Source organism: Ambystoma mexicanum, chromosome 2p (assembly GCF_040938575.1).
Source record: "Ambystoma mexicanum isolate Mex_15411 chromosome 2p, UKY_AmexF1_1, whole genome shotgun sequence".
Classification (NCBI taxonomy): Eukaryota; Metazoa; Chordata; class Amphibia; order Caudata; family Ambystomatidae; genus Ambystoma; species Ambystoma mexicanum.
Window position 1 is genome coordinate 877142767 of NC_090923.1, and position 144179 is coordinate 877286945.

General features: G+C 44.5%; 1 protein-coding gene across 1 annotated transcript; it reads right to left on the reverse strand.

Moving 5' to 3' along the window:
* Window positions 1-41089: 41089 nt before the first annotated feature.
* TMEM160 (transmembrane protein 160) lies at window positions 41090-102944 on the reverse strand. The gene is made up of 4 exons (XM_069644569.1): window positions 102681-102944; window positions 80791-80883; window positions 56423-56515; window positions 41090-41597 (listed from the first exon to the last, which is right to left on the reverse strand). Exons 1-4 carry the CDS (start codon window positions 102862-102864, stop codon window positions 41344-41346), a joined length of 624 nt encoding a protein of 207 aa, XP_069500670.1. The 5' UTR covers window positions 102865-102944; the 3' UTR covers window positions 41090-41343.
* Between the last annotated feature and the right edge of the window lie 41235 nt (window positions 102945-144179).

Sequence of the window (144179 nt, forward strand, 5' to 3'; positions counted from 1 at the left end):
TTAGTATATGGTTATTGTGCCTTTATTCCATATATGGACCAATTAGAATCCTCAGAGATTGGCAAAGGGACGACCGAGGCAAACTGTGGCGGCAAATGAATTGGGCGGTGGTAGCAGGGCATTTAGGGGAACGCTATAGAAACCGAGGGCAGACAGAACTCCCCAAACGTATAGCAGCAAAATCACCTCGACCATAGGTGGGGCATGGGACACCGTAGTTAAAAGGGCACATCATTACCTTACTCTCCCCCTCCCCCTTCCCCCTCCCTATTTGAAAACCCAAAATTCACCCCAGGCTGTAAAACCTCGAGCTTCAATGTCGGATGGTACAAGACATGTATGGGGACGGCAAGGTTAAAGAATTTGAGCAGTGAAACTCGGAATTTGGGCTTGGTGAAAGACACAGGTATGGATATATACAGCAGAGGCATTGTCTATCCCATCTGGAGATTAAGAAGGCTGGCTCCCGAGCCCTAACCCCATTCAAAAAAATACCTAGACACTCATGCGGGGGACAGGGGTTTGATGGCCTCAATATATAAACACATTAAGGAGGGGGGGAGGGGGAAAGCCTCTGAACAGAACCTACATGAGGAAGTGGGAAGCAGACAGGGGTACCGAAATAGGAGACCGACAGTGGCAATACCTGTGGGCGCAGATTCCCCAAGTGACCAGATCCCTCCAGATTCGAGAGATATGGCTAAAGTTTATGTTTCAGTGGCATTTAACCCTGGTCAGAATAAATAAGATGTTTCCACAATCCACACAACTCTGCTGGAGGGACTGGCACATGGGCCCACATATGGTGTGAATGCACGAAATTAGACACATACTGGGGGGAAATACAGCAGGCCATTGCTCAGGTCATGGGGATTGTGGGGGAAAAGAACAGGGGGCTAGATAGGATACGCCTGAATGATGCTCTAGTAGACATCCCCACGAAACCACGCCGTAAGGTATATGTCATCATGATGTCGGCAGCAATTGTTCTGGCGCGCAAGTGGAAGTCGATAGACCCTCCCCAGGAACCCGAGTGGGTAGCCAAAATTTGGTCAATGGTTGCCATGGAATGGCTCACGTATTCAATACAAGGAGACCACATGAAGTTCGCAACCGACTGGGCTGCCCTTCTAACATACCTAAAGGAGGGATCGTGTAGAGCATGGTGCCCCAAGTCTATGACTCTGCTTGAAATTATAGACCCTCAAGAGGACTCTGACCCATGAAGGTGGGAAAAGCAGGGGAACCTTACGTCGAGCCCAGGCAAGGGAAAAGGATATAAAAAAAAAAGAATCCACTGAGGGGGGGCGCGGGGGGACTCGTGTGTTAACTCCTGGACTGAGGGGTGCGGGGTGGGAACGGGAAGGAGGAAGAGAGGGGTTCCAATTGTTGATTGTTGTATCAAAAATGCTAATAAGAACACGTTGAAATAAAATAATAATGCAAGTTGAATGAGAGACAGATTTAGCAAATTAACTTGTTCTCACTGCCACCTTCTAGTGCGGTTGAAGGCCTGGATTTCACAGCCTCCCCATACCTGCAAAAAGAGGTTTATAAACCGCTTTAGTGTCCGATGCAACAAATCACTCTGTCAATGACAGGCTTGTTCAGGGGTGTGGTTCAACACCATTTCTTAACTCCATATTGGAGGCCACCTCCTGCTACAATGCCTTCGTTATTGGGAGGGGATATGACCTTGCAGCTCATTCCAGCATGGGTGGCATGTAATGTGCCATGTAGCATATTAGGCAGGCCACCTCCACCGCGATTAATTTTCCGCTCCTACCAAGGGCCATTTGCTTAACCACAAACACCCAGTGGCAGTCACCAAGAGAAAGCAGCAGCCGGGCTGATCCCAAAGTCGGGTGCATACATTGTCTTTCACTTCTTACCACATCATGCATACTATGAGTGAAGAAACTTCTGCTAGTGGTGCAACACACCTTTCTGCTAAACTTACCTTAAACAATTAAAGGTTTGAAAATGCGGGTATGAGGCATGTGGTGATTCAGTCACATTAAAGACATTTGAAAGGGAAAAAAATAGATGAAGTCCTGATGAACCTACCACACGCCAACTTTTAACAGCTTTTCCCTTTTGGCCAAAACACAGTAGTGTCGACAACCCTCTGTTCTGTACCAGTGTCCATCACCAACATTGATATCTGTGAATTTGTGTTGTGCTCACATGTTATCTGTAAATTGAATTCCATAGATGTTAGAAAGGAAGAAACATGCCTAATGTTCATCCATTCCAGTCAATTTGACTGTACCTATTTGTATTTCATACAAAGCTGTACAGGTTAAAAGTGTCCTTGTTTTTTGGACAAACAAATGTGCATTAAAAGCATGGGGACAAAACTTTTCTGACCCTCATAGAATTTGAAAATGTGTTTTCTGTACATAGGAATATAACCATGAATGTGTGTAGTCTCGTTACTGATTGTGTTACTATATAATTGTGTACCCACCTGGGTAAATCGAGGCCTAGCCAAGTGCCCTCATTTTGAACTTTTTCACTGGTGGTTCAATAAGCTGCGATGCATCTGCCGATGTCGGCCTATGCAAAGCATTTGATTTTAAGGAGATCCACAAGCCTCAAATATATACACGCACACACATCTTCAATCAATACTGAAATGGCGGAACTTCCCCCCACCCCCAACGATTACCCCACTCAAACCTGCAGCTTCCTTCCCCACCTTATATCTGACTCCCCCAGCACCTGCCCATCCTTAGCCCCTCAGCCACCCAATCGCCCATCAACCCTACCTTCCCCCATCCACGCTCATCCCTACAATCACTATGTTCACTTACACAGGCCCTACAAGTGCAGTGATCGGTTGCAAGTTTCCAACATGTCTACACATAACAGTAGCGGTAAGCATAGTAAAAGACAATTGTACACCGCAGTGAACTTTACATTAGTGAGAAGGTGATAAAATAACGTGTGTGTCTGTAAAAACACTGCAGACATGTTTGGAATTACTGGGTATGTATGGCCCAAGCATTTATTATAATGTGGTCCAATCATGAGTTACATTACAGGTTGCACAAAGCATTTGTTGCATTCTTGACTAAAAGTTCAAATGCAATAAAACACCACTTTGCCAATGCGTGTTTAAAAAAATAAAATAAAATATATATATATATATATATATATATATATATATACATACACACACACACACACTTTTTTTTAAAATCTCTACAGATTTTCTAACAAAGAAAAGACGAATTGCAGTGAGTAGACAGAAAAACTAAAAGAAAACTGTTTTAAAAGAAGTAGTTAAGTCTCTGGTGTGGTTGCAACCATAGTATTTAAATTCTGGGCAGGGAGCATCACTTTAAGAAGGTGTTGCATGATGTTCACTGTAGCTAACAACCATTTCCGTTCATCACCTGCAATAAATTTGTTCCAACAGTTTTCCTCGTCTTGGAGGGTGAAGTTAGATATAGTGTCTTTCAAGTATATTGAGCAAATATCTTGCGGCGTCGGACAGTTCAGAAGGAGATGGCGAATAGTTTCATTTTTTGTGGTGGATTTGCAAATATGACAACAGTTGGTTGGAGATAAGTGTCTGATAGCCAAAACCTCATTTCTTTCCAGTAGATTCAGGTGGGTTTTCAGAAAGTAGTTCCACGCCATTCTACTTGGGAAGAGGTTCAGGTATGTTTGTAGAATATCCAATTTCTTAAAGAACGGAGGAAGATGGCTGGCAAGTTTGTATTTGTTCGCTGTTTCGATGGTCTTTATCCAGTCAAGCTCTCTGATCTTCAGCTTGTCCTTGTTGCTTTCTGCAGAATGAAGAAGGTTCATGTTTTTAGTTTCCCATCTCAGCAACATTTTTGCACGATCCCAGCTGTATTTTTTCATTTATCAGGCGATAGGCGTATGGCAAGTCTTTTTGGATACATTTCCTGTATATTAAAACGCTGTTACAATCAACTGTTGTTTCCAAAGATGAAAGACTGAGTTTGTGTCTAATCAATGCAATAGGAGTTGATTTTGGAAGACCGAAAATTGTTCTCCAGAAGATCGCTTCTAGTTCAGGCCATAGGTCTGCTGGAAGGTTCGGCATGGCGTCGGCGCCATAAGCCAAGGATGGTATGACCACCTTTTTATAGAAATCTCTGACTGGGATCATTGAGTATTGTCCAAATTTGATGTCGATGGCTTTCCCTTGGGTTGATAGTTTTTTTGTTTTTTCTTAAAGTACCTCTTGCATCGCTATGTCTTTTGATGAGCTGTCTAGAGTAACACCAAGGTACTTGAAGTTGGTGACTCTTTCAATTGAGGTCAGGCCCAAGCGAAGTGATGTCTTTTCCTTCGTTTTAGCTGCTTTATCAATGATCATCATTTTTGTTTTTGCTTCGTTAATTTCAAAATTGTTTTCCGCAATGTATTGCTGTAAGTTGTTAAGCTGGCGTTGCAGGTCTATAGGAGTATGATCTAAAAGGATCAATTCGTCCGCGCAAAGCAGGCGACTGATCTGATCACCTCCGAGTTTCGGTGGAAATGCTCAGACTGATTTTTCGGATTCCTGGAAGTCTCCTAGGTACGTCCAAAACAGGGCTGGAGCCAAGGGGCTGCCCTGTTTAACTCCTCTAGCCGTATTTATCTCCCCAGAAAGAGTCCCTTGTTGATTCAGATGGACTTGCATGGACGTGTTTGAGTATAGGGCTTTAATTGGACCGAGCAGTTCATGTGGACATTTCCACAGGGTAAGTTTCTGCCATAGTCTCGAACGGTCAACTTTTTCGAACGCCAGAGTAAGGTCGACAAAAGTCATGAATAGACGAGGTCAGCCTTCCAAGATTTTGCTTTTGAGAGAGCTCAGGATTAGTATGTTGGCCTCCGTGCCCAGATTTTTTTTAAAAACCTGTTTGTAGGTTGTCCTGGCAGGGGGCTTTGTTGGCCCATGAGGTAAAATGTTGTAAGAGGAGGGACCCAAAAAGTTTGCCTATAGGGTCTAGAAGTGCGATAGGGCAGTAGTTGGCTGGGTCTGCCCTGTTCCCTTTCTTATAAATGGGCACTATGTTCGCGCATGTCCATGATGGTAGGATGGATTTGGTGGCAGTGCAGCGATTAAATATTAAGCTCAAAAGTGATGTCAAAGCTGCTGGGTGCTTTTTCAAATCAAAGTTGGTGATTCCGTCTGGGCCTGGGGCACGGGACGGTTTTAATTTTGTTATCAGATCTTGTATATCCTCAAAGTTGTCCAGTCAGATCCAAGGGGCATTGCAGTTTTCCATGGTCACCTGAGCGGTTTTGGGTCTTTGAAAGAGAGTTTCGAAGTAGGCCTCCCAAGCTGATTGTCCAATTCCGTTACGTTGGCACGGTCGAGTACCAGATGCTGTTGAATGGAGAAGAGACCAAAAGTCTCTGGCGTGGTTGCCATTTATGGCCTCAAGTATATTTTCAGCGTCTTGTTGGTATAGTTTGTGTCGATGGCCTCTCAGCCATAGTTTGTAGCTTTTTAAGGCTGCACTAATGATGTTTGATGACTGTTGATGATCTAATGTCCGTGCCAGCCTTTGTACTCTTCTTAGGTCTCTCTTTTTTTCAGCAATCAATTTGTCGTAGTTATGCTTTTGTTGGGTCTTTGGTGGCTTTTTGTTCCCCCTGTGGGACTAGTCAACAGTGTGGTGTAGTCTACCTCCATCAGGTGTTCTCGGTTGCTTAGATCTCTATAGGTCGATGATAGAGAATTAATTGCCCTCTCTGTCATTCTAAGTCTTGTGCCTTGAGGTGTTACATCTATGTTTGATGTCATTGATTGGTTGTTTGGTGGGGAAGAAGACCAAGTGGTTTCTAGGAGGTTGTGATCACTTTTAGGCATTCTTAATACTTTAAATGTAGTCGTTAAAGGTAAAAGAGGTCATGAAACGAATATGTGGTCGATCGTGGATTTGGAATTTGCTTTTTCCCAAGTTGGGAGTCTGTTGGGGTCCAAAAAAACTTGATCAAGGTTGGAGAATGATCTAGATTTCATCAGATTCAGCCATTTGCGTGACTTCTGGTCTGTTGACGATCTTTTTGATTTGCTCGTGGTAACGTTGGTGGAGGTTTGACAATTGATGTTAAGGTCCCCACATAAAACTATATGGTCCGCTTTGTGATTTGCTTGGATCCAGTCAATTTCCAGTTCAATCATGCTAATACATTTTGAACAGTCTATGGTAGCAGGGTTCCAATAAATGGGGATGACGATCAGCCTCTTTGACCTGGTTAAGTTTGTTTTCACGCCGGTTGTTCGCCAGTTTAACTTCACCATCAGCATATAGTGGTTCTCTTTCAGTTTTTGAATTTCTGTTAAGCCACGTCCGCTTCGGATTGCAATTAGTAGGCCCACTGTTGGGCGTCCTGTGGAGCCTTTTTTTGCCAACTCTGCATTTGTTTCGTAGCGGTCCAGAATAGGAGGTTGGAGTAACCACGTCTCTTGGAGACATATGATGTCGTAATCACTCAAGTTTATGGAACCAGGGGTTGTTAGATGGGAGAAACCTTGTGTGTTCTAGGAGCACATCTTTATTTGATCATTGTCGTTTGTTGTCCCATAGTCGATGGTGTTGCTGTCGATCTTGTTCTTGAGTGGCTATTTTTGGTGATGAATCGTCAAGGCTTTTGGGAGCCATGACCACATAGACTGTAGTGTGGAATTTGGGAGTGTTTTTGTCTCATTAGTGCACATCTCGTTTTGGACTTTCCTTTGGATTTTCTCAGGTGCTTTTTGTTGTTGGTTCCTCAGGTGCAAATCTGAGGCTTCTGAAGGGTCCTGGTGGCTTAGGTTTTGGTGGACCAAATTTTGAGGTTGGTCTGATCGTTTTGAGGACATTGTTGTTAGCTTTTTTCGGTGGTCCTTGTTAGGGCTTTCCCCTGCCCTTCGATTAACTCTAGTTCTCTTTGGGGAACTGCAATGTTTTCGGTGTGGTGATTTAGATCTGACAACAATTTTTTTTGTATATTCAGGGGTCTCTTTAAATTTTAAATTACTGCAGGTTTTTATTTTCCTCGTGGATTCGGTTAGGTCGTAGCCCATAATTAGCAGTTCTTCCACTGCTGTTCTTAGAAGGTTGTTTGTGGTCAGTGATGCTAAGTACAGGTGTGAAATTGCCTTAGAGCGGTTATGGCTTTGATCTACTATCTGGAGGTCTGCAGATTTCACAGAACATAGTTTCGGGATATGGCTGAAAAGGTCAATAACTGTTCTTCTGTTTAATGTGACTTCATTGTAATTCCCCAGGATCTGCTCCAGTTTTAGTATCCATCGGATTTGAGGTTTCGTTTGATACTCGTCTGTTCTGAATTTGTAGACTATCTTTGGAGTTGGCTTTGTGTGCACTCTAGTTGGAGTTTTCTCTGGCTGGTCGTTTGGTCAGTACGCTCGTGATCTTCTACGTAAGTTAATTTCATGGCGGTCCTCGACCAGTGTGTATGATTATTTCGCTTGCTTTCCTCGTGTCTTCGAAGGTTTGGTCTGGGCCGGGAGACAGGAATAGGCTGAGGAGGTGTGAATTTTTGAGAATCTTTATAGTTCCTGATCGCTCGCCTGTCTTCTATTTTCAAGAGTGAGAAATGAAGTTTCAGGGTTCTCGGTTTCTTTGTTGGGGTTTAGTTGTGGTTGAAGATGCATTTTAACAGATTTGGGTTTGTCTCGAGTCTCTGAATGTGGGCTTGTTGTTTGATCCGTTAGGTGTTGAGAAATGTTCATCAAGTCCTCACTGTTTCAAAAATCTTAAAACCCTCTTGGAGATTGGTTAGTTGTCTCAATTTCTTCGTTATGGGGCGGTAATGCTTCTTTTACTGTGGACTTCAGTTTTGAATGGTCCGCTGGATATTTTAAAGATGGAGTCACTTTACTTTTTACTAGCGCTTGTTGTTGGAAGATTGGTTCCAATAGCAAGTTTCCTCTGTGTTTGAGGTTAACTTCTGTGATTTCTTTTGAGGACTTGGACTTTACAGTCGGAGAGGACGTTGGTACTGTTAAGTTGATAAAGGGTGAAGTTTGTGTACCTTCCGATTTCGAGGATGGCCTTATTTGGTCCGTTGGTCTCGTGTTCGATGGCGTTTCTTGAACCAGGAGAGAACGAGATAGGTCTTGGATCGGTGTGGTGTCGATGGGATTTTTCTTTGCTTCGAGAGCAGTGATGTACCCTTCGTGGTAAGTCAGTTTGGTTAGAATTGAGGCTTGGATTGAAGTATGGTCTTTCAAAGTATATCCAATAGTTTCATATAGTTTGGTGAATGGAGTAAGAGTCATCGTTAAAGCTGACATCAGGGTACACAAATCAGGTTTTTTTGATGGCAGTTCTTTTGTTGTAGTAGAACTTTGAGAAGATGGTCTACTCCTAATTGGAGATAGTGGATGCGTTGTTGGTGTGCTTACAGAGGATGGCATTCTGATTGGTTGGTCCAGGGAATATCTTCTTTGATTGTTATAGTTGTCTAGATTTGAATAGAAAGAGTCTAGCGTTTTCTCAAATTGAAGTCTATTTTTGGGATTCGGTGGATATTTGTGTTCATGCGCAATTTCCGGGGTTTGTATACTGTGACTGTGAGTCTCTTTTAAGGCCAAGGGTGGAGGGGTTATCACCTGGTCTTTGTTGTTTTCACATACCCCTGAGCAGTGCTTTGGGTCACGGTTTAGTGTCGGGTCTAGTTGCAGAGGCTGGTTTGGCCTAGTTATGGGAGTACCCCAAGAAGCGGTGGATTCAGACTTTTTGTTGGAGTTAAGGTCCTCACCACAGAATTTCCCTCTTGGGATAGATTCCGAGTTTGCTGGTCTGGTTCAGGACCATTGTTGCTGGGAGTTTGTGCTTCTTCTTGGGCAGACTCAGGGACTTTAGTCCTGTCAGTTAATGCGTTTGAGAGTGGCAGTATTGGGGAGGATGTTGAGGGGGAGTTTAGGTCTAGGTCATGCTCGATGGACGGTAGAGCTACTTTTGCTGGTGTTCTTGCGAGTGGAGGATTTTCAGTAAATTGCCAATTGGCCCCGTTTATTTTTTGAGCAAGGTAGACGTCACCTTTCAGGGAGGGAAGAGAAGATTTTCGTTGGGCTACTACCAGCCTACGCTGCTTGCAGGGTGGTGTAGTTTCATCAGCCGCCTCAAGTATTTCAGCGTCTGTTAGTTCTTTGCATTTGTCTTGGATGGCTTTAGAATGTCTGCAAAAGAAATCCGATAGCAATTTTAGAGGGCTTTGAGGTTTCTTTATACCCTTTTTTACACCTTTGAGGACGGCCCAGCCTGTTTTATTTGACTTGCCCTGTTTTTCAGTGGCCTTTTGCTTCGCTAAGGGTTTGGTTTGGCTTTGTCGAGGTTTTCTTCAATGAAGTCTCCCGTTGTCCGTGTTCTTTTTTTCTGGTTTTCTAGTATCTTTTTTTTTTTATTCAATTTTTATTGATTTTTAGAAAACAACAGCATAGGTACACAAGTCACAAGATTTGGGCAATCGCCCTCAACAAATCAAACTATAGGCCATTATTCCCTGCGTTTATTCCCCCCTCCCAACTACCCCATACAGTATCTCAAGTGATGCAGTCTGCTTATAGAACTGATGTGGCATAGGGCAGCGTCGATCCGGTCTTTTCTCCGCCAGTGGTCAACCGGCTTTCCAAGTTCTAGGGCCATTCGTTCCATGTCAGGGCTTGTTTTTGGGCTAGGCCAAGGATGCTTTGGGGTCTCAGGACGTGGCCTCTGTATTGCCAAACACCTCTTGAAATTGCAGCCAGTCTGTCTCTATTTGGGTGCTTGAACCATGTAAGGCCGCTGTAAGTCTTTCCATAAAGAATATGTCTTTGGCTATCATCACCCATTCTTTCTTCGTGGGGAGGGCGGGCCTCTTCCATGTTCTAGCGTGAGCCGCTCTTGCTGCCAACAGTAGGGAGTGTGAGAGGTCCGGTAATTTTTCCCAGTGGTCATCCCTATGCTGCAAGCCAAACAGTATCAACATCGGGTCCAGTGGGAGCACACCTTCTCCCGCCTCTTTCAGCCAGCTGAGGACTTCGGCCCAATAGGTTTGGACCTTCCCGCATGTCCACCACGTGCCAATAGTTTGCCCTTTCCCCACACCCGTGCCAGCAAAGGGGGATTAGATCTGGGAACATCCTAGAAAGAGTGATCGGGTCATACTGCCATCTGTGCAAGAGTTTAACAGCATGGGTTTTGTATTGGCGGGAAATCGAGGTCTTAAATGATCTACTACAGAATCGCCCCCAGAGACCATCTCCGATCCTACAACCCAAGTCTCTTTCCCATTTCCCTCTGAGGCTTTTAGTGGTTCCCTCCCGGGGGGGTTAAAAGGGCAGAGTAAAGGAGTGAGACGAGGCCTTTCATTACTACATGGGTGTCTAAGATTTTCTCAACTGGGGTGAGTGTTCTTTGTAATTTGGGCTTTAGTTTTGGTTTCATTAGGATTCCCTTAAGTCTCAGGTAGAGGAGTGGGGAGAGCCTGCCTATTCCTAAGGATTCTTCAAGCTCCAGGATACTTATAAAGGACTCCTCCCTGACCAACTCTGCATAGGCCCGCGTCAAACCAGGGCTGATAGTGTTCGTGGCCTGGGATTTCCTCTAGAACTGGTGTGGACCAGAAGTGACTCATGGGGAAGGGCCAAGTGGTCACCTTCTCACTGTGTCCCTTACCCTCCAGCGCCTTCCACATTGTTACTAATATTGGGTGTTCCCTAATTCTCCTTGGGAGCTTTTTCCATCGGGACCCATAACCACTCACCCACTGTGACAGGGCTCAGGAGGGAGTTTTCAAGAAAGACCCATTGTTTGTTGGGGTCCTCTCTGAGGTGGGGGGGCCGGGGTTCTGAGCTGGGCTGCTCTGTGGTAAGTTCATAAATCTGTGTGGCCGACCCCCCCCTCTATCCTTGGGGAGGGTGAGTGTTTCATAACCTATTCTGGGTTTCTGGCCTTGCCATACGAATTTCGTTATGCGTTTTTGGCTTCATTTAAGGAGTGCTTCTGGGGCTTCTAAAGAGAGCATCTGGAAAACATACAGGACCCTGGGGAGGAGGTTCATCTTTACAGCCTTTATCCTTCCCATCCACGAGATTTGCCCCCTACCCCATGTCTCCATATCTTTGAATAAGTTGTCAAACAGCGGGGGGGGGGGGTAATTTGCCTGGCTTAGATCTTCATGGGGCCGGACAATGTCGATCCCCAGGTATTTCATCCCTTCGGTACATATTTGAAAACCCAGGGGGGGGGGGGGGGGCACAATTCCATCAGGTCCCTGTCGGCATCTGGGGCAAAGGGGGAGATCATAGACTTCCCTATGTTCATCCTGAAGCCTGAGAATTGGCCAAACTGTTCAATAACCCGGACGGCAGCCGGGACAGAACTAGTAGGTTCCCTCAGGTGGAGCAGTATGTCATCTGCATAGAGGCCGAGCTTGAAGGTCCGACATCCAACGTCAATACCACGGACCATCGGGGCACATCTGATGTACTCCGCAAATATTTCCATGGTCATGGCGAACAGGATTGGGGAGAGGGGGCAGCCCTGCCTCATCCCCCTTTGAAGGCTGAATGTTCGTGACAGGCGACCATTTACCATGACTCTAGCAGAGGGGTCTGTGTATAGGGCCTTAATAGCTCGTCTGATTCCCTCGCCGAAGCCAGTTTGACAAGGACTCTGTGTAGAAACTCCCAATCCACCCTGTAGAACACCTTTTCGGCATCGATGGCCACCAGGTTAGGGGTGTCTCCCTTCGGGGCCGCTTCCCTCATGAGGTGCAGGGTTTTTCGGCGGGTGTCCACCCCCTGTCTCCCCTGTATGAAGCCCACCTGGTCGGAATGGATGAGTACCGGCATATGGCTGTCTAGTCTTGTGGCTATGATCCTGGTGAACAGTTTAGCGTCCACATTCAGGAGGGAAATTGGTCTATGTGACCGGCAGTCTGCTGGATCTTTGCCCTCCTTCGGGATCACCGTTATCAGTGCTTTGCCAAAAGACGGGGGTGCACTGCCGGTCCTCATGATATTTGTGAATAGGCCCGCCAAGAACCCCGCTAGTAGGCCTCCAAAGGCCTTATAGAAGCCTGCGGTGAATCCGTCCTCCCCGGGGGCCCTGCCCAGCTTAAGACCCGATATTGCCTTGAGTACCTCCTCGCTCGTTATTGGGGCGTCTAAAGCTAATGCCTCTGGGGGGTCCATCACAGGTATTGTTACTCCTCCGAGGTATGCTCCCAGTGCCTCCGCCTCCACTTCTCCTTCCCTCCCGTAGAGAGTCTCATAAAACCCCGCAAATTCCTCCACTATTCCCTCGGGATCCGTTTTTGCCCCCTCATCCCTGCTTGAGATCCTTGACACCCATCTATCCCTCCATTGGCCCCGGAGTTTGGCCGCCAGCATGGCATCGGCCTGATCTCCTTTTTCATAATACCTTTGACGCAGGTGTTGGAGGCCCGCTACAATTTTCCCCATCTCCAATGCTCTCAGCTCTTGCCTTTTCTCTCTTGCCTCCCCCAAGTCCCTGGCCCTCTCCTCGTTACTCTTCTCTTCAGATCCCTCCAATGCTATTATCTCCGCCCGTAGCCTAAGAGCCAGGAGGGTCCTGGTCCTTTTTTTGGAAGCCCCCTCTCTAATCAGAACACCCCTCCAGGTCGCCTTTGCTGCCTCCCAAACTGTCTCTATGTTGACTTTGCCCGTGTTGTTCAGTTCGAAATATTCATGGATCGCCTTCTCCATCTCCTCCTTAAAAACCACATCCCTTAGTAGGAGGTCATTGCATTTCCACAGGGATTCTTTGGGATTCAGACCCGATACACTAATATCTGCCCAGACCATATTGTGGTCCGACCAGCTAACCAGGCGGATGATGCATGACTCCACTCGGCTCATGTTCTGGTGCCCCATGAAAAGGTAATCTATTCTCGTTCTGGTGCCATGGACCGCTGAGTAAAAGGTGTATCCCTTTCCCTCCGGATGCAATTCCCTCCATGTGTCCACGAGCCCATAGCCCCACATCAGCTCCCGGAATTTCCCCTGGGGTCTACCCCCTCTGCTGCCTAGCGGGATGGCCCCTCCACTATGATCTAATTCCCGATTTGCCCACATGTTAAAGTCTCCACCCAGTATAAGGAGCCCCTCTGCCCTGGCCATTATCTCTTTGAGAAATTCAACCTGGCCCACATTAGGACAATAGATAGCTGTTAGGGAGACCCTGGAGTTGTGCAAGTCACCCGATATAATCATGACTCCATCGTCCTCCCTCCCCCACCTGGTTACCTCTGTGAGTCTCTGGTTTCTCTGCAGGATGATCCCGACTCCACTCCGTTTCGTGGGAGCGGATGCCCAGAAGGTCTGACTCACGTGTGCTCCCGGGATGGCCCTCTCCTCTCCCGTGACCGTTCTAGTTTCCTGGACGAATAGGACATCTATTTTAGCATTCTTATTTCCCTCCCCAAGAGGGAGCACTTTGCTGGGGAAGTTCAGACCCTTTACATTGAGTGAACCAATTCTCAGTGACTCAGCCCGGCCCCTGTTCTCATTGTCTGCCATTGGGTCCTTGTCTTGTGTGTATCGTCTTCCCGGATCTGTGCTTGCTGCCGCCTTCCAATGTGGTTTTGAGACTGTGTGGGTCCCCCAAATACCCAACCCCATCCCTTCCCTCCCTCCCTACTCCCGCCTCCCCCTCTTTATCACGACACCTGCCAACGGGCAAGCCACCAGGGTGAATGCAAGTCCATTCACCGCAGTCCCCTTGTTAAGCTCAGCGTCCCCGGCCAGGGCTGTTTGATTCAATCTCCGGCCAGGGCTGTTTGATTCAATCTCTCGGTTTCTCTAATAGCGAGCCTCTGACCAATTAATCCCCTTCGGTTTCTGTTGTGGGGGTGTTTAGTTTCTTGAATTTCCTTTGGCCCTTTATCATCTTCTTTGCGGACCAGGGGCCCTCTGGCTCCCTCCTGGCACTCCGAGGCTCCTGCACCTCTATCTCGTTTCCTTCCTCTGGGGTATCCCCTTTGAGTACCTGCAGCACTTGGGATGCCTCCTTGCCGCTGGTCACTCTATAGTCCACTCCTGAGCGCTCGAAAGACAAGGCGAATGGGAAGGACCACCTGTATCTTATGACCTGACTGGTGAGCCACTGGGTGAGTGGCTGGCACTCTCTTCTGCGGGTAAGAGTGAAAGCCGAGAGGTCCTGGAAAATCCTCACTGTGTCTCCTTCGAACAAGAAACTCTCCAGCCTTCTTGAGGACCTCCATTTTTTCTCTGTAGCGGAGGAAACACACAACTATGGACCTTGGGCCACCCCTCGCTCCACCTCCTCCTCGTTGGGCTCTTTCCAGCTGGACTTCCTTGCCCCCCTCGAGTGTGAAGAATTGGTTGATGAGGCCCTGAACCTTTCTCTCCACGTCTGCGGCAGTCTCACCTCTCTGTTGAGTCACACCCATAATGCGTAGGTTGTTTCGGCGTTCTCTGTTCTCTAGGTCGTCCATTTTCAGGGCTATGTCCTCCTCTCTGATTTGTAGGTCCGTTAGCCTCGCTTCGTATTTCATGTCTAGCAGGTCCATTTGGAGGTGGTCGTTTTCCATTCCCTCCATTTCTTCCTCGAGCGTCTCCACTCTCCCCCTGAGATCAACTATAGAGGCTTGTATGTCCGTTCGAATCGCTTTTATCTCCTGGAGGATGTCCTTGAGGTCGTCCTTCGTTAGCACTGCGGGGGTGGGGGAGGTCAGCACTCGAAGGCATAGTGACTCTGTGGGGTTCGCCGAGAGGGGCGTTGGGCCGGCAGAAGCGTTGGCGGGAGCGGATTGCGCTCGTGGGCTGGGTCGGATCCAGGGCTCTGGTCGCACTTTGGAGTATGGGTGAGGGCGGGGGCGCCTCTCACCCTGCCTTAATGCTTTGAAGTTTCCTCTGGTCGTCTTGGGCCCTCCCCACTTCCGCAGTGGCAAGCTCGCATGTGGGGGGCGGGGGAACCCCGGCGATTGCTCAGGTCCTCACAAGGGTGGTTGAAATTGTAATTGGGGCCTGTTTCCCCAGATCCATCACAGCTGAAATGTTCCAGGGGGACCCCTGTACTCCGGGGGGTGAGGGGGGGGGGGGGGGGAAGGCCGTGCCAGCTTTTACAGGGTGTGTTGCGCTGGTCCATGCCCAGAGGGCGCCAGAGGGGGGGCCAAACAGTCCGCCGAGTCTCAGGTATCAGTTCTCCCCCCCTGCGCTCCTCACCTTCTTCGGGCCGTCGGGGGCCGCCACACATCCATTGTGGGCTCAGACCCCTTCACTGGAGGCCCCTTTTCGAGTAGGCCTCTGTGCGCGGGGGATGGGTCAGGAAGCTCCCGGAGTCCCAATTTGCTGCTGGTAGTGATTTCCCAGGGAGGCCCCGCACAGGAGCGGTTCTTGGTGGTGGGGGCTCCCACCAGGACACTCCACTCGCCTGCGGCCCCGCGCAATGTCCACACACCACCGGGGCAGAGCTCCAGGGCCCGCTCGGCATCTGCGCACAGTGGGGGGTGTGCTCCGGCGTCCTCCTCTCGATGTTATGGGCACGGGCCACGGCGGCAATGACCGGCAGCTCCGGCCGAGGCCACCGCGAGATGTGACACCACTAGTGGATCCACTGCACGGCGTCCGAAAAGGTGTCCTCTCTGTTGCTCAGCGAGCGGGTCCTCAAATCGGGGCCAGGCTGTGTCCACTTTCAGAAGAGCGCTTGATTCGTTGGGCTGCTGCCGCGGGGGCGCACATTCCCTTCGGGGTTACTCCAAACTCCCGGCCGGGGATTGGCTCAGAGTGCTAGGCCCTGCGGTGGTGGAGGAGCGCTGGTCTCACACGTCCAGCATGCTCCACGCCCCCTGGTGGTCCCCCCTTTTTGTGAGGCGTTGTTTGTGGTATGGAGTCAACATTAATATCATCTGGTCCCTGCGCATCTAGAGATGGCATTACGGTTTGTTTTGTATGGATCTGTGCTTTTACCGTTAATACGGTAATAGGTGGAGCTATGTCCGTGTTGGTTTCACTTTCCCCATTGGGAGCCGGACACGTGGTTCCTGGCGTCTGTGGATGCAGGAGAGCCGCCCCAGCTGGCAGACTCTCTTCGGCCCCGTCAAGCCCTCGGTCGACACCTTTCCTCGCAGGGGCTTCGGGGGAAATCGCTCCCTCGAGGGGCGGCCGAAGCGGACTGAATGGAATCAGTCTTTCCTCCTCTTGGCGACGCATCGTCCCGCCTTGTCTCTCGCATATCCGGAGGACTCAATGCGGCCCTCCCTCCGGGGGACTGCAGAGCTCCAGGCAAGGCCGAGACTGCCACCGTCCATCCCAACAACGCATCAGCCGGCAGAGCCGAGGAGCTCGACGTGGCCCCCCTTCCGAGCGACTGCGGAGCTCCGGCGAAAGCCGAGCCAGCGCATGGAGGGATGGAGGTCACGGGGAAGAGCCGAGCCATGCCACCGGCATCATTTAAGGTAAGGTTTGTTTTGTGGAGAAAAACAGCTGCTTACTTTTGAGATAGGGAGCCGCAAATTGTAAAAGAACTGAGGTTGCCACTACAAGTTTTTGATGGTGTGTACACAGGGCCTTCATTAGCTGGTTTGACTTGCTCACAGCAGTTAGGGTAGAGGAAGATTTTTATGATCTTGTAGAATGTTAGTGGTTTTGTTTGGTGACATTTTGCGAGAACTCCTTAGGCAGCGCCCTGTGTCATCCTCTAAGTCAATGGGAGGGGTCCAGGGGGGGGGGGCAGTCTTTGCTGCTTTTGCTGTCCTGCCTGCAGGACTGCCACTCACCGTCCGCTCCGCGGAGCAAATGATGTTTTGTAGAGTTGGAGGAAACTGGAAGCACGCCTCCAAACATGCCTCCAAGGTTGCAGTAGACAAGGAAAAGGTACTGGAATGGGGGTAGCCGACTGCAGGACTGCCATTCACCGTCCACTCCGCATCCGCTCCGCGGAGCAAATGAGGTTTTGTAGAGTTGGAGGAAACTGGAAACACGCCTCCAAAATATATAAATATATATTCCATCACCATAGGCCTCAGCAAATGAGATGCATTTTCTATTATTTGTACAACCCACTTATGGGAATAGCCCCAGCAGCAGAAACACACGTCCAGCAATTGATGCTTTAATTCCGTTATTTGAGATGCTCCATAAACTGAACGAAGACCTAAAGCACGCAGAACAAGCTAGGAAAGACGTTTTCTCTCTTCGCTTGCACGCGAGACCTTTGATGACACACAGCCTCGAAAGCATCCGTTCTAATGAATACCTAGCGCCAAGCGCAATGCCGTTCTAACAGCTTTCCACCATATATACGGTGGAGGAGCAACTCTACCATAATCACTGGTGCAACACGGAGCATCGCAGAGTGACTCAGTGTTCTTTGTGCTCGTTGGAGGCGTTACCTGATTCTGCCCTGAGTCGACCATAACATGGAGACAGGAGTACCGAAACCAAGCGTGCAAACCCCACTTCTCCCTTTGACTAGAGCACGCTTGCAGCGATTCCTTTCTGAGCCGGAATGTATGAGTCTACAGGCCGAGATCTGGGAATGTCTGGAAAGAGGTGAAGGATCGACCTCTAACTCCAAAAACTACTGGTGCAAGAGTGAGTATGAACACAGCTGAAGCGAGTGCTCTTTATAACTTGAAAGATGCAGGTCCCCATACATTCTCACATTTGTATCTGCCGTGGCCAACACAGAAGTAAACCGTACAGAGGGTGTATTACTGAATCATGTCTTTAACATACCCAACTCCTTGGATGATCAGAGCAAGAGACGGGAGGTTGGGGGCGGCTTTGAGCCCTTGGGTGCTGCAATAGTGGGAGGCGGGGTGTTTCTGGTTCTTGAGAGGCAGACGTCTGGTGATGGCATGAGGGATGCAGCAAGAGGACTGGATTGTGTTGTCTCACGGCCGCCCTCACAAAAGGACTTAATTGAGCAGCGACTCGAGCAAGGGTGTGTTGCTACAACCCAATACAATGCAATACGTTCCATGGATACCGTGCTCGAACGAGATCCAAACAAAAGCACTACACGCTTCCTATCCGTGTCTGGTTGTTCTTTAATCAATCCACAAGCTAGTGATTATGTGCCCCCTGCCTCCACATCGATTTGCTTGCCTAATTCATTATGTCGCTGTGAGTATTGGAATTTCGGGTGATTGATCGGTCTAATAGCCTCCACAATTCACCCGAAATTACCTCCCTTAATAATGTGAGAGACTGCCAAATTTAAGGAAGCTACGAACGTGGAACCTGAACTCTCAATTATCGATGTGGAAGAGGAGATATTCAACAATGCCCCCCCATGGGCTAACATTTGACGAATGCAAAAATATAATGCCGGAAAAAAAGACAAATGAAAGACGAAATTCCTGGTCAGTAGATGAACTAATCCACGACTTAAAAAACATCAACGCATCTCCAAGTGCACACACTATGTCCGAAAATAGAAACTACAGTAGTAATAGTCACAAAACACTTGATTCAACAACAGAACTATTGCCTCCTTCTAAAGTAAGAGCCACAGTTGAAACTGACTATCACAAGTTGGAACAGTCAAATCGCCCCAACAAGAGATGGGAGGACTTTAGCCTGAGCCCAAATATGGGAATAGCAGCCTCCCAAAATAAAAAAGCACAACTCACCTCCCAGATAAACAATCAAAATCAAAGAGAAACTAATAATGACAAGCCACGAGGGGGCTCCAGCAAAAACAGAGCAAGCAATTCTTGGGATGAACGGAACGAATCCTCCACTGAACCCCGACTCAGATTCTGACTCCCCAATTAGAGAATTTCCGAAAGTCAGAAGACAAATGCCTTCTGGAAACAAAAGAAAGCTTGTATCGGAAAAATATGAATGTATGCACAGAGATGGTGGAGCAGGTGATAAAATAATTACGCCCAATCATAATATCTGCTTTGACGATCACTGTTGCTCCCCTGATGAAACTATGCAAACCTGAGTGAAAGTGTGAGAGACCAAAATACATTAATGGCTCTGGTGAACTCAAAAATAATAAACGTGGAGAACACACTACAGGTCTCAGAAACGCTGATTTATCAGGTGATATCCAGAAAGAACAGCTAAAAATAATGTGGAAGACAAACGACTGCTCGCCAAGGTAGCAAGGGAAGCCATTCTAATACTAAAAAGACAAATAATAGTCCAAGAAGGCTCAATCTCGGCTAATGTCGACCAGTACCAGTTCGATAAGCTTGCTCCAGAAGAGCCCAGAAAAAAGGAAGCTATTAGACCTGAGGATTCATCTCGAAACCAAACACAAAGAACTATTGATTTGGATCCTAGCCATTTGCAGTACGCTAGACAGAACAATCTACCTCAGCAAGAACATGACCAGTGCCAGGTACACTGCAGATAGAAACTGGATACGGAAGAGGAGAGGAATGCCGTGGAAAAGATGAACTCTCCTCTCCCGTCAACCACGGCAAATGCAGAGGGGCCGTCGTCCAACCCAGAAATGATTGGCACAGAGAGGATACTAACAGAATCTAAACAAAGAAACTTACTCAATCTTTTCAAAAGCCAAAGCTGAGATAATGAAAGAAGACACTAAAAAGATCCCTGGTAAAAGGTTAATGAAAACAAAAAATATGCCAAATAGGAAAAACATCCATGCCAAGAATTACTGCAAATTTTAGTGGAATATAAAATCCTTAAATGTTACAATGCAACCAAATGAGATCATAGACCAGATACAAATGAACCCCTATCAACAGCTGAAAGTTCAAGAAATTAAAATCAAATGCCACTTCAGAGAAGAACTTAACAGATCCATACATGGATAAAGAAAAAGGAAAAAAGAAAATTACTCGGTATGCTTAGTAGAAGATCTAATGAACCTATCAACATATGATACAGAGTCTGAAGAGGTTGAGGATTACCCACGCGAGCCTTGTGCCAAAAGCCAAACTCTGAATGAACATCAACTACCTGATGAATCCTTAAAAATAAATGTGGGGGCTGCTCATTCAAGAAAATGTACGATTTGAATAACCCCCAAAGAAATTGTAGTCGTAGAAAACACAAAAGAACCAATGTTGACGAAATTTTGCACGCTTGCCCAACGTAGGGAACAAGCTGTAGCAAAAATTAACAGCACAGCTAGTCACACACAGGAGATCCCACAAGTTTGCTCAAATGATGAGACGAAAGAAAACCAATCGGCGCCAAGAAAAGATGACAAACGGGAAGGAAGAAAAAACTGTAGCCAGGCAACTGTGGTGAATCCTGGAAGAAAGGTTCCATGTGATAATTTCACCGCATAAATATCGCGATACAAAAATATCGCCATATTTTTGCGGTGAAATTCACAATCGACCCAGCGGGGGACACCCCCGCATCATTTTATAATGTGCGGGGGACACCCCCCGCAACCCCTGCTCCCACATAATATCCCCAATAAAAATGTCGCCTATGGCGAACGAAACGGCCATATTTACGGCGATATTTTTGTTGGGGATATTAATACCCGATACCGGAAGAAAGACACAAGAGCTCAAAGCAAAAACAACCAGGCATAATGAGGACTAAGTCCAAAGTGAACTATTTCCTCTTATTGGAAAGCCTCTTCCATGTAGAAGAAGCTTTAATACTAAATCGACAAAGTGTGCTACAATTATTCAATCTCATACCGCAATTAAGATCTGTACAAACAAATGACAATAAAACCGTGGAATTTGTGGTTGAGAAAACCACCGACGGAGTGATTCTACATATTTGCTCAAAAGTGATCAAGGACATTATTGTTGTGAATGCAAGCACACTAAATGCCAGAAGCTTTGATCTAAAGGAAGTTATGATTGTAGAACGCGAGTCTAAGTTTCAACAAATTAAAAAGATGGACTGCTCCAAAATGAGAATTGAGGACCATGATACAAGACTGAACATCAATTCCAAACCTCCTGTGATGAACTTGGAGGATAGCTATATCAAAAGCCAGAACATGAGGGAAGAGCAGATAGAAGTGAAAAAAAACAATTAAAATAACATTTTCATGTCAAGAAGGAAATACGGCAACATCAAATGGAGAAGATGTTGAAGATGAGGAGTTAACTCCCGTGAAAATTGGATATGGCTGGCAAGAAGCCTAAATAAAAACAAACAATAGATAATGCCAGGAAAACAAGGACATAATATCATTGCAGATGGGCTCGTGAAACACAAGAGGCTTCTCCCACCTCTTTAAAACAACCCAAAGATCTTGAAAGACCTAGCCATTATTTGCTTACAGGAAACTTGGCTAGTTGACTGCCCAACTGCGGACGGATTTGAAATTGTCCCCAATCCCGAGATGAAAAAATTCAAAAGGACGGCCGAACGCCAGTTTGCTGACTATGATGAAATTAGAATATGGTTTAAGGAGCCTAAAGACTGCCAACCATTCTCCGTATATACAGCAAGTAAATATCGGAAGATATATAGTGCCTATATTTAAAAAAGGTGTGCGTACAGACCCGTCAAATTATAGGCCCATAGCCTTATTAGATGTGGTGGGGAAAATCTTTGCGACACAACTTCTCAAAAGGCTGACAAATTAGATAAAACAAAATAACATAATGGATATATGCCAAACAGGCTTTGTAAAAGGTGTTGGCTGTAGTCTAAACATCTTTCTGATCAATTTGCTTAAAATGGAGGCAATATACAAGAGATCTAAAATATACCTACCATTTGTTGACTTGGCACAAGCCTTCGATAGTGTTGATCGGGAGCTCCTTTGGGCCAAGATGAAATTGCTAAAATGCCCGCCAAGCTTGTTGTCTACGATCAAAGAACTATACTCAAAGACTGAAATTCTAGTGAGATTGGACCACAAGGGAACAATGATAACGTCAAGGGGCATCAAGCAAGGAAGCCCCCTTGGAGCAATCTTATTTAATCTGTTTATTGCTGAAGTGTGGATTCCGCTAAATGAAGTCAGAACTTTCACACCAAAGATCAACGGGAACATAGTAAATCATCTGATTTACGCAGACAACATTGTGTTGATAGACAGGACTCCAATTGGGCTCCAAAGAAAACTCCAAGCCCTAAAAGATTATACAGATAAAATGGTCTGAAAATGAATCCTGCAAAAACTGAGATCCTACTCTTACAAAACTTGCTAGGTACAAAACAGACAAGAAAACGATTCAACTGGTTTAAAGCACAAGCACCCAATCGAGAAGACTTCAGATGTCCAATACTTGGGTGTACTAATAAACTCACATCTAAATGATAACCCAATGATAGCAAAAATCAAAAGAAAATGTAAATTCTTGGCTGGACAAGGAGCAGCAATAAATAGAAAATATGGGAAATTCACCATAAAGCCAGCATTGGGGTTTTACAAAACAAAGGTGATACCGTCACTGGCATTCGGAGAGGCTATGCTGGGCTGCCCCTATACGGTATGGTCCTAGTGCGAAAATACATACTGACTTACATTTTGCAAATTCCAAGAAGTACTCCAACTGCTTGCATCAGATTTGAACTTGGACTAACGTCCATAGACACCAAAGTCACTTGCCAGATGCCATCCCTATACAGGAAAGCGAGTGGAGCTGAAAATATACCTCACTTTGAAATTCTGTCAACCCATACTTTGAACATACCAACAAATCGAGACAGAAATGTGAAACAACCCTCACTCAATTACAAGTCGACAAAGAGCTCCTGACCCAAAACCCAACTGCAGTTAAAAAAAAAAAAAACTATGGATACAAGATTGGTGTGAAAATTCAGAACAGAGAGCACAAAATAGATACATGGTTGAAGCAGCGGCGGAATCAAGAGCAGTAAACAACTTGCTAGAATATCTTCCAATGTTCCCTGCGCAAAAAAAAAAGGAAGCTATACATGAAATTCCGATTTTATTCCAAACTAAAGCGATAATGAATTTAAGATAAAAAAAACGGAATGATGGACTAACTGTAGATACTGTGAAATAGAGCTGGAATCCTTGAAACATCTTATCCTATACTGCACCAAGCTGCAAAATATAAGAACGTATACCTGGGTAAGATAATTGCAAAGAAAACAACCTTAAATGGAGAGGACTGGTGGAGACAGAGGACTTGGGATCAGATAAAGACTTGATCTTCGCCTTGACATTTTTTTTGGAACAATTGGAGATTATGATTTCGGTGAAGTAGCTTCTACTTTGAACTTTTCTAACCATAATGAAAGACTCACATCACAGCTGTGAATGACCATTCCAAAGTGACAAGGGGTATGATAAGGAAACTGTCTAAGAGAAGAATTAAAACAGAGCCCACGAGAGGAGCTTGATGCATGTGTGCTCTCCCTTCTATCGTTTTACTATCTATGGACTGGTGATAGAAACTTCGTGCTTGATTTCCCGTTCCTTTCAACCTCCTGGTTCGTTTCATAATGTGATAGACTTGATACATAAAATGGTGTTTGTTTAACTCATATTTTAAAAGTTTAATGAATTATAAAATATGAAAAATAAAATGAGCTGCATTGCCACTGAGATGCAGATAAATATACACATTTATTTATTTGTATTTTTAAAGCGCACAAAAGCCTAAAGGCATCGTGGCGCTGGTACATATAAAACATTTCTGCTTACAGAGGAAAGTCTTAGAGGTTACATTGATATTTGCATTTTACAGTTCATTTTGTAGTTACACAGCATAGAAGAAAGTAGTATATATTGCTTTTTTTTTGGCAGAGGCAGATGACATACACACACACATCGGAGCAGCTATACAGAGACAATCTGGATATTTTAACAGAGTTCAGTGGCACATATGAATAGTGAAGTAATAACATGGAGATCGCAGCACTATAAAGCACCAAGTAACAAGGCACGCAGTAGCAATAATTACAGTGAATTATCCATCGAGGAGCCGGCATCGAGTCCATTCAGGTAACTATTAAAAGGCAGTCCAAATGTTTTTAGGCCGGGACCGTGCCGGGAGGGTGCTAATGTATTCCTCCTCGCAGTTCCGAGACCAGGTCAACAGGTTCAGCCATTTCCGGAAGGTAGGAGGGGCAGAGCGCTTCCAGTCCTGTAAGATACATTTTTTCGCAATTACAGCCCACATTTAAGAATTTAGCAGCCCCTCTGGCTCCCTCCTCCCCCCAAGCCCCAAACAGTACACCCAGCGGGTCAGGCTCGATGACAGTATCACAGATTTCAGACAAAGTTTTCAGGATTTCCTCCCAGAATGGGGTTAGCCGTGGGCAGTCCCAGAACATGTGTAAGTGGCCTGCACAGCGAGGACTTAACCGTGGGTCGGAGCGGGCGAACTTGGAGAGCCTGCGCGGGGTGTAGTAGAGCCTGTTCAACAGTTTATACTGTATGGTGCGGTATCGGAAATTCAGGGAGACCTACTAGTGTGAGAGCACATTTTCCCGCACAGCTGGTCCGCGAGTTCTACCTCCAGTTCGGAGGCCCAGTCATGCCGCACCCTAGAGAGTTGCGGTTTAGCAGTTGTGAGAAGGAGTTTGTATAGTGATGATACCACCCCGCGGGCCCCACCCGAGTTGGCGATGTACAAAATCCCAGGGGAGTCAGGGGGCTCGTGGGGAAACTCAGGCCACGTGTCGCGGAATGCAGCGCAGAGTCTAATATTGCAGCAGTTCCATTGGTGATCCCGAGTGACCCGGTTTCCAGGTCTGTGGTGTAATGAATAGCCCATCCGGGTAAGTCGGTTAGGGCCAGGTACCCCAGGGACCGCCAATGTCGTGCCAAGGCCATGCCGTTTGTAGGTTCTAATCCGGGGAACTGCCAGGCAGGGAGCCACTTTTAGTATGGGCGTTCCTCCACATCCGCAGCAAATATCCACCTCCAAGCCGATATGGTGGTTTGGACTGGGTCTATGGGCGAGTCTGGTTCATATTGTTGATGTAGGATCAAGGTCATTATATTGGTGCCAGAAGCTGCAAGGGACTCTAGCTTGACATGCGGGCGAGGGGGAGGCCAGGGTACCAGTAGGTGGCAAAGTGCGCCTGCGCGGCAATCCAGTACCACATCAGGTCAGGAGCAGTAAACCCGCCCTTCTTGTAGGGAAGAGTCATGGCAGCCCATTTTTTCCCCACCACACCAGAATGCCACAGGAACTGAGCGCACAGCTTGTGTAGATCAGCAAAGTACTTCTTGCCGGGCCATACGGTGACATTCGTGTATGTGTACAGCAGTTTGGGGAGTAAAATCATTTTAACCAGTGATAATCTACCCGCCAATGACAACGGGAGAGAGCGCCAGCGCACTATCTTGGACTCCGCCAGTTCTGCCGCAGCCAGGTAGTTAGTTAAGAGAGCTTCTTTGGTCGAGGACACCTGGACTCCCAGATATTTAATCCCGACGGGAGACCAACGTAGCGGGTACTCCGTGGCAGGTTGAATCGTGGAGCCCGTGAGGGGGAAGAGTTCGGATTTGGCATAATTGATGGTGAATCCAGAGTATGGACCGATACGAGTGATGTCGCGCAGAATAGGGTCGAGGTGGAGGTCTGGGTTTCTGACGAACAGTGGTATGTCGTCTGCATAAAGTGAAATAATTTCGGCGGTACCCTGTAGCCGTATTCCTTTGCGTGAGTGGCGCTCCCTGACAGAGTGCCATAGGCTCAATGGCCAGTGCGAACAGGATCAGGGAGAACAGGCATCCCTGGCGGGTGCCTCTGAAGAGAGGGAACAAGGCGGACGTTTGAGAGTTGACATGGACCGTGGCAACCGGAGAGGTATACAGCAGTTTGATATATGCAATCATCCTAGGCCCAATGCCCATGGTCTCCAGGACCAGCCGCATGTACCTCCAAGACACCATATCAAAGGCCTTCAGGGCATCCAGGGTGACCGCAACTGCACTCACGTCCTGATTGATTCGTGCCAGGATGTTAAGGAGCCTCCTGTATTATGTGATGTGGATCTCCCGGGCACAAAACCTGACTGGTCGTCGTGCACCATATATGGCATAACAGGTAGGAAGCGATTGGCGATCACCTTGGCAAAGATTTTTGTATCCAGGTTCATAAGTGAAAGGGGCCGATATGATCCACACTCATCGCCAGGTTTGCCAGGCTTGAGCAGAACCGTAATAACGGCCTCGCGTAATGTCAGGGGAAGGGATCCCAGCCGGAGAGACTCGTTCCACACCCCGAGCAATTCGGGGGCTAGTATAGCCACATGTTCCTGATAGAACTCCGCCGTCAGCCCATCAGGGCCTGGCGCCTTTCCTTTTGGGAGACTAGAGACAGCCTCCACCATCTCATCCAGTGTAACGGGGGAGTCTAGCTGGTCTCTTGTAGCGGGGGAAACGATGGTGGTGGGAATCTGTTCCAGGAGCTCCCGCATCTGGGAGTCACCATGTTCGGGGGCTGAGAGTATAAATCAGAGTAGAAGCCTGTGAAGACCTCCAGGATATGCTAATCAGACCACTCTATCTCCCCCTGACTGTCCTTAACACAAGTAATTTGGGATTGACCCCACTCCCCCCCCCCCCTTCGCCAGAGCGGCCAGTGTTTTGCCTGGTCCGTCACCCTCACCGTATTTCCGTGCCGCCTGTGGGCGGCTGAAGTACTGGACTTCCCTATTGGCCTGCTCGTTGAAGATCTTGAGCTCCTCGCTGATCTGGGAGAGGACTCCCGGATCAATGGAGGCCGGGGGGCTCGCTCCAGGTCCCTTAATTTAGTTTCAGTGCGGGGAAGGGTAGCTCTTATGGTTTTAAGGACTCCTGATTCCCTAGAAATGGACGCCCCCCTGATGAAGGCCTTGAAGGCGTCCCAGCAGACCCCCAGGGTGGTGGACTGTGGCAGATTGTGCTCAAAGTACGACTGAATGTCAGCAAGGATGTCCGCCCTAAATACAATGTCTTGCAGAGCGGCCGATTTGAAGCGCCATGTATTGATGGTGGGAGCCGGAATTCCTAGTTCTAGGGATAACGTAATCGGCGAGTGGTCAGACAGTGTGCGTGCAAGTAGGCATGTTTCCGCCACCCTGCCCAGCAAAGGGTCGGACAGTAGGAACAGATCGATCCTGGAAGAACTGTTGTGTACTGATGAGTACCAGGTTTACTCCCGCGCTTGCGGATGTAATGCCCTCCATACATCATGAATGTCGACTGTCGCGCAATGAGTTAGGAGTTTACGCGCTGCGCCTGGCAGGGGCCTGGGTTAGTCCTGTCCATCATGGTATCAAGGATGAAGTTCATATCCCCACCCCAGATGATCTTTACCCCCACGTACTCTAGTAATATGGATACCACCTGATCAACAAACTCGGGAGAATCAACATTGGGGCCATAATATTCACCAACAAATAATCACGGTTGGCAATGGCGCAGTACAACACTATGCATCTCCCCTCCAGGTCTACGTAGCTCTTGTGGAGAACAAACTTGAGTGACTTATGGATCAATGTCACCACTCCTCTGGCATGAGTGGAGAATGAAATAAAATATCTGTGAGGCCCCCAGGTTGGCGCAATGCTCCTAGCCAGTGGGCCCGTGGAGTGTGTCTCCTGTAGGAGCAGAATTTTGCATCCGTGCCTGCTGGCATATGCCATAATCTTGCGACCCTTGGTACAGGACATAGTTACAGGCCTTCTAATGATCTAAATAAGATACACTTAACTGGAGAGCCCATAGGGTGGGTTTCTTGCACAGGTAGCATTTGCGCCCATGCCTATCTATGTGTGCCACAACCTCCGGAACCCCCAACAAGGTTGCCCAGTCCCTGCGGGTCGCTAGACATCGCAGTTATAGGCAGCACAGAAGTCTAACGTACATCCCACCACTGTTGTCGTAAACCAGATGCGAGACAAAGTCCCCTCCGATGCGGATGCCCCAATGCAATGCGGTCTGCAAATCCGCCTCCACCTTTTACCTTAACACTTTTCCATTCCCCAACAAATCCCCCCCCCCCACCCTCACTGCCCACCCCCAACTTGCAGTGCAGTCCCCCCTCCCCCCAAAGCTGGTAAAACAGAATATGATGAGGGACAACATCCAACGGGGATGTTCCCCCACCATGGCCCAACTGGGGCCAGCCATCGAAAACACCCAATCAAACATTGCCATTGCAGTGGGGTGTGCTGTTGCCGTGCGGGCGGCCGCTTACGCATCATGTAGGACAGCAACAGCGGTCTGGTGTAAGTTCTGCGGTAAGCGGATCTTGTGTCAGGTCCTAGGGTCAGCTGGCCATTGAACATAGTATGGGAACCGAGGAGTACTAAGTAGTCATGTTCAGTTCCAAGCACTGAAGGCGCACATAGATCAGTGTCCAAAGTACCATCGGTGAGCCTGGGGCCAGAGGGCCAAGCGTGGCGAGCTTGCGGTACATTATTGCTAGTTACACATGTACACTGACGAGGAAAAGGGGGTTTTGCTAGATAGGTTAATTAGGTCCCATTAGGATGCGGCGCGTTGGGTCAGTCTCCTTCGGCATGTCCACCATCTGGATCATGGAGAGGGATGTGTGCTTCAATAAATTTCACCGCCTCGTCAGGCACAGTGAAGAAATATAATTTGCCACTGTATGAAGACGAGCGGGGAACAAAATGGCGTATGGGACATTGCGCTCCCTGAGCAACTTCTTGACCCCGAGGAATTGGCGACTCTCCTGCTGTACAGCTATTGAAAAGTCAGGGAAAATCCTAATGGTATTGGCCTCAAAGCGTAGCTCGCCCTTCTCACGTGCCAGGTGCAGGATAAGGTCTCTATCGCAGTAGTTCAAAATTCTGGCGATGATGGGCCTTGGAATGTCCCCTGGTTTGGGGTGCGGTGAGAGGGCCCGATTGGCGCGCTCCACCGTAAAGTAGGGCGAGAGGGCCGGATTGCCGAGGAGATTGTTGATCTTTGAGCAATGTTTCAATGGCGTCTTCCATGCGCCCTTTCAGGGAGTTTTCGGGAATACTGATGATTTGCAGGTTGTTTCTGTGAGAGAGCGATTCCAAGCCATCGCACTTAGCCTTCACACTTTTCATGTCACGGGATAGGGAGGTGACCGTGTTCTGCAAGGCCAAGATGTCATCTTCGTTTGTCGAAATTCTGCTCTCCGCGTCAGAGATTCTGGTGACCGCTTGGTCCACGCATGTCTTCAGGGAGGTCACATTGGCGTTAATGTCATCCAGTTTCTCGTGGAACGAGGCAAAGTTTTAAGCCATGGTTTCCATGAGTGTAGTTATATCGGGGGCAGTTGCAAGGGGATGAGGGACCGCATCCGATTCCTCCTGTAAGGAGGATGTATGGGCGGATTCCGACCTCGGGACGGATTTGTCCATGGCTCCCCCTTTCGAATTCCCTCTGGATTTGTTGGGCATAGCCGGTAGAATTTCCAATGAGGCAAGCGCCTGTGGCAGCGGAATGGTAATGGAGGCCAAACACTCAGCTGGTCAAAGGGGGAAACCCAGGTACGGTCAGGAGCTCCAAGCAAGGAGGCGCCGGCGTGTCCAGCAGCCAGGGTCTACAGAGGCCCCCTCCGGCATGGGTGATCCGGGCGCGGCGCCCCTTTCCAGAGTATAGGCCTGGGCCTCAGGCCCCCCATGGTGATCGCTGGTGCGGTGGTGTGCCCCAGGGAGGGGCGGCCGGAGCCGATGACAGAGTCCCCCTCACAGGGGGTGCGCAAGGCGGGCGCCGCGGAGCTGGTGTGTCGATGAAGAGGGGGGACGCGCTCCAGCGCAGGCCCCTGCAGCGGCCGCCCGCGTTACAGTGTACTCAAGGAGGGAGGCCGCAGGCGATGTCAGATTCACTCCATAGGGGGGGACTGGTGTAGGCTGCGAGCCGGAGGGCCCCGGGCAGTGATCAGGGGCTGCAGGTCCCGCACCCAGCATTCACCGCCGCGAGATCCGGCAGGGAGGAGGCGGCGGGAGCCGGGCGTGTGCGGAGGCCCAGTCAGGAGGCCACCAGCCGGCAGAGACACCCGATTCGTCTGGTTCCCGGGACCGTTTCAGACCGGGATTGCTGTGGCACATGCAGAAAGGTCTCCCAAGTGGATCCAAGAAGTAATGGGTTGTGAGGATATTTAATACCGCAGTTGATGGCGGATTTCGGCCAGAGCCCCACAGAGCTCAAAGACTAGGCAGCCATCTTGGGCTGCTCAACAGCACCCCCCCCCCCCCCGTGTATAATGCAAGGTTAATTTTAAGGTGGCAAACTACACATAAATAGCAAATATGGTGCGGCTAGCGGGGATACTTAGTGTGTGGCTAGTGCATTACAGTGTCGTGATGGTTATATTAATAGTGTAGTTTTGAGGGATTTGTGAAAGGCAAGTAAAGAGGGCTCAGCTCCAAGTGTGTTGTGGAGGGCATTCCAGAGCTTAGGTGCTATGTGGGGAAACCAATGTTGCCGGCATTGGCTCTTTTTATGGATGGTATGCAGAGCTGGTTTGCATGGTGGCTTCTTGTGGGGCGTGTAGAGCTGTTTTTGGATAATGTTTGAGAGGTACGAAGGGGCAGAGAGAGTGATACATTTGTGCGCATGGGTGAGAATTTTGAAGTTGATCCTTTCCTTGACGGGAGCCAGTGGGCTTCACATCTGGCCTTGGATATGTGGTCACTTTTGGGGATGTGTAGGGCTGCACGGAGTGCATTATTTTGTGTTATTTGGAGCCTGTTGATGTTTTTTGTAGAGGTGCCTGCAAGAAGGGCATTGCAGTAGTCTAGTCTGGCTCCTATTGTGGCTCTGGCTATGGAAAGGCAGTTTCGAGTGGTCAGGAAGGGTTTAATTGCAGTTATAAGTTTTGTGGTGTGGGCAGAAGAGATGGCGCTGACCTGTCTTGTCATCGAGAGTATAGAGTCTAGGTAGACTCCGAGGATCTTTACAGATGTAGAGACTGATATTTGTGTGGTTGATGGTGAAGTAGGTGTATTTGGTGCTTAGCTTGGAGAGAATTTCCTTGGGGCCCAGAATAAGGATATCCGTTTTGTCACCGTTTAGGGAGAGGCCATTGAATGCCATCCAGGTTTGGATGGTGGTATATATCTGGAGTAGAGCTTTTACATCGTGCTTTTGCATCGTTATCATATTCTCCAGTCAAGGGGAGGAGCACTCGAGTGTCGTCGGCATAGTTTGTATAGGCTATGCCAAATGCATCCAGCAGGTTAAACGGGGGTTTGGTGAACAGATTATAGAGAGTAGGTGCAGTACATGATTCTTGGGGGACTCCACAATTGATGGTGGTGGGGTATGCGTTGGCTTGGTCAGAATAGACCTTTATGGCCCTTCCTTCTAGGAATGAGGTTATCCACAAAGTGGCTTTGTCAGAGAAGTGGGCAGCTTTGGAGAGGTGTGAGGTGAGGATGTCACGGTCAACAAGATCAAATGCGGCACAGAGATCAAGGAGGAGCAGGAGTGCAAGTTTGCCTGTATCCATTATTTTGGTTATTTGGTTCTTAAGATCTAGGAGGGCGGTTTCTGTTCCATGGCCTTTGTTGAAGCCCGATTGTCTTCTACCTAGGATGGCACTGGCTTCCAGGTATTGTTGGATTTGGATGTGGGCGGCTTTATCCAGGATTTCTAGGAGGAAGGGAACGGTGGTGATGGGGAGTAGTTGTTGGGGCAGGTGTGGTCAAGGGAGTTTTTATTTTTTTTTATTAAATCAGTGGGCGAACCGAAGCTTCTTTGTGGTACGATTCCGGAGGAGAAGGAATCATGCTGTGATGATGGGGGTGAGTCTACACATTCTTTGATGATGATGATGATGATGATGATGGGGGGTTGGGGCAGCTGTCCCCTTTGCAAGTGGAGGGTTTGATATTTTTGAGAAGATTAGTAACTTCTGTTTCGGTGACGACCCTGAAGACGAAGAGGGGTGTTTGGGACAGGGGGAAGAAGTGGGTTATCCTGATTGGGAAGGGCTTTGCGTTGTGTAGATATTTTCTCTTGGAGCATTTTAACTTTATTGATGAGGGCATCCTGAATGCTAGAGCACCAGGCTTTGTCTTTGATGATTTAATCCGGGGTGGTAGCAGGGGAGGGGAGGTCTTTGAAAATCGTGAACATTTCTCTGGATTTTGAGTTTGCAATGGAGATTCTTCGATTGAAGGATTCCGATTTAGCTAGGAAAATGGCTTTTTTGTATGTGGATGGCTTGGTTGGGTGAAGATTGCCAGTTAGCTAGAGCTCGATGCATCTTGGTGTGTAAAGTGGCTAGTTCTTCTGTAAACCAGGAATTAGAGTGCATTGATTTTTTCGCGTTTTTGTCTTGTAGGGGAGCTATGGATTCAATAGCATGGTTGAGCACTATAGCATACATGTTGGCCAGAGAGATGGGGTCGTTGTTAAATGGAGGTTTAAGTTCAGGGATATTGAGGAGGGGTGCAAGGTTGATTTTGGTTAGTTTTTTAGTGCTTCTCACTTTGGCAGATGGGGCGTATGAAGGTAACTTGTGATTAGGAGTGGTAGGAATGGTAAATTGGATGAGGCGGTGGTCTGTCCATGGGAGGGGTGAGATTTTGGTGATGGACGACGCGCAGTTGTGGTCTGCCATCCAGTCTATGGTTCGTCCTTTGCAATGAGTAGGTGTAGTGATTTTATGTACGAACTCCATGTGGGCGAGTTCTTTGGCTAGGGAGGCAATAGCTTTATCCAGCCTAGGTTGAGGTTGCAGAGTATGATAGTTTTTGTAGAGCTTTTTAGATTTCCTAAGATTTGGAGGAAGCGCTTTTGGTAGTCTGGGGTGAGCCAGGTGGCCTAGATCTGATAAGGATATTTATGGTGCAGTAAGGGGAAAGGGAGAGTGGCAATGAGGAGGTTAGCATTGCTTTCCCATTGTTGGCTGCAGAGTCTAATGGAGAGAGTATCTGAAGATGAGGGCTACACCACAACCTTTGGATGTTTTGCGATCCCGCCTCAGAATAGTGTAACCAAGAGGGAGGGCAAGGGAGAGGGGTGGGCCTGATGCTTCATGTAGCCAGGTTTCAGAGATTGCTAGTAAGTCAAGTTTGAGTGCTGTGATGAGGTCGTTGATCTCCAGTGCATGTGCTGGGAGGGACCAAACGTTGATAAGCGCGCAATTCAGTTCTGTGTAGGGTGGTGCGAGAGGTCGTTGGGCATGAGTAATGGGGTTGGTGCTGAAAGGGGAGGTTGGTGATAGGTTGCGAGGATGTGCGAGGGAGGGGCTGGGCGTGTAGCATTGTGTGAGGGGATGGGTGTCGAGTAGCTTGTGGCGTGGTGGATTGGGTGAGTGGTTGATATGCGAGAGCTAAGTCTAATGTTTCTAAGGTCGATGGTGGGTAGGGAACAGCAGTGAGGGACGTGTAATTTAGTGCAAGCTCAGAGTCTGTAGAGCCTAGCGTTGATGATGGTGTGGTCACCGAGCTTGGTGGTGTGCGGGATGTGCTGAGTGTTCTGTAGAGGGCACTGAGAGGTAAAGTGATGGTTTAGTGGAGGTGTGGGGTCTGTGTGTGTGTGTGACATGCTGAAGATGGACCAGATGGCGAATGTGATGAGGCTAAGTGGGTGAGGTGACGTGTGTTTTGGTGGTGGTACTGTTAGGCAGGACATGAGAGGATGCATTAGAGCAGTGCAGTGACATGGTAGATCCTACTGCTGCTAGAACTTAGGCTAAGAGGATTCAGTAATTGTGGTACAAAATGGAGTTCACAACATTTGAGTGTGATAGAGGAAGAAACAACTCAGGTAGGCTAGTTCCGCAGTGGTAGGGATCAGGAATACAGTTTAGCATATTCCAAATTGCTTATCTGATCAGGCTAGTCTAGCATAGGTGCAATTCACAGTACATAAATCAGGTACTCTAATCCAAAGGCAAATAATGAGAGGGCATGAAACGATAACAGTGGTGCAGAGAATCAATTGCATTATATCATGAGTGGCGGACAGAATATCGGCGTACCGGATAGTTGCCTGCAAGTGTTCCAGGTGCATTGTAGTAGTGAGTGATGAATTCGCAGTAGCTCAGCTCAGTGCAGGAGAGAGTTCAGCACCAGGGAGAGTGGGAGGAAGGATCGTATGGAAGGGTCCTGGCGCACACCAGTGCGCTAACAGGGCCTTGTCCAGAGGGCCTTTGCCGGAAGGGACAGATCCAGCTTCCGCCTGCCAGTGAGCGGGTGCTATGCAAATACAAATGCGTTGCTATGGCAACATTTACAAGGCAGCCATGTTTGTCAGAGCAGCCATTTTAGGAACAGGCGGCTACGAGGATCAGGAATGCGGCATATGTGAGTGCGGATCAAATAAAAGGCACTTGCATACATAGGTGCAATAAACACGATAGGTGCTTAATCACCATGATCTCACCTAATTCAGGGCCTTCGTGAGATGCGGCGCAGAATGGGCGAGGTTCCGACGGATTAGCTGAAGATCAGCTGGAGCTGCCTCATGGGTGCATCCCCGGATTTGTGGAGTTGAAAGGGGCTTCTGCCAGCTCTGTTCTGGAGGCTTGAAGGTTTTTGCACTGCTCCTGCAGTGTGGGTGCAGCGGTGGTGTGTTGGGGTGAGTGAGGCTCCTGCCCTTTTTTCAAATTTCCGGCACACAGCAATTATTGCTGCTCCTGCAGCGTCTGACCAGCGTAGCGTTGTGTATGCTGGAGGAGAGTAGGGCTCCTGCCCTCTCCGATCCATTCTTTAGACAACCGAGATTACAGCAGTGGATTCGGTAGGGGTTTGTTACATCGTCATCTAAAGGGTTCATCCAAAAGGCAATCACTTTACATTACTCAAATGCAGGAGGATTTACACCTAAGGCAAAGTGATCATTTCTCCCAGCTGACAGATCACTTCATAGAGAAAGCACGGAATTTGCAGATCGGGAGAGGCGACGCACCTCAACACAGGATTCCTCCAGAGACACAAAAGGGGGCCAGAGCATGGCATAAGTTGTTACCTGGATCCAAGGGCTGAGAAGGGGAGTCAGACCAGGTATCTAGTGATTTGCAACTCCATTGCGAACAGAGGCAGAAAGCAGCAGCCAGCATTAGACAGAAAGGAAGTAAACCAATGCTCCTTTCAAATGTTTAATGTTAAAATACCAGAAACTGCTTGGAGCAGGCATTTGCCTAGGCAGCTAAAATTAATTCTGTGTTGCATCTTTCGACGCGGCGGACTCTTGGAATCTGTGGCCTCTGTATGAAATGTTACAGGTTTGTCAAAGGAATGAATAGACTATGCCCTATAACAGCTTAAATCAAATTAGGTCCTGAATGTGTGAACATTTTCTGGGTGGTGGGGAGTAGAGACAGGGGGAATACTTTATAGAAAAAAGAATAACTGGACTAGTGTTTTAAATCCATTTCCCATCTCAATTGCCTTTGCCACTAAACCAAAATGTAAGAAAGTTAGGGTAGCCCCTGCAGCCATTTCAATTATGTTCCTACTGGAAAGCATGTAGCAGTGCAGAGGAAAGGACAATTGCTCTCCAGCTGCATGGACGGCATGCTGTACAATTCCAATTTCAAGTGGTGGAGGTGGGTTCCTAAGGCAGCACATCCAAATCTAGCATGTTTAAGGCTCCAAAACACATGCTGGCTATAACCGACACCCCAAGTGTAGTCTGGCACTACAAGTGTATTGAAGGAACCAACATTTAACTTGGCTGCCATTTGGCTGGGAAATCCGAGCTAAGTTGGTGAAGCCGGATCACCACATCCAACTTATTTTTAATTGGAAAAAACAAGTACAGCCACTTGCCTTTATTGCCCGGCAGTTCAAATGTATTTGAGGGGCTCACAGCTTAATATATATAGCACTGCTGGCAAACATTATCGCTTGATACACTATTGACACAGAGCCCTAAAAGAAAGTAGTATTCCTACTGTGAAACTGTCAGGAATCTGGGGTGGTGGAGGAGAAAAAGGTGTCTAAATCTAAACAGAGAGTAGGAAAAACTACATTTCCCAGCAGCCCCTTTGGTGTTTTGTAGTCCTTGCCGTACACGCGTATGGCCAGCTGTTCTTAATTAGTAACAGCTTATCAAGGGCCAACGGCGCACGGCAGGTGTGGCTTATTGTTTTCATGAGGCGAAGCCATGCCGGAGGTTCGTGCGGTCTCGCGCACACTCTAATCAGGATTCAGGGTATGTGGCGGCAGCAGCAGCAGCACACGGAGAACGAAGCGGAACGAGCGGCGGAGCCCAGGAAGTGTAAGGAGGACGCGCGCTGCCTCGTTTCAGCTCCGCTCTCATCCCGGTGCTGACACTGTGAAAGGGGGCTGCCGCCTCGTTCTAGCTCTGCTCCCTTCCGGCGCTGACACTGAACGGGGCTTCATCTCAAGGCATCATTCTTCGTCTGGGACGGCTTGCGAGTCTCCCAGGCACACAGATAAGTGCTTTATGAGTTTGTTTGCTCTTGTGAGTTAACGTGGGGCTATGTTTGCATTATTATCTTTTTGAGAGACTTCAAGAGCATGTCTTTTGGGCATAACATTAGGATTAATCCATTTCTAAGGAGGCACCAAGGGGGCATGCAGTGCAACCTAAAGCTTAGTATTACAGTGTATGTTTGTTGGAATCCATTCTCTGTGGAGTCGAATTCACACCTTTGATCCTACATGTTCTATGAGTGTTTTATGTTGCTTACGCTTGCCCAAAGGGCCATGTGTCATGTTCTTCATATTGGGAATCATATCCCATGAGTTTGTTTCATTGGTGCTTGCATACATGTCTTCTATTGTCCTGGTAATCATTGCATGTGCCAGTATCAAGGTGCTATTGGAGAGCACAACTACACTATCTAGGTACTAGTTTGGCCTGTATTAAGGGGGTCATATGTTGAGATCTATGTGTGTGTTAGTTTCATGGTACATCTACGCATTAGACAGTGTAGGGTTTTTCCTGTTCTTTCCCCTATCCTATCCATTTTAGGTGTTTCCTAACCCTCTATCCGGTTTCCCTAAATTTCCCCTCCCAGTCCACAACCTCTCCGTAACCCCCCCCCCCCATTGGCTGCCAAGTGGTATCCTGTGTTTTGAATATCAGGTATCTGTGCCAACCACGGGTGGAGGGTCGACTTCATTCAGCTTCTGTGGTTCGGGGGAGAGTGTCGACACTTTCGCCCCTAGGGTGTTGACAGAAACAAAGTTACGCGAGTTGCTATTAGTATGCAGTGTATTTCTCCAGATAGTAAGGCATTTTCCTGGCTTAAATGTAAATTAACAAACTGGGCAGTAGGAAACTGTATAATGGATATATACACGTTTTAGTAAATTTAAGCCAGTAGTGAGTTACAGGGATCGGTTTGCACGCTAAGCTACAAGTAGTCCCCATGCAGTAGAACAACATGCTACTCTACTCATGCTAGTCTCAAAAGGTTCTCTCAGGGGCAATGCGCTCCGCGGAGCAAAACAGATTCGATCCCCGGGTCCACGCTTAGAAACCTTTGGGCATTAAGCATGTTCTAAATAAACTACAATTACTATGACTTGCCTCGATCACAAAGTGGTACCTCAAGCATACGTTGCAAAACGTGTGGTGTGGTATTACATGCTTCCCACGTTCAGTGCCAGTGTTTAAAAAATAAATAAATAAAATCAGCATAGTACATGTTGCAATATTTACATTAGCAAAATATCAATCACTAGCATGTCTGCAGAAGGTACATAGGTTTGAAGGACTTTGCAGTTATGTTAAGTTGATTTATACTGTGCACCATTACCAATTGCATGGTCTCCAGGCACTCACGTGGCTCTGAAAGAAAGAGAGTTGGTAGGTTAGTGAGGGAAGAGGAATACGACAGGGGTTGTGCTCTTCCGTTGGTGCTTGCAGAACCAGGAGAAACTTGCGTCTGTGTCTGCTTTCCAAGTGTGTTTGGATTGTGCACACTGGGGTTGTTGTGTCCAGGGCCGCAACATCCAGTGTCTTGGTTGTTTGAGGCACTTTGTTCTTATGACGGATGTATTTTGTCTGAGATAGGTCTTGCCTGTTACTTTGTGTGAGTGATATACTGGAGAAAACAGTGTGGGCATCCGTTTTAGCATCTGTACATTTATATGCATCCGAGTTGCAATGCAACTTTGAATTACATTTCTAGAACTACAAATGTAGGTGGCACATTGTCAGGCAGCTCAGTTACAATCACTGTGCATAAGCATGCAGCTCAATTTCATTAACTGGTTGACATACCCAATTAGCCTTTGTTTCAGGCACCTTTCGGCATTCACTTTCAGTTCTGTTGCATTTATTCGTTGATACATAGGCGTTTGTGCTCACATTTGAGGCCCACTGTAGGGCACATCAGCACATAGTATTCTGCAACACAACTGCCCATTTTCGCGTGGTGCCACGCACGGTTTATGATTCTGCCTGCTAGCCAGCCCTACTCTGCTACCTTGAGAGGAATAGTACTCCTAATTTGCTAGAGCAATAGTCGTCTCAATAGGCATCCCAGTGGTTTCATTTGTGAAGTAGTTAAAGTGGGATGCATGAAAAATGCTCGATGTGGACAGTGCCACACTGCAGGTGCATAGGAGACCAAGTTAGAAGTGTAGGACTGCTTTGCCTGAAAAGTACAGAGTAAAGTGCAGGCTAGAATGCATGGAGCATTCGCATGTTTGATGGAAAAGTGTGCTAATTTAGAAGCTTGTCAGATGAAGGGAAGTTGTGTGCAGTCCTACATGTACTTTCTAGAGAGGATTACGAGCTTGCAATTGGGTGTCCTTGTATGTGGCAGGGCATAGTGGCACCTTTGAACCTCCTTTTCAATGATGGATGGTCTTGCCTGGTGCGATTTATTATTGTAGGGTAGGGTAGGGTTTTTGGTTGCGAAGTCCGTAAAGAGGTTTTGCGTCCTACATGAAGCAATGATGGATATTTCGGCATAGGATGTGCTGTTGAATTGGAGTGAACCGGAGTAGTGTTCGATGCATGTCGGTCGTTGCCTGCAATAAAGGTGGTGGATGGACTATTGGGTATTCCCTAGCTCATCTTGTTCTATGTGACCTGCAACTTAAAGAAGACCCACCAACTAATCTTTGAACACAGCTTCTCGCTGTGCTTCTTACACTGTTACTATAGAAAGTACACACATTAAATATCTTTTAGAACTAAATCAGGCACCAGTGGTGTACTTCCTACAAGTCACAAAAAAATACATCTTCCAGCGACACAGGTACTAGTAATATTTCATTGAGAAGAGCGTTAATTCTTAGATCTTGCAGATAGGATTCGGGCGTCTGCAACACAGTGGTTACCCCCCACCACAGATAGTTTATGCCATCACAAACGATAATGAAAACCAGTATACAGACTGCAAAAAACAGGAGGTAAAAATGATCAACCTATCAGTCAAAATACTGCAATCTAGCTAACCTCTGGTTTGGGGGGAGCGTCAGAAAATATGGATAAAAATAAGCAGAATAAAAATAAGTGAGGATATAAGCAATATGGTGGATACAAATAAAAACAGCAACATCAACAGTGCACGCAGTATATGTGCTGACCATATAACAGGATAATGACGAATAAGGAAAGGGCAAAACGAAAAACTAATTAGGAAGTCTGGAGCAAGGAAAGAAAACAGGAGTGCACAAAATGATAATACATCAAAGGAGAAAACAGTGCAACAAAAAATTAGGAAAACAAATGTTTCAACAACAAACACTTTGAATAACAGGTGTGTTTTTAATTGATAAAACCTCTGTTGCGAACGAAAACCATACGTTTAACTCTGTATACAAACGTAATCTTTAAACAGCTTAGGATATGCACGGAATTTGAGGGTTTAAAAACACGCTCCCTGCATGAAAAATACATTGTTTAGTATAGCATGCTTACCGGTAGTTAAACAGTCTGCCTTCTCGATGCAATGGACATGTTTCAGCCCAAAGAAGTCGGTCCAGCAGACGATGGATTTTGGCAGAGCACCATTTACATGGCCAAACGGTTTTCTAGTGCAAAGATGCAAACAAATTACAATTTTAAAACACACCAGTTTCAGAAAGTTCCATAGTGAGAATGGGTCTACGAAGAAAGGCATGGAATGGGACTGTTACTCAGTTAAAAAGTGTATCCAGGTTGAGAGGGGGGGAAAAAAAATTATTCTGTGGCATGATGCAGTTCTGCAGATGGAGGAGAGTATTCTTCTGTGCATTATACGGGAAAAAAAAAAAAGATTCAGCGAAATGGGTTTGGAAAAACAATACTGCAGTTTATCCACACTGCAGAAGTAGTCTGCACCCAAGACAAAAATAACCCGACTCACTCTTGTCTGGGCTTCTCGATGCGACTTTAAAAACATTAAAAAAAGTGTCAACGAAACAAACATAATTATGAAAGCTTTGACAGTACGACTTGCTAGAAAATAATGTTCAGTGTGGTCGAACAGTCTCAAAGCACTAAAAGCATAGAACAAGGGTCACTCAATAATTGAGACCAAACGGGAAAAGGACAATGAACAATGTGGACTAATACAGGATTAGATTTTCCCACAGGAGGTCCAAAAATCCAATTTAAGTAAATGTATGTTATCACTATTAGCCACTCTGAACTGACATTGTTCATTGATTGCATAGTGGAAGATTGAAGTAATATGCCTCAGAACGCACTAGTCAATCACTCCCTTGTCTAAGAAAGAAGTAGGGCAGGGTGTCTAACGTTTGGCTCAAGAGGTTTGGGACTACAACTCCCAAAAGGGGAGATGCAGCCTAAAGCGCCCCCCCCCACCCCTTGAGTAGGGGAAGCAAATTCATTCAGCAAAATATACTTTTGCCGCAGCAGATTTCTTTCACCAGTCGGTGTCTCACTGTACAAGCATAGAATATACAGAAGATAATATGACATGCAACTGAAGGGAACCACCACTTAGTGACTGTAGGCAGCTCATTCTGATATGATAATTTTGGAAAAGCGAGAAATCCTCTCATCCATGTTAATATAGAATACCACATCCCATATACTTCAGCTCTCACTCTGAGAAACGGGATTCCCCAGGACACCGCTTCACTGTGCCACTCAGTCATTACTTTGTAATTGAAACTACGTTCTAGATCACAAATCAGTAGAGGTTGCACAGATGCAGTACATTGCGAGGACACCAAGGCTGATGACAAAGAATTCAGTGCTGCACTATCTGAAACGTCAGATCTACTATATTGTATGGCGATAAACTCGCATCACAAATATCGGTTCCATTTTTCGTTTGCCATTTTGGACGACCAATCTGCATAGGCTTTCTTCTGCTCTTCTCCATCGTTGATCTAAGAGACTAGAGATCATGCAGAATGTTTTAAGACAAAGATGCAAGTTTTATTTAAACATGATTTAATCATTCAAACTGCTGTTTGGTTGAACATCATAAATAAAAAAGCAACATTCAAAATGCATGTCGGGTATTTACAAACCAGCAACCATCCCGGTGAAGAAAAAGTCCAAAGCATAAATAGGTTCCTGTAAAAAAAAAAAAAAAAAGAAAATATATATCCTATATCCTAAGACGAGTGTAATGGAGAAACTGTTCCATGTGCTACACAAGCCTCCATTATTTTTCAGATTTGCCATCGTCTTTCTGGTCTCTGCATTTCTCACAGGTGTCATCTCGGACAATCTCCACTTCCAAGCGTCCGATGTACAAGGAGACTGCACAGACCCAAAAGAGTCCAAGAGACAGCACAGCAGCTCCACTCAACATTGCTGCTGAGAAGGACAGCATCATAGTGCGACGAAGGAGGACAAGGTTGGCAAGGTAGGAAGCACTTCCATAGGACATACAAACTCCACCCAGAATGAAGAATCCTAAAGTAAATAAGAAAATCATGAGAAAAGAATCAAAATGAAACCACATCCTAGAATTGATTTACAGCATGAAATACAAGGACACCTATTCACTGTGTGGTGTCAGGCAGTCTACAGCAGCAAGAGAGCCTACGATAACTACACTCCAAGAAACCTTAGGAGAAATCTACAAAAAGTGAACAGCGGAGCAAATAACTCTTATATTGTCTTTTGCCAGTAGCATGCAAAGCTTTATTACACATCTTGCCAATCACTTATTGCTTCACTCATCCTTAATTCCCCCCCCTTTGGAGTGTAGCCGCCGCCCATGTCTTGGGAGGATACCTCAGGGGCAACTTGCTCGCCTTGAAAGCAAAGCGACATGGAGCAACACAGGTACGATCCCCGGGTCCGCGCTTAGAAACCTCTGGGTATTAAGCACGTGGTATTAAGCACGTTTTTAATAACCTATCAAATATATCATTTCAGCACCTCTACTACCATTGCCCCTACCTGTGACCAGGGGGTCAAAATTAAGATTCGATAAGTAGGAGCTAAAAGCAGCTCCTGGGTATCCAGCATTAACCAGTGTCCAGGAGCTACTACATAGCGTTCCACAAATCTAACTTCCACATAAGATGGAAACAAACTTTTGTCCATTATTTAAGACCACTTATGCTTTACATTGTGTATAGATGTGTCCAAATGTTCATGTATAGATTGTCCCAAATGCACAGAGTTAAATTCACACAGGTGTATTCATTTGGCACCAGTTGACCTGGGGAACCAAAAGTAGCTTTTGGTGTTAAGTTTACCAGGCCTCCGAGGCTATAAGCAGAAGTTAAATAGCTCCCAACTCCCTTCAATTTCAAATCCTGTGTGACTTACTGTGCATATCCCCCCAACCCCCCTGTACCACCCCGGCACCTGACCCCCCCCCCCCCCCCCCACCCCTGTGGGAGTAGAGTTCATCCGAGCCAATCAAGGAGCTCGGGATGCAGGCTTTACCTCATGATAAATCCTGCATTCTGAACACCTGAGCAGGTGATGCAGTTTACCCTGCCGGGCACCAGGTAAGTGAGCCTGTGCACCCTCTTCCTCACCATCAAATGCCATCTCTCCTGCCCACTCCCTCTCAAATATCCCCACCCAACCCTAGCATTGCGTGCCTTACCCGAGCTCTTAATTACAGGATTGTTGAAAAGGTTCTACATCTCCCAGAAGCCGGCACCTTTGAAATTGTAACGCCAGGCGCTTCAGCGCCGGTGCTTCAAGCGTCAAGCCGGTCTTGCGCCGGTCCTCGGCCAGAAACTCTGCTCCCCTCTGCACTTTAGCAATGGTGCGCTCAATCAAGGTAAAGATGGGCATTGAAAAAATGAACGCCCTTCTGTACAACTTATACAAACTTCAGTTGACAGAAGCAATAAACGCAAAGGCGCAGAGTCCATTGTGACACGGCATGCTCGGCAGCTCAAATAGATGCCACACAAGAGCTGCCACGTGCGTCGGTAGCAGTACACGAGGTGCAACCCCAATCATAAGATTACCAACCGCATGCCCAATACTAAGCCGAACAATGAATTTCCTACTACTTCTACTACCAAAGAATTAAAAATATGCTTACTGAATACACGCTCTTTCAACCAGCATGCCTCATGTATACATGACTTGATATTGACTCAGAAGATAGTTATGTGCATCACGGAGACGTGGCTACAAGACCCTATAGGACCAACGTGCTCCCTTGCAGTGCCATTGGGCTTCACCATCCACTATAATGATATGATAGTTTATTTATATAGTGCCTATAAACAACGTGTTTCAAAGCGCTTCAAGGCAAGGGAGGGAACAAGGGAAAATACCATGACATTCTTACAGGACAGTAAGGATGTGAAATTAACTATCTTACTCAGCACGACGGCATTTCAGATAGTGCAAGAGCTAAAACATAGATAAGGAAGGGAGGGGGAGAGTGGGAAGGAAATAGAAACAGACAGGCGACTACCGTACTAGGCCCGACGACATTTCAGATAGTGCTGGGGTGTGGGAAAAGTCAGAGGAGGGGCAAGGAGACAGACAAGGTTGCTATCATACTAGGTTCAGGGACAATTCTGATAGAGTAAGTGCATAGAAGAAAGTAAGAGGAGAGAACAAAGATTTAGTGGGAAGGGCGGGGGGGGGGGGGGGTAACCATAATTACTCGGGATTCAATACATGTATTCCCTTCCATTTCATGTTCAGGCTGTGAGATATTACACCTAAAATACTGTCCCACAAATAACAATTGCATTCACCTAATACTATTATACAGACCTCCCCCTCCATAGTCTCAAGATCAATGACGAACTTGTACAGCTCACCAACTCTGATGGGACAAAATAAATCCACAATCATTCTTGGAGATTAGAATCGATGGCGTGGTGACTCATAAGATTAAGAAGCTATCACTATGGATTTTTTTTTTGCATAAAATACAGTTTGATGTAATGAATTCCTACCCTCACCATGTCAAATGGTCACCAACTGGACAGGGTTATAACCAACAACATAGAAACTAATAATTATGTGACCACCCCTTGCATATGGTCAGACCACCTTAAAGTGAGTAAAGAAATGCATGAATGAAGCAAAGAAAGTCGTATGCTGGAACTTTAAGAACATCGGAAAATCTGACTTAGAACTCTGCATAAATGGCATCTTAGCTAACATCAGGGAAAACGACTCATGTGATACTATCATAGATAATTACGACCAGCAGATGCTCACTCTAATAAATCAGAAAGCCCCCCCTCCTGACAAAATAGTCAGGCCCAATTCTAATCACCAAAAATGGTTCACCACTGAACTACCAACTCTAAAGAAGGAGAATACGTGTAGCGAAATACGTTGAATAAAGAATCCAACTGACTGCAATAAGACTAGAATCTTATTAGAATATCAATGAGGCAAAGAAGAACTACTTCAATAGCCAAATTGAAGCCTCCGCTAACTCAGCAGGTAAACTCTTTGAAATCTTTAAATCAATAGACAAGCCTCAGGCATTAGTACCTGCATTTTCACCATCCCAAATTGAATGTGAGAACACTCAGGCAGCCTTAAGTAATAAAATCACGAAAGCTAGAGAATAGCACTTGCTCAAGCTAATAAATCTGAATCCAACACACAAGGAACAGCAACGACTTCCAAATGCAAGGAGAAATTCCACTTCCAGCAAATATCCACAGAAGACATGCTGAAAACTTTGGCCTCTATGAAACCGTCCTCCTGTGCTGAAAACAATCTCTGCCTCCCTCTCCCAACCCCCCTCCCCCAAGATTATTCTTGAGAACCCCAACATCTTTGCTCCTTTACTTACAAAAATAGTAAACACCTCCTTTTGCGATCAAATAGTACCCAAAAATATAAAAAAGGTTACCGTTACACCTTTGGCAAAAAAGCCCAACTTAGACCAACGCGACCCAAACAACTTGAGACCTATTACAAACTGTAATTTTACCCTCAAAGTTATGGATAAGATCCCAACTGCACAGCTCCAGGCATATGTTGAAAGTAAAGAAATCCTACATCCACAGCAATCAGGTTTTTGACCTATCCGCAGCACTGAGACAGCAATGCTTGACTTACAGACCAAAATGCTGGGGATTATGGATAAGGGAAAAGTCGGTTTACTGATTCTGTTAGACCTTAGTGCAGCGTTCGATCTGGTGGATCACCAGTTACTCCAACAAGCACTAGAAAATGTTGCTAACTGTTCTAAGGAAGCTGTTGGATGGTTATCCAACATTGATAACCGAATCTCTCAAGTACACCAGGGAGACCAATTCTCTGCAGAATCCAACATTTTCTGCGGTGTACCGCAGGGTGCCCGCCTCTCACCACCGTTATTAAACCTGTACTTACGACTCCTGTGTGAACTGCTGGACCATACTCTGTTTTTCACCAACTATGCTGATGACACATCTTATTATAGAACTGAGTGGGGACCACGCTAAGGATAGTACATCTCTTAATGACCTCTATAACATCACAGAAGACTGGATGGACAATTGCTAGATGTGCTTGAATAGTAATAAGACCGAGCTCATGGTCTTTGGGTCCACACATGCATGAGCCAAACTCTCCCCAGACTGCCAATCTTTTAAAATCAAAGAATCCCGCATTGAGGTTTTGGGCAAAGTTAAAACCTTAGGCATGACCCTAGAAGCCTCCCTGAATGCAGAAGCCCAAGCAATGTATGCAAGCAAAAACGTTGCCTACTACATTAGACTGCTTAAGGCAATTAGACCACTGCTTAGGGAGAAAGCCTGCACTACTATAGCTGGAGCTGCTATTCCATCTCGCCTAGACCATGGAAATGCACTCCTAGCAGGAGCCAGCAAACGAAGTATGCACAAATTCCAACTGATTCAAAACACGATTGCTCTAATCAAACAAAAAGCCAGAACTGAACATATTAGTGAAGCCAGACGTGACATGCATTAGTTGAAAATAGAAGACTGCATACAATTTAAATCTCTGACCCTGACACAAGTGCCTGTACGGCATAGTACATGCATACTAAATCGCTTATAACCCCATCCGGGCCTTTGATCAGAAGCCCTTGGGTTAGTCATAGGACTGACGCACAAAAAAAAAAAAAATAAAAAAAAAAAATAAAATTATATATATATATATATATATATATATATATATCGGTATGGGAAGAGCCTTTCCCAACTGCGCAGCAGCAAGCTGGAACAAACTTCCACTCAGCCCTCAGGCTGGAGACCAACCATCTCGCCTTTTGAAAGAAGCTAAAAACCCTCCTTTTTAAAGAACACCGCCATGATGTAATTCCCGTTAACCCTTAATCTGCTACTATTCAACTGGTATACGTAAATGTCCTGTAATCACCGTTTGTTTTCCATATCTTGTCTTCTTTGTCTTATCGTATGCACCCTGATGCCTGCGGGCCGTCGGAGCTATTCAAATAAATAAACCCCACTTAACTGAAACAATGGTCCTGCACTTACCCTGCCACCGCAATGGCCACCATGGGAAGGGAGTTCTTTTGTCTCTTTGCCATGGCAACCATCTTAGTTTGTACTTTTTAAGTTGAGAAATGGCAACTATGCGGTTTCTCAACATACCAAAAAAAAACCGAAAAACCCCCCCCCCTAAATTTCTTTTAAAATTAAAAATAAAAATAGTAAAATGTAGCACCTCAGTAACCATGCCACGCTGCCAATAGCAATAAACCCCTTTGGGCGGGGGCCTTACCTGGTCTGGTAATACACTGGGGCTGATGTTAAAGCTCTTGATGTTCTTGGGCTTTTAACTGCCCGTGGCATTCCAGACACAGTAATACCCCCACCCATTAGGGTGTATTGCTTAAGCACATGAGAAGGGCATTAGCACCAGTGTCTTCCAACCGGGTGAAAATGACCATAACCATATGCTGGTGGGACTACCCTGCTGGGAACCATGCCACTGCCATTTAAAGCCCACTAACTTTGCTTGGCCCTTAACAGCCCCTACCAGGAAGGCCTGCCAGCAACATGTCACTCAAATTTTTCTTAGGTGGTTTATGTAAGGTCCTGTCATAAAAGACATAATCCATGAAGACTCGGGCACAGGTTCTAGGTACATTGATGAGTTGATGACAGTGATAGGGCTACACTTGCAGAGAAGCGCCGAGATAACCGTGGAAGCACATCAGGGAGATGGTAAGGAATCATTCACCAGAATATCAATTTCTCAGCAGCACTAAGGAGGACTAACAGTCTGATCCCTTCAATGCTTTGTGGGACCTGGGTGAATGCTCTGGAGACATTGATGCCTCAGCATCACATAACCATTGTCACATACAACTTTTAAGGGAGAACGGGACACAGCTCCCTCCATTATACCCTGGCAATATACCAGGCAGACAAGAAGCCAGCACTACTGCGACTGAGGTAGACACAAAATGGCAGGCCATCCACACAAAACATTTGCCGAGGAATTGTTCAGCAGGAGCAAATGTTCTGCAGTTTTTAGAATTCCCCAGTTTGGAGTAGTGCGGTCTCAATACAGATGTATTTTGTCCTTGATTGCAGGCTGGCTTTTATAGGTGCTACAGGGTTTAGAGATGCACATGTTTGCCACATCAGTGTGTTCAGGGCATGCTCATTTCCGGGAGATGGGCACTGAAAACATATTTCTGAAGGGAAGAAAAAGGTCTTGTCATGTCACATCATGATCAGAGGTACAGCCACAAGAAGTTGCTGGAGAGCACATCTTCAGCAAGTAGCTGGCCCATGGTTACTCAGCTTTCTTTGCAGTGGTAGTTTTTCTAGAGCAGCAAGGTGTCTTTTTGGTTGCAGTCCCTCTTGGGGTCTTCATGTACCTTGTTGCCAGGGTGAAAATGGAAGACCAACATCCAAGAAGGACACAGGTTTCTAGGTAGAATTAGGACCCCGAGTAAGATGACATTTTTTGGGAGTTCTGCAGTTACTTTTTAGGGACCCTTAAACATTTTACTTTTTCCTTTTATTTCTTTTGTTTAGGAGCAATTGTTTTCTGGCGAAATGGCCTTCAAAATAAATCACCCTGCTACTGCAACCCTTTTTGACCTAGTACATGGATCCATGGAGGCCTATAAGGCTCAAATGGAATGCGGGGGGTTGGAAGAGCACCTCAATGTGGCCCTAGGGTGATTGTATCACCCTATACTGGTTTTAGAGACTAGTGTGGTGATAGCTGAAAATTAGTTTTTGCTTCACCATGAGAGAAAAGCAGATCACATTAGTAGGCCAATGTACCTTATTTGTAGCTTTGCGGGTACCAATATTTGAAGTCCTGATCTCTTTTGAGTCTTTCCTTGTTCATGGAACCCACAAGGCAGGACAAAAATGGATGTTGCACACACACTGGCTTTTTGTGAGCCCAGCCATGCACTCGATAGCGGTTTGACCCGGTCTCGACCAGTTCCTCGGAAGGCCATTTCAAATCCTGCAGGGAGGAGTCTAAGGCAAGTGGTGGGTTAGGGCCAATGAGATAGCCTGCTACCAACCGCTATCCAGACATTTTGCACTATTTATTTTATTTATATACAGGGAGGTACAATGCCCTTTTGAATACAAAAGAACATACAATAAGTTAAGAAATCTGATGTTAAGAGAAGCAGTGAGCTTATTACACGGGAGGGGGTAAGGGAGGAAGGAGTCGTCAGCGACATTCTGACCAGGTTGCGGAGCGGAGTAAATGGAACAATCATCTGGGACAATACATGGGTAGACATGCATGGATTAAGGACACCCAACATTAGACATGCAGGTAGGAGGTACAGCCAGCTGTTGGGATGTGACCATGAGGGATGAAGTGCTATAGTGAAGGCAGAGAAAGTGAGGGACAGAGGTAGGTTAGAGGCAAGGGACACATGTTAGCTAGAAGGCAGGAGAGGTTGGTGAAGAGGGTAACAGAGCCAAGGAGGTAGGTTTTTAGTCTGCTTTTGAACAAATCAGTGTGGACCGTTTCTCGGATGTCAGAGGGACGAGAATTCCATCAAGTGGAGCAAGAAGAGAGCAGTAGTGGGTGAGGTGGCACAAGAGTAATCGGGGAGGCAGAACAGAGATTACGAGAAGGCTTGTAGAGTTGAATAGATACGGGGGTGGCTTACTGTGTATAGATTTCTGAACCGTGAGAAGAAATAGAAGTCTGGGTCAGTTTTGCATAGTCAGCCATCCAACCTGGTGATGGTATGAGGAAGTAAGCATGAAGTGAGGAAGTTCAATGAGAGCCCTGGTAGCTAAGTTATTGATCTTGCCGAGAGAACAGAAAGCATAGTTGAGGAGACCAAAGAAGATGATGCTGGCACAGTAGTCCAGTTTCAAGATAACTCATCTGCACTGCAACTTCCACCAGCCCTAGCCAACAGTCAATAATAGGGATTATGGGGGGCTCAAACACTTTGAAAGCCAAAAGTTGCAGTTCCCCGCCTTTCCGGTATTGGTGGGCTGGTTTACACCAGCCACTAGGAGTGGGATATCATTTAGGGGAGACCCTGATCCTCCATTAAATTCTAACTTGACTTTCTTGCAAAGCAGGTAGCTTACTTACCCTGCTGGAGGATTCCTGCAGTTTTTTAGCCATGCTGCATTTCTAAGTCAAGATTTGGTTATAATGGCTAGACCATGTATCCTGACATCTTTCCTGGGCCTCTCCTCATAGTGCTGCTGGACCCTACATTGAATGGGCCAGGCCTTCCTTGCTTGCTTGCTTGAGCCATCTCCAGGTACCAGCACTTTCCAGTTGTGGTCATACCACCTTGGTATTGCAAGCCAATGTGAGTTAAAAGGGTATTGAGGAACCACTCCCTCCATTCCCCTCCAATATCTTGCCTCATGCGCTCTTCTGGCCAGTCCTTGATTGCCCCCACTGTGGTCTCTGTTGTAGGAACGTTTCTTGCTGGGTGACTGCTCTGAATTGCCCTTAAGTGCCCTTAAGTGCCAAAATGCTGCTATGCCAGGTTCTCCTCGTTATTGCTACCATTTCTTGTTTAGGGTCCCACTCCTAAGAAGGAAGATTGCCGTTCTTTTTTCCCCCCACTGTCTAGGTTGTTGTTGGTCCAGGGTAAAGTCCTTGGCTGTTTGGATGCTGTACTACACCAGAAAAAAAGGTTCCAGAGTTACATTGTACCTGAGAGGTCTAGGGTTCAAGTAATGTTTTGGCATCTGGGCTACTATAAGGATTATTCATACTAAATGTCTTAATGTATGAAACCCTAAGAGTCCCTCCTACGACCTTGTCTATTATAATGTGTCCATTTCCAGATAGTGGATCTACATTATAGTAAACGAGTGGGAAGGGCATACGCTAGGTTTTTTTATTGGATGTGGTCAACTTAAGTTACTAATACAGATCTATACAAGTGTAACTTTTAAGTTCAGTATACCAGCGTGGTGTGTTCTTTTTGGACCACAGGGTGAGCCAACTACCTCTGCGCCAGCCTACTTCTCCTCACCCCCTAAAGTTAAGCCTGACTGCTCTGCCACAGAACCAACCGTAAGAGGTTCGGTGCACTGCCCCCACCTTAAGGTTAGTTGTTCTACAGCGCTCAGAGTTTAAGTCAAGGCCTGGATAATTCTTTAAAATCCCACTAGACCTGCAGGGCGAGTTCCTTTGTTTACATACTCTACCTAAGAGAAATTCGCCCTCCCACCCCCCCCTCATTATAAGTGGTGAAAAAAAAATGTACTGGTGCATTTCACTAAAACACCTTGATATTCGCAATGCTACCACCAAAAGGCAAGCCATGCACAGTGAAACTGATTTGCCATTGACTGCAAAAAAATGTTGCTTGCAGTAAATGTCAAATAAGTCAAACATTCCCATAACCGCAATCGAGGTAGAATACCTTGCAAATGCTACTCGTCCATCGTAAAATCTCACCTAAGTGAGTGGGCTGGTATTTTTTGTGAGCCCTGCGCTCTTCTGCTATTTTGGCAATGTCTTGGAAAAAGGATTTTGAAAAAAAAAAGGGCATTGGCAATGTTGACATGGGGTAGAGGCAGATGCTAAACTGGAGGCATTGATGGCTGCAGGCAGTAGATAGTGTGGTCACAGACAAAGGTCAGTAGGTTGTAGTTAGGGGATCGTGAGGAGGTTAAGGATGTGCAGAGTAGTCCGTTTTAGAATGTATAGGCTTGATGGAGCCGTGTGGCTTACAATGATACAGTTATTAGTCATCAAGTGCTCAAATCCATTCTAAATAGTCTGGTGGTTTTGTGAACATCGATTTTCTGATCGCGGGGGGGGGGGGGGGGGGTCGGGGGTTTAAGTGCTTTGAAAGGTGTGCATGGGATGCATTACTTTCTGGGCAGTGGAAGGCACAGTGGCCAATACAAAGGGAGTTGTATTGGTTTCTACGTTTTCACAGGAAGCCAGAATTAGCAGAGCCACAGTGATTTGTTCCCCTTTTCCCAGCACAAGTAGGCCTTTTGAGGGTAGGGAGTTGAGCAAATATTCTACGAGGTCATGAGGAGGTTACTGGAGAATTTTCGAATTTGTATTAATCAAAAAAGTCATAATGTAAGAGGAAAGCCAGAGCTGGAGACCAAGTACAGAGTATGTTGTTGCAGCAGGCAGAATAATTAGCAGCTTCAGATATATTGTCCAAGTGAAGTCATTTATTAACATGTCAATATAGCGATAAATAACACTTTCAGGGATGGGTAAGGCCCCAAGGAGGAGCTGTAAATAGACTATGTTCAGCAAATAGGCAAATATTCGGATCTGTGGTTTACGTAATGATGACATCAAGGTCTGCGTTATGGACTGGATCGTCATCTAAAGAAAAACGGTTGATTGGAGTATGAAGAGGTTTTGACGCAACAGTTTTTGAAGGGAAGCAAGCTTTACCGATGGATGGCAAAATTAGTATCTGGGTGACTGACACAGGCGGTAGAGGAGTAGAACATGGTAACTAATTAGTGCAGGTGTACGAGGAGAATGGGTGGGAAACGTTAGAAGAATGGGCAATTAGAACATATGATCCAAAGAAAAGTTGTACTTGTGAAGTACAATATATGCGATTTACAAGGGATGGGGTGACAAGACCCTCAGAATGGAGAGCACTTAAGTACCAGAGGGAGAGAACCAGAGGGGAGGAGGCATCTTTGTCAGAAGAATTGGGAGGTGGCAATGGAGAGATTGAGAACGCAGGTTGTCCGTTGAAATCAAGTGTTTTGATCCATTAGAACTGGCAAAGATAAGGGAGCAGGCAAAAAAGATCAAGGCAGTGCCAGTAAGACCACAAGGTCAAGAGACAACCGCAGAAGGTAGGAGACCTCATTACAGGAAGGCTACCTTGGGCTACCAGCACAATTGGGTGGGGTTGGGGGCGGGGGGCAACGCAACAGGTTAGGGACAAGACTGTGGAAGGGGGGATCCGAAAAACATTGATGCTACAAGGAAAACCAGGGCAGAGCGACGGTACAGTGTACTTTATTTTGCCAATAAGCTGCCATGGTAGTCGACAGAGAAGGGAATTGTTGACAGTAGTCCAGATGTGTTTAGCCATAGGATTGTCAAGGAGGGCAGAGTTAATGATTACCACAGACTTGGTTGCATGGCAGGAGAGCGCCCCCCCGCCCACATGATTTGGGAGTAAAGTGAATTCGATTTTTGGCATAGAGACTATTCTGTAAAAGTGTACATCAGAAATCCAAAATCTGGGAAGCCATATAGTGTGCCTAAGAAGAGTCACGCCATTCTTGAAATGAATATGGAATTGTTAAAGGATGTCATTTTTTAAAGCAGAATAGTCACATCTATAGGCTTACATAGGAAGAGTGTATATTGGCTATATATTATTGCAAGCAAATAACGTTTTGACCTACAACACAATCAATTGCCTCAGTGACAAATGCTAGCACAGGTGATGCACAACCTATGTAAAAAGGTTTTGGGGCCCTCTCGGTCGCACGCACGCAAATGTTTACAATGTTTAATTTTATCCAGAAATGATCAGCCACATACTTATTTAAGGAAAGTGTTAAAAGAGCAAGGGAGCTTGAAGTTAAACATGGAGGACATTTTTTCGTGTTAATGAATTCAATGGAAAAATGATGTAGGAAAGTATTGGTCATGCATATATTAACAAAGGGGTATAAAGACTATTTAGTAATTCCAAAGATTCACAAATCACTGTAGCTCATGTTGAGTATTTTAGGATTTTCCGTTTGTAGACGTGTGAAGCCCTTGTGCAATTAAGGCAATAGGAACCTCAATGTGGAGGAGAATTCACAAGCACTGAAAAGTTGAAGCAATCCTTGTATACTAAACCAAACATTGTGACAAATTCCCTTGTTATGGCCTCTTACTGACAGTCCTGGTTAATTAGAGAAAACCATGGCAGCATTGTTCACATACAGCATATAACGTCCAGATGTTGGAAAAGAGTTGATACACCACTTGTGAAAGGACAATTTGGTAAATTGATTGGGCGCTAGGAATAATTACAGATCTGTTTAGATCTTTATGCATATGTACCTACTGCATTTGCATTGGTTGTGCCAAGGCTCAAAAACATGCCATTGGCTAGTGATCGACTCTTGGCGAGTAAAACATGGTGTACTTTGTGTAGGAGCAAGTAACGATGGCTGGGTAGTAGCCTGCAACTAGATATGTACACTCCTCGGTTATGCTCATTTTTCAAGGAAGCAAAAGCTTAAAATTTTTTTAAAAAAAAGGTAGGCGGAAGAGAGGCTTGCCATATTTTTAAAGAAGCAACTCAAGTTGTAAATGCAAAAGATGTTATGAAATGTAACCAAAAAAACGGAGCATTTGATCAGAGTAAGAAAGTGATGCATGTAGGGATGAGTTTACTACGAGAATGGGGAAATGGCCAGCAACTAATTATTGGGCTTGGAGGTGCAGGACCTCATACACACACACAAGGAGCAATTATGGGAGTGGAAGTGACAGAAAAACCACATGAATATCACATTGTTTTACAATCTAATATGAGCAAGTACAGTAAAATAAATTGGTAGACAGTAAAATGTAGCAAGTATATATTAAAACAACGAAAACAAAGTGAAAAAGCAAAGTTTACAGCTTAACAGAAACAAGAACATGAATAAGAACAAGGATTAGAATTCACGTTGTGAAAATCGAAGCATATTCCAACTCTAAAAACTTGTGTAAAAATGTCTCATAATTGATACTTGCATATTGTCAAATTAATACTAGAAACGGAGAAGTGTTCTGCAAAAGAAAAGGTTTGCTTAAATGCTTTCAACATGTACAATTACCAGGTCATAATCTGTAGACTGATTTTCACAACCTTGATCCATCTATGGCATGCAATTCCATAAGAACATTGGGGTTGTAACCTAGGGGTGCCAGGAGCAAACACTCAGTTGTAGCAGTGTCTTAGGGGTGAGCCTCTAGTCATTTAGCATACATAGCAACTGGACCATGTCACCAATAACATGTTTAAGAAGAAAATACCTGAAAGCAGATATCGAAAAGCTACAGCCCTGACCCATATGATCTCCAGGTGCATCAGAGAAGTCTCTGGCTAGAATTTACATGGCATCCTGATGCTAGAAGCCCTGAGCACGGATAACATCTCATGGTTAAAGATAGTAGAAGGCAGGTTCTGGCGAAGAATTCTAGAACGAGGCCCAAGTATACCTATTGAGACATAAGGTTGGAGCTTGGCAGTAGCTCATTGGTTGCTGTGGCCTCGAAAAGGAGATGCCATTTTATTTAAAATCAAATCTATCTCGGCCTTGCTCTTTATTACAATTATTGGGAACGGAAATTTGCGCCAATGCTAAAAGTAAATTTAGCATTATGGTGAATTAGATCTTCAAGGCAATAGAATGGGAACACAATTGGGAAGAAGAATAGCACATACAAAGTTTGTTAATAAGCTAGATAGATGGGACTGGATCGACAACTACAATCACTTGGCGAGTTTGAAAAGTTAATGCTTAGTTGTGAAGAACCTAAATCAACAATATAGAAAACGGAGGCATCTCAGAATATGTCATCTCTTGCGTTACACAGATTTATCCTGTTACGTTTGAACAAACTAACAGTGTTTGCATCTACTGGCTCAGAATTCACCATTAGCCTGGAGGACAAGCTATGCCGTTTGTGTGGCATAGAAGGAAAGATGGAACCCGTTTGCCACCTCATGGAATTCGCAACACAGGGCCCCCTTTACATGAGACTGCTGGGGCCTTTTGTCACGTATTTAGACAATATTAAAAAGGGATTCATTCTGTTGCTATTGCCTAAATACAGAATTCATTGCATATAGCGCTATATCATGTGTGGAGTGGGATAATGGCCATGGGAAAATTGAATTGGAATTAGTGGAAGTAGACTTTTACATTGGAACGGTAAATATGTAGGGAAATCTTTCTTGATAAGTTATTTTATGTATGAATTGTATGTTCTGATTATATACATATGTAAAAGTTGCTATTAACTATAAACATTAAATGGAAAAAAATAAAAAATTATATCAGGAGCAACCCCCATCTCCGACAGAAAATATAGTAAAAAAGCTGTCGCAAAACACTTCAAATTCAGTTTCCTCTTTCCCAAAACAAATTCCAAAGAATTAGTCGCCATGCAAATGGGTTTTTGATTTGAATAGCTAGGCATTTTCCTAATTGTTCTTACTGCCCATAACATTGCAACAGCTGGCAAATGATGTTAGTACATGGAATGCCAATGCAATGTCTAACAAATACCCTTAATATGCCAAAACGTTTGTGCTTGCCAGTGCTCGTTTTTCAAAGGAATTTAGTGTGAGGGCATACATTGCCTAGGAGTCAAGTGGTTGAAGGAACACTAGGTTAAGACGTTTTTATTACACCAGAAAACTAGTTTACAGCTGCAATAAAGCCATTACACATCAGAATAGTGCTTAGAAATAATGAGATCCACTTAAAAGCACAGAGCATGCAAAGACATCTCAGGTGGTGGTTTTAGGCAGCTAGTCATGGGTAATGTCCATAAAGACTAGTATAGCTTGGGTGATCAATCAATGAATAAAAGGCCAACACTTGCGCAGGTTGTGTACAAACTCGCATTCCTGCTCTCTTCAATCATCACTTCCAGGGCCAATAGTTATGGCTTACAGACAGCGCTGGTAGCTCCCCGCAAAAATAGAAATGAACTAATTGGAATGTAAAACCAGTCTGTTACAGCCCCTGAAAACAACTTACAGTAACCAAAGATTTGCACAGAATTCAAGGTTTCTACTTATCTTATGTCACTCTTATTTCTATTATCAAATGGTATTAGTTTTCTGCCTTACAGTTCTGAAAAGCATTTGAAAGATAATCCAGATGAATACTTGCCATAAGCTGCCTCTTGACCCATGTCACTCTGGACGTAAGAAATCACTCCAATTCCTGTGGCCAGCAGTCCATTACGAAACCACGAAAGGAAGCCTTTGAAAGAAAAGTAGAAAACGTATCTCACATTTAAACGTGAACAAGAGTGCTTTCCAATTCGTGTAAACCAGTCAAAATAACCAAATTCAAATGGGCAAATTTGACTTGGAACACTTTTTTCCCTGTTCTTCAAATAAATACAAAGGAGTAGATGGCGTAGCAGTTCGAGAACTGGACAAATTCGGTGAAAATGGTAGTGCAGGCACCTTACATTCAGTGTAGCTAGTTTGAAGTGACCGATGAGATCGAATGTCAAGGATTTTGGGATCGGCTCCGGCTCATAGAACCGTCTTTCATTCCAATGTTCCCTCCCTGTTGCGCTGTGGCAGCTTTGAAAGAATTTTCTGGCTGTATAAGCGTCTTACAAATGCAGGTGACAGAAGTGTTTTCCAACAAGAGCATTTTTTCGCTGTGTGATAACATACATTTTTAAAAGTCAATCTACCTTCCTATGGAAGATCTTAAAATGAACATTTCTTAAAAACATGTAGGCCATGCAGTGTTTTATTGCATAAATATTGTAAAATCGGGTTAACAATGCATAGGTTTAGGAATGACATTGAAGGAGTTTAACGCATTGGTCCATTCAAAACCGACTATAGTTAGCTTAATAAAAGTACCACCCAATTACTGCTGGCTTGCAATTATTTAAAAAAGCAGCAACGTTTTCTGGCTAACACTGGCACAACACAGGTAATTGGCACATGGAGGCGATAAGTGTTGCTGCTCTCTCCATTAACCTTTATAAACTAGCTGTGAACAAAAAGGTGGGGAGAGCCCTAGGGGCAAGAGAAAAATGTAGGGTGTTCTACGTTTTCTTGGAACAGGGGAGTTTAAAAATCACCATCTGTGCTACACAAGTGTCTAATTAGCAAACCTACAGAGTTACACTGCACATTGCGATGCAATACTGCTTTTCGGATGCTTTGTGTCAGGAAAGATTCTCTTTACTGCACCTTTCCTTCCCTCTTTATGGAACCCCCAAACTTTTTGCTTTCATTTTTTAATCCGACCTGTACTTTTTGCAGTACAGTGAAGCCTTAAGCTTCACTGTACTGGCCTTTGCTCACATGTTATGGGGAAACTGATATGTCCTTAAGGCTATCAGTACTGGGGAACAGTGTTTCCCTTAGTCTTGTGACTATGTTGCTATTTGTGGCTAATTTTGTATCACATGTGGTAACTTTTTATCATTGCACACAGCAGCTTACACTGCAGTGCAATGGGGTTCATTTTTGTTTTGCCCTACACTAACACTCAAGGAGTTTTTGGTTATTCTGAGGTGCTAAAAGATGGGCTGGTGGCAGTAGTGACTTTTCCCCACTTTTTGGGGAATTTCGTTTTAGCTTAACCACGTTTGGCTACTTACTGTGGCTACTAGTCAAACATGGCTGCACCACAAGGTTTTTCACCCATTGTTTTTGCATCTTGTTTGGCCTCAGAGGCCAGAATGAAGAATGATCCTTATAAGGACTTCCAGTGCCCAGGAAAGCAGGAGCTTTTGCCATGCTACTGGAGGGCTTTGTGTGTTTGCAGGCAGGATGTGGGCTGGGTCAGTCTGACCCTAATACACATCCTGGTTTCTGTGTGTCCGAGTGGTAGGCATGAGTGTTCCCGCCAGTGGTCCTCATTGGACCACTGTGGGGTGTGTGTGTGGGCTACTTCTGCCATTGGCTAGTGTGAGTTTCGACTCCTACCTGGCTTTTAGGATAAGAAGAAGGCCCCTGCATGCAATTCTCAGAGATCCTGGAAGAACCTGAAGGAGCCAAGGATCCGTCCAGCCGAGAAGACCCGCAAAGAAACCTGTAACCTGTCTGAAGGAGGCCTGGCAACCAACTTCTGCTGCAGTCCTGGTGGAGCCCTGTCTGTCTCTTGATCTCCAGTAGGCCTGCGAAGGTGCTACAACCCCAGGAGTGGAGGGACCATCCATTCCCGAAGCCTACTCGGTGCCCACCGCAAGAACCACCTTCGAAGTGCCCGCGAATCCTCCTGTGGCTGACCAGCTTAGCTATTGGGCTACCGGGTTATCTTTGTTGCCGTTCCGAGTTTCCGTCTGAAACTTGGCACACCCTCAGCTGCCACTGCAACGACACCCTCTGCTAAATTTCAGCGTCCTAGCACCAAGGGGACCTGAGAAAGACCGGAAAGTCCGACCGCGGCTACCAAGTCCTGCTGAATCGCTGTGCGTGGCGTGCACGGTCCGAAACCTGCTTTTCTGACCCGCTTCCACTCGAACCTGCAACCCGTGAAAATAGAGGACCGCGGAATTTGGCGGCAAAAGCAAGCCAGGACACCCTTCCTTTGTTCTGGAAAGTCTTGGGAAGATTCTGAGTGAGGGGGGGGGGTGTGGTAAGATACTGAGCATTTCACATACCCCTACACTCCCATTGTAAGTCAATGGACTTATAATATTCCATATCTAAAACTTGCCTTGGCAAGACTTCGAACTGTTGGGGGGGAATTTTGGACACGGTCTCTCTTGAACCCTGGCTCTAAGAATCCATCACTGGAACCCAGAGACCCTACCTACATTTTCTCCTGCCTCCTGAGTGCTGCATCTTTGTATCCTGAAAAGTAGGGCACAATGCCCCAGGCAACTTAGGGTTGGACAATATTAGTTGGGGGTAAACTCTCTGTGGACCTTTTTGTGTGCAATACTCACCTGTTCATTCCCTTGCAGGAGTATCTCGAGTTGTATTATGCACTTGAACCTGTGATTGTATATATGTATTTTAGTTTCATGGTATTGGTTGATAAGTCTACTTGCTTGTGTTCATTTTTCTTATAGTGTATTTGGCCATAATTAAATAACTATTTTTATACATTCTGTCTAAGGGTAATTTGTAACTCCCATTGTGTGACCTCATTATGGACCCTTTACCTCTCACCCCTCTGAAGATCTTAGCCTAGACCGCCTGTCACTGCTACCTTAAACTGGTTTGGCTACAGCTTCCCAGAGTTGTACCTGTCACAATATAGGTTGGCCTTCTATACATCTGTCCGCCAGAGTATAGGAAATCAGTCTTAACACTTTGCATTAGAGACCTGTCTTTAGAGTAAGATGGGAAGGGCAAAATGCGAGGAGGCCGCATGGAAGGTAAATCAGCGGTTACACTACAACTGGATCCCAAGATAGAGCATGATTTTTAAAGATCAGATGTATCCTGGGATGATGGGCTTGGGACCCTTCCAACAGTCCTGCCAAGATATATATTTCTAGACCCAACAGGTCTGTCACAAACGGATTATGAGCATTCAAAGGATACGCTGGTGCTAGGGCACAGCAGGTGCTCTGCCCGCAGGTGATCTGCCCACAGAATAAAAATTGCGCAACTGTCACATAACAGCATACGAGTATGCTGCTCAATATAGATTACAGGTTAAGCAAATTGGCTGTGTAAGGGGCACAAGCATCAGGTCAGGGACTGCAGATGGAGATCCTTTTGGTCAAAGGAATGCAACATTTCTGAGAACTTTAATACTGATGTGGAGGAAGTGAAGTCCTCAAGAGTATGCTCTCGAAGTTTCTCAGCAAGGTTGGTAGAGGACCATTGTACAGAGGTTTCTTTAAAAAAAATAAAAATTATCTTGAATTTGACCTTGCACAAAAATACTCAATTCATGCACAATTACAACACTTTAATCTTAAAAAGTAATATGCTAAGATACATGCCATACCCACTATCTGAGTAAGCGTAACTCATCTAGAATGTGCACAATTGCATACGTTATAAATAATTCAGATCCTGCAAACATGCAGTTCCACAAATCAAAATTTTACAAAATTCTTTTGGCCCAGATATTTTGTTCTGATGGTGCTAGGGTTGAACATTCCACCAATATATTCTGAAGTGTTTCTTGTTTTCTTACAGAATAACAGTGGGCAAATGTTATAGCCCTCGTCCTTTTGTTCTCTATGAGCATATGATACTTAGCCAGTCAGTAAAAGGTTCAGTCGAAATCTTAAAACTGGATTCTTGCGACAGGGCACGGATATTGATAAGAGATAATTTGGTAAATGTCCAAGGTTTATCGAAAAGGTTGAATGCAGTTTATATCCTCTTGTACGAGTGGTGGTGACAATCCAGTCATTCTCCTTCAGAACCTTTACATTCATTGGGTTGCCCACAAAATCAGAGCGATATTTATCTGCATCATCCAAGTCTATCAGCCAAAGATAACATCTTATTCAGAAACGGTGATGCATTTTCCTTCATAGATTCACGCTTAAGAAATTTTGCGTAGGCAACAAAGTTTTATTAACCAAAGACAGTATCCGCCAATTAAATACTGTAACGATAACAATCCCAATCAAAATGTAAAGGGGTCATGGGAAGAGAGAATGGCAGTCCCAAGGCCCTCTTCCATAATCTGCAATCAAATCTCTCCCACAGAATGTTATATGCAGCACAATCTCCATACCATACATTATCTTTGGTATGAGAGGTTTGATTCAGAATTTACAGTTTCCTTTGTAAACGCCTCATCTGAAAGGCCAGTTGGTAAATGTTAATGCAGAGTAATTAATTTGAGAACTTGTATAGATTGAAGCCCAAATATGTTACTCTCCTTGTTTCATTAATGGACCAAGTGAGCCTTCTTGATGTTGCCAAACATAATGTTACTTTTTCTGGTTCATAGTCAAGTAAATAGCCTTTGCATATTCTTAAGGCTCCTAACAACCTCTGTAGCCCCTATGGGTGAGCCGTCCACAAGTCCCACATCATCCACATATACGACAGCCAGCTAATGCGATACCCTTCCACCTCGGGACTGATCCGGGCAGCCTTTCTTCAAGGTATCGTTTCGGTATGCCTAGTACAAATTATATAGGCATGGGGCAAGTACACAGCCCTGGTAAAGTCCTTTCGATGTGGGGAAGTTGCCTGTGAAGGATCCCCCAGTATCAGGTCTCACGTTCCCCTCCCCCTCATGTGTGTGCTCTAAAATAGCCAGTAAGGATGCAGGGATGCCCCATTTTTTTAACTTTCCCCAGAGCAGATTGCAGTTCACAAGATCAAATGCCCTGGAGAAATCCATTAATGCTACATACATAAGATTTGGCAATCCCTTCACCACATTCCCTGTGCCATCTTTAATGACAGGCAGAATAAGCCCATTGCGAGTCGTTGATTGCTCCCTTCTGGAACCACATCGGTTCCAGGGTAAGATTATTTTCCTTAATCCATAGCTCCAACTTTTCAAGAATGAATGCTGGAAAGAATGTACTATCGCAATCCAAAAGGGCAATCAGTTGATAGTTATTAGGATCAAACAGATTGCCCTTCTTGAAAATTGGAGCCATTATGGATTCCTATGAGGAAATGGATGTAGAGCATGATGTGAGAATATACTTTACATCAGGACCAGAGTGCCACATTTGCCCAAGTATGGTATTCCAAAGTCCATTAGGACCTGCTGCATTAGAATGCTACGATTTGATAATTAACTGTCCAATATCTTCCTGATCAAAGTCTACACTCAAAGGACAGTAGTTATGGTCTTAGTGCCCCATCACATTTCCTCTCAATGTAGCCACCATTCACATTCTCCTACTGAGTTACTTTGTAGTTCAATTTGTCAATTTGATTGGTTGTATCTTGTTGGGTGTCCTGACCCACGTTTGAGCTATCATGCTGCAACATTTGGTGCTGTGGGCTTAGAAAATCCAAGATGGTCAAAAAGCCCACATGTGCGTCAGAATCCAGGAGAACCACGCAGTTTGTGCGCACACCAAGATGGTCACCCAAGGTGCCACCCATTTTTGCCTATGTTGTGAGCACAGAAGGGCACAGAGCCTAAAACCATTGTAAAAGGGGCAATGCTGATTGCCAAAAGCAACCCATAACTGTTGGGAATTCGTTTTCTTCAGGTCAAACATGGCTAATTTATGGGCACAAAATTATTTTACTGCAGAACTACACCAATGCCATTTGTTGAACCTGGACAATATACTTCCATGTAATATCTCTTGTTTGAAATGCTTGAATTCAAGACTGAAAAAAAAATGCATGCAGTACCCGCTTTTGACCAAGGGCGGCGCTAGCGGTCTTAACTCTGACAGGGAAACTGCATGTCAGGAGTTGCAGGAGAGGCCTTTACATCAAAGGCTGGGAGTTAATTAAAATCTTAACCACATGCTGTTCCCAGAAGACAATCTGATTTAATTAACAGGCCAAAGGCTGGGAAACCGCTCACCTCCAGAGATTCACACCAGGAGTCAGAATCTCACATGACCTCTTGATTGATAGAAGGCAGACTGGCTGGCAGCCTCCTGGAGACCACACAATAGGCTCTTGCACTTAAATAGAATATGCTGATGTTGACTGTTGACTGTACACAAAGAGCTCCCAGCAGAAGACACATGTGATCACTGACCCACCCAAGTCTTGGAGGCGGACTCCAACACTCTGAGAACTGAATTGAAAGCAAAATATATATTTTACAGAAACACTGATAACTCTTTGTAATCAAATGACAGGAATGTATAACTTTGAGAGCCTTAATTTAAAAAAATGTACCTTCGATTCAAGCCCAAAATTTGTGTGATGTTCTGCGGCAAAACCCCGCTATTTATGGATACTACAGACTCTGTGTTTAAGCTAGAGACATGGGAATTGACTGGAGTATGTATGGACAGGCCGTGCATATGTGTATAATTTTTAATGAAAAACCAATATTGCAAAACCAGTTAAAAAATGCAAAATGTTGCCGTTTCTGAATGCAAGCTCTTAAAAACATCAGAGTTTGAACAGAGTATACCTCATGTGATACGTGATGGGTGCATGTAATTTCAAACCACTGTGCATCTATGAAATATGTCTTTAGGTCAAAAATAGATTTGTGGGCAAACTGACCAGGGGAGGATCCTCTGACCCATAAAACCTACAGCATCACTCTGACTCACATTTCCTTCCCCCCAATCATGGGAGAGGGGAGAATTGGGCCAATGACAAGTAGAAAAGGGCAGGCTTAGCTAGGCCCAGGCACACACCCACTTTCAAAACACATAAAAAGAGACTGCTGGGACAGGTAGAGACATTCAATTCCATTTGCTGCGGAGCATGCTGACTGACGACTTCACATCCAGAGATCCTACACTTAGACTTCTAAGCTAAACAGAGACTACAGAACTTTGAACCAAGAAGGTCCACTGCAAGCAAAAGTATTTGTTAGCAGGCCCAAAAATCATTTGCAGACTATTCACAGCCGGACCCAGCTGTTGATTCTGGCCTAAAACCCTGTGCCAGAAAAATCCAGAAGCAGTGCTGCACACCCAGAGAAAGCAAAGCAGTATCCAGAACCAGAGGCCAGAGATCCAGAGTGACCCAGACCGCTGTTAGCAGAACCAGAGAGCTGATCCAGATCACTGTGAAGTGCCGAGACCAGAATCGGAGTCCAGTCCAAAACCTGACCAGATCCTTGGCGAGGCCTATTTCAAAAATATATTGTGAGTACCTAGCAGAACTGTCCAGAACCAATCTCTTAGTTAAAATAATCTAATCCAAACTATTTTAATCTAACCAGAACTGCCTCCTAACTGTCACCTGTCATTTTATAGCTGCATCTAGTATACTCCTTATACTTTTGCCGTAATCGTGATTCATGCATTCGCGAATTTTGCCGCGATTCGCGATTTGGTTAAAAATCCAGCCACGTGTGAAAACAGCAGCTTCCTTGCTTTCCTTTGCCAAAAATTCGTTTAACCTGCTAGTTACTCCTAGATCCTTGCTAAAGTGAGCCTGAACTCATCCTAAGTATATTTCACTCACCCTGAATTAAAACCATTTTCAGCATATTCCTCACTTCATTGCCAGCACATATAAAAGCATTTTGGGCCTGTGTTTCAAACTTCTGTAGTCTAAGCTTGCTGGGGTGAACAGAATTACATTTGATTGCATTTCTAAGAACTGTGTGCTCTCCTCTTCATTTCCTTACATTGCATAAGGGGGGGGGGGGTGGATTGCCATAGAAAAGTGATTACATTGTTTTGTTGAAATCAATGTGAGTATTTTCTGTATTGCATTTTCATTCAACATTGCATCCATCTGAAACTAGATAAAGCATTCTCTACCACCTTATTCTTCTGTTCCTATTCCCAAGCGTGCTACCTCATCTTTTATACTACTCCTGGGTAATCAAATCAGTTTATTAGTAGAACATTACCCATTGTTAACTGCTCATGTTCTGTGTGATATTAATTTATTATAAAGTGTGATATATATATATATATATATATATATATTTGTTTAATTTTTTTTTTATAATAAACCTTTTAAACTTGCAAAACAGAACTACTTCTTGGCTCAGTGGGGTCAGGGGGATTCCAAGAGAGGGGTGTGATATAGGGGTAGTCATGCAGAACTCATGAACTGGACATAAAGATATATCAATAAGGGTTTCTATTCAGTATCCCAGACTAGGCATTGACTTAGCTGTAGTGTTGAATTGAATCCTCTTACAATCTGTATTAATTATGTACCAAAAATTACGGGTGTTACTCTGTAAATGTGGACAACATCTTTTAACCATCATGCTGGATCATTAGAAATTTCTGGTTTACGCATCCAGTATGTGATTCATTAGATCCTTCTTCCTTTTAGAATATATGTTTCAAGATCTACCCTGTGTTTTTTCTCTCTCGATCCCATACCAATAGGTTGAATACATGGGGATGAGTAGTCTGCCGTTTTACAGTATTTTTCAGCTTTTCACTTTCCCAAATGAACTCATTGAAAGCATCACTGGAGAACTTTTCAGGTTCACCCCATTACGGCAAAATGCAAGTCCATTACCCCCACACTACCAACCACAAATCTCTGAAGTTGCTCCCTGGGTTGGGGGTTGACATTAGATCAAATGTGGCTACCAATATATTATGGCCACTCAAATGCGTGGTGTGAAATGCCAATTCGCATGATTACATGCAATGGCGTAAGTAGGGGCGAGATAAACAGTGCCCGAAAAGTGTGGAATCCGCTTCCACCTGTTCCATGAAATTAGCACGCCATTTCTGCCGCTGCAATTTCGTATGGAGCATGGGGTTTCGTTCCCATGTTAGTTTCATGTAGTGCGATGAGAAACTTTGAGCGTTCGGTTCACGAGAAACTTTGCGTAGCTCGTTTCGGTATGCAGGGTAGTGGATTGCGGCAAAACGGATCAAAACTGGCAGAATGGAAATTCACATCCTCCAGCCTTAGCTGTAAGTCACCATTACAAAACAGGACCATCTGGTAAATTATTTCCATCCTCGATTGTTCACGCCCTACGTTCTCGTTATGCCCCAAGACCGCTAGTAATGTCCAATATTGCATCCAGTCTATGCCTAATGCTCTCTCTTGGGCCTGTACTTAGGCACATATTGTGGAACACCTCCAAATTTCCTGTGACACAGAATTCTGAGAGTCCCTTCAGATCTCTTGATAGAGTTTTTATCAAACACAATCGTCTCAAGAGCTGTGTGTGGAGGTGAAGATGGAATCAACCACTTCTTGCGTTCCTGCTCCTCTGACAAAAGTCCATGTGCACATTGGTGAAAATGTAGGTTTTCTGTCTAAGAGTGAACGTTGGAACAGTGATGCATTAGTGAGTGCCATTTTTCATCACAGACCCCACCACAAGTTTTGACGCTCCACCAAAGATGGTTGCTGAAAGACTGGGACCACTAAAATATTTTCAGAGCCTTTTTTTCCAGCAGCTGAGATTTATTTTATTGATTGATTTGGTAACGTGCGATACATCAAATTGATGGTCAATATTTGGAAACTGCTCTCTCATGGTCTTGGGTATTGAAACATGTCTTGTCAGTGGCTATGAGGTCTATTTGCATTCCCCTCAATTTGAGATCTTCCAGGGATTTGATAAAATCATGTTTCTCTATGGTCACTGAGGTTTCACTTTATGACCAGTATTGCTGGCTAACATTGTAATGGGTTGTTGTTTTTGGCATATTGTAACGACACACAAAACAACCTGTGTACTTGTCTTTGTCCAGGGCACATGGGCAGTCCAGCTGCATCGAGTCCACGTCTGGGTTGCCACAGGTTTCACCAACGCCAAATTCTACGCTAATATTCCGTAAAAATGCAGTCTACGTGTTCTTCGAATTCTTCCGTCAGCTTCCGCATTGGCATGCCATTGCGAGCTAAACATAATCCATAGCACAAACATCTCAAGCACATCGTAGACTCCAAAATTCCTCAATGTTTTCTCTGTGTTTCCATTGTTTCACATTTGTGTTCATCATTAGTTTTCAAACAGTGCAGAATTAATGGGTAAATTGATAAATTAGAATAAAGAACGGCTACTGAGACAGTTTTCTGTAGGTTTTCTACACAGCCACATCCTCCCATTCTGTGAATGTCATTTTTTTCCAGATACCAATTGATGGCTTCTTCAGCAGGCAGTTGCAGATACACCTAAATGGCTGGATTAGTATCACGCCGTTGTGGGACGATCGCCCCGGGCCGATTTGCCCTTTCGCGGTTTACGGGGGTCTAGCAACAAGCTGATGCCAAAGCCTTGCGAATCACGGTGCGTCTAATGCGCTTCTCATACCCAAAGGAACACTGACTCACGATAAACATTTGTCGATCGAGAACAAAGAAAGAAATTACAAATTTGGTTGAACATGGAAATCGGCGGATGTTCGAGCGTTTATTGTGAAATAAAAGCACAAATTGCAGCGTATTGCAGTTTCCTTTAAAAATAGTGTTTTGTATTCAGAATTGGGACACGATGTGCTGTAAGAGGATGTGTGTTGATATTCTGGGTACTGCGTAAACTGGCGACAAGACGTAGGTGACGACTGGGCGTGTTTGGCTACGCTGCACAGTAACGTCATGGAGATAGGTAGAGAATACCCCTAGGAATGGTGATGTCAGCTTCAGGGGCAGCGGATATGATTTAGGGCCGCGAGGGCCGTTCACATTAGGGCGATGCGGCAACGGATAAGATTAGCACAAGATGGCCACACCTGTCTGCCTGATTTTGCATGTGTAAGAGTGAGGAAAACTAAGGTACGGTGCATAGGAAATGTTTTTACAATCGATCAACGTATACTTAAAACCACATGCCCGAACGCTCGGGACAATAATATTTTTGAGCGCACTATTCCTTTAAGCTACCCCCTACCGCTCGGTTTTCTCTCAATGCACTATTTCAATTCCGAATAACCTGAGACACCCTTGCTTCCGATACCAAGTCCTATGGCCAGCAGATCACCCACAAGATTCCAAACAATTACATATAAGAAGGAGGAGGCCACTAATGCCACTCGCAAACTTTTGAAGCTGTGTGGATATTGCTACATCTGCTCTCTCATCCCCCACGCTGCTGATGTTCCTAGTGTAGTTATCCCAAACAAAGTAGCATTGTGCAGGGTCAGAGGGCAGCTTAAAGGCCGATCAATTACAGCATCTGTTTTGCAAAAGAGTGTTCAGATGCAGATCACAAAGAGCCGAAAAATGTTCAGTGCACACAAAGAGCCCAATTGATTTTAGACAGACAAGGTTGCTATCATACTAGGTTCAGGGACAATTCTGATAGAGTAAGTGCATAGAAGAAAGTAAGAGGAGAGAACAAAGATTTAGTGGGAAGGGCGGGGGGGGGGGGGGGTAACCATAATTACTCGGGATTCAATACATGTATTCCCTTCCATTTCATGTTCAGGCTGTGAGATATTACACCTAAAATACTGTCCCACAAATAACAATTGCATTCACCTAATACTATTATACAGACCTCCCCCTCCATAGTCTCAAGATCAATGACGAACTTGTACAGCTCACCAACTCTGATGGGACAAAATAAATCCACAATCATTCTTGGAGATTAGAATCGATGGCGTGGTGACTCATAAGATTAAGAAGCTATCACTATGGATTTTTTTTTTGCATAAAATACAGTTTGATGTAATGAATTCCTACCCTCACCATGTCAAATGGTCACCAACTGGACAGGGTTATAACCAACAACATAGAAACTAATAATTATGTGACCACCCCTTGCATATGGTCAGACCACCTTAAAGTGAGTAAAGAAATGCATGAATGAAGCAAAGAAAGTCGTATGCTGGAACTTTAAGAACATCGGAAAATCTGACTTAGAACTCTGCATAAATGGCATCTTAGCTAACATCAGGGAAAACGACTCATGTGATACTATCATAGATAATTACGACCAGCAGATGCTCACTCTAATAAATCAGAAAGCCCCCCCTCCTGACAAAATAGTCAGGCCCAATTCTAATCACCAAAAATGGTTCACCACTGAACTACCAACTCTAAAGAAGGAGAATACGTGTAGCGAAATACGTTGAATAAAGAATCCAACTGACTGCAATAAGACTAGAATCTTATTAGAATATCAATGAGGCAAAGAAGAACTACTTCAATAGCCAAATTGAAGCCTCCGCTAACTCAGCAGGTAAACTCTTTGAAATCTTTAAATCAATAGACAAGCCTCAGGCATTAGTACCTGCATTTTCACCATCCCAAATTGAATGTGAGAACACTCAGGCAGCCTTAAGTAATAAAATCACGAAAGCTAGAGAATAGCACTTGCTCAAGCTAATAAATCTGAATCCAACACACAAGGAACAGCAACGACTTCCAAATGCAAGGAGAAATTCCACTTCCAGCAAATATCCACAGAAGACATGCTGAAAACTTTGGCCTCTATGAAACCGTCCTCCTGTGCTGAAAACAATCTCTGCCTCCCTCTCCCAACCCCCCTCCCCCAAGATTATTCTTGAGAACCCCAACATCTTTGCTCCTTTACTTACAAAAATAGTAAACACCTCCTTTTGCGATCAAATAGTACCCAAAAATATAAAAAAGGTTACCGTTACACCTTTGGCAAAAAAGCCCAACTTAGACCAACGCGACCCAAACAACTTGAGACCTATTACAAACTGTAATTTTACCCTCAAAGTTATGGATAAGATCCCAACTGCACAGCTCCAGGCATATGTTGAAAGTAAAGAAATCCTACATCCACAGCAATCAGGTTTTTGACCTATCCGCAGCACTGAGACAGCAATGCTTGACTTACAGACCAAAATGCTGGGGATTATGGATAAGGGAAAAGTCGGTTTACTGATTCTGTTAGACCTTAGTGCAGCGTTCGATCTGGTGGATCACCAGTTACTCCAACAAGCACTAGAAAATGTTGCTAACTGTTCTAAGGAAGCTGTTGGATGGTTATCCAACATTGATAACCGAATCTCTCAAGTACACCAGGGAGACCAATTCTCTGCAGAATCCAACATTTTCTGCGGTGTACCGCAGGGTGCCCGCCTCTCACCACCGTTATTAAACCTGTACTTACGACTCCTGTGTGAACTGCTGGACCATACTCTGTTTTTCACCAACTATGCTGATGACACATCTTATTATAGAACTGAGTGGGGACCACGCTAAGGATAGTACATCTCTTAATGACCTCTATAACATCACAGAAGACTGGATGGACAATTGCTAGATGTGCTTGAATAGTAATAAGACCGAGCTCATGGTCTTTGGGTCCACACATGCATGAGCCAAACTCTCCCCAGACTGCCAATCTTTTAAAATCAAAGAATCCCGCATTGAGGTTTTGGGCAAAGTTAAAACCTTAGGCATGACCCTAGAAGCCTCCCTGAATGCAGAAGCCCAAGCAATGTATGCAAGCAAAAACGTTGCCTACTACATTAGACTGCTTAAGGCAATTAGACCACTGCTTAGGGAGAAAGCCTGCACTACTATAGCTGGAGCTGCTATTCCATCTCGCCTAGACCATGGAAATGCACTCCTAGCAGGAGCCAGCAAACGAAGTATGCACAAATTCCAACTGATTCAAAACACGATTGCTCTAATCAAACAAAAAGCCAGAACTGAACATATTAGTGAAGCCAGACGTGACATGCATTAGTTGAAAATAGAAGACTGCATACAATTTAAATCTCTGACCCTGACACAAGTGCCTGTACGGCATAGTACATGCATACTAAATCGCTTATAACCCCATCCGGGCCTTTGATCAGAAGCCCTTGGGTTAGTCATAGGACTGACGCACAAAAAAAAAAAAATAAAAAAAAAAAATAAAATTATATATATATATATATATATATATATATATCGGTATGGGAAGAGCCTTTCCCAACTGCGCAGCAGCAAGCTGGAACAAACTTCCACTCAGCCCTCAGGCTGGAGACCAACCATCTCGCCTTTTGAAAGAAGCTAAAAACCCTCCTTTTTAAAGAACACCGCCATGATGTAATTCCCGTTAACCCTTAATCTGCTACTATTCAACTGGTATACGTAAATGTCCTGTAATCACCGTTTGTTTTCCATATCTTGTCTTCTTTGTCTTATCGTATGCACCCTGATGCCTGCGGGCCGTCGGAGCTATTCAAATAAATAAACCCCACTTAACTGAAACAATGGTCCTGCACTTACCCTGCCACCGCAATGGCCACCATGGGAAGGGAGTTCTTTTGTCTCTTTGCCATGGCAACCATCTTAGTTTGTACTTTTTAAGTTGAGAAATGGCAACTATGCGGTTTCTCAACATACCAAAAAAAAACCGAAAACCCCCCCCCCCTAAATTTCTTTTAAAATTAAAAATAAAAATAGTAAAATGTAGCACCTCAGTAACCATGCCACGCTGCCAATAGCAATAAACCCCTTTGGGCGGGGGCCTTACCTGGTCTGGTAATACACTGGGGCTGATGTTAAAGCTCTTGATGTTCTTGGGCTTTTAACTGCCCGTGGCATTCCAGACACAGTAATACCCCCACCCATTAGGGTGTATTGCTTAAGCACATGAGAAGGGCATTAGCACCAGTGTCTTCCAACCGGGTGAAAATGACCATAACCATATGCTGGTGGGACTACCCTGCTGGGAACCATGCCACTGCCATTTAAAGCCCACTAACTTTGCTTGGCCCTTAACAGCCCCTACCAGGAAGGCCTGCCAGCAACATGTCACTCAAATTTTTCTTAGGTGGTTTATGTAAGGTCCTGTCATAAAAGACATAATCCATGAAGACTCGGGCACAGGTTCTAGGTACATTGATGAGTTGATGACAGTGATAGGGCTACACTTGCAGAGAAGCGCCGAGATAACCGTGGAAGCACATCAGGGAGATGGTAAGGAATCATTCACCAGAATATCAATTTCTCAGCAGCACTAAGGAGGACTAACAGTCTGATCCCTTCAATGCTTTGTGGGACCTGGGTGAATGCTCTGGAGACATTGATGCCTCAGCATCACATAACCATTGTCACATACAACTTTTAAGGGAGAACGGGACACAGCTCCCTCCATTATACCCTGGCAATATACCAGGCAGACAAGAAGCCAGCACTACTGCGACTGAGGTAGACACAAAATGGCAGGCCATCCACACAAAACATTTGCCGAGGAATTGTTCAGCAGGAGCAAATGTTCTGCAGTTTTTAGAATTCCCCAGTTTGGAGTAGTGCGGTCTCAATACAGATGTATTTTGTCCTTGATTGCAGGCTGGCTTTTATAGGTGCTACAGGGTTTAGAGATGCACATGTTTGCCACATCAGTGTGTTCAGGGCATGCTCATTTCCGGGAGATGGGCACTGAAAACATATTTCTGAAGGGAAGAAAAAGGTCTTGTCATGTCACATCATGATCAGAGGTACAGCCACAAGAAGTTGCTGGAGAGCACATCTTCAGCAAGTAGCTGGCCCATGGTTACTCAGCTTTCTTTGCAGTGGTAGTTTTTCTAGAGCAGCAAGGTGTCTTTTTGGTTGCAGTCCCTCTTGGGGTCTTCATGTACCTTGTTGCCAGGGTGAAAATGGAAGACCAACATCCAAGAAGGACACAGGTTTCTAGGTAGAATTAGGACCCCGAGTAAGATGACATTTTTTGGGAGTTCTGCAGTTACTTTTTAGGGACCCTTAAACATTTTACTTTTTCCTTTTATTTCTTTTGTTTAGGAGCAATTGTTTTCTGGCGAAATGGCCTTCAAAATAAATCACCCTGCTACTGCAACCCTTTTTGACCTAGTACATGGATCCATGGAGGCCTATAAGGCTCAAATGGAATGCGGGGGGTTGGAAGAGCACCTCAATGTGGCCCTAGGGTGATTGTATCACCCTATACTGGTTTTAGAGACTAGTGTGGTGATAGCTGAAAATTAGTTTTTGCTTCACCATGAGAGAAAAGCAGATCACATTAGTAGGCCAATGTACCTTATTTGTAGCTTTGCGGGTACCAATATTTGAAGTCCTGATCTCTTTTGAGTCTTTCCTTGTTCATGGAACCCACAAGGCAGGACAAAAATGGATGTTGCACACACACTGGCTTTTTGTGAGCCCAGCCATGCACTCGATAGCGGTTTGACCCGGTCTCGACCAGTTCCTCGGAAGGCCATTTCAAATCCTGCAGGGAGGAGTCTAAGGCAAGTGGTGGGTTAGGGCCAATGAGATAGCCTGCTACCAACCGCTATCCAGACATTTTGCACTATTTATTTTATTTATATACAGGGAGGTACAATGCCCTTTTGAATACAAAAGAACATACAATAAGTTAAGAAATCTGATGTTAAGAGAAGCAGTGAGCTTATTACACGGGAGGGGGTAAGGGAGGAAGGAGTCGTCAGCGACATTCTGACCAGGTTGCGGAGCGGAGTAAATGGAACAATCATCTGGGACAATACATGGGTAGACATGCATGGATTAAGGACACCCAACATTAGACATGCAGGTAGGAGGTACAGCCAGCTGTTGGGATGTGACCATGAGGGATGAAGTGCTATAGTGAAGGCAGAGAAAGTGAGGGACAGAGGTAGGTTAGAGGCAAGGGACACATGTTAGCTAGAAGGCAGGAGAGGTTGGTGAAGAGGGTAACAGAGCCAAGGAGGTAGGTTTTTAGTCTGCTTTTGAACAAATCAGTGTGGACCGTTTCTCGGATGTCAGAGGGACGAGAATTCCATCAAGTGGAGCAAGAAGAGAGCAGTAGTGGGTGAGGTGGCACAAGAGTAATCGGGGAGGCAGAACAGAGATTACGAGAAGGCTTGTAGAGTTGAATAGATACGGGGGTGGCTTACTGTGTATAGATTTCTGAACCGTGAGAAGAAATAGAAGTCTGGGTCAGTTTTGCATAGTCAGCCATCCAACCTGGTGATGGTATGAGGAAGTAAGCATGAAGTGAGGAAGTTCAATGAGAGCCCTGGTAGCTAAGTTATTGATCTTGCCGAGAGAACAGAAAGCATAGTTGAGGAGACCAAAGAAGATGATGCTGGCACAGTAGTCCAGTTTCAAGATAACTCATCTGCACTGCAACTTCCACCAGCCCTAGCCAACAGTCAATAATAGGGATTATGGGGGGCTCAAACACTTTGAAAGCCAAAAGTTGCAGTTCCCCGCCTTTCCGGTATTGGTGGGCTGGTTTACACCAGCCACTAGGAGTGGGATATCATTTAGGGGAGACCCTGATCCTCCATTAAATTCTAACTTGACTTTCTTGCAAAGCAGGTAGCTTACTTACCCTGCTGGAGGATTCCTGCAGTTTTTTAGCCATGCTGCATTTCTAAGTCAAGATTTGGTTATAATGGCTAGACCATGTATCCTGACATCTTTCCTGGGCCTCTCCTCATAGTGCTGCTGGACCCTACATTGAATGGGCCAGGCCTTCCTTGCTTGCTTGCTTGAGCCATCTCCAGGTACCAGCACTTTCCAGTTGTGGTCATACCACCTTGGTATTGCAAGCCAATGTGAGTTAAAAGGGTATTGAGGAACCACTCCCTCCATTCCCCTCCAATATCTTGCCTCATGCGCTCTTCTGGCCAGTCCTTGATTGCCCCCACTGTGGTCTCTGTTGTAGGAACGTTTCTTGCTGGGTGACTGCTCTGAATTGCCCTTAAGTGCCCTTAAGTGCCAAAATGCTGCTATGCCAGGTTCTCCTCGTTATTGCTACCATTTCTTGTTTAGGGTCCCACTCCTAAGAAGGAAGATTGCCGTTCTTTTTTCCCCCCACTGTCTAGGTTGTTGTTGGTCCAGGGTAAAGTCCTTGGCTGTTTGGATGCTGTACTACACCAGAAAAAAAGGTTCCAGAGTTACATTGTACCTGAGAGGTCTAGGGTTCAAGTAATGTTTTGGCATCTGGGCTACTATAAGGATTATTCATACTAAATGTCTTAATGTATGAAACCCTAAGAGTCCCTCCTACGACCTTGTCTATTATAATGTGTCCATTTCCAGATAGTGGATCTACATTATAGTAAACGAGTGGGAAGGGCATACGCTAGGTTTTTTTATTGGATGTGGTCAACTTAAGTTACTAATACAGATCTATACAAGTGTAACTTTTAAGTTCAGTATACCAGCGTGGTGTGTTCTTTTTGGACCACAGGGTGAGCCAACTACCTCTGCGCCAGCCTACTTCTCCTCACCCCCTAAAGTTAAGCCTGACTGCTCTGCCACAGAACCAACCGTAAGAGGTTCGGTGCACTGCCCCCACCTTAAGGTTAGTTGTTCTACAGCGCTCAGAGTTTAAGTCAAGGCCTGGATAATTCTTTAAAATCCCACTAGACCTGCAGGGCGAGTTCCTTTGTTTACATACTCTACCTAAGAGAAATTCGCCCTCCCACCCCCCCCTCATTATAAGTGGTGAAAAAAAAATGTACTGGTGCATTTCACTAAAACACCTTGATATTCGCAATGCTACCACCAAAAGGCAAGCCATGCACAGTGAAACTGATTTGCCATTGACTGCAAAAAAATGTTGCTTGCAGTAAATGTCAAATAAGTCAAACATTCCCATAACCGCAATCGAGGTAGAATACCTTGCAAATGCTACTCGTCCATCGTAAAATCTCACCTAAGTGAGTGGGCTGGTATTTTTTGTGAGCCCTGCGCTCTTCTGCTATTTTGGCAATGTCTTGGAAAAAGGATTTTGAAAAAAAAAAGGGCATTGGCAATGTTGACATGGGGTAGAGGCAGATGCTAAACTGGAGGCATTGATGGCTGCAGGCAGTAGATAGTGTGGTCACAGACAAAGGTCAGTAGGTTGTAGTTAGGGGATCGTGAGGAGGTTAAGGATGTGCAGAGTAGTCCGTTTTAGAATGTATAGGCTTGATGGAGCCGTGTGGCTTACAATGATACAGTTATTAGTCATCAAGTGCTCAAATCCATTCTAAATAGTCTGGTGGTTTTGTGAACATCGATTTTCTGATCGCGGGGGGGGGGGGGGGGGGTCGGGGGTTTAAGTGCTTTGAAAGGTGTGCATGGGATGCATTACTTTCTGGGCAGTGGAAGGCACAGTGGCCAATACAAAGGGAGTTGTATTGGTTTCTACGTTTTCACAGGAAGCCAGAATTAGCAGAGCCACAGTGATTTGTTCCCCTTTTCCCAGCACAAGTAGGCCTTTTGAGGGTAGGGAGTTGAGCAAATATTCTACGAGGTCATGAGGAGGTTACTGGAGAATTTTCGAATTTGTATTAATCAAAAAAGTCATAATGTAAGAGGAAAGCCAGAGCTGGAGACCAAGTACAGAGTATGTTGTTGCAGCAGGCAGAATAATTAGCAGCTTCAGATATATTGTCCAAGTGAAGTCATTTATTAACATGTCAATATAGCGATAAATAACACTTTCAGGGATGGGTAAGGCCCCAAGGAGGAGCTGTAAATAGACTATGTTCAGCAAATAGGCAAATATTCGGATCTGTGGTTTACGTAATGATGACATCAAGGTCTGCGTTATGGACTGGATCGTCATCTAAAGAAAAACGGTTGATTGGAGTATGAAGAGGTTTTGACGCAACAGTTTTTGAAGGGAAGCAAGCTTTACCGATGGATGGCAAAATTAGTATCTGGGTGACTGACACAGGCGGTAGAGGAGTAGAACATGGTAACTAATTAGTGCAGGTGTACGAGGAGAATGGGTGGGAAACGTTAGAAGAATGGGCAATTAGAACATATGATCCAAAGAAAAGTTGTACTTGTGAAGTACAATATATGCGATTTACAAGGGATGGGGTGACAAGACCCTCAGAATGGAGAGCACTTAAGTACCAGAGGGAGAGAACCAGAGGGGAGGAGGCATCTTTGTCAGAAGAATTGGGAGGTGGCAATGGAGAGATTGAGAACGCAGGTTGTCCGTTGAAATCAAGTGTTTTGATCCATTAGAACTGGCAAAGATAAGGGAGCAGGCAAAAAAGATCAAGGCAGTGCCAGTAAGACCACAAGGTCAAGAGACAACCGCAGAAGGTAGGAGACCTCATTACAGGAAGGCTACCTTGGGCTACCAGCACAATTGGGTGGGGTTGGGGGCGGGGGGCAACGCAACAGGTTAGGGACAAGACTGTGGAAGGGGGGATCCGAAAAACATTGATGCTACAAGGAAAACCAGGGCAGAGCGACGGTACAGTGTACTTTATTTTGCCAATAAGCTGCCATGGTAGTCGACAGAGAAGGGAATTGTTGACAGTAGTCCAGATGTGTTTAGCCATAGGATTGTCAAGGAGGGCAGAGTTAATGATTACCACAGACTTGGTTGCATGGCAGGAGAGCGCCCCCCCGCCCACATGATTTGGGAGTAAAGTGAATTCGATTTTTGGCATAGAGACTATTCTGTAAAAGTGTACATCAGAAATCCAAAATCTGGGAAGCCATATAGTGTGCCTAAGAAGAGTCACGCCATTCTTGAAATGAATATGGAATTGTTAAAGGATGTCATTTTTTAAAGCAGAATAGTCACATCTATAGGCTTACATAGGAAGAGTGTATATTGGCTATATATTATTGCAAGCAAATAACGTTTTGACCTACAACACAATCAATTGCCTCAGTGACAAATGCTAGCACAGGTGATGCACAACCTATGTAAAAAGGTTTTGGGGCCCTCTCGGTCGCACGCACGCAAATGTTTACAATGTTTAATTTTATCCAGAAATGATCAGCCACATACTTATTTAAGGAAAGTGTTAAAAGAGCAAGGGAGCTTGAAGTTAAACATGGAGGACATTTTTTCGTGTTAATGAATTCAATGGAAAAATGATGTAGGAAAGTATTGGTCATGCATATATTAACAAAGGGGTATAAAGACTATTTAGTAATTCCAAAGATTCACAAATCACTGTAGCTCATGTTGAGTATTTTAGGATTTTCCGTTTGTAGACGTGTGAAGCCCTTGTGCAATTAAGGCAATAGGAACCTCAATGTGGAGGAGAATTCACAAGCACTGAAAAGTTGAAGCAATCCTTGTATACTAAACCAAACATTGTGACAAATTCCCTTGTTATGGCCTCTTACTGACAGTCCTGGTTAATTAGAGAAAACCATGGCAGCATTGTTCACATACAGCATATAACGTCCAGATGTTGGAAAAGAGTTGATACACCACTTGTGAAAGGACAATTTGGTAAATTGATTGGGCGCTAGGAATAATTACAGATCTGTTTAGATCTTTATGCATATGTACCTACTGCATTTGCATTGGTTGTGCCAAGGCTCAAAAACATGCCATTGGCTAGTGATCGACTCTTGGCGAGTAAAACATGGTGTACTTTGTGTAGGAGCAAGTAACGATGGCTGGGTAGTAGCCTGCAACTAGATATGTACACTCCTCGGTTATGCTCATTTTTCAAGGAAGCAAAAGCTTAAAATTTTTTTAAAAAAAAGGTAGGCGGAAGAGAGGCTTGCCATATTTTTAAAGAAGCAACTCAAGTTGTAAATGCAAAAGATGTTATGAAATGTAACCAAAAAAACGGAGCATTTGATCAGAGTAAGAAAGTGATGCATGTAGGGATGAGTTTACTACGAGAATGGGGAAATGGCCAGCAACTAATTATTGGGCTTGGAGGTGCAGGACCTCATACACACACACAAGGAGCAATTATGGGAGTGGAAGTGACAGAAAAACCACATGAATATCACATTGTTTTACAATCTAATATGAGCAAGTACAGTAAAATAAATTGGTAGACAGTAAAATGTAGCAAGTATATATTAAAACAACGAAAACAAAGTGAAAAAGCAAAGTTTACAGCTTAACAGAAACAAGAACATGAATAAGAACAAGGATTAGAATTCACGTTGTGAAAATCGAAGCATATTCCAACTCTAAAAACTTGTGTAAAAATGTCTCATAATTGATACTTGCATATTGTCAAATTAATACTAGAAACGGAGAAGTGTTCTGCAAAAGAAAAGGTTTGCTTAAATGCTTTCAACATGTACAATTACCAGGTCATAATCTGTAGACTGATTTTCACAACCTTGATCCATCTATGGCATGCAATTCCATAAGAACATTGGGGTTGTAACCTAGGGGTGCCAGGAGCAAACACTCAGTTGTAGCAGTGTCTTAGGGGTGAGCCTCTAGTCATTTAGCATACATAGCAACTGGACCATGTCACCAATAACATGTTTAAGAAGAAAATACCTGAAAGCAGATATCGAAAAGCTACAGCCCTGACCCATATGATCTCCAGGTGCATCAGAGAAGTCTCTGGCTAGAATTTACATGGCATCCTGATGCTAGAAGCCCTGAGCACGGATAACATCTCATGGTTAAAGATAGTAGAAGGCAGGTTCTGGCGAAGAATTCTAGAACGAGGCCCAAGTATACCTATTGAGACATAAGGTTGGAGCTTGGCAGTAGCTCATTGGTTGCTGTGGCCTCGAAAAGGAGATGCCATTTTATTTAAAATCAAATCTATCTCGGCCTTGCTCTTTATTACAATTATTGGGAACGGAAATTTGCGCCAATGCTAAAAGTAAATTTAGCATTATGGTGAATTAGATCTTCAAGGCAATAGAATGGGAACACAATTGGGAAGAAGAATAGCACATACAAAGTTTGTTAATAAGCTAGATAGATGGGACTGGATCGACAACTACAATCACTTGGCGAGTTTGAAAAGTTAATGCTTAGTTGTGAAGAACCTAAATCAACAATATAGAAAACGGAGGCATCTCAGAATATGTCATCTCTTGCGTTACACAGATTTATCCTGTTACGTTTGAACAAACTAACAGTGTTTGCATCTACTGGCTCAGAATTCACCATTAGCCTGGAGGACAAGCTATGCCGTTTGTGTGGCATAGAAGGAAAGATGGAACCCGTTTGCCACCTCATGGAATTCGCAACACAGGGCCCCCTTTACATGAGACTGCTGGGGCCTTTTGTCACGTATTTAGACAATATTAAAAAGGGATTCATTCTGTTGCTATTGCCTAAATACAGAATTCATTGCATATAGCGCTATATCATGTGTGGAGTGGGATAATGGCCATGGGAAAATTGAATTGGAATTAGTGGAAGTAGACTTTTACATTGGAACGGTAAATATGTAGGGAAATCTTTCTTGATAAGTTATTTTATGTATGAATTGTATGTTCTGATTATATACATATGTAAAAGTTGCTATTAACTATAAACATTAAATGGAAAAAAATAAAAAATTATATCAGGAGCAACCCCCATCTCCGACAGAAAATATAGTAAAAAAGCTGTCGCAAAACACTTCAAATTCAGTTTCCTCTTTCCCAAAACAAATTCCAAAGAATTAGTCGCCATGCAAATGGGTTTTTGATTTGAATAGCTAGGCATTTTCCTAATTGTTCTTACTGCCCATAACATTGCAACAGCTGGCAAATGATGTTAGTACATGGAATGCCAATGCAATGTCTAACAAATACCCTTAATATGCCAAAACGTTTGTGCTTGCCAGTGCTCGTTTTTCAAAGGAATTTAGTGTGAGGGCATACATTGCCTAGGAGTCAAGTGGTTGAAGGAACACTAGGTTAAGACGTTTTTATTACACCAGAAAACTAGTTTACAGCTGCAATAAAGCCATTACACATCAGAATAGTGCTTAGAAATAATGAGATCCACTTAAAAGCACAGAGCATGCAAAGACATCTCAGGTGGTGGTTTTAGGCAGCTAGTCATGGGTAATGTCCATAAAGACTAGTATAGCTTGGGTGATCAATCAATGAATAAAAGGCCAACACTTGCGCAGGTTGTGTACAAACTCGCATTCCTGCTCTCTTCAATCATCACTTCCAGGGCCAATAGTTATGGCTTACAGACAGCGCTGGTAGCTCCCCGCAAAAATAGAAATGAACTAATTGGAATGTAAAACCAGTCTGTTACAGCCCCTGAAAACAACTTACAGTAACCAAAGATTTGCACAGAATTCAAGGTTTCTACTTATCTTATGTCACTCTTATTTCTATTATCAAATGGTATTAGTTTTCTGCCTTACAGTTCTGAAAAGCATTTGAAAGATAATCCAGATGAATACTTGCCATAAGCTGCCTCTTGACCCATGTCACTCTGGACGTAAGAAATCACTCCAATTCCTGTGGCCAGCAGTCCATTACGAAACCACGAAAGGAAGCCTTTGAAAGAAAAGTAGAAAACGTATCTCACATTTAAACGTGAACAAGAGTGCTTTCCAATTCGTGTAAACCAGTCAAAATAACCAAATTCAAATGGGCAAATTTGACTTGGAACACTTTTTTCCCTGTTCTTCAAATAAATACAAAGGAGTAGATGGCGTAGCAGTTCGAGAACTGGACAAATTCGGTGAAAATGGTAGTGCAGGCACCTTACATTCAGTGTAGCTAGTTTGAAGTGACCGATGAGATCGAATGTCAAGGATTTTGGGATCGGCTCCGGCTCATAGAACCGTCTTTCATTCCAATGTTCCCTCCCTGTTGCGCTGTGGCAGCTTTGAAAGAATTTTCTGGCTGTATAAGCGTCTTACAAATGCAGGTGACAGAAGTGTTTTCCAACAAGAGCATTTTTTCGCTGTGTGATAACATACATTTTTAAAAGTCAATCTACCTTCCTATGGAAGATCTTAAAATGAACATTTCTTAAAAACATGTAGGCCATGCAGTGTTTTATTGCATAAATATTGTAAAATCGGGTTAACAATGCATAGGTTTAGGAATGACATTGAAGGAGTTTAACGCATTGGTCCATTCAAAACCGACTATAGTTAGCTTAATAAAAGTACCACCCAATTACTGCTGGCTTGCAATTATTTAAAAAAGCAGCAACGTTTTCTGGCTAACACTGGCACAACACAGGTAATTGGCACATGGAGGCGATAAGTGTTGCTGCTCTCTCCATTAACCTTTATAAACTAGCTGTGAACAAAAAGGTGGGGAGAGCCCTAGGGGCAAGAGAAAAATGTAGGGTGTTCTACGTTTTCTTGGAACAGGGGAGTTTAAAAATCACCATCTGTGCTACACAAGTGTCTAATTAGCAAACCTACAGAGTTACACTGCACATTGCGATGCAATACTGCTTTTCGGATGCTTTGTGTCAGGAAAGATTCTCTTTACTGCACCTTTCCTTCCCTCTTTATGGAACCCCCAAACTTTTTGCTTTCATTTTTTAATCCGACCTGTACTTTTTGCAGTACAGTGAAGCCTTAAGCTTCACTGTACTGGCCTTTGCTCACATGTTATGGGGAAACTGATATGTCCTTAAGGCTATCAGTACTGGGGAACAGTGTTTCCCTTAGTCTTGTGACTATGTTGCTATTTGTGGCTAATTTTGTATCACATGTGGTAACTTTTTATCATTGCACACAGCAGCTTACACTGCAGTGCAATGGGGTTCATTTTTGTTTTGCCCTACACTAACACTCAAGGAGTTTTTGGTTATTCTGAGGTGCTAAAAGATGGGCTGGTGGCAGTAGTGACTTTTCCCCACTTTTTGGGGAATTTCGTTTTAGCTTAACCACGTTTGGCTACTTACTGTGGCTACTAGTCAAACATGGCTGCACCACAAGGTTTTTCACCCATTGTTTTTGCATCTTGTTTGGCCTCAGAGGCCAGAATGAAGAATGATCCTTATAAGGACTTCCAGTGCCCAGGAAAGCAGGAGCTTTTGCCATGCTACTGGAGGGCTTTGTGTGTTTGCAGGCAGGATGTGGGCTGGGTCAGTCTGACCCTAATACACATCCTGGTTTCTGTGTGTCCGAGTGGTAGGCATGAGTGTTCCCGCCAGTGGTCCTCATTGGACCACTGTGGGGTGTGTGTGTGGGCTACTTCTGCCATTGGCTAGTGTGAGTTTCGACTCCTACCTGGCTTTTAGGATAAGAAGAAGGCCCCTGCATGCAATTCTCAGAGATCCTGGAAGAACCTGAAGGAGCCAAGGATCCGTCCAGCCGAGAAGACCCGCAAAGAAACCTGTAACCTGTCTGAAGGAGGCCTGGCAACCAACTTCTGCTGCAGTCCTGGTGGAGCCCTGTCTGTCTCTTGATCTCCAGTAGGCCTGCGAAGGTGCTACAACCCCAGGAGTGGAGGGACCATCCATTCCCGAAGCCTACTCGGTGCCCACCGCAAGAACCACCTTCGAAGTGCCCGCGAATCCTCCTGTGGCTGACCAGCTTAGCTATTGGGCTACCGGGTTATCTTTGTTGCCGTTCCGAGTTTCCGTCTGAAACTTGGCACACCCTCAGCTGCCACTGCAACGACACCCTCTGCTAAATTTCAGCGTCCTAGCACCAAGGGGACCTGAGAAAGACCGGAAAGTCCGACCGCGGCTACCAAGTCCTGCTGAATCGCTGTGCGTGGCGTGCACGGTCCGAAACCTGCTTTTCTGACCCGCTTCCACTCGAACCTGCAACCCGTGAAAATAGAGGACCGCGGAATTTGGCGGCAAAAGCAAGCCAGGACACCCTTCCTTTGTTCTGGAAAGTCTTGGGAAGATTCTGAGTGAGGGGGGGGGGTGTGGTAAGATACTGAGCATTTCACATACCCCTACACTCCCATTGTAAGTCAATGGACTTATAATATTCCATATCTAAAACTTGCCTTGGCAAGACTTCGAACTGTTGGGGGGGAATTTTGGACACGGTCTCTCTTGAACCCTGGCTCTAAGAATCCATCACTGGAACCCAGAGACCCTACCTACATTTTCTCCTGCCTCCTGAGTGCTGCATCTTTGTATCCTGAAAAGTAGGGCACAATGCCCCAGGCAACTTAGGGTTGGACAATATTAGTTGGGGGTAAACTCTCTGTGGACCTTTTTGTGTGCAATACTCACCTGTTCATTCCCTTGCAGGAGTATCTCGAGTTGTATTATGCACTTGAACCTGTGATTGTATATATGTATTTTAGTTTCATGGTATTGGTTGATAAGTCTACTTGCTTGTGTTCATTTTTCTTATAGTGTATTTGGCCATAATTAAATAACTATTTTTATACATTCTGTCTAAGGGTAATTTGTAACTCCCATTGTGTGACCTCATTATGGACCCTTTACCTCTCACCCCTCTGAAGATCTTAGCCTAGACCGCCTGTCACTGCTACCTTAAACTGGTTTGGCTACAGCTTCCCAGAGTTGTACCTGTCACAATATAGGTTGGCCTTCTATACATCTGTCCGCCAGAGTATAGGAAATCAGTCTTAACACTTTGCATTAGAGACCTGTCTTTAGAGTAAGATGGGAAGGGCAAAATGCGAGGAGGCCGCATGGAAGGTAAATCAGCGGTTACACTACAACTGGATCCCAAGATAGAGCATGATTTTTAAAGATCAGATGTATCCTGGGATGATGGGCTTGGGACCCTTCCAACAGTCCTGCCAAGATATATATTTCTAGACCCAACAGGTCTGTCACAAACGGATTATGAGCATTCAAAGGATACGCTGGTGCTAGGGCACAGCAGGTGCTCTGCCCGCAGGTGATCTGCCCACAGAATAAAAATTGCGCAACTGTCACATAACAGCATACGAGTATGCTGCTCAATATAGATTACAGGTTAAGCAAATTGGCTGTGTAAGGGGCACAAGCATCAGGTCAGGGACTGCAGATGGAGATCCTTTTGGTCAAAGGAATGCAACATTTCTGAGAACTTTAATACTGATGTGGAGGAAGTGAAGTCCTCAAGAGTATGCTCTCGAAGTTTCTCAGCAAGGTTGGTAGAGGACCATTGTACAGAGGTTTCTTTAAAAAAAATAAAAATTATCTTGAATTTGACCTTGCACAAAAATACTCAATTCATGCACAATTACAACACTTTAATCTTAAAAAGTAATATGCTAAGATACATGCCATACCCACTATCTGAGTAAGCGTAACTCATCTAGAATGTGCACAATTGCATACGTTATAAATAATTCAGATCCTGCAAACATGCAGTTCCACAAATCAAAATTTTACAAAATTCTTTTGGCCCAGATATTTTGTTCTGATGGTGCTAGGGTTGAACATTCCACCAATATATTCTGAAGTGTTTCTTGTTTTCTTACAGAATAACAGTGGGCAAATGTTATAGCCCTCGTCCTTTTGTTCTCTATGAGCATATGATACTTAGCCAGTCAGTAAAAGGTTCAGTCGAAATCTTAAAACTGGATTCTTGCGACAGGGCACGGATATTGATAAGAGATAATTTGGTAAATGTCCAAGGTTTATCGAAAAGGTTGAATGCAGTTTATATCCTCTTGTACGAGTGGTGGTGACAATCCAGTCATTCTCCTTCAGAACCTTTACATTCATTGGGTTGCCCACAAAATCAGAGCGATATTTATCTGCATCATCCAAGTCTATCAGCCAAAGATAACATCTTATTCAGAAACGGTGATGCATTTTCCTTCATAGATTCACGCTTAAGAAATTTTGCGTAGGCAACAAAGTTTTATTAACCAAAGACAGTATCCGCCAATTAAATACTGTAACGATAACAATCCCAATCAAAATGTAAAGGGGTCATGGGAAGAGAGAATGGCAGTCCCAAGGCCCTCTTCCATAATCTGCAATCAAATCTCTCCCACAGAATGTTATATGCAGCACAATCTCCATACCATACATTATCTTTGGTATGAGAGGTTTGATTCAGAATTTACAGTTTCCTTTGTAAACGCCTCATCTGAAAGGCCAGTTGGTAAATGTTAATGCAGAGTAATTAATTTGAGAACTTGTATAGATTGAAGCCCAAATATGTTACTCTCCTTGTTTCATTAATGGACCAAGTGAGCCTTCTTGATGTTGCCAAACATAATGTTACTTTTTCTGGTTCATAGTCAAGTAAATAGCCTTTGCATATTCTTAAGGCTCCTAACAACCTCTGTAGCCCCTATGGGTGAGCCGTCCACAAGTCCCACATCATCCACATATACGACAGCCAGCTAATGCGATACCCTTCCACCTCGGGACTGATCCGGGCAGCCTTTCTTCAAGGTATCGTTTCGGTATGCCTAGTACAAATTATATAGGCATGGGGCAAGTACACAGCCCTGGTAAAGTCCTTTCGATGTGGGGAAGTTGCCTGTGAAGGATCCCCCAGTATCAGGTCTCACGTTCCCCTCCCCCTCATGTGTGTGCTCTAAAATAGCCAGTAAGGATGCAGGGATGCCCCATTTTTTTAACTTTCCCCAGAGCAGATTGCAGTTCACAAGATCAAATGCCCTGGAGAAATCCATTAATGCTACATACATAAGATTTGGCAATCCCTTCACCACATTCCCTGTGCCATCTTTAATGACAGGCAGAATAAGCCCATTGCGAGTCGTTGATTGCTCCCTTCTGGAACCACATCGGTTCCAGGGTAAGATTATTTTCCTTAATCCATAGCTCCAACTTTTCAAGAATGAATGCTGGAAAGAATGTACTATCGCAATCCAAAAGGGCAATCAGTTGATAGTTATTAGGATCAAACAGATTGCCCTTCTTGAAAATTGGAGCCATTATGGATTCCTATGAGGAAATGGATGTAGAGCATGATGTGAGAATATACTTTACATCAGGACCAGAGTGCCACATTTGCCCAAGTATGGTATTCCAAAGTCCATTAGGACCTGCTGCATTAGAATGCTACGATTTGATAATTAACTGTCCAATATCTTCCTGATCAAAGTCTACACTCAAAGGACAGTAGTTATGGTCTTAGTGCCCCATCACATTTCCTCTCAATGTAGCCACCATTCACATTCTCCTACTGAGTTACTTTGTAGTTCAATTTGTCAATTTGATTGGTTGTATCTTGTTGGGTGTCCTGACCCACGTTTGAGCTATCATGCTGCAACATTTGGTGCTGTGGGCTTAGAAAATCCAAGATGGTCAAAAAGCCCACATGTGCGTCAGAATCCAGGAGAACCACGCAGTTTGTGCGCACACCAAGATGGTCACCCAAGGTGCCACCCATTTTTGCCTATGTTGTGAGCACAGAAGGGCACAGAGCCTAAAACCATTGTAAAAGGGGCAATGCTGATTGCCAAAAGCAACCCATAACTGTTGGGAATTCGTTTTCTTCAGGTCAAACATGGCTAATTTATGGGCACAAAATTATTTTACTGCAGAACTACACCAATGCCATTTGTTGAACCTGGACAATATACTTCCATGTAATATCTCTTGTTTGAAATGCTTGAATTCAAGACTGAAAAAAAAATGCATGCAGTACCCGCTTTTGACCAAGGGCGGCGCTAGCGGTCTTAACTCTGACAGGGAAACTGCATGTCAGGAGTTGCAGGAGAGGCCTTTACATCAAAGGCTGGGAGTTAATTAAAATCTTAACCACATGCTGTTCCCAGAAGACAATCTGATTTAATTAACAGGCCAAAGGCTGGGAAACCGCTCACCTCCAGAGATTCACACCAGGAGTCAGAATCTCACATGACCTCTTGATTGATAGAAGGCAGACTGGCTGGCAGCCTCCTGGAGACCACACAATAGGCTCTTGCACTTAAATAGAATATGCTGATGTTGACTGTTGACTGTACACAAAGAGCTCCCAGCAGAAGACACATGTGATCACTGACCCACCCAAGTCTTGGAGGCGGACTCCAACACTCTGAGAACTGAATTGAAAGCAAAATATATATTTTACAGAAACACTGATAACTCTTTGTAATCAAATGACAGGAATGTATAACTTTGAGAGCCTTAATTTAAAAAAATGTACCTTCGATTCAAGCCCAAAATTTGTGTGATGTTCTGCGGCAAAACCCCGCTATTTATGGATACTACAGACTCTGTGTTTAAGCTAGAGACATGGGAATTGACTGGAGTATGTATGGACAGGCCGTGCATATGTGTATAATTTTTAATGAAAAACCAATATTGCAAAACCAGTTAAAAAATGCAAAATGTTGCCGTTTCTGAATGCAAGCTCTTAAAAACATCAGAGTTTGAACAGAGTATACCTCATGTGATACGTGATGGGTGCATGTAATTTCAAACCACTGTGCATCTATGAAATATGTCTTTAGGTCAAAAATAGATTTGTGGGCAAACTGACCAGGGGAGGATCCTCTGACCCATAAAACCTACAGCATCACTCTGACTCACATTTCCTTCCCCCCAATCATGGGAGAGGGGAGAATTGGGCCAATGACAAGTAGAAAAGGGCAGGCTTAGCTAGGCCCAGGCACACACCCACTTTCAAAACACATAAAAAGAGACTGCTGGGACAGGTAGAGACATTCAATTCCATTTGCTGCGGAGCATGCTGACTGACGACTTCACATCCAGAGATCCTACACTTAGACTTCTAAGCTAAACAGAGACTACAGAACTTTGAACCAAGAAGGTCCACTGCAAGCAAAAGTATTTGTTAGCAGGCCCAAAAATCATTTGCAGACTATTCACAGCCGGACCCAGCTGTTGATTCTGGCCTAAAACCCTGTGCCAGAAAAATCCAGAAGCAGTGCTGCACACCCAGAGAAAGCAAAGCAGTATCCAGAACCAGAGGCCAGAGATCCAGAGTGACCCAGACCGCTGTTAGCAGAACCAGAGAGCTGATCCAGATCACTGTGAAGTGCCGAGACCAGAATCGGAGTCCAGTCCAAAACCTGACCAGATCCTTGGCGAGGCCTATTTCAAAAATATATTGTGAGTACCTAGCAGAACTGTCCAGAACCAATCTCTTAGTTAAAATAATCTAATCCAAACTATTTTAATCTAACCAGAACTGCCTCCTAACTGTCACCTGTCATTTTATAGCTGCATCTAGTATACTCCTTATACTTTTGCCGTAATCGTGATTCATGCATTCGCGAATTTTGCCGCGATTCGCGATTTGGTTAAAAATCCAGCCACGTGTGAAAACAGCAGCTTCCTTGCTTTCCTTTGCCAAAAATTCGTTTAACCTGCTAGTTACTCCTAGATCCTTGCTAAAGTGAGCCTGAACTCATCCTAAGTATATTTCACTCACCCTGAATTAAAACCATTTTCAGCATATTCCTCACTTCATTGCCAGCACATATAAAAGCATTTTGGGCCTGTGTTTCAAACTTCTGTAGTCTAAGCTTGCTGGGGTGAACAGAATTACATTTGATTGCATTTCTAAGAACTGTGTGCTCTCCTCTTCATTTCCTTACATTGCATAAGGGGGGGGGGGGTGGATTGCCATAGAAAAGTGATTACATTGTTTTGTTGAAATCAATGTGAGTATTTTCTGTATTGCATTTTCATTCAACATTGCATCCATCTGAAACTAGATAAAGCATTCTCTACCACCTTATTCTTCTGTTCCTATTCCCAAGCGTGCTACCTCATCTTTTATACTACTCCTGGGTAATCAAATCAGTTTATTAGTAGAACATTACCCATTGTTAACTGCTCATGTTCTGTGTGATATTAATTTATTATAAAGTGTGATATATATATATATATATATATATATATATTTGTTTAATTTTTTTTTTATAATAAACCTTTTAAACTTGCAAAACAGAACTACTTCTTGGCTCAGTGGGGTCAGGGGGATTCCAAGAGAGGGGTGTGATATAGGGGTAGTCATGCAGAACTCATGAACTGGACATAAAGATATATCAATAAGGGTTTCTATTCAGTATCCCAGACTAGGCATTGACTTAGCTGTAGTGTTGAATTGAATCCTCTTACAATCTGTATTAATTATGTACCAAAAATTACGGGTGTTACTCTGTAAATGTGGACAACATCTTTTAACCATCATGCTGGATCATTAGAAATTTCTGGTTTACGCATCCAGTATGTGATTCATTAGATCCTTCTTCCTTTTAGAATATATGTTTCAAGATCTACCCTGTGTTTTTTCTCTCTCGATCCCATACCAATAGGTTGAATACATGGGGATGAGTAGTCTGCCGTTTTACAGTATTTTTCAGCTTTTCACTTTCCCAAATGAACTCATTGAAAGCATCACTGGAGAACTTTTCAGGTTCACCCCATTACGGCAAAATGCAAGTCCATTACCCCCACACTACCAACCACAAATCTCTGAAGTTGCTCCCTGGGTTGGGGGTTGACATTAGATCAAATGTGGCTACCAATATATTATGGCCACTCAAATGCGTGGTGTGAAATGCCAATTCGCATGATTACATGCAATGGCGTAAGTAGGGGCGAGATAAACAGTGCCCGAAAAGTGTGGAATCCGCTTCCACCTGTTCCATGAAATTAGCACGCCATTTCTGCCGCTGCAATTTCGTATGGAGCATGGGGTTTCGTTCCCATGTTAGTTTCATGTAGTGCGATGAGAAACTTTGAGCGTTCGGTTCACGAGAAACTTTGCGTAGCTCGTTTCGGTATGCAGGGTAGTGGATTGCGGCAAAACGGATCAAAACTGGCAGAATGGAAATTCACATCCTCCAGCCTTAGCTGTAAGTCACCATTACAAAACAGGACCATCTGGTAAATTATTTCCATCCTCGATTGTTCACGCCCTACGTTCTCGTTATGCCCCAAGACCGCTAGTAATGTCCAATATTGCATCCAGTCTATGCCTAATGCTCTCTCTTGGGCCTGTACTTAGGCACATATTGTGGAACACCTCCAAATTTCCTGTGACACAGAATTCTGAGAGTCCCTTCAGATCTCTTGATAGAGTTTTTATCAAACACAATCGTCTCAAGAGCTGTGTGTGGAGGTGAAGATGGAATCAACCACTTCTTGCGTTCCTGCTCCTCTGACAAAAGTCCATGTGCACATTGGTGAAAATGTAGGTTTTCTGTCTAAGAGTGAACGTTGGAACAGTGATGCATTAGTGAGTGCCATTTTTCATCACAGACCCCACCACAAGTTTTGACGCTCCACCAAAGATGGTTGCTGAAAGACTGGGACCACTAAAATATTTTCAGAGCCTTTTTTTCCAGCAGCTGAGATTTATTTTATTGATTGATTTGGTAACGTGCGATACATCAAATTGATGGTCAATATTTGGAAACTGCTCTCTCATGGTCTTGGGTATTGAAACATGTCTTGTCAGTGGCTATGAGGTCTATTTGCATTCCCCTCAATTTGAGATCTTCCAGGGATTTGATAAAATCATGTTTCTCTATGGTCACTGAGGTTTCACTTTATGACCAGTATTGCTGGCTAACATTGTAATGGGTTGTTGTTTTTGGCATATTGTAACGACACACAAAACAACCTGTGTACTTGTCTTTGTCCAGGGCACATGGGCAGTCCAGCTGCATCGAGTCCACGTCTGGGTTGCCACAGGTTTCACCAACGCCAAATTCTACGCTAATATTCCGTAAAAATGCAGTCTACGTGTTCTTCGAATTCTTCCGTCAGCTTCCGCATTGGCATGCCATTGCGAGCTAAACATAATCCATAGCACAAACATCTCAAGCACATCGTAGACTCCAAAATTCCTCAATGTTTTCTCTGTGTTTCCATTGTTTCACATTTGTGTTCATCATTAGTTTTCAAACAGTGCAGAATTAATGGGTAAATTGATAAATTAGAATAAAGAACGGCTACTGAGACAGTTTTCTGTAGGTTTTCTACACAGCCACATCCTCCCATTCTGTGAATGTCATTTTTTTCCAGATACCAATTGATGGCTTCTTCAGCAGGCAGTTGCAGATACACCTAAATGGCTGGATTAGTATCACGCCGTTGTGGGACGATCGCCCCGGGCCGATTTGCCCTTTCGCGGTTTACGGGGGTCTAGCAACAAGCTGATGCCAAAGCCTTGCGAATCACGGTGCGTCTAATGCGCTTCTCATACCCAAAGGAACACTGACTCACGATAAACATTTGTCGATCGAGAACAAAGAAAGAAATTACAAATTTGGTTGAACATGGAAATCGGCGGATGTTCGAGCGTTTATTGTGAAATAAAAGCACAAATTGCAGCGTATTGCAGTTTCCTTTAAAAATAGTGTTTTGTATTCAGAATTGGGACACGATGTGCTGTAAGAGGATGTGTGTTGATATTCTGGGTACTGCGTAAACTGGCGACAAGACGTAGGTGACGACTGGGCGTGTTTGGCTACGCTGCACAGTAACGTCATGGAGATAGGTAGAGAATACCCCTAGGAATGGTGATGTCAGCTTCAGGGGCAGCGGATATGATTTAGGGCCGCGAGGGCCGTTCACATTAGGGCGATGCGGCAACGGATAAGATTAGCACAAGATGGCCACACCTGTCTGCCTGATTTTGCATGTGTAAGAGTGAGGAAAACTAAGGTACGGTGCATAGGAAATGTTTTTACAATCGATCAACGTATACTTAAAACCACATGCCCGAACGCTCGGGACAATAATATTTTTGAGCGCACTATTCCTTTAAGCTACCCCCTACCGCTCGGTTTTCTCTCAATGCACTATTTCAATTCCGAATAACCTGAGACACCCTTGCTTCCGATACCAAGTCCTATGGCCAGCAGATCACCCACAAGATTCCAAACAATTACATATAAGAAGGAGGAGGCCACTAATGCCACTCGCAAACTTTTGAAGCTGTGTGGATATTGCTACATCTGCTCTCTCATCCCCCACGCTGCTGATGTTCCTAGTGTAGTTATCCCAAACAAAGTAGCATTGTGCAGGGTCAGAGGGCAGCTTAAAGGCCGATCAATTACAGCATCTGTTTTGCAAAAGAGTGTTCAGATGCAGATCACAAAGAGCCGAAAAATGTTCAGTGCACACAAAGAGCCCAATTGATTTTAGACAGGGCTATTTTTTCTAAATGTCTATGGGAGCAAGGGGTGAAGAGTTGCAGAACTGGAAAAATGAGGGTATTCTCAGAAGAAGGGGTGACACGAATAAACCAAGAATGTGGGACTGTGTGGCAACGTTTTTTGCAGCATCTGACATGGCTCAGAGAAACAGAAAAACCTGTTAAGACAGACGCCAACCCATTTTTCTCTGTGTTTTAAGGGTGGTGGCACAGTGCCCATTAGCAAAAATGGGAATTGCAGTCGCACGCTTCGCTTAACTGGCTGGGGGTACGACTGCCCTTCTGGACATTTTTTGGATGTGTGGAATATCCTGCTTATAGGCAGTTGCCTCCAGCAACGTGAGTGCAGTCTTTCGACACTCCACGTGCTAGTCATCCCTGAGGAGCACCTGGTCCCTGCCAGTCCAATGCCAAAAGCTACATCTGTGCCCCTTTGTCCCCTGTCCCCCTTGACTCACCACATATGGACAAACCAATGACTTTGTTCGACGAGAAGCAGGAACTATTGCAACAAACCAGACACTCAACTACCTTTCAGCGGCCTTAATGGACATTCCTGAACAGTATAGTCCGTTTAGTCGTACTGAGACTTTCTTCACCTCTTCTGGAACCTGACGTCCAAGCCGTGGCAAATGCAAAGTGGCTCCAGGTGACCAGATATGAACTTCTCCGGTTTATCAATTCATCAAGATCAGCGTTTAGCGCCTTTAAGGAAGCGATCCGGGCCTGAGAATCAGGACTTTGCAAAACCATTACATACTCGACCTCCTGACACCTAAGAAGGGGAGTGTATGCCATAAGATGGGGAGTACGTGTTGCACATGTGTGACTCACAATGATTCAGAGAATGACATTATCACTACCTTGCATAAACTCAATAGTGATTATGGAAATCAATGGTTTGTAGATTGGGGAATGCTTGCTTTGTTTCTATGTTGCCTGTTAAAAATGCTTAATTGATAACGCCAGTCAGAGCTGCTAATCATTACTTTATAGCTATGCTGTTAAAAGGTTTTATTAATATCGTGCATTGCTTTTGTATGGTCTCTTGGCGCTATAGGATTCCTAAGAAAAGGAGTCTGGTTTGGTGAGTAGGGACAAGGAAAATGCAATAGAGTGTGCCGTTATGCCATTTGTGCAAAAGTACCCATGTTCTCTGAAGGTGATTTGTATATAGTAATTGAGCTATTTCTACTCAGATGCCGCTGTGCTGGGAGCCTGTGTACCGTAGTGTTAGGGCATGTCAGTTTAATAAAAAAGTTGATGAGTTGTGTGTAGAGTACTGACTTTTTTTATATTGGGAGTGGGTGTTCAGTTGTTTAGAGTGGCCTAGTCAATGTGCTGGTATATGTTAAAATGGTTTAGTAAGAGATAATGGCATCAAGATCCCTGGGTGCTGAAGTACCATACCCAATAACAGCCCACCATTTTGAAAGGAAGCCTCCATGTTGGAAGTGCAATATGAATAATTAGTATGCCGGCCGTACCACTAGTTCATTTGCTTTTTACAGGGCTCAAGAAACGCGTTTGGATGCTTTTTCTTTCACCCGAGCCAGTTATTGAATCGGCCCAGGCCGACAACATTCAATCACTGCCAGTTTGCTAGGTCTCAGCTAGAGAGGCGCACGTGGCTCTCCAGGTCGTCAAGTGCTCAGGTTAGAAACTATTTTCTTTTATCAGTGGCAGAATCTTTCATGGAACATTTCCAACTGAAAGAGCTTGCAAAGCACCAGTTAAAGTGAGCAACATAGAGCGCCCATTTAAGGATGTGTTTATTTTATATAAACATCATTAAATAGGTGCTTTATATCCATGAGGTCTACTAGCTTGACATGCAAAAAAATCAAGTTGCTTTAGGTCACCAATCATATGTTTTCTACATTATGAACAACAACGAGCTGGGGGCTTGTTGCAAAGTATCCCCATATCGGAGTTTATCACACAACTCTTTTCTTTCATGTATTAAATCACTGAAAGTACCGAGGGGTTAACTAGATTTTTGGACTTGTAGTTTACCATTCATGAAGTGTAAATTAAAGCCACAATGATATTCTTTTGGCTTAAGATGTTTCTGTACGGTTTTAATGTTGTCGTGTGGCGTGTTGATGCAATTTGTGTTTTTTGTAAGCAAACTCTAAGACATTACTTTCTGAAGAACTTGAAATTCAAACTACGTGTACTGAGTAAAGCTCGGAAGGCACGTGGTCAAATTTGTAGAGTGGATTAAAATCCCTGCTTCAATGTTCAGCCAAGGTTTGTGATCCTGGTCCCCTGTCCCTGCACTCCCCCTCCCTCCCCGATTAACCCCGCCCTCCCCATCTGTCTGGCCATCCCACTCCCTCCCTCCTTTTTATATGCAGCCCGAGTACCACTGGTTCCTTTTTTCCCCCACTTCCACCACTGCTTTATTCCCCCAATGTGATTAGCGATCACAGGCTGAATTGGCTGCGATGCGTGTTATGCCAGAGATGCAGATACTTGACTGACTAGGAAAAAAAACCTATCGGCCAATCAAGACCGCTCCCCTGGGATTCCTAGGTGAGCAGTAATGCAAGCAAGTGCTGTACTGCCAACACTTGCTTACTCACACTCACTCTGCAGGCAATACATTAGTCTGAATCTATAGACGTTCGGAAGAGTTTTAGGCTCCAGAATTTTGAAAATGTAGCAGTGTATGTAGCATGCATTTACTTTAAAATTAAGGTTAAGGGGCTCAGATCAGTTATTACTAGTAAGGAATTAAGTTTATAGGTTAATTTTTATTATGTCATGATGTGAAACTACCACGGACAAATCCCAAGGAAGGGCGGGCTCTGAATATAATCTGAAGATGGTAGTTATAACGGCTACCAATGAGAATGTAGGAATTGTAAAGAGATGGTATTTCTTTGAAGAGGTTTTGTCCAATCACATGTTGGGGTGGATTATAATAAAATATATGGAAGTGTATTTAACTGCTGCAACTTGAATATAATGTGTCAACGTATGTGGTTCCCTGAGACTTGGGTTAGTTTGGCTCAATAGAGTCATCTAGCTGTGCCCCGGATCATTGTACAATAAACTTGATTTAAGCTTGCACTCGCTTCTGAAGTGGTGGGCCCGTTTGGGTTAAGGGGATTAAATACCCACCCTCACAAGGCCTAGTGCGCTTCTAAGACTGCTGTTAGACCTTTGACAATATATTTTCTGCCTTTATACACCATCTCGCTGTTCACGCTGGCTAAATGCCTTGCGTATTACAATCTTTGAAATTAATTTTTTATAACGCCCTTAATACAGGAGAACAGAACAGGTGTTGCTCTGCGAGTTGCCCCGAGCTATCCTCCCTTCCAAATTATTTTATTGGCAGGCCACTGGCTAGTGATAATTCACTCATGGCATGCTCCATGTTCGGCATGCTCCATGTTCGACATTTTATGCTTGGCTAGTAGTTTGCAACCTGATATATGTACGCCTGTTGGCTCCTATTTCCCCCACCTGCTGTACAGCTTTTAGAAGTACATGGTATTTTTAAAGTTTGCAATTTTCTGCCCTCTAGTCTTTCTAGTTGATCTTGCTTCGCCTACCCCTAAGATCCTCTTCAATCATTTCACATAAACATACATACAGCACTGTTGTCCATCGAACTATCCCACCTATCTAGACATCTTAAGACATGGTCTACCGAAGGGAACACCCAGTCAACATTGACCAAATCATATTTAGGAATGCCCAAGAACCTCATGCAGTGATACTATATGTATTTACTACACATGAACACCAACTTTGCATTCATTGTTCTATTCAACTTTCTTCAAGATCTCCTCTTTTATAATACATTATGTTCCAGTCAATACCTTCCGGGAGACGAAGGCTCTGCGGGGCAGGACATAGATGCCTTAATGTGGACATGGTTAACACAATTTGAGATCACTACAGTGGTGAAATGGTGCAGTACAAAATAACCCTGCACAGAACACTCACATTAATTAAGGAGAAGCTGTTAGCACTCATGAATATATTACAATACAAAAACAGATTTTTTTTTCTGGCATTTAGAAAACCGTCTATATTCTCCATTTGTATACCAGCCAACACACATTTCATCAGCGAACCTCTGAATAAAACGCCATGCAGTTGCTCAAGTAGTAAAGAGCTGGTCATGGGCAAGAAAACATCGTGCTTGCCAGGATGAATTGGATATAATCCAAAGAGCAACTGCTTATTGAAGAGATCTCTAAAATGACCCTGTGCCTGATCCTACCTAACACCTTAATCATTATTAGGCAGAGAGTCCTATAAGTCAATTACGACGGCAGGCTCGAGACCAGGGAAGCAAAAGAGACAAGCCATTAACATTTCAAACCATTTAGACTTGCACATCTTTTTGTCAGCAGAAATTACACCAAAACGAAATCAGAGCACTCCAAGCAGCAGGAGTCAGGTTAGCAGCAGAGGAAATGGGGAAAGTCCCCTTAATACAAAGTTACAATATTATAAGACAATGCTATTTGATACTGTGCCTAGAGTGGCTGGAAGGCAGCTGAGGGTTCTACCCTCGGAATAGCTGTATAAAGACCCATGAAATTGATAGATTGGGACGAGAGGATCACACGCCGAAGGAGAAACCAAAGGCCAAGCGGGCTGCCAGTAGATCAAGGAAACAGGCTGCAGATTAAAACTAAATATTGAAATGGTTTTATGGGTTCTTTTTAAATTGATTCCCAACATGCATTTTTGTTTTTACTATTTATCACAAGTTTTGACCTAAAATGAAAAAGTATATGCTTTATTAAAGGGATACTCTAGTAAAAAATGTTATTTCAAAAATAGATAGGCCACATTAAAAAAAAATACTAGCATCCTCCGTTTTAAAACTTCCTATGTAAAATTTTGAGCTATTCAAGCTCAAAATTCGAAAAAGCAAGCACAGGGGGGCCGCCATTTTGTGAAATGGAGGCCCTCCTGTGCTGGCTTTTGCGGCACTAATGAAGGAAAAGCCAGCCAGCTGTAGTAAACAAAGTCTACCGCTGGGTGGCTTTCCCTTCATTAGTGCCGGGACTCGGAGGATGCGGACCGGAGACCAGAGCAGGAAAGCTGCAGCTGAATCTCGGTAAGTGCTATTTATTTTTTTTACAAAAAATAAGCACTAGCTGCGGTTTTTTTTCTAAGTTTTCCGGGCTGGAGGAGCCCGGAAAACTTAGAAATAAAACCGCAGCTTTAAAAACGTATTTATGTTTGCGGTCGCTTGAAGCGACCGCAAACATAAATACAACGTTATTGTGTTGGAAAGCGCTGCGGTTTTTCGTTCCAAGTTTCTCAGGCTCCTCCGGCTCGGAGGAGCCTGAGAAACTTGGAACGAAAAACCGCAGCGTTTTCCAACACAACCGCGTGTGTTTCTGCCTGCTGTGGCTATCACTTTGGGTCTCCGGTGCTCCCAGGAGCACCGGAGATCCAAAGTGAAAGCCACAGCAGGCAGAAACACACGTGGTTGTGTTTACATGCCGCGTAGTGTTTCTACCTGCAGCTGATTTCCCATTTGGGGCTCTCGGGCTCCCCGTGGGGAGCCCGAGAGCCCCAAATGGAAAAGCAGATTCAGGCAGACACAACACGGTTGTGTTGGAAAACGCTGCGGTTTTAAAACCGCAGCGTTTTCCAACACAACAACGTTGTATTTATGTTTGCGGTCGCTTCAAAAGTGCCGCAAAAGCCAGCACAGGAGGGCCTCCATTTCACAAAATGGCGGCGCCCTTGTGCTTGCTTTTGAGCTTAAATATCTCAAAATTTTACATAGGAAGTTTTAAAACGGAGGATGCTAGTATTTTTTTTTTTAATGTGGCCTATCTATTTTTGAAATACATTTTTTTTACTAGAGTATCCCTTTAAGTAGTTTGTGCCTAGGAGGGTTCCTGTAAGAATTACATTAAACATGTGTGTGCAAAGCCACATATGTGGCATTAGGTAGACCGAACTGGTAAAAAAAAATGAGAAGAGGCTTTTAACACAAAGACAAAAGAAGGAGTTGATTTTGGAAAAAAGGAATGCAAGTTACTTCTAAAACCTGATTAAACGTAGCTAGCTACTGCCATTTTGCTAAATTCCTACTTCATTTACATGAACAAAATGGATGTTTGAGAAAGACAATATTTAAAAGTTTCTACAGTAAAACAGGCCTTAAAAGTATGAATAGTGAGGAGAAACCACAACAAATATTGCTGTCTAATGTCAGGGGTGTAGCATTATTTTGGTTTATAGTCATATTTTCGAAATACAAAAGTTCGAAAACAAAAGCTGTGACATGCTATATTTAACATGCAAAGTGCATTTCTTTCAAAACCAATCCGTCGACAATAGTCATGGACTGGTTTTGAAGAGAACTTTTACATGTTAAAAGTAGCATTTCAATGCTTTTTTTGTAACGTTAGATGCAGCTGTCCAGTGCTGAAATTACAGCACTGGACAGCACCATGTAACGTTTCAAAGAAAAAAAACATGTAAATGCCAATATATACTAAACCATGAAACGTTACATGGAGCTGTCCAGTGCTGTAATTTTAGTTCGACCGGTATGGTTTGTGGACTAAGGTGTTAGTTCCAGCCCCCGTCACCCCCCACCCCCGCCTGATGGTTGGTGTTCTCTACCTTTTATCTGTGGAGAGCATAATACTAGAAAGTAACGCCTCATAATGCGCAGATTGCAGTCCCCTGGTTTCTGTGTACCTCGCCTGCTCATGCCCAAAACAAGAAGCAGGGTTTTCACCGAAGGTAGTGGGGCAGGATTTTGTTTCATATTGGAGCTGTGTGAAAGGGCTCATTTACTGTCTGGGGCTCTCTTGCGGTCTGTCTGGACCATAGATGTGGTGGGTGGCATCCCAAGTATCCCCATATACTACCAAAAGCTGAAATGAGTAGCAGGGGGTGCCACCACCGTCTCCTGGTCCTCTCAGGCTAAATTGGTCTAATGTGACTAACTGCATCTTGGCAGCACCTCTGTGCTACAGGACAATGCAGAGGCTCAAAAATTGGCATCTTCAAAAGAGGATTGCCTTCAACGAAGTGGGCCCTCTTTCAGAGGAGCTAGCTACAGACCTCCAAAGCCGGTGGCATGGAATTGTTGAACACTCATTCGATTTTCAGATCCTCCAAAGACATGATCAGAATCCAGTGTTACAGCTGAGGAGCCATGTAAAAAAAAAAAAATCTACTGACGGGAGATGATTCCAGTAGGAATCAACTTTACGTAAAGTGTTCCAACTATGCATTCCCTCCTTTTGCACGAGTGTCGGATGGGATTCTGCACTGTTCACTGTCGCAAGAAAATTTCCAGTCTGGCAGGAACTTTTTGGATTATTTGGCGGCAGGATCCAGTGCAGATTCTGGACCATACTGGTATAGGTAAGGGCTTTTGGCATATGCAAAAATTAAAAAAATGTTAGGAGTATCACAATCGGGCATTAACTTTACAAGCCATTAATTTGGGCTTTTCCCAAAATTGACTTTTGCAATACTATGATTTTTTCTTTCCCACAGCACCAGAGCTAGTCTCAAGCTCCTTAAGGTAAAATGGTTTCCTTAATTCTATGAGCACATGGACATAAGTGTGACCAGTTGTGTATTCACGGGACAGTTCTTAGCACTGACTTTGTATTTTTTCTCTTTTCCTTTTCATACATGGCATTTGGTTGCATTTGCTAATGAACTCCAATGAACATTCGGTTGAACATCCTTTAATGTTATTTATATCATTGCCATGACATGTTATATATTCTTTTGGTTCTTTTGAAATAGTTAAACTGTCAAACCTTGTTGGGCTTTTTTTGCGTTTTGCCACTTCTATGCTCGCTCTGTACTTTAGGTTTGGATGGTATACTCTTATTGGAAATCCAAATGTATGCATGTTAAATATGTTTATATATTCAAATAACCTTGCAGTCTTGGAAAAAGAGCATTGTCGCTCGAAACACGGGTCAGCTGTCCTTGACTTGCATTAAATTACGTTTAATTGAGCACTTTAATTTCTGGTTGTGTGCGCAATTATTGGAGGCAAACCAACCCTCATCACATTCACTCTACGTGCACACTTTTGGCAGGGTGTCCACATATTGCTTCCATTTGCTGCCTTTAAACATTCTCACTTCTTGTCAGCGCGCCAAACCTCATTCGTCCTTATCTGCCAAACTCTCCTTTGCCATGTTAAGTACTTTGCGTGGTCTGTGCTTTGCTAAGGAATTTCTTAGTTTTTGTGCTGCACTCCGAGCTGCTCAAAGGAACATTTGGCATGTTCCTGACAAGCATTTCAGATTCAGGATATAGAATATAGGGGGAAAGGCTTTATGTCCGCTGATGCGTCTGGAGCAAGTGGCCATTTTCTACCACTACTGGCCAAGCCCCTCGCCGTTCTCTATGGCGGGACATTCCTTGCTGTTAACTAGATGCAGTTGTGCCCTTCCTACGGCAGAGCCTTGGGCATTCCCCATCTGCTATGCCACTGGATGGCCTTCCCTAAGAGCAGGTGACAGAAAAATCATTTACTTGGGCAGCAACAGCTGTGTTTTCACGTTAGATTTCATCTGTAAGGTACTTCAATTACAATGCAATGAAACCAGCTTCATTTATATAGCAATTATGCATTCATATTGAGATGGGGTATTGTCGCATGACAAAAGTGTAGTTTGGTAGTGACGTGTGCCAGTCAGTGGGGGTGCATTCAGATGTTTTGACTGGGCACCAAGTTGGCTAGAAACTGCCCTGCCTGTACTCTTTGTGCACAGTGCTCACACAGGACAGATCAGATCTCTGAGCACCCACCTTGGTGGGGTCGGAGTCTAATCTACCCATGGTGCAAGCGGACTGTGCACACTGCACAGAGCATTTTTCTTATTTTGTACACCCTTTTCCTTTGTCTCTCTGGTGTTTGTTCTTAGTTGGTTATAAAACCAGCTGGGAACGAACGCCAGAGATACACGGAGCCGGCACACGTTCGAGTCTGTCCTCTGTAAAATGCAGCACATCGCATTATATGGGATGTGCTGCCTTTTTTGAAGGCCGGATTTTAACGTGTGCTGGCTCCGGTGACCCTGTGTAATTTGTCCTGTCTTGGTTCGTGCACAGAGCAAAAGTGTGGTTTGTGAGTGATACTGTGGGAAAATTGTATGCATCTACATACTGTCTGCCACGGTCAGACTGGGGCATAAAATTGTCTTGGGCACCGATACAAAAGTGGCCAACAGTTGCACATCACCATTCATTCCTTTTACGCCAGAATGTTTGATATTGCCGTTTTAAACTATTATTTTGTACATTTCCTTTGATCAGAGGTCAACTGCCAGCTCCACCCCCCCTAAACCCTGCCTCCTAAACTCCACCCCAAACAACTTTTTTCCATTTCCACCACTGGCCACAACCATACTTTTTTCTTCTTAACATAAGGATTTAGATAGTAGGTTCATAATGTGCGCTTACAGTCCTGTATAAAATAGGGTAATTTGCTTTTCAAAAGTCCTACATTAAAAATGTTGTTCGGCACTGCCTAAGAAGATGTGGTCAGGTGCCTAAAGTGCAGACTAGGCTCAGATGCCTAGCTCGAGAGTTAACATTTCAAGTTACTAGCCAGGTTTAAAAATTCACTCGTCCCCTTAATTCGCAACATGCACACAGCATACCATTTCATACTCGCCAAGTGTCAATTATTACTAGCTAGTGGCGAGTACACATTTTCAGCACTGGTACTGGTTTGGTCTCCCTCTTTCCTCATCGGTCCTAACCCACTCCTTCACACATCCTTCTCCTGTTCTCACGCTTCCCTCCGGAAAGGGAAAAAGGGTTTGATCAAGTGGTTGGGAAAGGGATCGTGTCGCCTCAATTTTAAAGGAAAAGAATAAGAAAGAGGGATCAATCGGGGGGGTGGGGCAACATTCGACTGATGTGCGCACTGTAAAAAAGTGTGTGATGCCATGGGCGGTTTGCTGCACGGAACGTTGGGTGGATGCTGTCAAGTGTAAAGTGAACGGCAGTTATATCCTGGATGGCTAATAGAGGTCCGTTGTGTGTTTTTCTATAAGAAAGTCCCTTTGGTTATAGCTGCATCACTGCGGCTTTAAATGATCGAAAGCAATGCACACATGCAAACGAACGAGTTTAGTTATGGGCGCGTTTATACTGCAGACAAAGTAACCATATAAAGAGAATAAATAACAAGCACTGCATCCTGTGATTACTTCTCGCTCTCAGATGTCAAACAAGGTTTTCCAATTATCCTTATTAATTACAGACCAGTCCTATCAAATGGGCCAATACCCTTACCGGTTTCGTGAGCTTTCCTCAGCAGCCAGGCATCGGCCTTGTCCAGCTCAGAAACTTGGGTGTAGCCGACTCCTCCCGCTCCTCCACGTCCTGCAGAAGAGGTGTACATTTTCCCCCGGCTCCAGATCCTCGGGGTCACTCGCAGTAACCTCCCAGCTCGAAACAACCAGCCAACACCCGCCATGTTTTTCCGGAAACGGAAACTTGCGCCATCTCAACACAGCCTCAGACAACGACCGTTCAGAGGGCCGTGCAACTGTCAATCATTAAAACACGTGACCGTCGCACGTCTGGGAGCTACTACTTCATAGCTAGAGAAGACGGACTTACAAAAACAAACCCCACAGATAGAAATCTGTGACAAGCAACACCTTAGGCACGTACCTTTGCATCATATTAAGAAGTACACGCCCACATTTCACCATAGCCTATTTATAATGGAATCGTTTTCGAAAAATAGACAAACGTAGGTCCACACTTCCCCGCTACATCATCAATATTATATTAAGGGTTTCAAATTAAAGCAAAATCGCCATTCTACCTTTTAATTGTAGAGTCAAATTGCACCATCCCGGCTGAAGATGTGTCTCGGCTCTCCGGGGACCCCCTTGCTTAGAGCACATAAACAGTTTGAGTAACAGGCGGGGTGCATTCATTATAATCAAGACTAAAAATATAGCATGGGGCGTAATCGCTGATTATCACCAGACAGCCACCCAGCAATTAGCTTAAACATTAAACGTCCAATAGCCATTACCTCCACGCCCCTCTTCCTCGTCCCAATACTTACTTGTGAGGTTCCCACCTCCATCTCAAGAATCCATTCCATCTTTTTTTACAAATTCATATACCTAGCCCACACCTCCCCAGAATATACAATACTCTCTCACCCCCAAAACATGTTTGTTTTAATTTTCCTGCCTACCTGTCACATACCTCTCAACCTGTTCTGTCATTAGGGCGGGTGAAAAGAGAGAGATTTGTTTTTGGTGGGCGAGAGCCCGTTGAGATCTAACGACGTGCAAAGGGCGTGGCGGCTGAATGACCTGACTCCAATGCGGGTGTCACCTGCCAAAAGCGTTTGAGTTGTGAGGGATGCTGTTAGCATCTTAGGTTGGCGACTGGCCTACCTTCTGCTCTGTCGTTTTCTCTCCCTGCTTAAGATGGCCTATGCAGCCTGCTTCCCGGAACAGGGAATCGCTCATCACCTGGGCACGGACAAGTGGGCTGAGGGTGGGGCGCTTGGCTTTCCTGTTCGGCACCAGATTGTGTGACTTCACCTGAAGCGCCACAGTAGCAGGGTTTGATTCCTGCCCGTGGCACTACCCTACTACAAGTATGTGCAGCAAACATTTATGGCTGAGGGAGCCGGCAGATACAGCTCCCTCGTCTCAGGGTCTCCTGTTGGGTAGGGCCGTGTGAGGCCTGCCTCCGTCTCCGGTTTGTGTTGGTGCAGAGATAAAGGGGGGCCTAGATGTGTGCGGTGGCCTCGGAGGTGCCTCGGCCAGACCAGTGAGGCTTTCCTAACCTCGAGATGGCATACATGCCAACCCTCCCGATATAGGTGGGAGACTCCTGATTTTTCAGTGAAAAATATTGCTATTTTTCACAGTCCACCGCCTAAAATAAATGTAGCCCCAGTGCATTCCTGTGGGAAAATGTAGGTCTCCCGATTTCCCTGTTGAAATCTCCCTCCCATGTGCGTCTGAATGTTGGCATGTATACAAAGGTGTGGGTGGAGCCGGTGGCTCTGCGAGGTTGCTATAAAATAAATATGTTATGAAAATGTGGCTAGTCTCAGCAACACGTTGGTTCGCTACTGACACGGCTCACAGAGGTATTCAAGCCCACCAGTAATGTGCTGGTGATCAGTGCTGTGCTGCAGATCTTAACAATGGGGAATTTAACTTCCTGGTTTGGAGCCCAAGTGCAGGGAGGCGGGGCCGGAACATCTGGCCTTGATTGGAAGTGGTTGCATCTGCTTGGCCCTTGGTGGCCTTCCCTGTAGGGGCTATATTGGGGTCTTTTTGGCTGCTGGTGCTTGACGCTGCTGGTGCCTGTTGCTGTGCTCCTGATGTCCTGAGGTGGTCCTGCTACAATTATGCTGGGTCTCGTGGCTACCTTGCAGGGGTGCTGTTGGTGTTTTGCTGTACTCCTTCTGTGTGTCCTCAGTCCTGTTTGGATATCTGGCTGACATGGCGCCTGGCAAGCAGCTGTCTAAATTGAACATGTCGACATGGAGGGTAGCATAGCAAGCTCGCTGTCTTCCTCTATGGGTGGCCACTGGTGCACATACTCCAATCATAAGATCGTTTCTGTGATGTTGGGTAAGCAGTTGGTCCGCATTTGCCGGAAGGCCATGTAAAGGGAGGCTGGCATGTGGAAGAAGTCCAGGCGGTTTGGGGCTCTGCTGCTGTCGCTGACTTCTTCTGTCGGGGGTTCCTCCTCTTCCTCCTCTGAAGCACCGCCTAGCGATGCTGAGGATCATCAGGGGAAATAAATGGGCAAGGAAGTGCCGGTTGTGATCTTGGTGCAGGTGGTGGAATACATGGGATTTCAACAGCTGCCTCCAGTGACTAGTGTGGCGTCTGGATCCTGGCCTCCTACACATCAGTTTAAACATACATTCAGGGTAAGGCTTCCATTATCTCCTGAGATTTGGGAGTAAGTTCTTAGAGACTGTCGGGAGCCTGAAAAGGGTGGCGCTTCTTTGCTTTATGGCCAAGCTTTATCCCTTACATGGGGAGGAGTGTGCGCTTCCGCAAGTGCTTCAGGTGGTACTATCCCGTCGAGCCTGGTGGGTCACTCATCAATGGCGGCTGGGACGCGACCGTCCAGGATCCTGTGGACAAAGTGTTGAAAAGGTCTCATACTGGGGCTCACATGGCCTTTTCGGGCTGCAACATATGCCTCCTACATGGCTGAGACTAAATCGTTTTTCTTTTCTGGAAGTTGGCTCAGCTTGTGGACAAAGGGGCAGACCTTGTTCCCCTGCTGCAGGCTATGCAGTCGCAGGTGGAGCTCCTGTTGGATTTGGCATATGAAGGTTTTCGTGCTTCAGCGGTGACCGTGTGTGCTGCATTGTCGGGCTGCCATCACTTGCACCTTCGAGAATGGCATTCTGACAAGGAAGCTACGACAATGTTCTGAGATTAAATCCCGGTCTGGTACATCTGGCGGGGGTAAGACGTTTTGGAGTCACACTGTGTCAAGGGAGAGTTATTGGAAACCCTCTGGTGGGAATCGGTCTAAAGAGCTACAAAAGTCTGGCAAACCCTTTGATCCAGCACCTTCACAGAAGTCCAGATGTCAAATGTGTTGGGGCCGGGCTCGTCTGGTTCTGGCCTGCTTGGAGGGGTGTCTCTTCTGACATTTGGTTGAACAGGTTTACTCGGTATGGATACCATATCGAGTTTGTATCCCCTCAGCCGTGCACAGGGTATTGGCATCTCTGTTTCTCCAGAGGACGCATTACGCTCTATCCATGACAAAGAGTGTCCTGGAATTGTTGCAGAAGGGGGCGATCCAGGAAGTTCCCAGAATGGAGAGGACTAAGGGTTTCTACTCTGTTATATTTGTGGTGCCCAAACCGAATGTCAAACTCAAACTGGTCATGAACCTCAAGAGGCTGAGTGTGTTCATACAGACTCTGCATTTCAAGATGAAGAGTCTGCAGAAGATCATCCCATTGATCGAGGAGTTGAACCTTTTTGGCATCCCAGCATTACCAGGACGCATACATTCATCTGCCGATTCGGAGGTCTCATCAGAAGTATCTGCAATGTTTCTTCCTGGGCAGGCATTTCCAATTCCATGCCCTTCTTCTCAGCCTTATGACAGCTCCAAGGGTATTTATGAAGGTGGTAGGTCCAGTGATGACACTCCTTCATGCAAGGAGGATACATGTGTTTCTGTACCTGGGTGACTGGCTACTCAAGGCTTCTTTCAGAGGGCTGCTGATGGAGCATATAGCAATATTCTGTGAAGTGTTGAAATCTCTGGGGTTCTTGATCAATTGGGACAAATCTTGTTGGGAACCTTCCCAGGATCTACAGTACATAGTGGCCTACTTTTCGACTGTGCAGGGGCAGGCGCTATTGTCGTTGGATTGGGTAGTCCACCTGCAGCGTCTCTTGGGCGTCTGTTGGCCAAATCAGGTTTATGGCTAGGGAGGTTCTCTGAGTGCAGAGTCACATGGTGGTGTGTGTGTGTTTGTAGTTTCGTAGGCAAGGTTTCACATGTGTCCACTGGTGTCACACTTGCACTGCTCTTGGAGGACGGATTCCCAGATGTATGAGGAACGGATTGCCATTCTCCCACATTACAATTCAGCTCCAGTGGTGAAGGACTTGGGCAATGTTTTGTGGGTTTTTTTGTGGGTTCACCACTTGCTGAACATAGTTACTACTGATGCTAGTGGTCATGTCTGGGGGCAGTGTTTGGGATCAATAGTGCTCAGGGGCATTTGACGCAGATGCAGGCTTTCCAACAAATCTTCCTGGTCCTGAAAACGGTGCGGACAGACAACATACTGGCATGGGAGTATATGAATTGCCAAGGGGTTAGAAATCACATTGACTGGAGTCATTAGCGTTCCAGTTGGGATGTTGGGTGGAGTGCAAACTGGTGTCATTGCAGCCAGTTCATTTCAGGAGGGTGGACAACATCCAGGCCGACAGCCTGAGCAGAATATTCCCTTTGTACTGTTGGATCTTGCGCAGGCCTGTGTTCGTCTGCTCTGGCAGAGGTTTGGGATGCCGGTGCTGGACCTGTTTTCTTCACCAGTGGATGCTCAACTGCTCGGGTTTTGCTCCAGGTTCCCGTCTCTGGGGGCTTGGAGAATGGAGGCCTTGACGGTGGACTGGCCAAAGGGGCTTCTTTATGCCTTTCCACTGTTTCAGCTGCTACTCAAGGTGCTCTGTAGATTCGGGACTCAGGGTTGGAGGTGATTCTGGTTGCGCGGTTGTGGCCAAGGCACTCCTGGTATCCTCTTCTACTCAACCTGGCAGTAGCTCCGGTAGGGTTCTTGCTGTAGTCCCCATGACTGCTCTGGATGGGGCTGGGTTTCTTCTGCCTCTCAAATTCCGAATTGGGGGGTTTGGATGTTGCGGGTCAGAGATTGCGCAGACATGGCTTGACTCTCCAGTTGGCGATGACAATACAGGAATCCAGGCAGCCCTTGACTCTGAAGGTCTACGAGGAGCATTGGAGGAACTTCACACGGTGGTGTGCTAGGAAGTCTGTGAGGAATCTGGACTGCTTTGTGCCCATGATTTCGCAGTTCCTGCAAGTTGTCTGGGACACGGTTCTGGCTGTATCATCTCTTAGGGCCGTGTCGGCGGCAATCCGGGCTTTCAGGGAGATCTAGGTTCTCAGTTATGGCTGTTGCTCTCACGTTGAAATGTTGAAATGTTTTCTGTTGTCCAAGCCCATGGTGTGTGCTGAGTCGATCGACAACAAGTTTTTCACATGGACAACAGTGTTCCTGGTTGCCATGACCTCAGCAAGGAGGCTGGGGGAAATTGGAGCACTGTTGTGTATGGCTCGGCCATTCCTGCCTGTCCTCATGGATTCCCTGGTTTCTCAGGTGTGATTTTCGGTTCCTTCCTAAAGTTTTTTCTAATTTCCATCAGGCGAAGGATATTGTGCTACCGTCCTTCGTTCCCAGTCCCACCTCTCCAGTGGAGGAGCTGTGGCATCTATTAGATGTTAAAAGGTCTGTCTTGGCTTACTTGGACAGAACATCTTCCTTTCGGCACTCAAACAGCTTATTTTTAACATGGGGTCCAAAGCCTGGCTTAAAGGCGACTGCACCTACGATTAGCCATTGGATTTGGCAGGCTATTAGCATGGACTATTCTGAAGTGCAGGTTTCTTTGGTGGCTTCTTTTCCAGGTCGCTCTACTAGAGGCATGACAGCGTCTTGGGCTGAGGCATGGTGAGTGCCAATAGAGGACATATGCAGGGCGGCGATCTGGGCCGACCTGAATACATTCACCAGACACTATTTTCTCAATTTGCATATGAAAGGGTCTTCCTCTTTAGGGAAGGGGGTGTTGAGTGCTGGTACACATGGTCAAGGGTGATATATTTGTGGTGTTTGGGAATAAAGTTGGTTATTGGATGTTGAAACTGAACTCTGGTCGGTCTGTGTTTTTGTTTTCATGGATCATTTGTTCACCGCTGTCTTTGGTATGCCTGACAAGTAAGTACTGGGATGAGGAAGAGAGACATGAAGGTAATGACCCGGTTACTTACCGGTAAATTATCTTCATTACTCCTAGCCCTACTCTCCCTCATCACAGTACTTACGACTCTCCTTGCCCGCCCTTGTGCAGTGTGAAAAACGTTCAATGATGTGTTAGGAGGTATTCAACTAACATGTTGTGGGGGTGGGGGAGTATTGTACTCTCAGGAGAGGGCTGGGGCAGGTATATGTATTAGTAAAAGATGGAATGGATTCCTGAGGTGGAGGTTGGGACGTCACAAATCAGTACTGTGAAGAGGAAGAGTAGAACTAAGAGTGATGAAGATTACTGGTAATTAACCGTTTCACTAACCCTTCCTCGCCAGCAAGGGTCTTATGCATAGATACTGGAGTACAAAGGCAAAGAGATGATAAGAACACTGATGTATACCCCCAGGGAGGAGACGGCCTGAAGATTCCAGCAAATGCAGCTTGTAATGCGCTTGCAAATAGCACATTTAAATCCCTTTTATTGATGTGTTGTACGACTGCTAACTGCCAAAATGGGAACAGTTCAACTGAAAATGTTGAAAGGCCCTCACACCATCCCTGATGCCAACATTTGTTTTTTTGTGTAGAACTGCAAAGGTATTAGTTTGCTTATCTGTGACATTCTCATGTTTGCAATTTGCTTGTGTGTGACACTTCCATATCCTATGTGTGACCCTTTCAGTGACATTTTTTTTTACGCGCTCTGCAGAGTTCCCACGTCCATCTTCTAATAATGTTTATTTGAAGTCCTACGCCCTTTTGTTTAATGCAAGGGTCAATAAACAGCCTTAACCAGCAGTTAAAAAGTACTTAATCAAGAGCTCTAAGATACTTTATATATCTTGCTCACCTATATAGACCCTAATAATGACATGACAATCAGTAAATTGGTGGCAGTACTTTGCATTATTGAACCTTTATAGTCACTCCCCACATTCATTCAATAACTTAAATAATTACCTACACTTAGCAACATCTATAATGCACAGATAGTCATGCCACTCATTCTAAATTAGCTCATGAAACATAATTCATGGCCTAAAATCTCAAGTTGAAATCTACTAGCATGCATAAACTGTCCCACGAGGAAGAGGATGCTGGTAATCCATAGCAGAGCTTGCCACTGGTTCTTCATAAACCTAACCTTTTTAGTTTTGGTTCTTAGGTGGCACTGTAAGCACTGCTTATCAGCTGAAGCTATTGTCATGGGAAGTGGAGATATGATATGGGATGCACGGAGGGACACACAGGCTGTGGGTGGAGAGTTGTTTGTTTTTTACTCACCCATTGACCACCCATGGACATGCTCGTCACCATTGCTGCTCTCTCCAACTACGTGCCCCCTGCCCCCCACTCAAAAGAAATCCTGTTGTGTCACTCTGAGCTAGCTTTCTGAGATGTCTTCTGAAAGGTAATGGCTTCATTACAGCTATAAACCAGCAATAGCTGTAATATATTATGGCAAGGAAGTGCAATAATGGCAGTGCCTGGAAAATGCCAAACTCGAGCCAATGCTTGTTTAAACTCTCTAGCCGTTTCCATGTTATCTGTTTCCTTATGACATACAAAAAGGGGTTTGCTTTTTGTGAAAGATCAGCTGTGCTCCTCACATCAACATGCATAATAAACGATTGCTGCATGTCTCTGCCAAATAATTCCATTTGATGACTTTAAGTTCTGAAATAACACTTTCTGGAGACGTTAAGGCTTGAATCCCTTAGACAAGATAGGTGCGCATGTTTGAAGAGGGCAACGAGTGAGGTTGTAGGGCAATGGGAACACACTTTCGCTGCTAGTAGAATGTTTAAAGTACACAAATCACATTATAAACCTATCTGACAAATCCCTTTCTAATTCATTAAAATGTATTATGGTTAATTGAAGTTTTTTCCCTAGAATGCAAGATTAAAGTTGGCTGGCAGGAACCCTCGAGCTAAGTTTGGGTCTGAGGCTTTGATTTCAGCTGAGCAGCATGCGTAGCAAATTCTCTGGGACTAGTTGGTTATGGCTTTGGGAAGCACCCAGTACAGCCCGGGGTGGACTGGGAACCATAAGAGGCACTGGAACCTATTTTAAAAGTGGCCCTATAGTACACATTTTCAGCAAACCCAACCCTTTTCCTATGACAACATGTGGTAATAATATAGGTTACCATACAACGGAGGCCCAGAGTGCAGAGGCCTACCTGGAAATCTCCAGAGTTCCCTATAGGCCAGTCCACCCATGAGTACAGTACCCAGTGGGAGCCTGAATGCAGAAAATTAACAGCACTTTATTAAGTAGAAATGTATACTGAAATTTAAGGTTAAGAGAACCATATAACCATTATATGCCGAGCAGCCAGCAGATTACTCACTTTTTAAAAATGTTTGTCAGTTTCAGGTTGGGTGCCTGATAAGTACTGGTAAAACGCCCAGACGCCACCTGCTGTTTACCCCATGCTTGGTTGAGGTGGTTCCTCCATGCTGCACTGCGTAGGAGGTCTGACGGAGGGTTTTGCTCATATTTCTACCTGCTCACAAACTATGATCATACAGCTTGAGTTGATTGCTGCTAACAGCGTATCAAATTAAAGTATTCTCATGTCATCTGATCAGGATCTCCCATTTTCCAGTAATCCTTTGCAGAAGTTAAGGAGGAAAGGTTTCGTTTGGTTCAGCTGTGTTTCTAACTACCTTAATTCCATATATTCAGCACCTGGGCTGCACTAGTGAATACCTAATACAATAATTGCAATCTGCAAGTAGCTCGAAAAACAACTTCAGAAGGCCTTCAGAAGATCGAATGGCACAATTGGCCAAGCCCTGAACACTTACTTCATCATTAAACTCAGGAAGTGGTCAAACTGCATAAAAATAAGTAGTGGAACTATGCTCCCTGCTGTCCCGCGCCAGCTCCCACAAACCCCATTGCCATGCCCCCTCCCACACACAATACAAACTCCATACCTGGGTCCCGGCTTGCCTCCATTCCACCCCCACCACTGTGTAAATGCTGAAAGAAGCATGGTGAAAGAAAATGTAAAATACATTTAAACTACCCCCATTACCGTTATTCATTGTCCGCTACAACATGCAGCTTTATGCACCCTCCCCTTTCTAATCACCCACCATTCTCACCTCTTATTTGCATGTACAGACGTGCCTGCAGTATTTCCACGTTAGGTTGTTTAAATGCAAAAGTAAACAATCTGATTAGTGCGGGAGCAGGGGCTGGGAATGGGCTTTGTTCCAAGCCAGGCCACTGGAAAAATAACAGCAAACCAGCTGTTCCACGATCCAGCAGGTCCCAGGTTCCAATCCCCAGTAAGGCAAACACAAAGACAAATGCTGTTTAAGGGAACTTGGTACATGTTTCAAATTATTTATTCCTACACTTTTATTTTAGAACGAAAATTGTTTCTTTTTAAAATAAAAGTATAGGAACTGTAAAATGTAATTAAAAAAACCAAAGCAGCACCGCTACCGCCCACTTTGACCAATTAACTCAGGTGACTTGGAGGGCCATAAATAACGTCTTAAAGGGCCGCATTTGGCCCACTGGCCACACGTTGTGCCCACTGCCAGTGTAAGGAGAGAACCCCTGCCCTAGGTTCGCACTACTGGGAGAGGTAACTGCTCTCACGCTGTGCATCAGGTTTTTATATGGGCTTGTAAAATGTGATCAAATCAGTGAGTGTGCATAAAGCTGCAGGTTTGTTCATAAAACAAAAGAGATCTTATCTGGTCACCTTCTAGTCTAATCTGCTGTTCATCTATAGCCCTAATTGCAGTGTTCTTACACGTCTTAGCAATGTTGCAGTTAGGGGTGTACCGAACTTCGGCTTCTAGTAAGTATTCGGCCGGAATTCAGCTCAAATAGAGGTATTTGGCTTCGGCCAAATCCTTACTCTAATCCTTACTCGAAGCCGAAGTTAAACCCCTAGTCCAAATGGCATCATGCTATATGACATCCTCCCGATGAGGGAAGTGATTGGAGTGGACCCCCATCTTTGCTCCCCCCACCTTTTTCAGTAATGCCCTCACCTCTGTGATTCATCTTCTTAACATTGCCACACACTTCAGCTGACTGCGACCATTTATAACAGCGGTGAATTTTAGGGCAGTGCTATAGTGAAGAGATGTGATATTCCAGAGGGCGTGGACAAACTACCACCCATATTACCTAGTGCAGTGAAGTGTGGCAGGGCAAGAACATGCTTAAAATGTTCACTAACCTGTTTATTATTTAATATTATTTCATGGGAATTTGAATTGGGCCATATGCAAAGACAGTTTTGCTTAAAGGGCACGAGCGTGGATCGAAAAACATTTTCAATGGGACTCACCCTTTACAATATGTTGTTCACTGGATGGCCCTGGCTTTGTGGTGTCCTTAATACAGTATGCGTTTGGTAAACGTTCCTTCATGCGTCTGCAGTGAACACCTTCATTTTGCCGACCTCTGTATATGCTGCTCGCAGCACTCATGCTCCCTGCCCCGTCAGCATAGAAAGAGTCACTTCTTGGGGAAAACAATATTATTGATAATTAGTTGACTTCGATTTTTGTGACTCTTTTCGCAAGCTTCATTTATTTTGCCAAATTGAATTCAGAACTTATTCAACACTTGCAAAAAAAGACATACGTGTGCCTTGATAAAACGACCACCTGAATGATTAATGCTAACATTACGTTAATGCCGTCTAAGAAAAAAGTACAACATGGAAATGTTTTTCATATTTAAGAGAATATGGAAGTTGGACCCAGGTTAAACCCCCATGCTATGCTTTCATCCATGCAAGGCCTCAGCTCCCTCGTAAATGCGTCCATTTAAAGCCGGTGCACTAACTGGACACGTTAGGAGGCTGACAGTTTTCCATTTAGCATCTGCAATTATGCACGAGGAAGGCGTGCTTGCCAGAAATCGTCACACAGCAACCCACTGACCAAAGCCGATTTAGCTGGCAGAAACGTCATGTTGTGTAGAAAAAATGGAGCGCCTCTTTTATTCTGTGAACTTCTCTTTAATTCCAGAGGCACTGCGTGTAAGTCTGGGGGGCTTCCCTCGTGTGCTGGGGTTATGTATCTATGTTTGATGTTGATGCTAGTTTCCCTTTTCAGAATACAGCCATGGGCCACTAAACACCAGGAGAGGTTAATTAACGGGATTTTTGAAAAAGGTGTCATAATAAAAAAAAATGGATGGGATACGACTGTGAAGGTGGTTGTCGAAATCATTTACGAGAACGAGGTCAAATATTGCCGTTCCTAATTTTGTAAAAATGATCTTGCTGCAACCACCCGCTGGGGCTACCTCTGCTGCCTCGTGACCTGGACCAGCACTGCTCGTACCTCGTGGCGATTTACTTTACTTTACTTTAATTAATTTATAACGCACAATCAGTAACCCAGAGGCTTAAGGGCGTACAGATAAACAAATACAAAGAAACAGGCATAGTACATAAACATAAAAACATAGACCTGCGTGGTTCCATGTGTTCATTCCGCCGCAAAAATATTGCGATGCAAAAATATCGCTATATTTTTGCAGCGAAATTCACACATGTACCGTGCGGGGGACACCCCCGCAACCCTCGCTCCCACATAATATCCCCCCCAACCAAAAGGCCATATCTACGGCAATATTTTTGTTGGGGATATTATGTAGTGATACCCCTGGGGTAAGCATACCCAATTAGGAGAAGTGTTTAAGAGAAATGCCAATCAAAAGACTACAGCAGTAGTCAATTTTTGATCCTACTATGGCCCTGGCAATAGTTTCAGCATTAGTCTGGGAGATATATGGGCGAAGATGGACTAGGAGTAGCAATTTGATATAATAAGCAGACGAAGACACCATGCTGCTAACATGCACCTTCATGTTTAAATGCTGATCAAGTGTAGTGCCTAGAGCCTTGACTTTCTTTTTTGTGGCAATTTTACTATCAGCAATGGAGAAACAATCATAAGTAGATCCTAGCTTTTTTTTTAATCATGTATTGAGTGCCAACCACCATGAGCTCAGCCTTATCTTTATTCAAGGCCAGGCCACTCTGCAACACCCAATTTTTAATAAGGTTATACAATCTATTAATGGCAATTTCATCATCTTCATGTGATTCCGTCAGAGGAATGACACATTGTGTGTCATCAGCATAGTTTGTAAAGTCCACACCCTTCAGTTCCAAAAGATCAAAAAAGGGGACTGTGAAAATATTATATAAGGAGGGGGGAAACACATGCATCCCGAGGGACGCCATATTCAAGAGTATATGATATGATATATTTTATTTATATCGCGCTCATACACATGTGTTCCAGAGCGCAACCAGGCAAAAGGAGGGGAACAGGGGAGAGAAACAAACACAACGATCTTACTAGGCCCAGTGACATTGAGAGCGCACAAGTGCATGGGTTAGGGAAAAGGGGGAAAGTGCATGGGAGGAGGGAGAAATTGGAAAGTGCAGAGCATAAGAGAGGACAAGATAAATAATAAGTAAATACATAAATAAATAAATACGGTGATCCATAACAGTGGTAGTGCAGCCTGTGATGGCCAAGTGCAAGGTTAGTCAGATAGTGAGTATCTGATCAGTGCAGACAAAGAGTAGGGGGGGGCTGTATGGGTACAGATACAGGCCCCAGCACAAGGGGTTGCCAGGGGGCAGTGCAGGAGGGTGGCAGGGTGAGCAGGTACCTGAGCCCGATGAGCAGAGGGTGGCCAAGTGCAGCATTGCTGAGAGAGAAAGCAGATCAGCAGGGGAGAAGAGGGGCAAAGGCAGAGGCGAAAAGGAAGGTCATGAGGAGCTTCCGGAACCGTAGATGGTTCTCCTCAAGTTTCAAGGTGGCAGGTAGGCAGTTCCAGAGGGAGACCCCCACAGAAGACAAAGCTCTACCACCAGCTCGTTTCTTTGAAAAACGACTGACCCTGAGGGAGTTGGAGGTAGAATAGCGAAGGGCTCTAGAGGGGAGGTATTTGCAGAGGGATAGTTGAAGGTAATTAGGATGCAGGCCCCAGAAAGCCTTGTGGACAATGCAAAGGGTTTTAAATTTAATCCTTGCAACCACAGGGAGCCAATGAAGGGATTTCAGAGCTGGAGAGATACGATCCCAGGGCTTGAGGCCATGGACAAGTCTCACAGTCCTGTTCTGGATTAGTTGTAAAGGGCAGAGAGTGGAGGCAGGTAGATTTAGAAAGAGGCTGTTACAGTAGTCCAACCTAGAGAGAATCAGAGCTGGGGAGACAAGGATCTTCTTAGGGAAGGAGAGGAAAGGAAGAGTGCCTTTAAGGAGGTGCAGTAAGAAGTTAGACTTTTTGGAGAAATCAGAGATGTGTGCAGAAAAGGAAAGTGTGGCGTCAAAGATGACCCCAAGATTCTTAGCTTTGCTGGTAGGGGCAGGAGGAGGGCCAACGGAGGCCAGCTAGAGAGTGAGGGGAAAGGATGGAGGGGGTGTACCAATTAGGAGGATCTCAGTCTTGTTGGTGTTTAAATAAAGAACATTTGCAGCACACCAATTTTGAATGGCGATTAGGCAGTCAGAGATGATGGAAGGAGAGGAGGTGGCAGAGGGAAGCCTGAAAATGAGTTGGGTGTCATCAGCATAGCACTGGAAATTTGAGCAGAAAATGGAAATGCAGTAGGCGAGAGTTGCCAGGTATGGATTGAAAAGCCAGGGTGAGAGGTTAGACCCCTGGGGAACACCGCAGGTAGAGAGGGAGATAGAGGATAGGAAGGACCCAAGTTGTACCTGGGAGGGTCGATCAGAGAGAAAAGAGGTCAGCCAGGCCAGAGCCTGATCAGTGATACCCAGGTTGTCACAGAGATGATTTAGCAGGGTGGTATGGTTGACCGTGTCAAAAGCAGAGGAGAGATCAAGTAGGATGAGGACAGAGGGAATGTTAGAGTCAAGGTTGGAGAGCAGGTCTTCATGGATGTTCAGGAGAGCAGCTACTGTACTTCTGGCAGCTCTGAAGCCAGATTGGTGGCCAACTGAGTCAGAGTGAAGGTTAAGCTGAGAGATAGCAAGGTTTTCCAGGAGCTTGCCCAAAAAGGGAGTAATGGAAATTAGGCGATAGTTAGCCGGACAAGAGGGATCAGCTGTGGGTTTCTTGAGGAGAGGATGCACAAGGGAGCGCTTCAGAGGGGAGGGGAAAGATCCAGAGGCAAAGGAGAGGTTGCAGAAGTCGGCAAGGGCCGGAGCAAGGATATCGATGTGGTCCTTAATAGTTTTGGAGGAGCAGAAACTGAAAAATACACACACACACACACAGACACACACTCCACAAATATAATAGATAGATTTTGCTCCCTCTCCATCACCAAGTCGAAGCCGTATTCCCCTTGCAGTTCTCTCTGCATCCGTGAGTTGAAGTATGCAGCCGACTTTCCAAGAAAGTGAAACTTGGGAGCAAAGAAAAAGTTGTGTCCACTTGCTGTCTTTTGTTCTGCATTATCCGAGTGCAGACCCCATAGCCATAATTACTAACAAGACCCCCGACTACGGCTTCTTGTCGTGTCTGGAAGCGGCTGACTGGCAAATCAAGGTGGTCTGCTGTCTAAATATTAGCCAGGGCAACGGAAGGTGGTGAGTGGCAAGGACTATGTTTGGTGTGATGGGCAATTAAAGGGCGTACGTGGGAAGGAATTTGTGATTGAGCAATGTGGCAAGAGAAGGCAGTGTGTGCAAGATAAGGGAAGGCGATAGAATTAATAGTTAAAGGATGGAACAAAAGGGGAACAGAGGTCTGAAAGTTAATTGTAAGAAAAAGGGGCCCTTGAGAATTCTGGTGCAAGGGAAAGACACTGGAGGAGGATGGGTAAGGAAAATAGGGTAAAGGAGACTGAGGTACACATCTGGAATGGTAGGTCAGCAGGTTGACTATTGCTGAGATCTATGTCTGGCCTGCATGCCACTGCACCCGATTGTGGGACTGGATTGACCTTCTTACTTTGTTCTGGCTAAGTAATGCACACTGACCTTATGAACAGATGTTTGTTTATTTAGTTATTTACTTATTTTACCATTTATAAGGTGCACTAAGCCCACGGGCAACAAGGCACTGGTTAAAGGATTCAAAGTTGTGAAAACAGGTACAAACAGGTTAAGCAAGCAGTTAAGGAAAATATGATGTCATTTTTTGTGATGACATCCTGGGTGAATAAAAGTGTTTTCAGCTGCTTGCGGAAGGCCCAGTAGGATTGTTCTGCTCTTAGATTAGGAAGTAGAGCATTCCAGTTCTTGGCAGGAATGACTGGAAAACCCAGACCCCCAACTCTCTGAAGCCTGGATCTAGGAATGGTCAGGCGGTGGGTGTAGGGGGTACGAGTGGGTCTGGTCGATTGTACCTTAGTACGTTTCTTTTAGATGTATTTCAGGGCAGTGTTCAAAAGGCATTTGTGTGTAATGGCAAGCGTTTTGAAGATGACCCTTTTACAGACCGGAAGCCAGTGCACCTTTCTTTTGATGGTAGAGATATGCTCTTGTCTCGGTATATTAAGAGCTGCCCCAAGGGCATTGTTTTGTATGACCTGCAGCTTTCTTATATTGCGGGTGGAGGATCCTGCAAACAAGACCTTGCAATAATCCAGTCTGGATCCTATGAGTGCCCGTGCGATTGTCAGGCAGCTACTTCTCTTATTTTTTTCCAGGTTGCTTTAATATGTAACTTGGTGATTTAAAAGCGTACGCCTGTAAAGAGTACGATTATAAATATAGTACATTTTCATTATCCTTATAATATTAGTCTGTTTCTCAGATGTATTTGTCTCAGGGTATAGATGATTAATATGCTTCCCCTTGTAGATATATTAGTGCATTGAAAAACAGGTTTGTTGAACAGTATTCTAGTTTAGTTCTTGAATAACAACTTTGCAGAAAGCATTTGCTTTGTTTCTAATACTGAAGATGGAATAGGAGAAGATGAAGCTCCCCTGCTTTCTGAATTGGAAACTGTCGAACCAGAAAGACAGGGCTCAAATCCCAAACTTCCCCGCTTCATACATTGTGATCCTGAGCCAATCACTTTTCATCACTGTGCCTTATTTTCCTTAATTAGCTGTAGAGTAAGCCTCACTGGGTTTATACTTTATAGTGTTACTATATAATAATTGGAACAATGTATGTTAAACATACCAGTGAGGAGGCAGGATGACAATTGAGGGTCGTACGCTGTTGGGGGTGGGACACAGGGTCCAGGTATTGGCTTTGTGGGCTGAGGAGGCAGGAGGCCAGTTATGGGTCTTTTGCCATGCCAGCTGTTTGACTCTGAGAGCAAATCTAGATCCCCTGGTTCAGCAATGGCTCTGCTCTACCAATGAATTCTCTAGCTTCGACACCTCTTTACATTGTTCTAAAACTAAAGATCAGATGACATGGTGTGTGGGAGTGAGGGGCCAATGGGCCCCTCTCTGACATCACTTCTCAGACAAAACTCGGACCAAGTGCCTCCAGTGGCGGGTACGCCCCTCGCCCTTATGCGATGTTACCTTTGGGTTACATTCGCATAGATGGGACCACTGAGCAGGACACAGGGCATCCATTTATTGTACCCCCTTTCGACTCCATCTTGGTGACCAGGCCTCACTGCGATAGTACAAAATTCCCTCTCCCTTTCCCCACCGCAGCAGCTCGGAACACATGGCCCTCACCCTCGTTCCCACTTTGACTGGAAAACTCTGCTGCTCCATTCTCACACTGAAGCCAGAGATGCTTGCAACAAATAATAAATGTAACACATCTCTTTTCCTCTGGGATCACTGTCCTGCATGTGGACCAACATGAGCCAAGTGTCATGATGCCTACCCCCGGGCATCCGGATCAAGCCCATCAGCCTCGGAGCAGGCATCCAGATATTTAATAAAACCTCAGCAGCCCCGGCTGGGGGCTGTCTGAGTTCAGTCCTGGCGCCTTAGGTGCCAGGCTCATAATAGAAATCAGTCCTGGCACTATAGGCGCCAGTCTCATAGACTTTACTTACCTCATGCAGACCATGCTGCAAATGAATCCAAGCCAACGTGAGGCCTGGATGGGACTATTTCACTACAGGGACTATTTTTTACTCGGGTGTGGTTCTAGGGACTTCTTACCTGGAACTACTTTGGAGGGTATTTAAACCACGCCCGAACAGCAGCATATGCTTGGCGTTATTCTGCAACCAGCAGCGTGACGCTCACCGTGCCTGCAGTCAGCATCCAGTCTTCAGCAACGCCTGTCTCGAATCCAGAGCTCCTAGCAATAGAAGAAAGAAGAAGGAAAGGTTAGAAAACAGATATTATTTCAATCCTTACCTGAATTCCGGATCCATCACGTCTTCGAACTTGAAAAGGACATTATTCTACACGCGTCGCATCGCCAGCTGCAGCACTGCGCCATACTCACCAGTCCTCACAGCATTTTTCGATCCGGCGCAGCCTCCATCATTTTCTCCGCCGAATTCCACCATCTAGGGAACAAAAGAAACATAAGGGGAGCCGAGAGAGCCAACAAATACAACCTCTCCACCATAGACTTACCTGATTAACAACCGGAGGCATTATTCCGTAACAAACCGCAACTTCTTACGCCGCACCGGTAAGGAGAGTGAAACCAGCAATTTAAACACACGCATCTTTTGCCGGACAGTGTTGGGTAATACAGACTCTTACCTGAACACCATCAGCTGCCACAAGACAATCCTCCCTTGGACCCAGCTGCAACACAAGAAAGAAATGTACAAGAGTGAACATCGGACATATTGAAGTCTTTGAACTTCATACTTACGGGTTCTCGTTTGGAACCTCGGAGTCAATATTCACCCGGAACTCTTCCAACGCCTTCAAACTAGTGAAGTAATCGGTATCTACGCGCCCCTGCATTCCACGCAGGATGGAGAGCTCATCATTTACAAACATAAGGTGAGCTTACTGAAGGTAAATATCGGTGGTGATTAGTGGGGAGAACAGTGGGGTGCCATTACAAAAATCCACGGGTGGCTAAATCCCTTTCTCCACTTGCAGGAGAATACTTCTACGGGTCAAGCAGACGAGATTAGGCGGTCCAGTCCAGTCTGTCATCTCTGCACTACGCTTCACGTTGGAGGAGGTCGCAGCTGTCCGGGTCTGATCGACGTCCCTGTGGGAGCCAGGTGAGCGTAACACCAAGCACTTAGCTCGTCCATCTCCACAAAATTGTCCTTGCCCTCTTACCCTCACCAGTTGAAACTTATTGCCATTCTAACCCTGTGTCCCTGCAAGATATTCCTTTCATGTGCCAGACCGCTGACCATGCTATGAAGCCCACCTAACAGACCCCTAACTAACATTAGACCCCTGCTGCAGTATATTGTGCCCAATACTAACAAATGCCACATACCTTAGATTCTTGTGAGACTAACCCCACAGTTCAATGAGAGTATTATGGTGGTCAAGACCCGTAAACCTGTGACCTGTATAACCCAAATGTTATAGATGATATAGATACCTGTGTGATTTGTACAATGACATGATAAACTACTGAGGGTCTTTTGATCAACCATTATTTAGTGCATGCATTATTTAGAATGTATTTTCTTAGCTTAGATAGTGACCACCGTGTTTCACAGCGACCTGACCTTCACCCATCTGGAGCACAGATGTCTGACGTCAATACTCCCGCCAACCAAGCAACCAACCCGGAGGAAGAGATGATGCCCACACCTAAGACACCACCCTGGCTGACCAATCCGGGTCCAACGTAGCATCATATGTTAAATATGCCAATGTGCTTATATAAATGTGTTGTAACCTTGATGTGGTCAGAGCGCTCTCAGAGATCTAGATAAACATTTCCTTGAACTCTCGCAGCTGCTCTTTTGTGCACAAACATTTGGTGACCCCCTGCAACGTGATCGGAGAGGTGCCTCGAGGCCGGCGCCGAGCGGCGAGATCCGGGACGCCCCCGAGCAAAACCATCGCCTCCGCGGCCGACCAGCCTGTGCGCACTATGAAGAAGGGTCAAGGGTTCCCGGTTGACGAATACCCGACTGAAAAGCTGCTCGCCGAGGCAGGCCATAGCTCGGCTGGGGTGCGAGCCTGACTGGGGTCGCACTGCGAACAGTGACCCTCGAGTCACCTGACTGAACACGTGAGTGCCGGTTGCGAAGGTTACTAAGGAAAGGTAAGGGGGAAATAGGGGGGACAGGTGGTAATGGGTTATAGGGAAGAGCAGGGCCTGTGTGAGTGATGATGAGGCTTTTCTGATCTGTCCTTTATATGGCCATTAGGTTTTTGTGAGAAGTGAAGAGAAAAAGAGAAGTGGTATCCCAGCCCGAACGGGGTAGAAGGCAGTGCCGCATAGCATTGTCTCGTCCAGTGCAGAATAAATAAGTGAAGATACCGAGAAAATAGTAGGAGTCTCGTATATTGAGTAGACTCGGAGTAGTTATTTAGAATATTCTTTTTCGAGGTACGAAAGAATTCTTGGAAAAGAGTAAAAGGGTGTAAGAGGTGGGGGGTGAATGAGAAGAGTAGGCGAAACGGGGAAGGGGTGGTAAAAAGAACAGACAGGAAGAAAAAGCGCGCAGGTAGTGCATGTGCATGATATGTGTTATATGTCTTTTGTGTTCTGTCCATTTTTGTCAAGGATATCCAAATACTGTGATTGATTTGTGGGTAGAGGTGGCAAAATATGCAAAAATGAATTGTTGAATTTGAACATGCAACAATTATAAGGGTAACATTGAAAATTGATTTATATATATATATTGATACGTATATGTGCATTCAAACTACAAGTAATTGAGAAGATTCGTGGTATATTGTCCAGCTAGAAGGAAAGAGAGGCAGTGAAGAAGTGGTTAAAGGGAAAGAGAGGGTGAAGGGCAAGTACAGACAAAGGGAAAAAAAAAAAGAAAAAAAAACATATCGTCATGGGGGAATAACAGCACTAGCTCATATTTGTCAGCACCTTCCGTTATACAGTGAGAAGATACAAAAATACCACGATCAGTGGTTGACGGAGATAAAAGGAGACAGCGTGACGCCAATTCGGCCAGAAGGTGGGTCATTTGATAAAAGGGTGTTAGATTTAGTGTCCACACACTTGTTGGTAAGGTATAAGGGGAAGCAGCTACAGAACAGAAGAGAAGTATTGGACCTGTGGCGAATGTTTGAAGAAGTTACGCCTACAGCAGAGGTAGGTAAAGACAGAACGAAAGAAAATCAGAAAACGCAGGAAGAGGTAAGCGGAACGCCAAAGGGCGAGTGCACAGCCACTACAGCTGAGGGCGACACAACGAAAATATATCCTTTAATGTCAAGGCCAGCAGTAGGATACAGCGAGCCCCTGTACATACCAGCATGTCCCACCCCCGCACCCTCAACCGGAGCATGTTGCAGCGGCACCGGCACACTTAACTGGAGAATTAGACCGCCAGCTAGCGCATGCACAGATGGAAATAACGCAGCTAAGGGCATTGTGCGATAGAGGACAAATGCTGCCAGGAGGAGGAGAAGTGCCACCGTTATCCATGGTGGATCTAACACCAACATTAAGCACAGCATTGGAAGTGGCGCAAGCAATCTCAGAGCCAGTGCGATCAGTATCATCACAAGGAACACACATACCACAAGGGCGAGAGAAAGAATGGCAGTCAGGGGAGTTCCTGTTTCATCTAAATGACAGTGAGGATTATACACCAGCCCACACCAGAAAGTGAGAAAGAGGAAGGATGTGAAGGAAACAATGAGCAAAAATCAGAAATAGAAGAGGTATGGAGTGACTTAGACGAATATGAAGAGGCAACTGCCGAGGCCGGGTCCCCACTGCCAAACCGCCGTTACCCAGATACACCATCGCCACCACTATGGCAGGGTAGACTAAGATAGCGAGGGGGAAATATGATGGTAAGTAAAATAAAGAAAGGTGCGGTAAGTAAGGTAGGAAAGAAACACAAGTTACAAATGCCATTGATACATAAAGGAGCAGGTAGGCCACACTACATTCCATGGGCTCAAATGCATAAAAACAACTTGCTGAAGGTCCTCCCCCCACTATCGGGAGGGGCTGGGAAATGGATACACGCCTTTGAGAAAAACACGTCAGGAGTGCCGCTAGCGATAGAGGATGTGAAAAGTTTATTAGTGTCAGCAATTGGTGACCAAGCAGACGCAGTGTGGGAAAAGGCCGGATTCCCCGGGGTAACGATGAGTTGTGACCGCCACGATGGGTTGGCGTTCAACAACGTTCGAGCACAATTATGGGATGCATTGTGGCGCACGTTTCCAGATATTCCAGATTTACATTTAGTGATGCAATGTACGATGGAGGAGAACGAGGATCCTACACAATTCATACTGCGGGTGCAGGATTTATGGAGAAGCGAAACTGGCACGGCGTGGAACCAGTCCACCGCCTTGTTCTATTTTATCATCAAAAAGGGGCTCCCGAAGGAGGTGCAGAAGGCCTTGGACAAAATAGCTGGGATAGAAGCCAAGGGCTGGCCTGAAATACAGAGCATAATTGTGCACCACTGCAGGAGGATCAAAGAGAGAGAAAAGGAGATAGCACAAAAAAGGCTGGCCGACAAGGCAAAGCTGGTACAGAACAAATTAGTGAAGGTCGCCGCCATCAAGGCCAGCGTAGCCACAGACAGAGAAAACAAGGGGAATGAAGGAGCGGGAAACAGACCAGTAACAATAGGGCCACAGGAAGACAAGGACCGTGGAACGGAGAAGAGCAATACGGCGGACAACAGTGGCAAGAGAGACCAGCAAGAGGAAGAGGTGGATACCGTGGCCAGGGAGGGGGGTTTGGAGGTATGGGGAATAGAGGATTTGGTGGTCAAGGAATGAGAGGAGGACCGCAAGGGTCATGCTGGAATTGTGGGAGATGGAGACACTATTACAGAGATTGTAGAATGTGGCCTTCAGGGTATTTCCAGGGGCAACAGCCCATGGAGAACGAACAAGGCTGGGGGTGCCCACACCCAGGTAGCCCCTATGGACTACCGATGGGAGGAGGGAAACAGCAAGACCAGTGTTATAACGAACCTCAGGTGCAGCAAGGACAGCAACCACCCCCACAACCTATGGCAAGACAAAATGCAGTAGGAAACGCAAACAATAATTGTTTTGCAACAGCCGCAAACGGTGCGCCCGCACCATACCGTGGCGCGACCGTGGTTGGAGACAATGTATTTTCAGTGCCAAGGCAAGAAAGACATTCAGATTAGGACAGCCCACAGGAAACACTTGTGTGTCCAGTCCTATCTACCATCCTACATGCAGAAGAGGAACCACTAGTGGGGGCAGAGATAGGAAATAAGCAGTTTATCTTTATGGTAGACTCAGGAGCAGATAAGTCATGTCTTATGGAAGGGCGGTGTCCGCTCTCAGGCAGGAATTTGGAGACGCAGGGGTTCTCTGGGGCTATTTTGAAAGTTCCTTACACTAAAGATCTTGATATAACGGTGGGGGAAAAACCGTGCACGCACCCTTACTGTACCACGAAGACGCGCCAATCAATTTGCTGGGGAGTGATTTGTTAAGCAAATTAAATATGACCATCTCGTTTACAGAACGAGGAATAGTGTGTTCAACCCCAGGAGTATGCCCAGTACGAGCCATGTTGATGATCAGCACAGTAATTAATGAAGTTGTGGTACGAGGGATACCTATTGATATAAGCATGTTTATTTATGGCATCAAGGTATTAGCAGGAGTGGTACCAGAGATAACGAGAAAAGAATGGAGAACACCATCAGATTTCATATTCCGCCCAATTGCACACACAGATGTCGTGCCAAGCACGATAATGTCCATAGACATTGAGGCAGTTCAGGTATCCAGAAAACGTATTGTGGTCATAGGACTGGACGCGCAGGGGTGTGAGTGGAGAACTGTGTTATGCATAGACCCAAACATAATGCTTACGAGACATAACAGATGGGGAATTATTCACTGATAGTGAAGATGACGGAGAAATAATAATGGAAATGAGTATACCATGTGATATTATGATCCAGTACAGAGAGGTACACAAACCACTCATGGCTAGCGTTAATGCCCCACTGACTTTATTTGAGGAAGACATGGCAAAGGTAGCACCTGAAATTTGGACCACAGGGCCCCACGATGTAGGGTTACTGCATGGGGTGACACCAATAAAAATAAAACTCAAGCCAGGTGCAATACCGCCAAGGGTAAAACGATATCCCATATCGAGAGAAGCAGAGGAGGGAATTAGGGAAACCATAAATGCACTCCTAAAACAAGGCATCATAGTGCCATCAAACTCCCCATCTAATACGGCAATTTTCCCGATCAAAAAAGCAAAAGGAGGGGCGTGGAGGATGATCCAGGATCTCCGCCCACTCAATGACATCATTCAAAAAGAGTTCCCATTAGTGCCTAACCCGGAATCAATATTGTGCAGCGTACCTAAAGAATCAACATGTTTTACTGTAATTGATTTAAAAAATGCTTTCTTCTCCATACCACTCGACCCAGGATCCCAATACCTGACAGCGTTCACATTAGGGAACAACAGATATGAACATCGCAGACTCCCACAAGGGTATTGCGAAAGACCCAGCATTTTTAACAGGGTGTTACGTGAAGACATTGGAAACATAGATGTAGAGAACACCATCATCCAATACGTAGACGATTTACTCGTCTGCAGCCATACAGAAGAAAAGTGCAGAGAAGACTCGATAGCACTACTGAATGTGCTAGCTACCAAGGGGTACAAGGTGGACAAAAGAAAATTGCAATACTGTCTCGCCGAGGTTGTATACCTCGGACAGCTAATATCAAAAGATGGGAAGCGAATACTCCCAGACAGAGCAGCTGCTATACGCAACATAATAATCCCAAAAACTGTGAAAGACATGCAAAAGTTTCTTGGCATTTGTAACTATTGCCGAGCTTGGATCATTGATTACGCGGCATACACACGCCCCTTACTACAAGTGTTAAAAGAAGCACAGAAAAATAGAGCAGCAATAAAATGGACACATGAAATGATGACACAGTATTTTAAATTAAAAGACCTCATTGCTGATGCCCCAGTACTCGCAAACCCAGATTATGAGAGGGAATTATTCTTGTTTTCACACTGTAATGGAACACTGATGACGGCAGTACTGACACCAAAAACATCTTTAGGTCACAAACCATTGGCTTATTACAATGGGACTCTAGACCCAGTAATGCAAGGCCATTTCACGTGCGAACAGGCTCTCGCAGCTGCGGACTTCGTGATTGAAAAGAGCGCCACCATTGTCATGGGATGTTTTGTAATGCTATATGCGGAGCATTCCCTATACGCCATTCTTGAGCGATCAAAATCAACACTAACGACAAGGAGAGCAACAACATATGAAATAATAATTTCGAGCCCCAACGTACACGTTGTAAGGTGTAAAACAGTAAACCCAGCAACATTCATCACAGAGCCATGTACGACAGAGGACACACAGGAACACGATTGCCCCACATATGAGGGGGAAGGTGATGACATCCCAAAAGGAAGTGAAAATGCCCTGAAGGAGCGAGAAATATATTTCATAGATGGGTCAGCATCAATAAACCCCAAAACAGGGGAAAAACACGTAGGGATGGCGGTAGTGCGCATGGAGGAAGATGACTATGAGACGATTGTGCAAAAGCGCCTCCCATTCCATTACTCTGCACAGGCAGCCGAACTAACTGCACTGATCGAAGCACTGCACACAGCTAAGGGATGTGCAGTGACAATATACTCAGACTCAGCATATGCAACTACCACAGTCCACTCAGGGTTGTCACGGTGCCGTATACGGGGATTCAGGAGGGCAGACGGTTTTCCAGTACAGCATGCAACATTGTTGAATGAGTTAATAGATGCATTAGCGGTACCATCGGTAGTGGCAGTGGTGAAATGTCAAGCCCATACCAACAACACAGATGCAATCTCATTGGGAAACACGGCAGCCGACGCAGCAGCGAAGGAGGCCTCGTATTTCAGTGTAACACCAACACTCGAATGCGTTGTAAAAGCAACCATTACAGACCCACTAGAAGAAGCCTACAGTAATACACCAATAGCGCAGATAATAGAGTTACAAAGAAGAGCACCAAAGGAGGAGCAAGAATTGTGGAGCAAACGGGGATGCAAACAATCAGCCACAGATCTCATTTGGAGGCAGGAGACAACAGGAAAGGTAGTAATGCCTGTAGAGTTACTAGAAATAGCATTCCAACAGCTGCATTTCCCCGGCCATGTAGCAAAAAAACACATTGCCATAGACATCCAGGAACATTGGTTCGTCCCCAATTTACAAGAGCACCTGTCAAAATTCATTGTAGAATGCATAACATGCCAAATGTATAATTCAGGGATGACATTGAGAACACTGCGCGGTACCCTACCTCGACCAGCAGGACCATTTAGAGAACTCCATGTAGACTATGCTGATATGGGAGAGCAGTGTAATGGAGCAAGATATTTGACTGTGGTGGTATGCCCATTTTCAAGATGGGTGGAAGCGGGCCCATGTCCCCACCCAGACGCAAAGTGTGCGGCCAAGTTCCTTGTTTGGGAAGTGTTTTCCCGATGGGGAATATGCGATGTGATAAGATCAGACAACGGTAGACACTTTGTGAATGACCTCTTTAAGGAAGTGACATCACTCTTGGGGGTAAAACACAAACTATGCTCAATTTATCATCCGATGGCGAATGGAATGGTAGAAAAGATCAACGGATTGCTGAAGATTAAGTTATCCAAGTTGTGTAACACACTGAAGAAGAACTGGGTGTATTGCTTGCCCCTAGCACTTTTCCAACTCAGGACGCAACCATGTAAAGACCACCATCTGAGCCCCCACGAAATTGTAACTGGGAGGAGAATACACACGCCAGTATCCCCGATTAGAAGAGCATCGGATGCGCACAGGGCTGCCACTGTGCTGGGGGAAGAGTTCAAGGAATACCTAACCCAGTTGACACGCGCAGTGCGTAGCATAGTGCGACAAATAGCACTGCCTTTTATTGAAAATGTGGCGACTGATACTGCCACACCAGCCACAGACAGCCCAAGTGGGCCACTGATGACAGGAGCACAAGTGTATGTCCGCAGCTTTGTAAGGAGGTGGAATTCACCTAGGTTTCATGGCCCTTATGAGGTCATCTATAGTACACCCACTGCAGTGAAAGTGAGGGGATTGAAGTATTGGGTGCACTTATCAGATGTGAGGAGGGTACACGATAGTACAATCCCCCAGGAGGAGCAGGATGGTGCCACTGGTACCTCAAATGAGGTTGAAAAGGGATAACAGAATTGTCGGTAAACATAACCTGCAAAGATAAAAGTTATGATATGCATCTTGTTCTGCATGACTTATCTCCTACGTCCTTCTTTTCTATTTTTTACTTTTTTGATATCCTCTCCATACATCTCTACTCCCTCTATCTCTCTCTCCTTCGTTTTGATTATTGTTCCACGCTTTTCTCCATCACTGCTTCACTCTCCTCCTCTCCATAGTAAAAGCAAATGTGTAATAGAGTAAACGAGCAAACATGACTAAAATGATGATTAAATGTGAAGTTGAACAAGAAATGTAAATACATGTATATATTGTAGTGACTTAACAAATTTATATTGCCCCTCCAGGTGACAACTGGCCCAACAAAACCACAATCGCGGAGAACCAATTAATGCCAGATAGTGATAGGGACACCATTAGGGCTAAAAGGTTCAGTAACGTTGAATGTGTTTTGAAATGTGCTGCAGTTTTGATGTCAGTAATGCTGTTTTTCATGGCTTGGTATTATACTCTTCTGTCTCTGGTAAATGATATGCACAGGGGGGAGCGGGGCTAACATGACACGGGAAGGGTCGCACTTGATATGGACTGGGGTGAAGACTATGTGGAAAGATTCACATGAGATCAACATGAACAGTACAGATGTAATGCAACCTTCAGAACACGCCACTGTAGGACCAACAAGAGTATCATTGTTACGTCTGAACATAAATATGAGTGATACTTATGCATTTAACGAATACGATGGAGATTATTATTGGCCTAATGATCTAACTAACACCAGTACACATTCACAGACAACCACACACCCTACCTCACGCGACATTGCTGCTACTGATGAAGATACATATGTCATATTTAATAACAATGATACAACTTGGGCTGGAATGTTTCCAATACATTACAAAAAGGTGAAAAACAATGACAAGGAAGGGAGAAGGAGGAGGAAAAGGGGGACAGGAGGAAAAAGATACAACATCTATCATGACCTGGGGTTAGACGAAATAGAAGATCCCCGCCACCCAGATCAATCAAATAAATGGTATTCAGACATGAGTGCCATGGCGAAGCAAGCAACAAATGAAAGCTGCTAGGTCTGTTCACTCATCCTGCATGCATCAGGGACACCGAAAATGTTAGTACCACAGGAAGTGCCCTTGTCGGAGGCCCAATGTTTAATTCATCTGGTTTTATGCAGAATAAAGAGTATGTTCCAAGCACACACCGTCACATTGAAAGAACTGGAAAATGAGAGAACATGCAGAAGCAGACGCCAAGGAGTAATTTGTCTTAAGGAACCATTTCTTGTCATCAAGGGGACACGATATGGGGAAAATACGTGGCACGAAGAAACTATCGAATGCAAAGCAGAAGCACTTCGAGGCCTATCCAATGACACTTTCCAATGGATAAAGGAGGTATGTGACCCCATCTGGTCGCAACATGTCACAAAGCTAACGTGGGTCACAGCATTAGAAAAGCCTATCAAAATACAGAAAGAAGTGCCACATGAACTGTGTTTCCATGGGGAAGGAAGAGCGAACATGGGGGAGACAAAGAAATGTAACAAGACGGTAATAATACCTGACATGAAGAAAGGCACCGCTGCACTAATGGATATGTACTGGGTTTGCGGCAAACAAGCCTACCTGCACCTCCCCACATCGTGGAACAGAACTTGTGCTCTAGCCACCCTCCACACAGCCCTGATGGTAATACCAGAGAGCCATATCCAATGGTCAGCAGGGCAATCGGCTGGCATATCAGCAGCAGGGCAATCGGCTGGCATATCGGCAGCAGGGCAATCGCCGGCATATCGGCAGCAGGGCAATCGGCTGAACTATCAACAGCGCCCCAACTAATGATAACAGAAGCTCCAGCGTATGAAATATTGTCAGAATATGAACTAAAGAAAAGATTGGCACAAAGTAAAAGATCCTCCAATTACATCTCATCCGAATCAACAAAGCTCCTTGCTGAGATCCCGCAGAAATACAAGCTCTTTTCATCAGCAGAGACATTTTTTGCCTCACTCCTTGTCCCGGGACTGCAAGCACGAACAAACGCCAAATGGTTGCAGATAGTGCGCTGGGAGCTCATCCAACTGGCTAACGACACTGAAGAAGGGTTCAACGTGATAAAAATAGAGCTCCGCGCACTGCGCCTTATGACAATGCAAAACAGATATGTCCTAGATCTCCTCACGGCAATGGACGGTGGTGTTTGCCAAAAAATTGGGGTGGCTTGTTGCACATTCGCCCAACTGAAGATGCTGATAACGGGACACTCTCACATGTGATAACAGCAGTGCACAATCTAGGAGAAAGGATGACAACAGAAGGAGGTACAAAAGAAAGCACATGGTTCGACAATCTGTTCAGTTGGTTACCATCATGGGTAAATGTGGCAGTGAAAATACTGGTCCCCATCATCATCTTTGTGCTCCTGTTCTTCTGTGTGTGCCAACTGGGACTACGGTGTTGTGAGAAAAGTATGCCAACCTCAGCTATGATGATGGTAACAATGGGACGACCGACAACGGTAGCTACCATGATAGATGCACAAATGCAAACAGGGGAGTACACTACACCACAATGCAGGATGACAGCAATTTACAGGCAATATGGGGATATAGTTGATAATTTGCATCATACAAAGATAAAAGAACCAAGGGAGTTGCAACGGTACCAAGAAGTATGGGTGGGTCTAGATGGGGATGGGGGAATTTACTTAATGTGTACACCTAGACGAATATGCCAGAAGAGGAAATAGCTTAAGAAGTGTATGCAGAGCGTGAATGCCAATAAAAGGCACCCCCGCATGGGACGAGGCTGTGGTTAAGGCAGAGTACTACCGAAGAGAGAATGAAAAGAATACAAAATAAATATATTCGTTACTTTAGATGTAACGAAAGGGGGGAATGTGTGGGAGCGAGGGGCCAATGGGCCCCTCTCTGACATCACTTCTCAGTACAAAACTCGGGCCAAGTGCCTCCACTGGCGCGTACGCCCCTCACCCTTATGCAATCTTACCTTTGGGTTACATTCGCGTAGATGGGACCACTGAGCAGGACACGGGGCATCCATTTTTTGTACCCCCTTTCAACTCCATCTTGGTGACCAGGCCTCACTGCGATAGTACAAAATGCCCCTCTCCCTTTCCGCCCCGCAGCAGCTCGGAGCACATGGCCCCCACCCTCGTTCCCACTCTAACTGGAAAACTCTGCAACTCCATTCTCACGCTGAAGCCGGAGATGCTTGCAACAAATAATAAATGTAACACATCTCTTTTCCTCTGGGATCACTGTTCTGCATGTGAACCAACATGAGCCAAGCACATAGCTCGTCCATCTCCACAAAAGTGTCCTTGCCCTCTTACCCTCGCCAGTTGAAACCTATTGCCATTCTAACCCTGTGTCCCTGCAAGATATTCCTTTTATGTGCCAGACCGCTGACCATGCTATGAAGCCCTCCCAACAGACTCCCAACTAACATTAGACCACTGCTGCAGTATATCGTGCCCAATACTAACAAATGCCACATACCTGAGATTCTTGTGAGACTAACCCCACAGTTCAATGAGGGTATTATGGTGGTCAAGACCCGTAAACCTGTGACCTGTATAACCCAAATGTTATAGATGATATAGATACCTGTGTGATTTGTACAATGACATGATAAACTACTGAGGGTCTTTTGATCAACCATTATTTAGTGCATGCATTATTTAGAATGCATTTTCTTAGCTTAGATAGTGATCACCGTGTTTCACAGCGACCTGACCTTCACCCATCCGGAGCACAGTTGTCTGACATCAATCCTCCCGCCAACCAAGCAACCAACCCGGAGGAAGAGATGATGCCCACACCTAAGACACCACCCTGGCTGACCAATCCGGGTCCAACATAGCATCATATGTTAGATATGCCAATGTGCTTACATAAATGTGCTGTAACCTCGATGTGGTCAGAGCGCTCTCAGAGATCTAGATAAACTTTTCCTTGAACTCTCGCAGCCTGCTCGTTTGTGCCTTTTTCCCTGTCCAGGGAGTGTCTGTTTTCTTCATTTTTTACACATATAAGTCAGGGAGGGCACAAACATTGGCATGTGAAGAGATACAGCCTGCTGTTAAACTACAAACTTGAAAACATTGAAAATTGGGCTCAAGTGCCAGCTTTTTAATTTACCAATTATATTATCCTGGTGAAGTAATTTTACTATGTTTGGTAAGTGGGAGATTTTCAGACGTCTGGGACTCTAAGAAACCACTAACATACTGGAATAATATGTTGCATGAAAGGAAAGTAATGTCAATAATGTCTGTTATATATACTTGAGAATGTGTGGGAAGGGGAGAGGTAAGTATTGAGATTACTTGTTCTAGAAGTTGGGGTTCGCTACACTGTGGGTTTGGGTGATGCGCTATGGGCCAGAAAAGTAAACTTGCCACCGAGGCCAAATGCTGCCAGTTTTCCCCTCGCTGGAGTCATCACGAAGCAGTTGTGTACATCAGCGCTGCACTGGCTGCAAATGTGGGCGCACGCAGTTTGCTGTTTTCACTCTTTTCAAGACCTCAAAACCTCGATTCCGAGCGGTAAAGGCATGTGTGCCACGGGATTTGTAACTGGAAGGGGAGCTGAAAGCAGTGCTCTCTCCCTCTTTCTCTCTCCACCACCGCAGTGCCCATATTATCTCCTTCAGGGCCCACCCAGCAGAACAAAAGGACAGACGAACATGCATCTACTTTGCTTTCAGCACACTAGGCGCAGAACACAATTTCACTAAGTGGCCTTCACCTTTTACTTGATGGAGCAGGGATGGATTTGGAAAGACTGGGAAATTACTTTTTTTTAAGTTGTTTCTTTGTTATTAGCACTGATTATTCTAATATGTAAATGTTAAAGTAAAGGTATGATCTATTTATAAGCACTATGAAGTTCTGTTAAAAGCAGCATTATCAAAGCTGCTGGGAAGAACTCCCAGGTATACCAGAGGGACACTGGAAGTCCTCAGACTCTTGAAGGCCCAACACCCTCCCCAGCATAAACGGAGGACTCAGTCAATGACAACTTCAAACTGTGGTTTATTACAGACAAAACCAACAGGGATCAGCACAGGAACAGGAGAAATCCATGCACGTCTCGTCCGTTCTCCTCTCGCAGGCCGGTTTTACTCTATGGTGGCGTCAGCACCGCGTCATAACTGAGGCCTTTCTCCAGAAAACCTATCAGCCCTCCTAATTGGGTGTTGAGGAGTGTACTACCTATTGTGGACACTATACATGTTATTCTACTGGCCCTCGCATGTCAGGTGGCAGGCCTGGTCCATCCCCAAGTCACTATCTATAACAATGTTGCAGTGTGGGCGTTTTACCATTGGTTCTTGTCCGTTGCTACCCATCCCTAGGATACTGAATTGTGATTGGCTAGAGCTGACATCCCCAAGCCTGGGATCGGCAAAATTCTCAGCTCTCTGTGTACCTCTACTATGTGTCTGCATTGTAACTTGTGCGTACCACCTTAGTCTTAGATTGCTCTTTTGCTCGGTGCAACACTTGTCTCATATTGTTGCATATTTGTTGCAGTCCTCTATCTGGTAGCTTGAGATTGGCTCTCGTTCCCAGCGCTGGTCGCTGTCCATTGTCTGCTTCGGTCGGGTCATCTGTTCCGAGACCACAAATTTGTCGTCTAGGGAATGGAATGTCATCCGCATGTTGTGGCCTTGGCTGCGGGTCCTTTCTCACACGTCTTGTTCTCTATCCAGCCTGGTTGCAGCTCAGATCGGCTATTGCTGAGAGGCCTGAGACCTGCTGTAATTTTCCTGAACCATTATAGTGTGGTTTCTACAATATCCATGTTAAATTACATTCTCCATAGGGTAGTCACACATGGTTCTGTCAGGTTCCATAGTCGCTCCTGCAGTTCCATAGGGTTATTCGCATGTAAGCATCTGCAAGCTTTGCTCAGGATCTCCTGCTTCTTGCGGTTTCTGCATTGCTGCATTTGGCTAATGACAAAAATGATAAAAAGCAATGACAATATGTATATGTGTGTGTCCTCTACCTATAGAACGCTCATGTTCTTCATGTATTCGAGTGAGTGTGTGTGAGTCCCAAAAGTGCGGATGGCATGTGTGCTTCATGTCTAATGCAGCTATGTCATGGTGTCTCTAACAACGTCAGCAACATGGCTTCTTGGTGCTTTTAATCGAGACTGTCACTTGAGGTGTCTTTGGTTATAGCCTGGGGCTCCTCGTCCACGGTGGGGTAAATTTGTACTGCTCCTGGTCTCTAGGGCTGGTTGAGGGCGTATGGCTGGCCTAGGGGGTATCTCTCGCCATACTTGTCACCCATTGGTCCATTGGGAATTTGTCCAAAATAGAATGGGTGATTGCAGTGTTTCCTGGCCTTCTGGTGGTAGGCTTCCCCATCCCTCTTCAAAACCAACAGTTTTGGCTTGTTATGCATTGCCTTTATATACCTAGGTACTCGCACTATTTTGCACCTACAACCATCAATAGACAGTTAATACTATTCAGCTCACTATTCGGCCTCGCCCAATACTTATGCCAACTATTTGGTATTTGGTTGAGTAGTAAATTTACTATTCAGGGCACCCATTTAAGCAATACTATGGGGAAGGGGCACAGACATGGCTTTCACAGAAAAGGATGCATATTGTTTGATGTTGTTTTGATTTGATGGGCCAATATCCCGATGTAGTAGCCATGCACACTTGTTTGGTTACGTAGGCTATGAATAAAGTTGACAGTTTCATTTTGTGGCTCCCTACGTTACATGTCAGAACAGTATTTTTTTGTTTTTTGTTTTGTTCACGGAGATGTGTATAATGTTAGGGTTTAAGGCAAGCTTGTTTTCCCCTATTACAATTGTTCATATTTTGGGAGGATATTAAGCGTCACGACAGAAATGAAGGATGAAGGATGAAAGGTTGTGTCAGTACCAGAGGTGGATTGGGAACCAAAAGAGGCCCTGGGAATAATTTTCAAAGTTGCCCCATATAACACGTTTTCAGCAAGCCCAACCCTTTTGCTTCAAGAACATTTTGTAATAATATCACACAAAAGAGGCTCAGGGTGCAGAGGCCTACTGGGCCACCCCTTTTCAGTATGCTGTCCTATGCTTCTACAGCAATTACATGAACAGCAGATCAAGTTCTTCTGGGAATCTAACAACCTGCTACATAACAGCATCTCTCTGCCCCACTGCTTGTTTTGATACCTAAAATAATCATGAAATCTGTGAGTCTCTTAGGACCCACTGGAGGGGTAGGCAACTGCTCTGAGTGTCACATCAAGGGTGCCACCAGCTCACACAATGTAAAGTGTCATGATAACACTTTACATTATGTAAGCTGGTGGCACCCACACAGGGTGCTGGTAGAACTGGGACCGGCACTGGTTGTGCTCAGTTGTGATAAGGACAAGTTACACTTCATGGAATGTATCTTAAGGCTTGCAATGGCTTGCTCTGGTATATGTTTCCCATAATCCCAAATGATCAGGTGATATGATCACATGAGTACAAAAGAGGTAGTTACTAGGCAACAAGGCTAACTTGGAAGGAAGAGGCAGTACGGGAATGGTGGAATAGTCAGTTTAAATTAAAACGATTGGGTATTGAAAGTTGGACATATTGAGCGTCAAAACTGACGGTAGCTGTCAACAGATAGAAATTTTCACGAAGAAACAGTGAGAGGAGTGGAGAGCAGAGTCGAGCAAAAGAACGTTCATGGCGGCACTCAACTACCGGTTCAGGTAAAGAGAGGCAGTTCCTTAAATCACCTCGTTTTAACACACGTAAACACGGGCAAGTTAGAGAATGTACTGACTCATATTATCGTTACAACACAGGGATGAAACGGCTACACATGAAGGGATAAATACCGTGAAGTTGAATTAATACTCAGCAGAATACTACGTTGGAACTGTGTTTAGAAAAACAACTGGCATTTGAACATTGGAAAGAGGCCTTATCTGTCCCGAGGGGGAGAGGTGAAGAACACGCAGGTACGATTGCATATTTTAGAGTTTGATATATAATTACACAGTATCTTAAAATACTACGGATTTTAAGTAATACATAAACATATCGTATTATTTACAGATAATCTAAAACGAATTGGTCAACATAGAAGGATGACGTTTCAATCATCTCGCAATGGAATAACTGCAACGGAAATTGTCGAAGAAATGTTTATTTGTTGAAGAGGGATGAAGTTCTCATTCTAAAATCACTATATTATTGTTTGGACAATAAGAATCAAACAACGAGAGATTTGAGTTTGAAGTAAATAGTGTTAGTGCTCCTGAAGAAGAGAGACAAAACTCTCGAAACGCGTTGAGCCACCTTTTTAACTTTGTGGTATTGGTGAATATAACAATTTTTTGTTTGGTTACATGCACAATTGTAGGTATTTGAGTGAAATGAACTCAAAAGATAATAATATTTAATTGAAGCTAGATACATAATCAGCGATTATTAGAAAATTTAAAAATTGTAAAGGTGTGGATCGAATTGTTATTTGGAAATATATTTATGTTGAATGTGAATAAATATTAAAAAATTGACTTAGTGATTGAACGGCAGAATAATCATTTACAAATCATGGAACAATATTGAGACTTGTTTGGAAAACTATTTTTTCCATATTCAAATGGTGTGCAGGGGACGGGAGTTCCTATTATCAATGGGAACTACATCTTTTTATACTCTTTTTTGACTTTTAGATACCAGAGTCATATCTTTTCTCCCCGGCACCCAGAAAAAACTGTTGAGTATAAGTTCTTTAAAAAAATACGAGAACTTTCCACAAAAAATACACAGAAGATAGTGTGTGCTTTCCTCATTTTATTGTTTTTTGGTTCTAGACAATCCCATTAATTTGGTGTGGTATCATACAGAGGTTAGCACCCCAAACCAGAATAAGAACACAATAGAAGATACTAGGATAATATGTCCTTTTCAAAAATTAATACATTAACTACAAAATATGCAAAGACGTTAGCTTTCTCACAGGAAGAAGCAAGTCGAATATTGGGCCTAATCAAAAATACAGGGAAATCAACAACTACTCAAGATAATCCAGAGAAAATAATCAACAATTTAGAAAGACTAATCAGACGAGAAATAGCTCAAAAACTACATGCCACCACCTTAACGGAATATTACAAATCCCAAAAAATCCCTAGAGGTCTAAGAATATACCTGAAACCGACTCTCTGTAAAGAGAACAATGACTTTGTAGCGAGATGGGAACATATCCTTAACAAATGTTCATTAGACTTAATTCTTCTAACAATAGAAGAACTTGCAGCATCATTAACAAAATTAGACACGGAAATAACAGAACTCAAAGAACAACTGATTACACTAACGTCTGTGGAGGAGCTTACAAACATCCTAGCCTCAACTAATCAAAAGCTGGATTCTTATAAGAAAGATATTGAACAAAGAAAGATTCGAAAATATCGTAGAGATACCTTGGATTATGCGAGAGACATAGTTTATACTTGGCAAGAATATTATCATCAACAGAATCAACAATTTCAAAACAAAGATAAACAAGCGCCTTTTCAAAATAAACCAAGAAGAGGAAGTAAAAGCACAGATCCATCAAGTGACATATCTAGTGAAGGAAGGGAAAATAGGCCCACTCAACCAACAATAGGAGTACCCTCAACATCGGGGATCACAACAGTATCCATTACCCCAATATCAGAAAATCAGAGTAACTTACCGGCCCTTTTTTTAGAAGACGCCGAGCGCGAAGAGGAAGGAAGACACCTAAGAAGCAGAAAGAAAATCTAAAGCTAATTATAAATATCTCAAGCAAAATATTTTCAAAACAACAATTGGATCTTCTGGAACTAGGTTTATCATTTGTACCAACGAATCAAACAAATCTTTTTAACGAGGAGGTAAATTTGTTTAAGTTCATCAGAAAAATGAAATTGAAGTTATTCTTTGATTCAATTCCAGTAATACAGGAAAGATCAGTAACTTTTGACAGTCTAGAAATGAAAGCTAAAAGTATGTTTAATCCAAATGTCAAAAATACCACATTGGATCTGTTTGAAATGAAGATGAAAAGGGATCTCAAATCTATTAAATATATGGATATTAGAGGTCAAAATCTCCGGAAACATCAATTGAGAATCCTGAGGGAACTAGCAAATGACAGGACAATTGAAATAAAACCCGCAGATAAAGGTGGAGCAATTGTGATAATGGATACAAACTTATACAAACAAGGTTGCTTAACCCTTCTTGAAGACAGCAATACATACATGATCTTAGATAACGATCCTACATCGGAAATTCAACAAATGATAGAAGAGATAGTGAACAAGGCTGCCACAGAGGAATGGATAACAGAAAAAACAAAAGACTTTTTGATTAATAAGAATCCAATTTTGCCAGTTTTCTATGGTCTTCCTAAAGTTCATAAAAATCTTGAGAATCCTCTGTTTAGGCCAATCGTGGCAGCAACAGAGAGTGTATTCGATCCATTATCAAGATATTTGGATAAACTACTCCAACCAATTGTACAAACAACTTCTACATATTTGAGGGACACGACACATTTTTTGAATGTCTTAAACGATATCAATCAAATTGAGGAGGATTGGATCTTATTCACATTAGATGTACAATCACTATACACATCGATTCCACATGAAGAAGGATTGGAAGCCTTAGAATGGATATTACTGAAACAAGAGTTTTTTCCAGCGAACCGAGGATTTGCCATAGAATTAGCAAAAATAGTATTAAATAATAACTATTTCAGGTTTCAAGGTAAATTCTACTTACAAACATCTGGTACATCAATGGGGTCAGCAATGGCCCCATCATATGCTAATATTTACATGTTTCATTTTGAAACTCAACACATACTGGAACACCCCACATGGTCAATGCATTTGGCCATGTGGAGACGGTACATAGACGACATATTTGCCATCTGGAAAGGCACCAAGCCGGAGTTAGAACTATTTTTTAAATATCTTAACACATGCAACAACCGTATTAAGTTTACCCTAGAGATAGGTAATCCAGCAATTCACTTCTTGGATGTAAAAATATTTCCAGAACAAAGAAAATTACACACAACAGTGTTCAGGAAACCCACAGATGTGAACAACAGCTTGTTTTTCACGAGTCATCATCCACATCACTTAAAAAAGAATTTACCATTGAGCCAACTCCAAAGAATAAAACGGATTGTTTCAAAAGAAGATACATATGAAGACATCGAGATGGAACAAATAGACAGATTCAAAGAGAGGGGATTTCCAGAGATGATCCTATCCCAAGCGAAGGAGAAATGCAAACTGAAGAAAAGGTCAGATCTCCTAAAACAACAACGGAAGGAAGATAGAACCAATCCTCCATTGATCTACCTCACAAAATATTCAACAAAGAGTGCACATATTAAAAGGACATTACAAAAAAATTGGAAAATCACAAGGCTAGACCCACAACTCAGTGGTCTCTTTCCAGAACCACCTCTAATGGCATATACCAGAGGTAAGAACCTACGAGATTCATTAGTGAAAGCAGAAAGGGTCAACAAGATACAACAAAGATTCCTTGGGAAACCAAAGAAGGGGACATTCCCTTGCCTGAATTGCAGTCAATGTAACAATGTACAAAAGGGTCCGACAATAAGACATCCATACACAGGACAAAAAATAAGCCTACAACATTATGCAACATGTGAAAGTAAATGTGTCATATATGGATTAATTTGTCCGTGTGGCAAATATTATTTGGGGCAAACTATCAGACGTGCCAAAGACCGCATTTCAGAACATAAATCTAACATTAGAACTGGCAACACAAAATCACCAGTGACAAGACATTTTAAAGAGCAACATCATACAATTTCACAATTGAAATTTGTAATTCTGGAAACAATCATAAGACCACCGAGAGGTGGTAATCTAGAACAAATACTAACACGCAGAGAAATGTTTTGGATCCACAAATTAGATGCCCTTGAACCGAAAGGAATGAATGAGGAATACAGCTTAAGTTCATTTTTATGACAAAGACATATAAGATTTAGGTATTGAGTAGTGTTACAAATAACAAATTTGGAATGGGGGCGGGAACAGAGTGAGTCGGAGAAATAGATAATGTGTTTTGAAGAAAAGAGTGATGAAAATGTCAATTATTTTGTGATCGGATGGAAAGATGATCCGGAACAGAATCATCGATGAGTGTCACAATTAATGTACTGGGTGGGTTTTGAAGAGAAGAACAATGAAAATGTAAATTACATTGTGATTTGATGGAAAGATGGTCCGGTTCAGGGGGGAGAAAATTTAGAATCATCAATTGATATCACAATTAATGCACCTGGGGGATAGATTCTGTACACAGGTTAAAAAAAGACATCCTATCATAGGGACCTCAAGTTCCATAAATTATCTTGTAGAAACACGACCATGATTGTCGGGCAATATTCCAGAGACACAATTAATCCAAGAACGGACACCCTCCATACAACATGCAGCTATTAAAGTTAAAGATAGCAAGTTAAATATCAATGCACCTGGGGGATAGAGTCTGTACACATGTCAAAAAAAGATAACTTATCATAGGGACCTCTAGTTCCATAATGCATCATCTTGTAGAAACACGACCATGATTGTCGGGCAATATTCCAGAGACACAATTAATACAAGAATGGACACCCTTTATATAACATGCAGCTACTAAAGTCAAATACAATATGATAAACATCAAATACTATGATGCTCACAATCCTGTAGAATCATGTGATTAGATCACGTAAATACTTATGACAATGAGGAACAGGATCATTGATCTTTACGACCTTATTGTCACTGTCGTTGTGTATGATTCAATAGAAATAGTTAATACATGCACACAAATCTTTTATCTAGAATGCTTATTTCTCTCATAAACGCTTACCGTTTATTATACTCGTATCCCAAGTAAAAAACAAAAAAATGAAAAAAACGAAAACTACGTTTCCCATAATCCCAAATGATCAGGTGATATGATCACATGAGTACAAAAGAGGTAGTTACTAGGCAACAAGGCTAACTTGGAAGGAAGAGGCAGTACGGGAATGGTGGAATAGTCAGTTTAAATTAAAACGATTGGGTATTGAAAGTTGGACATATTGAGCGTCAAAACTGACGGTAGCTGTCAACAGATAGAAATTTTCACGAAGAAACAGTGAAAGGAGTGGAGAGCAGAGTCGAGCAAAAGAACGTTCATGGCGGCACTCAACTACCGGTTCAGGTAAAGAGAGGCAGTTCCTTAAATCACCTCGTTTTAACACACGTAAACACGGGCAAGTTAGAGAATGTACTGACTCATATTATCGTTACAACACAGGGATGAAACGGCTACACATGAAGGGATAAATACCGTGAAGTTGAATTAATACTCAGCAGAATACTACGTTGGAACTGTGTTTAGAAAAACAACTGGCATTTGAACATTGGAAAGAGGCCTTATCTGTCCCGAGGGGGAGAGGTGAAGAACACGCAGGTACGATTGCATATTTTAGAGTTTGATATATAATTACACAGTATCTTAAAATACTACGGATTTTAAGTAATACATAAACATATCGTATTATTTACAGATAATCTAAAACGAATTGGTCAACATAGAAGGATGACGTTTCAATCATCTCACAATGGAATAACTGCAACGGAAATTGTCGAAGAAATGTTTATTTGTTAAAGAGGGATGAAGTTCTCATTCTAAAATCACTATATTATTGTTTGGACAATAAGAATCAAACAACGAGAGATTTGAGTTTGAAGTAAATAGTGTTAGTGCTCCTGAAGAAGAGAGACAAAACTCTCGAAACGCGTTGAGCCACCTTTTTAACTTTGTGGTATTGGTGAATATAACAATTTTTTGTTTGGTTACATGCACAATTGAAGGTATTTGAGTGAAATGAACTCAAAAGATAATAATATTTAATTGAAGCTAGATACATAATCAGCAATTATTAGAAAATTTAAAAATTGTAAAGCTGTGGATCGAATTGTTATTTGGAAATATATTTATGTTGAATGTGAATAAATATTAAAAAATTGACTTAGTGATTGAACGGCAGAATAATCATTTACAAATCATGGAACAATATTGAGACTTGTTTGGAAAACTATTTTTTCCATATTCAAATGGTGTGCAGGGGACGGGAGTTCCTATTATCAATGGGAACTACATCTTTTTATATTAAATAGCAGAACAAACTGGGTGAAAGCACAGAGTAGACCAGATGCTCACAAGTTGCTCTTATTCAAAAGATGCAATATTTGTTAGGGATATAGTCCTTGATATTCTACTTAAATGTGTGTTTTTTACTGAAAAATAATTCAAAGATTGTTTCCAAAATTTGGTATATATCTCACAGAAATTGTATTTAATTAAAGCAAATAGAGGCAAACAGCTTCCTCAGCAATGTGGGCTCATTATCCTCAGGGTTGAATACTTAGTGTAGGGACCTTCGCGCCTGTGTACAGGATGCACGGTCCAAGGAGGCTGTTAGAGTAAGTTCTATCAGTTGTGGGCAGGCAAGCTGCTTTCTCCGTGGTGGCATCCTCATATATTTAAAAAAACTTTAAGTTTCACATCAGAGCATACATGCCAACCCTCCAGATTGAGGCAGGAGACTCCTGATTCTTCAGTAAAAAATAACACTATTTTTTACATTCTCCCACCTAAAATTATTCTAGCCCCAATGCATTCCTATGGGAAAATGTATGTCTCCTGATTTCTCTGACGAAATCTCCCTCTCAGGTGCGTCGTAATGTTGGCATGTTGGTCACAGCATTATAGTTTATCAGAGCAAGCATACCCGTTTCTTGCCTGGGCGGGGTGAGCAACGGCCCAGGGCTCAGAGCTAAAAAGCTCAGGGTGTGGGTGCAGGAAGGTGCCGGTGGGTGCAGTAGGGTGCCCACACAGAAAGATGCCATGAAGGTTGAGGTCCAAGGTGA

Excerpts from the sequence above, each read along its gene's own strand:
- TMEM160 (XM_069644569.1), bottom strand. The coding sequence starts at position 102,864 with ATGGCGGGTGTTGGCTGGTTGTTTCGAGCTGGGAGGTTACTGCGAGTG. Across the intron at positions 56,516-80,790 it reads GGGTCAAGAGGCAGCTTATG|GCTTCCTTTCGTGGTTTCGT; the intron begins GCAAGTATTCAT and ends TTTCTTTCAAAG. Across the intron at positions 41,598-56,422 it reads GGGTCAAGAGGCAGCTTATG|GATTCTTCATTCTGGGTGGA; the intron begins GCAAGTATTCAT and ends TATTTACTTTAG.